Genomic DNA, 136,479 nt, shown 5'->3' on the forward strand with positions numbered 1-136,479 from the left:
ACTTTCCTGGGGGCTTCATGTGCTTCATGACCTGGACTTTCATTGTTTACTCTTGGAGGAGGTTTGGTCTGTTGCTACATATTGTAATGTTAAATTTTGTACCAGGAGTGAGTTCTCACATTTATCAACCTTTGTTGTACAAACCTTGCTCCTTAATTTAAAACTATTGGTTAAATAAAATGGAACAGCTAATTACTGGAAGGATTAGAGATAGGTGGGTTTTGAGTTACATGGTTGGAAGTTGCAACAAAGGAGAAAGAAAGGAGACAGAGGGAGGAGGAAGCCACTGTGAGGGAAGATGGACCATGAGCACAAGGCCAGGAGAAGCGGCAAGTGTCTGGGATACACCACTGGGGAGGTAGTGAGGCTAGCAGTTAGAAAAGTAGATTAGGGGTGACTGCCAGTAACTGTCATAGTCAAATAAAATAACCATAGCTGGGTCTCATTCTTACGTAAACTAGACAGGGATAAGATTAAAATAGTTCAACGATCCTGGGCCTACTCCGTTTTCCCTGGAGGGAGTCACTAACCTCCCGTGTATAGGAGGAGGAAGGCTGCAGTGGCCCACAGTGGTGCACACACGCCTTCCCATCCTAAGGTTCTGTGCTCCAGTACACTTCCAGAAGATAAATGTGTTACTGCTCTAACTTAAACAGACAGGTTTACTTGTTCCTTTTTTGAGACATGATCACTGGCTAGCCTAGACTTATGTAAACCAGGCTGGACTCGAAGTTATCATGATCCTCCTGCCTCTCACATGTTGTAATTACAGGTTTCTATTACTGTGCCTAGTAAATAAAATATTATGTTTTGTTTTCTAAAAGTAAGAAAAAAATCTTTCTGATGACAAACTCAATGACTTTCTATAATCCCAGCACATGGGAGGCTGAGGCAGGAAGATGACTGACAAGTTCAAGACCAGCTTGGGCTATGCAATGAGTTTCATGCCATCCTGGTGTACAGAATGACACCTTGTCTCAGAAAAAACAGGTGTGTCAGGGTGTGATAGCGCTTGGCTTGCTAGGGTGTGATAACCCTAGCACTCAACAAATAAACAGGCAAATAAACAAATATCTTTATAGTTGTAATTTTACTACTGTTATGAATCAAATATCTGTTATGTAGGATGTCTGCTATTCTACTCCTGTGATAGGGCTATTTGACACCCCCCCCCCCCCAAAGGGCTCAAGACCCACATTTTGAGAATCACAGCTTTGGATTCTACTTCCTAGACCCATGCAGTGGGAGGAGAAAACTGAATCTTTTAAGTTGCCCTCTATTCTCCACACATGACCACCCCATATACACACACAAATTTAATAAATGTATTTATCATAAAAAAGAGAAGCAAATAATGAGACTCTTATAGATGGTACAGTTGACCAATACAGAAAAGCAGACAATTTTAGTTATAATTCAGTATAAACTAGATTTTGTTTTATTTTGGGCCTATAGATGGAAGCTAGTGGTTTAAAAGCGCATTGCTAATCACCAGTGCTGTGGGTAACAAGGATACTCCAGGTAAAGTTTGGTGCAGAAGATAGGTTAATAAGTACCTCTTCGCAAAGGAGAATTCAATAATTACACTTCTACAAATCATTTTGGAGGAGGTAGCAAAAAAGAAATTCATCTCAGCTTTATTACAAATTTTAGTCTGAGTAGCAAAGGAGATACTCCCATAGCAGTGTATTAGGTAATAGTAAATCATTGAAAATGGGATACAGATGCTATGGGTCAGTGGGAAGAAAAGGACACACAAATACTTTGGTTGTTTTTTGTTTTTGTTTTTTGTTTGTTTGTTTGTTTGTTTTGGTTTTTCGAGACAGGGTTTCTCTGTGTAGCCCTGGCTGTCCTGGAACTCACTTTGCGGACCAGGCTGGCCTCGAACTCAGAAATCCGCCTGCCTCTGCCTCCCAAGTGCTGGTATTAAAGGCGTGCGCCACCACGCCCGGCTACACAAATACTTTGATGTCATGTTCAAATTGTGGAGTTTTCCTGATTTACCTAAATCTTATAATGTGCAAGAAAAACAAAGCCCAAATCACCATTTGCTCACAGCTAAATTGGGCAAGTCAGTTTTTTCCTGTAGCCCAAACTATTTCCCTGTCCTGTCTCTGCCGCCTACGTTCTGGAAAAGCTACTCAAATCTTTTTCTTCAGGATAGTGATGATCATTATTAACAGGTGTGTTCTAATGATTAAATGCGATAAACTTGTCCACTAAGGTACCAGGACCAAGAGCCTGGTTTTTTTTTCCTTCTAAGCTTTCCTGCTAGTCCCTGCTCCTCTTGGGACATTGGAGAGTAGCAAGAAGTCGAGCTGTTCTGGCAGTCTACCCAATACTTCTCAGGAAGCACAAAAATTTGAAACCCAACGGCAGCAACTCAGTGGGTACCGGTGACATCATCGGCCACACCCCTACACCCCACCCTTGAGGCGGGCATAGGTGCACGCATGCGCATATTGAGGCCCGCACGCTCCCCGTGCAAGCGCTTCCCACGCCCTAGGCGGTCTCTGTATCCCAGGCCTAGGCAGCAGCCCTTCGCAGGAGGGGCGGGACGAGGGCGGGGCTCCGTGAGTGGCGGACGCGGTAACCAATTGTCATTTGGCACCGCCTCTGGCTCGGTTTGAATTCCGCGGGGTCCAACGGCTCGAGAGTGGAGACGGACTCCGGGTGAAGTCTGCTGCGGCTGGTTACCGTTCTCCGTCCCGCGCGTGGCAAGTGGAGGGTCTCGATTCTGGACAGCTTGGAGCGTCCACCATGAGGAGAAGGTGCGGGTCTCTTAGGGGCGGGACCCATTACTGAGGTGCGGGTCTGGTACCAGGTTCGACAAGCTGGGTTCGCCGGTCTTCAGGCACCGATGTCTGTGGCTGGGGCGCTCGAAGCCGGCTCCGGAGGGCATCTGTGCCCGAGGCCACTAGCGGGGCGAGCAGCGGGGACAGCGCGGGGTTGACACGCTTCCTCGAGGCCGGGGTGGGTTTGTCTCAGGCCTGGCGTAGCTGGCGGCCGAGCTCAGGTGCCGCCGCAAGTCGCGGCTACTCGGCCTCTTCTCTGTGTAAACGCTGAGCATGTAATGGTGTGGGCTTCTCATCTCTTGAGTATAGTCTGTAATCGCATTGCTCGGGAGGCTAGAACAAAATCGATTCGAGTTTAGCCTAGGAGATGTAGTTTAAGACTAACCTGGGCTACGGAGTGAGACAGTACAAAAAGCCCTGAAGTTTTTTTAACCTTAAAGTTTTAAATGTATCGTTTTTTCTTCGTGTCTTACAGTTCCGCGTTTTTACTTGAGTTAGGAAGACGGCTTGAGCCGGCCAGTGGTGGCACACGCCTTTAATCCCACCACTTGGGAGGCGGAGGCAGGCGGATTTCTGAGTTCGAGGATAGCCAGGGCTACAGAGTGAGTTCCAGGACAGCCAGGGTTACACAGAGAAACCCTGTCACAAAAAAAAAAAAAAAAAAAAAAAAAAAAAAAAAAAAAAGAAAGAAAGAAAGAAAGGCTTTATTTCCTTGCAAGTTAACAAATTCGAATTCTTTTCCGGTCGTTTTAAGATTCCCAGGCGGGGTTAGAGAGATGGTTTAGCGGCTAAAAGCACTGATTGCTCTCCCAGAGGAGGTGGGTTCAATTTCCCAGCACTCACAAGGCAGCTCACAACTGTCTTTAACTCCAGTTCCAGGTGATTTTTGACACCCTCACATACAGACATACATCTAGGAAAAACACCGACGCACCTATGAAAATAAATAAAAAGAATCCTCTATTAAAAAGAAAATTCCCGGGCACTGCTTGGGAGTGCCCGATTGGAAATCCAATCAGAACTGACTCTTTGAGTAAAAGGCTGAATGCCGTTTTCGAATTTATAAAATAATTTTCTGCAACGAGTTGGGTGACAAGGCTTTGTAATTTCTAAGAATCTTGGTTTTGTGATTATAGATTTTGATCATTTTTTTTACCCCCAGATACTTGGCCTCAAGAGTCTGGGAATAGAATGAAAACAACTGACAAGTAGTATTGTGAAAAGAAATTGAGTACAAGGCTAAGGATTTCAGATATTCCCATCTGAATGACGTTATTCATTAAGCCCTTCTGGGGTTAATGGTGCATTATGAAGACTAGTAAAATCCTAACTTACACTGAATAGAAATTTGTATTCAGAGTATATTTGGATATGATTACCCTCACCTGTAATCTACAGATCTCAGGAGTTCAAGACAGGGAGTTCCAGACATCTGCAATATAAAGAGATCCTATTTCAAAATAGGAAAGCCAGACAGCTGGGTGAGGGGCACATCTATCCCCCCCACTGTCTTGGGAGGTAGAGGTGGGAGGTTCAAGGCCAGAGCAGCTTATAAGAGACCACGCCCCTCCCCCAAGAAAATAAAGTCTTCCAGTATGGCTTGTCCAAGTATTTTCTGCTTTTGTTTTGTTTTTTGTTTTGTTTTTCGAGACAGGGTTTCTCTGTGTAGCCCTGGCTGTCTTGGAACTCATTTTGTAGACCAGGCTGGCCTCAAACAGAAATCCACCTGCCTCTGCCTCCCAAGTGCTGGGATTAAAGGCATACGCCACCATGCCTGGCTATTTTCTGCTTTTTAAAAAACTTCTGAGACACACTTGTTGAGATTGCAGGAAGGCCACACCAATCCCTTGTCTTGGTTTCAGTCGGATTTGAGATCCTTGAATTTATGTCTCAATGTTGTATTTTAAAAAGATTTCTTTATTTTATTTATTAGGGTAGGGTGCTTTTAAAACAGGGTCTGTACACAGCTCTGGCTGCCCTGGAACTCCCTGTGTAGGCCAGGCTGGCCTCAACCCCAGAGATGCAGCTGCCCCTGCCTTCTGAGTACTTCTGAGTGTGGGGATTAAAGGAGTACACCACTATATGTGGTTCCTTTTTGGAGGGCTGGGATGGGGGAAGCACTAAGCCAGCTCAATTAATTATTTTCCTTTACCTGGGCGTGGTAGCGCACGCCTTTAATCCTAGCACTCGGAAGGCAGAGGCAGTCGTATTTCTGAGTTTGAGGCCAGCCTGGTCTACAAAGTGAGTTCCAGGATAGCCAGGGCTACACAGAGAAACCCTGTCTCGAAAAACAAAAAAACCAAAAAACAAAAAAAAAATTGTTTTCCTTTATGAGAAAAAGAATTAAACTCAAGTCCTCTGGGAGAGCAGCCAGTGCTCTTAACGTCTGAGCCATCTCCTCTCCAGCTCCATCCTCTTCATTTGTCCCTCATTCACAGTTATTCATTAAATGGGAAGGACAGGGCATAGTGGCACATACCTCTAACCCCTGTACAAGTGGCTCTCTGAGTTCCACGCCAGCCAGAGCCACATTGGTGAGCTCCTGTCTCAAAAATAAAGCAGCCGAGTGAAAGGACTGGCTCTGATTCCCTGTGCTCCTCACTTTCAGATGCTGTTTGGGGGGGGGGGAGTGTGCAATGGGAAAAGAATTTGAGCCCACATCTCTCCAAATGAAATCTATAAATGGCTGATTGTTCAGCATTAGTCATCGAAATGTAAGTCAGAATCACAGATACTACTTCATAGCCACCAGGATGGCCACAATGACAGAAAACAGCCAGGCATTGGTGGTCCAGGCACCTGTGGCAGGCACCTTTAAATCCCAGCACCTGGGAGGAGGAGGCAGAGGCAGAGGCAGGTGGATCTCGGAGATCCAGACCACCTGATCTTCAGGGCAAATTCCAGAGCAGCCAGGGCTACACAGAGGGGGACTGTGGAGGGAAACGAAAGAACAAATTGGTGAGGAACACAACGCCATATACTGCTTGTGGAATAAAGATGATGGAGCAACACTGGTGTACTGTCTGTTACCATACAGCCCTACAGTCCCACTGCTGGGATTTATCCAAGAGAAGTGAAAGGATGGGCACTCAAAACTCGGTACCTGAATTTTGCGTTTTATTAAGAAAGGGTTCCAGGTTGCCTAGGCTGGCCTCCAACTCACTAAACAGTCAAGGATTTCACTTGTAATTACATGTATGTTAATGTGTGGTTCAGTCACCAACAGAGGTCAGAGGTCCTCCATTCCATGGCAGTTACAGATGGTTGTGATGATATAGGTGCTGCGAACTGAACTCCAACCCTCTGGAAGAGGAGTATGCACTGGGTTTGTTTCTAGACAGGTGTGTCTGTGAGTCTCTGTGTCCCTGTGTCCCTCCTTGGCTGTCCTTGAATTGGCTCTGTGGCTTTGAATTTACAGAGATCAGACTGCCTCTGCCTCTAGAATGCTTGGCATTAAAGGTGTGTGCCAACACACCCAATTCTGAATTTAATTCTTTCTTTTTTTCCCTTTATTTATTTATTTATTTATTTAATGTATATGACTACACCATTGCTCTCTTCAAGCACACCAGAAGAGCGCATCAGACCCCATTGCAGATGGTTGTGAGCCACCATGTGGTTGCTGGGAATTGAACATAGGACCTCTGGAAGAACAGTCAGTGCTCTTAACCACTGAGCCATCTCTCCAGCCCTAAAATTAATTATTTTTTTCTTTTTTTTTTTCCCCGAGACAGGGTTTCTTTGTATAGCCCTGGCTGTCCTGGAATTCACTTTGTAAACCAGGCTGGCCTCAAACTCAGAAATCCACCTGTCTCTGCCTCCTGAATGCTGGGATTAAAGGCATGCGCCATTACGCCTGGCCCAGTAAAAGTTTTTAAGCACTCGATTATAGCTGGGTGCTAATACTTATCTACCTTGTATAGGCAACTGTTGTGCAAAAACTTTCCTAGCACAGGCAACCAACTGGGGTTTTATGACTAGAGAGAACTGTTTGCCTGTGACTATACTAAGGTTTATTTGTGGCCATGGAAGAGCTTTTGAGGAGCTAACAGAGGTCTAGACTGTTGTTTTTTTTAAAATAGATTTACTTTATTATTATTTATTTTATGTATGTGAGTACACTGTAGCTGTACAAATGGTTGTGAGCCTTCATGTGGTTGTTGGCAATTGAGTTTTTAGGACCCCGCTCACTCAATCCCTGTTGGCTCCGGTTGAAAGATTTATTTATTTATTTTAAATAAGTACACTGTTGCTGTCCTCAGACACACCAGAAAAGTGAGTCAGATCTCATTATGGGTGGTTGTGAGTCACCATGTGGTTGCTGGGATTTGAATTGGGGACATTTGAACAGAGCAGTCAGTGCTCCTAACCACTGAGCCATCTCGCCAGCCCTAGACTGTTGTTTCTTAAAATCACTGAATTCTCTGAAACACACCAGTAACCAAAATGCCTCCAGCCCCACTTTTTGTGGGACTACTGCAGCAGGTTAAATGGGTTATTCCAAGGCCCGTGTTAAAGGTGGCATAGACTATCTATTCCAAGCTCCAGTTCTCTAGCAGCAAAATAGTCTGTTTCCTTCCTTGGTGTATCGAAGAAAAAGGAGGAAACATTCTGTTCTTAAATGTTATATAAAGGGGATTAATTTTTTTGTTTGTTTTTTGAGACGGGGCTTCTCTGTGTAGCCCTGGCTATCCTGGAACTTGTTCTGTAGACTAGATTGGCCTCAAATTCAGAGATCCGATTGCCTCTGCACCCCTAATGCAGGGATGTAAGGCATGTGCCATTATTGCCTGGCATAGATATTAAAACTTTTCAAAGATAAAATACTGCTGAGGTTGGTGGCACAGGTGGAAGGAGAACCAAGGGGCCAAGGTTCAAGGTCATCCTTGTCTCATGGATAGGGATCCAACCCAGGTTGTTAGTCTTCACACGTTGAGCCATTTGCCAGTCTAGCATGTTTTGAGCTTTAGCAATGTTGTATGTAATTTGTTCCTTTGCATTGTTGTAATGTACTGATCCATTCTGTTGACATACAAGCCATCTCCATTTCCCATGCTATGACTAAGTGCTGCTTCTTTCTAGCAACAGTCTGTCTTGGTTTCATTTTTGGTTGCTCACGACAGGGTTTCTCTGTGTAGCCCTGGCTGTCCTCCAGGGCTGACACCAGGCTGCCCTCGACCTCACAGAGATCCACCCGCCTCTGCCTCCTGAGCACTGGGTTAAAGGTGTGTGGCACCACCACTGCTGGGCTTGTGGGGTGCATCTGTAATCCCAGCACTCTGCAGGCTGAGGCCAAAGGTTCTTAGACTTAAGGCTCAGCCTCTCAAGTGTAGGCTTTAAGGGCACAAGCCACCATGCCCAGCTCTCTGCCAGTCGTCTTCAGGAGCTCCTTACCAGCAAGCTCTTATGTTAGCTTATTTTACTGATATTTTGTCTGGTTTTCCTTTTGTAGCAGCATTTGTAATTCAGTCTTAGAGTCGTTGATCAAAGTCATTGGTGTTAGGTGAATGGAATAACTGTGCTAGTGTGGCATTTAGGAGGCAGAGAATGGCTAAGCATTGATTAAACTAGTATGCCTCCTCTCAAGGCCACTGGGAAATGACTCAGGTTAGTTCCTGAAAACAGGCAGTGATGAGGCAGTGATGCTGGCTCTTACAAGTTAAATGGCTTTCTATTGATTTTCAGTGAGGTGCTAGCAGATGAGTCTATCACATGCCTGCAGAAAGCTCTAACTCACCTCCGGGAAATATGGGAACTAATTGGGATTCCAGAGGAGCAGAGGCTACAAAGAACCGAGGTTGTAAAGAAGCATATAAAGGTGAGTCGGTTCCTGCTGGTCTCTGCAGTGAGGACAGTAGGGATGCTATTTGAGATAAAAGGCAGACTGACATTTGGTGGTATTTGGGGGTCTGGGAGGGGGTGGCTTAGTAGGTAATGGCGCTGCTGCAACTCCATGGTGTAAGGCTAAAGACCTAAGCTCAACTGCCAGGACCCTGTATGATCTAAGGGGATTGATACACACTCTTTGTGTGGCCTTTACAACTGCCAGGACCCTGTATGATCTAAGGGGATTGATACACACTCTTTGTGTGGCCTTTACAACTGCCAGGACCCTGTATGATCTAAGGGGATTGATGCACACTCTTTGTGTGGCCTTTATAGTCCTCAACCCACATCATGAGCACACACAATAACAACTAAATGCTAAGAGGAAATAATAGCTAGTCATTTATACTAAGATATCACAGCTCTTCCTGATTTTATTTAAAGCCCTTTCTGTAAAATTTGAAATTATGAGGGTGTTGATATTAAGGCTAGTTAGTTTTGCAGGTTTTTTGATATGTTTTTGTTTTTGTTGTTGTTTTGTTTTGTTTTATTTCCATTGGCTCCAAAGCTTTACCAAGTGTTTTCTCACTTGTAGGATCTTCTGGATAGAATGATTGCTGAAGAGGAGAGCCTGAGGGAAAGGCTGCTCAAAAGCATATCCATCTGTCAGAAGGAGCTGAGTACCCTGTGCAGTGAGCTACAAGTGAAGCCATTTCAGGTCTGGTAGACCATGCTTGGGAGATTGGTTTTAACTTAGGACTGCGAATCCAAAGCTTCCTTGTAGGAGTAGGGCTAGGCAGACTAGAGGTGTTGAAGTGAAGCAGCTCACGGGTTATCAAAGACTCCTTCATGTATTTCTGCTTTATAGAGCATGATAATGTTTTTAAATTAACTTTGAGGAAAATGGAGGCACAGATGTTTGTGAGAAAGAAAGGGATGGGGGAACATGGAAGAAATGGATTAATCGGTAAAGTCCTTCCCTCACAGCCATGAGAACCTCAATGCAATCCTCATATCTATGCAAAAAAGCCAGGTATGGTAGCATATGCTTATAACCTCAGTGCTGGGGAGTCAGAGGTTGATCTCTGGGGCTTACTGGCTAGCCAGCCTAGCCAAATGCATGAGCTTAAAACCAATAAAAGACCTTGTCTCCAAAAAGAAAACAAACAAAAACAAGGAAGAGGGCTGGAGAAATGGTTCAGTAGGTAGGAACACTTGCTGCTCTTGCAAAGCAGCTGGATTCAGTTCCTAGCACATGTGGTGTCTTACAGCTGCCCTGAACTCCAGTTCCAGGGGATCCAGCACCCTCTTCTGGCCTCTGTGGGTATCAGGCGCACGTGTAGACTTGAGCAGGAGAAAAGCTAATACTCTTATACATAAATCTTTTTTAAAAAAGCAAAGTGGACAGTGTCTAGTGAGTGACACCCAAAATGACATCCATTTGTTCATAAACAGGTGGACACTCCCATCCACTGGACAGGGGGACAGGGAACAGAGGAGGCAAGGGTACCTAGTGATAACCAAGGAAGGGAGGCTGGCCAAGCCCAACCCTTTGTTCTTTTCATACTCAAAAGCTGCAAACCCCTGAACCAACCAGAATAGCGAGGTGGGACACAGAGGGAGCTTTGAAAGGTGGTGACGACTGTCCTGGTTACTGTTACAGGGCTAACTGAGCACCTGCGTCTGTAGATGGAGCAAGCCTGGCAGTCAGACTGCCTTTAAGGGTGAGGATGAGTCATCTCTGGCATGCAAGGATTCAAGCAGATCATGACATTAGAGCCATTCCTTGAAATTATCATTGATTAGCATTGATTTACTACATACAGTTTCTCTTCAGTCCTTTTGTTTTTAAATTCAATTTTAAATTTTGTTTTAAACTGTTAAAACAGGTACATGAGAGGTTGGGTGTACACTGGTACATCTATCTTCCCTAAATATATGGCAGTTTTTAAAAGTGCTAAATGAAACTATATTTGTAGGACATACAATTAGTATTCACCCTTCCTTTGTTTATCCACTGCAATAGAGAAAAATCTACTAAGTTGATATTGGTAAGTGCTATTCATAGGATTATTAATGTAAGTATTTCAGTTAATAACTAGATAAACCATCCTCTAGCTAACTAAAATAAGCTTTTTCTGGTCCTTGTAACCTCTTACAAAAGATCCCAGGTACTGAAAACAGTCAGATTCCTAGAGCCAGGCAGTGGAGAGACTGGAGTGGGTAGGAGTGTGAACGAGGACCTTTTGCCAAATGAACAATTGAGTTTTGCAAGAAGAAATGAGCTCGTGAGTGAGGTCAGGGACTGAAAGGCGGCACAGCAGTGTTTGCAATTGCTTCTTCACTTAGGCCACATCCAATGAAGCCACCATACATTTTTAAAGTTGTACAATTAAAATATGGAAGATTGTAGTTTACACTTGGTTGCGGTACAAATCATGCACAGAACACATGAGCCTAGAGTCGGCACCATCATACACAAATCTTACCTTGTGGATTGATGCAAAATTGTTATCTACACCACTGTGGGTTTAGTTCAGTGGTAGGAGGTGTTACCAGCATACGTGATGTCCTAGATTTAATCTCTGGTATTGGCCAAAAAGAAAAGAAAGATCAGGTCATCAAGATGGGTCAGTGGATAATTGTCACCTCAAAGTCTGATGGCCTGAGTTCAGTCCCCAGAACCACATAAGGATGAGAAGAATCAACTCCACAATGCTATCCTGTCACTGTCATATGCATGTCATGGCAACCTCTCCACTAACTCAAACAATAGTAATAAGTTGATAAAACTATTTGAGTTTAAAGAAATTGTAAAGTTCTTAAAACCTGAGAGCTATGAGAGCGTTGGTTTGTTGTTTTTTTTTTTTTGTTTTGTTTTGTTTTTGTTTTGTTTTGTTTTGTTTTGTTTTTGATTGGTTTGGCTTTTTTGAAACAGGGTTTCCTTGTATATACAGCCCTGGCTGAATTCACTTTGTAGACCAGGCTGGCCTCGAACTCCGATCCACCTGCCTCTGCCTCTCAAGTGCTGGACTATAGGTGTGCATATGACATCTTGCATATGACATATGCATATGACATCTTGCAGGAATTGTTTCTTTCCTTTTACCCTGTGGGCTCTGGGGATGAGCCTCAGATTGTCAGTCTTGACAGCAAGCTTGTACCCTCCAAGCCATCCTGACGGCCCGCTCTCAGGTGTGAACTGTGGAGATGGCAATGTTGTGTTATACTGTCAACGGGTAGCATACACATGAGTTTTGCTTGGTGTGATAGTGCAGGCCTGTAAACTCAGCCTGTGGAGACTTGAGGCAGGAAGATACCAAGCTCAAGGTCAGTGAGATTATCTCAGGAAAGAAAAAGTATGGGATAGTTTGTGTAATGTAAGTACTGTACTGAAAGTGAAAAACTGGGGTTGCGTTAGTACTTGAAATATAGATTGTACTGAGTGTATATTGCCTTTGTCCCACTGTAAAGATGAAAAGTCATGGAATAAATCTATTGCTAAGTTGTAGACCACTGCACTGTACACTTACAACTTGTAAAGACGGTATGTATATAGGGTGATAATTGGGTATTTTACCATAGTTTAAAAAAAAATGGAAAAGGGAGTTGGGCACAGGACCCATGCCAGTAACCTCAGCACCTGAGACGAGGAGGATCGGGACTTGGAGGACTTTCTTGGCCACATAGTGCAACTCAAGAGAGAGAACAGCCTTGCCCTGCTACAAAACCTAGGTGACCCCCTTCCAAGGTCAAGACCAGGCTGGCCTTGAACTCTGAGATCCCCCTGCCTCGACCTCCCAAGGGCAAAGATTAAAGGTGTGCCCAGCTTGGAGTGCTTTGTTTGTGAGTTTAAACATTTGTCATTCATGGTTTCTCCCAGTGTGCTTCACAAGTAAAATCATGTAATCTCCTCCAGGAAGAAAAAGATACAACCATCTTGCAACTAGAAAAAGATTTGCGCACTCAAGTAGAATTGATGAGAAAACAGAAAAAGGAGAGAAAGCAGGAACTGAAGCTACTTCAGGAACAGGAGCAAGAACTCCGTGACATCCTCTGTATGCCGCCCTGTGATGTGGACAGCACCTCTGTCCCCACCTTAGAAGAGCTGAAGCTATTCCGACAGCGTGTGGCAACGCTGAGGGAGACAAAGGCATGCTGGCTGCGTTTGTTATTCTACCCTGAAACCTCATAGACCTTTAGGTGTCTTGAATTTGTTTTTCTTTTTCTTTTTTAAAGGAATCGAGGCGTGAAGAATTTGTCAACATTAAGAAACAAATCATATTGTGTATGGAAGAATTAGAACACTCTCCAGATACAAGCTTTGAAAGAGATGTGGTGTGTGAAGATGAAAGTGCTTTTTGTTTATCACTGGAGAACATTGCAACATTACAGAAGTTGCTGAAGCAGGTAATGTCTGCTCGAATTGTGCTGTAGCATCTCAGTAGTATTCGTCAATTAAAAAATCCTGACAGCTATAAGGGGACAATGTGGGTTAAGAGAATAGGTGACCACAAAGAATGGGGTGTGTGTGTGTGTGTGAGAGAGAGAGAGAGAGAGAAAGAAAACATGAGAGACATGTGTCAAAGGTCAACTGCCAATGTCACTACTAGAGCTGTACACCTTGTTGAGACAAGTTCTCAATTGGACTAGTGCTCACTTACTCGGCTAGGCTTGTCAGCTGGTGAGCCGTAGAGGTCTGTCTCACTTCTCCAGGGCTAAGATTACAAGCATGCTCTACCAGGCATGCACACACTCAGGTTTTTACCATGTTCTGGCAAACCCTTTACTGACTGTGCTATCTCCCTCGTGCCTATTTTCCCTTTTTTAGTGGTAGAGGTTAAATTCAAACCTTGCAGTCTTATGAATCCTAGACAAATGTATCACTGAGCCCTATCCACAGTGCTGGCCTTATTTACTTATTTATTTAGAGTCCAAGCTATCTATTGTGTGAATAAGAAATGTAATATTCTTAGAATATAAAGTTAAAATTTCAGTTGAAATAGTATTAGCCATTTGAATTAGCCTAATGTTTAATAATAATTCAAAGTTTGAACACACAGCTTTAAACCTAGCACTCAGTAGGCAGAGGCAGGTGAATCTCTGAATTCCAAGCCAGCCAGGGCTACATAACGAGATCGTATCTTAACAACATCAAAACAAGCCAAACTTTGAATCCTGTTCTAGGGCTGATATCCTGTGGCAGTGACAGCCTTAGAGCATATGTTTAAATGGCATGACAACATCTCTCTTAGCATTGAATATAAAGTATGATAGCACATACCTAAACATAATCCAGCATTCAGGAACCTGAGTCAAAGTGGAAGCCAGCCTGTGCTACATAGAGAAGATTTGAATATGAATATATAAGAATCTCATAAAAGTGCTTTCTCTTCTCATGGGTCCAGACATTTTCCTCTGAGAGACTTGGACAGCCTTGGCTGTTTTGATATAACTATTGCTTCCCTTGTCACAGCTGGAAATGAAAAAATCACAAAATGAAGCAGAATGTGAGGGGCTCCGCACTCAAATCCGAGAGCTCTGGGATAGGTTACAAATACCTGAAGAAGAGAGAGAGCCTGTGGAGGCAATTATGACTGGATCAAAAACCAAAATCAGGAATGCGGTAAGAAAACCAGTGCATGATGGGTAAATAGTGTTCTCTTAGCATTTCTGGGTCTAGTCTAATGTCCTTACTAGCTAATCTCTTGGGCCAGCAAAGACATGTTCTATTTTGGCACATTTCCTAAATTTCTGACTCTTACGATGTTGTTATAAAGCATGTTGTTGATTTATAGGTTCATGCTGTTAAGCATGGATAGACAAACAAGGGAATAGATAGAAGTATGGGTGTGTGTGTGTGTGTGTGTGTGTGTGTGTGTGTGTAATATGTATATGTATGTATGTATATATCCTTTGTCGTCTTCTTTCAGCTGAAATTAGAAGTGGATCGGTTAGAAGAACTGAAAATGCAAAACATAAAGCAAGTGATTGAGAAAATCCGAGTGGAGCTGGCTCAATTCTGGGACCAGTGTTTTTATAGCCAGGAACAGAGGCAGGCTTTTGCCCCTTACTATTCTGGTGAGTACAGAGGTGATGCTCTTCATGTGGCTGCTGCCCTCCCAGGTCCTTTCCAAGCCGAGACACTCACCAGGAAGTTCTTATTTCCACTTGTGAGTAGATACAGCCTAGCCTTAAAATATTACCTCACTTATTTTTTGATCCATAAGAAAAGGACACTAAAGCACAGATTTTGAGCAGTAAGAGAATTATAACAGCTAAATGCCTGAGTCTTTGAGGAGTCTTTCAGGGAGTCAAGAAAGGAGTTCCAAGCTATCTTAAGCTGGTCAGAGAAAGCTGTCTAGATATTTTATGTAGCCCAGTTTCCTGCCGCCCGGCTTAGCATAAAACAGAATAAAGAGACAACACATTTTGGAGAATGTTCATCATTTTAGACTGCATTTTTGTCTATCCCAACTACTGTGACAAACTTGGCTTTTAATTTTTTTCTTTTTGTTTTAAGATTTATTATAGCCGGGCGTGGTGGCGCACACCTTTAATCCCAGCACTCTCGAGGGAGAGGCAGGGGATTTCTGAAAGATTTACTATTTTATATATTCCTACGTCATTTATTATAGGGGAGGAAACTTTCCACACTGGAGTGTTAGTTACTTGGAATACCAAACACTAGAGCAATGGTCCTCACTTCTTTTTTTTTTTTTTTTTTTTTTTTTTGGTTTTTCGAGACAGGGTTTCTCTGTATAGCCCTGGCTATCCTAGAACTCACTTTTTAGACCAGGCTGGCCTTGAACTCAGAAATGCACCTGCCTCTGCCTCCCAAGTGCTGGGATTAAAGGCGTGCGCCACCACGCCCAGCTGGTCCTCACTTCTTAATGTTGGGACCCTTTAATGCAGTTCTGCATGTTGTGACCCCAGCTATACAATTACTTTGTTGCTACTACATAAAACCTGTAACTTTGTTAAGAATCATAATGTAAATATCTGATATGCAGGTTATGTGTGTGATATGTGATCCTGGTGAAAAGGGTCCTGACCCAGAGGTTGAGAACTGTAGAGAGAGGACTTAATAAAAAGCTAGTGAACATGTCTGTTCCAGAGGACTACACAGAAAACCTGCTCCATCTTCATGATGCCGAGATTGTACGGTTAAGAAACTACTATGACGTTCACAAGGAGCTGTTCCAAGGCGTCCAGAAGTGGGAAGAGAGCTGGAAACTTTTCCTAGAGTTTGAGGTAATATCCCTGTTTTAGCTGTGTTGCTCTGGAGAGAAACATGAAACGTGTGCTTTTCATGCCAAGTGTGTTTGCCCGTATCTGTGATGCAAGCTGTGGAATTGTTTTGAGTTCTAGCCTAGCCTCAGCCAATAACATTACAAATAGAGAAGTCAGACTCTGAGGTGAGAAAAACTGAGGCTTACAGCTAGGCCTCAGGCAATCCCTGCTTCTGGTTGAAAGCAGAGAGCGGTCACAAACAGGTCTAAAGCAGGTTTTCTAGTTGACACACCTACGTTTAAGAGAGGGAATGGAAGGGATTAGTGCCCCCTGCAGTTTTTTATAAGATGTACAATCTAGCATTATGTCAGCCATGCCTACTGATTACCTGCCCCTAGTTCTGAGTAGTACACCTAATTTATAATGTTATGTGCTCATTGCTATGGATGCATTAGAAAATAACAAAAGCCTGGCAGTGGTGGTGCATGCCTTTAATCCCAGCACTTGGGAGGCAGAGGCAGGGGATTTCTGAGTTCGAGGCCAGCCTGGTCTACAAAGTGAGTTCCAGGACAGCCAGGGCTACACAGAGAAACCCTCTCTCGAAAAACCAAAACAAACAAACAAAAAAATCGGAGTCTTCTGCATGTTTTGTCCTTCAGCTCCATCCCCGCCCCGACATTTTGTATTTTCTGGCTGTGCTGGGGATTTAACCCAGGCTTGCACATGTGCTGTGTATAAGTGGACAGACGTTAATAGGTAAAGATGCTACACTGGTGCAGTGGTGGTGCACACCTCTAATCCCAGCACTGGGGAGGCAGAGGAAGAAGCCAGCCTGGTCTATAGGACAGCCAGGGCTGCACAAAGAAACCCTATCTAAAAACAAACAAATCCCCTTCACCCATGATCCTGTAAGCAGCCCTAGTTAGAAGCCCTAGTTAGAGGTCACCTCCTCCACAAAAACACAAGTAGAAAGGCCAGAGCAAGGATGTTGGCCGTAGGGAGCGCCAGGAGGGTGGGTGTGGGCAAGTACGTCATGGGCATGCATGAGAGGGTGTGATGCTCGTGTGTGGATGGTTTTATTGTTTTTAAGGAAATGCTAGTTTTCCTGAACCTTATATATGGCAGGGAATGCCCGTGGCATAGAAAACTACTGCTTCTAACTTTTGAGTAGACAAGAATACACAACTTGTAAAAGCATATTACAGTTATCTGGTGAGGAGTCTTGGCAGAAGTGATCGGTGTCTATAGTAGGTTTTTGGTTTTGATGTTTGTGTTCATGCCTGTGGGTGCACATGTGTACATGTGCAAGATAGAGGTTAGTATCAGCTCTCTCCAAGTATTCTCCACCTTTTATCTTTTGAGACAAGGTTTCTGGCTGACCTGGAACTCACTGTAAACCTGGCTGGCCTCAAACTCACAGAGAACTGCCTGCCTCTGCCTCCAATGCTGGCTCCCACCTTGTCTCTTGAAATCTCTCGATTAATTTGGAGTTCATGCATGAGTCGGGCTGGCTGGCCGGCCATCAAGCCTTAGGGTCTTATTGCCCTCAAGCCCCAACCCGAGCGTGGGGTTACAGACAGGCCTGGCCCGGGCAGCTCTGACTGATGTGAGTGATGCAGCTCTGATCTGAACTCCAGGCTTATGCAGCAGGCGCGTTCCCGAGTCAGCTCCCATGCTGCCTGCAAGGCTTTGCTCTAATAAGTGTGTGTGTTTCACAGAGAAAAGCTTCAGATCCAGGTCGATTTACAAACCGAGGGGGAAATCTTTTAAAAGAAGAAAAGGAACGAGCAAAGCTCCAGAAAACACTCCCTAAGGTAATTCTGGTTGTAAGATACCCTATTCTTTGTGCTTTCTAAACACAGGAAGGACAGGATATATTGGGCCTTATAGTGTAGCAACTGAGTATCATAGTTTGCTAAGGCTGCCACAACTAAGTACCAGGGATTAGTTGGCTTAAGACCACAGAAATTTATGTTTTAACGGAACTCAAGGCGTCTTTGATAGGTTGTCTCTCCCTCTCTTTTTTTATGATTGATTTATTTTTTATTTATATGAGAACACTGCAGCTGTCTTCAGACATACACTAAAAGTGCATCAGATTTCATTACGGATGGTTGTGAGCCACCATGTGGTTGCTGGGAATTGAACTCAGGACCTGTGGCAGAGCAGTCAGTGCTCTTAACTGCTGAGCCATCTCTCTAGCCTGGATTAGCTCTCTTAATGAGTCTGTTTGGCTTAAAGATGTCCCTGTGTCTTCATGTGGTCTTCTCTGAGTCTCTGTCCTAAATTACTGCCAATCCTATTAGATTCGGGCCTAACCTAAAGACCGTATTTGAAAAGGCTCTCTAGATAATAGCAGTGAAGTGTAGGTCCTGTTGAGACTGCACAGTGAGTTAGGGTAACTGCTGCGCCTAGGCTGAAAGGCAAGCTTTTATGAAAGTACTGTGCACTTTGCTGTTGTCCTCTGCTTTGTATTAGTACTAAATGGCTTTCTGCCAGATCCTAGTCCATGGCATCTCATTTAATCACATCATTGTCCAATATCCCTACAAGTTAATATTTCCATGTGTAGAGATGAGGGGACTGAGATCTTAAGTCAACTTACCCACCTTTCTGGGTAATTAAGAGAGGTTGATTCTAACCGGGTGTGGTGGTGCACGCCTTTAATCCCAGCACTCGGGAGGCAGAGAGAGGCAGGCGGATTTCTGAGTTCGAGGCCAGCCTGGTCTACAAAGTGAGTTCCAGGACAGCCAGGGCTACACAGAGAAACCCTGACTCAAAAAACCAAAAAAAAAAAAAAAAAGAGGTTGATTCTATATTGAAATCCTGATAGTGTGGTTTCATAATTCTGTTTATAAGTCACCCAGTGCTGTTTCCAACTTTAGTCATCAATATGTGTCTAAATGAACTCCCTAGTCTTTGATTTCCATTTGCTCCAACCTGTAAGCCAGCTATCAGAAGGCTGATGACACTCTGGGGTGGAGTCTTTCTTAAGGATAATTAGTTCATGGGAGATTGACGCCAATGTTGTTTGAAGTAAATAATGTGTCCTTGTTTGGGGACCAGCTGGAAGAGGAGTTGAAAGCACGGATTGAACAGTGGGAACAGGAGCACTCAACAGCATTTGTGGTGAATGGGCAGAAATTCATGGAGTATGTTACAGAACAGTGGGAATTACATCGGCTGGAGAAAGAGCGAGCCAAACAGGAGAGGGTAAGTGTGCACAGCGATTAAGAAAAGGGGGTAGCAATTAGAGTGGAGCTGCAGCTCTGCCAGAGACCAGGGTCACTGAACAACTGGCGGATTGCAACAGCTCCTCCTACCTCCGGCTGCAGAGATTTTTATCTGAGTCTCTGGTCCTGCTGTCTTAATGGGGCTGTCATTGGTCCATACAGCAACTGAAGAACAAGAAACAGACAGAGGCAGAGATGCTGTATGGCAGTACTCCCCGGACACCTAGCAAAAGACCAGGACAGACGCCCAAGAAGTCTGGCAAAGTACGCAAGGTAAACCTATCTTCATGCTGTTGCTGTTGGCACGGGAGTAGGAAAGCTAAGAGTTCTTTGCTTGTTCTTGCCCTCTGTCTGCTGTGCTGAGTGTGAGAGGAAATGGGAAAACACTTGACTGTTGAGTAGCAGCTTATGGTGAGAGTCAGGAATAACCAACGTGCCAGTTCTCAAGACCTTGCATTAAATTCCCAGTGGCTACTAAAAGCAACATTCATATAGTAATGTTTTCAGAAGTTCATAGTACTGTGGCAACGGGTAGCCACAGTACTATGTGAAGAACCCCTTCCATGCTTCTAATAAATGCCTCTAGATGCTGGCTGGGATTACAGGTGTGGACCATCACACACTGTGTTAAGTATTTATTATAAAAGTTAAGTAGAATGTACACAAGGCCCTGGCTCTATCCTTGCACTAAAGACAATGGACATATCCACGGCCCCAAAAGGTTTTCAGTGCCAGTTCGTTAGGGTCTAAGGAGAGAGAGAATGCAATCAGGAATTTACTGTCACAACAGATTTGCATTTTCTAATGCTTTATACAAATAGACTCATGCAGTATATTGTAGGGTTTCTTTCATTTAGCACGTGAGATTCATCTATGCTGTAGAATGTATTAATTCATTCCTCTTTATTGAGAAGTATTCTCTTTTATGCATATATAATAATCTGGTTGTCCAGTTACCTGCCAAGTGTTCTAGTTTTAGATATGTATATGAGAGAGAAATCTTTAACGGTTTCTAGTTACTGATGAAACTTCCAGACACTGTGGAAGGCTTCATATGGATATTTGTTTTCATTTCTCTGGGTAAATGTTTGGGTCAAATGGTACATGTCTGCTGCCATAAGTAGTTATGTAAGTTTATAGTGCCATCAGGTGGCTCTGAAACATTTTTTAGTTCCCTTAAAGCTGTATGGTACTATACACAGCTACATGACTGTGGAGGCGCATTTCCTGGACACTTCATGCTTCCTTGTGCAGCCTACAGCTGGGTTGTTGGATGATGTTAACCTCACATCAATGTATCTGTTCTTAGATGAACACTACCACCATGTCTAGTGCTACACCCAACAGTAGCATTCGGCCTGTCTTTGGTGGATCAGTGTACCGGTCACCTATGTCTCGACTACCCCCTTCTGGCAGCAAGGTTAGTATATTCCATACAAGCACGTTTCTGTTTACTAAAATGTTCCCAAAGGTCTTCCTCAGTCTAGTTTCTATGATCATGGCTTAGTGATTCTTGAGAATCTGAGAATTAGGCTGGATCCAGATAATCATTAGACCAGGACTTTTTTTTTTAAAGATTTATTATTATATCTAAGTACACTGTAGCAGTCTTCAGATGCATCAGAAGAGGATGTCAGATCTCATTATGGATGGTTATGTGGTTGCTGGGATTTGAACTCTGGACCTTCTTAACCACTGAGCCATCTCGCCAGCCCTAGACCAGGACTTTTTAAGCTTCTCCCTTGCATAGGACCCCTTTTTAACCCTGGTTATATAGGTATGTATCTAGCATAGGTATACACCTGGCTACATGAGATCATGCCACAAATACAAACAAGCAAACAAGAAAAAATACACAAATACGGAATTTCTTTTAGGGTGGATGCTCTGCTATACACTTTGAGACAGAGCCTCACTGTGTCCTGGGACTATGTTATGTCCAGGATCTTGGATAGCTTGCTTCTGTTGGGCTTAAAGGTGTGTACCATCATGCTTAACTGCATCATTATATAAGCCATGTGTCTACAGGCTTATAGACTTACGAGCAATACAAATGCAGTGTCAGGGTTTCTTGTGTGAGTGCATTCTACGGTGATAGATAACATGGTTCTCTCTTCTCTGCAGTCAGTTGTCACTTCTCTGTGTTCTGGAAAGAAAACACCTCGAGCTGCCCAGCTTAGGGCCAACAAGGAGAACTTGGACCTCAATGGCAGCATCCTGAGCGGTGGGTACCCTGGCTCGACGCCCCTCCAGCACAACTGCAGCATTAAGTCTGTTGCCAGCACCTATTCTGAGTTTTCGGTAATTCACCTTTTCTGATATCTACCAGTCTCTGGGGAGCACACAGTTGGCTGAGCGGGTATCTTCACAAGGGCACCCAGGATCTTCAGTCAGGACAGTGACCTGAGGGCTGAGAATCCCTTTCATGCCTTGATCATGTTGGGTGGGTGGTGGCTTAAGGGGGTGTACAGGAAGGGGGGATGTCAGAAACCAGACATTTGACCTGGATCTTTCTGTGGTATCATTCCTTGGCTGCAGGAGGTAACGTAATTAATGACTGCCCTGGTGCTCTCTTGGTGGAGTTCTTGGTAATCAATCGTCTTAATTCTTTGTTCTTAGAAGGACCCGTCCCTCTCTGACAGCTCCACTGTTGGGCTTCAGGTCTGTATGGCAACCCCTGCATATCCCCTTTCCAAACTGATCTGTCATCTGCTGGCTTCATTCCCATCTGGGCACAGGACTTCACTAACCCATAATCTCAGCTGTATCAGCATAGAACCTTTTAAAGTCAAAACAAGAACAAAACAACAAAGGAATTCCTGTTCTGGGGTTCAAAAATAAGTATGTGGTTTCTGTTTCTGACGGACGTGCTAGCTTGTACAGTAACGTGTTCAGGCTTGAATTTGGATTCTCAGCCCCACCTAAGATTGTGCAAAGATTATTTTTCTAAACTATTTACAAAACCAAATTAGAAAAGGAAAAAATACCCGGCCCCATCGCCATGCCCAGTTGTGGTCTCAAAGGGCTAGAATGTGCTAGGAGTACAGCCCCATCAATAGGGATGGGAACCCCAGCTGTGTGCTGCTTATACTGAGGCTCTTGGCCTGTGTGCTGATTACTGCCTGGAGTATATACCTTACTAACCCTCGGGGCTGAACTGCCCTATTTGTCTGGCCTATGCTTATTTTCTACTTATATCTGCCAGCGACTTGCTAATATGTGTATGAACACTAAAAACACCTTTTCACTCTGCTCTTTCCCTGCAATTTATCCTACTCTGAGTTTGCTGACCTCTTTTTTAACCATCTCTTCTGTCTTCCCACGGTGTCTTACCAGTGAGGTGAGGGCTGCTCCCCCCTTTTAGGGTGCACCATGTTAAACTTAGACTGCCTCCTCTCATGGTGCCAGAGGGAAGGACATGGGGACATAGACGAGCCTGGCCACTATGGGATTCTTCATGTTCTGGCCTGGCTTCCCATGACACAGGTGGTGGTGTTTATTAGAAGAAATGGGGCATAGCTCTAGTTGGCTGATTGCTCAATAGCAGACCGATCTAGTTTTCTTTTTGTCTGCTCAAAGCCCATTTCCTGTTTGAGGCTTAAATGTAGCTACAATCCATCTATGGCTAAGCCTACAGGGCTTCTTCTGATACCATCAGCTATGGTTGACGAACTCTATGGGGTAGCACTAAAGCCACTCACTCAGCTGACGTCTACTAATACAGGTCCTTCTCAGTGGCCAGTCACGCTTTCTCTCTTTTGCTTTCCACCATGTACTCCAGCATGAGATCAAATCACCAGCAGGTTACAAAGCCCTCAGCCCCAGGGATTGGTAGATAAGTCACCTGACCCTTGTTATGCAAAGGGGTCAAGAAACCAAAGCTGCTAGCATGTGCCAGGCTTTGGGCTTCTATCCCCAGCAGGGTGAGAAAGCACCGAAGTTTGTTGCTCTCTTGGCCAGACAACTACTACCATGTGAAATGTAAGGGGTTTCTCTTGGTGAAGTTTACGATTGGACTGGGAATGGGCTATGTGCACACGTGCTAGGCTTGTGCTTGTGACTGACAGAATGGTGCTAGGGTTCCTTAGCACAGCAGTGCTGGGAACTCAGGAACTTCCCTGGCGGCTTTGTGCTAAAGCTCCTCGAGCACGTGTAAAGCGAGGGGTGTAGACTGACTACTCACTAATGGTGCTTGTTTCTCAACAGCGAGAACTTTCAAAGGCTTCCAGATCTGATGCTACGTCTCGAATCCTCAATTCAACCAACATCCAGTCCTGAGAGTCCTTGTCCAGTTAGGCAGCTGGGGCTTCCTGTGCCTGGACTGGACTGACGGATACGTAGACAAGGAGTGACATATACATTTCCATCAGTTTAGATGTTTGAAACTACCTTGGGCAGGTTCTATTAACTGCACCTAACTCAGACGTGAGTAGGACAGAAGGAAGCTGTCCCGGGCGAACTGAGGTCACAAAGACTTGCTTTTGATTCAAGAGAGACCTTAAAGGCTAGTTATGATAGTTAAGTACAAGTTTTAACATCTGGTAGCTAACTTTTTTTCTCTACCCCGTAATTCTACTATGACTGCTCTTCTAGAGGTCCTGAGTTCAAATCCCAGCAACCACATGGTGGCTCACAACCATCTATAATGGGATCTGATGCCCTCTTCTGGTGTGCAGAAATAATTTTTTTTTTAATTCTACTTATTTCAATACTATATATTAGAAAATGAAAAAACGATTGTGGCCTGCTTTGGCATACAGGGGTACAAGACATGAAGTAATTCTGGTAACATCTAAAAATATATATATTTTTGTTCGCGGACATTTGATTAATGCTGTAGCTATGGAAGCTTTGATGTCACCCAGAGGCGTGTACCTGGCTGGCACTATCCCAGTGAGGGTTTCTTGAGTTCCAGTATGAGATGGCCTGACCTGCTGCCAAAAAGAGTAGCAGTCATTTCTGTAGTGCAATTTCTTGAGGTATATGTGTGAACACACATGCTTGTCTGACCTGTTGAGTTTTTCTCCAGTCTCCCAACCCTGTGCTCATTAGGCCCAGTCTGTTCCCTGTAGATGACAACCACATAGAGAGGCTGTCTGGTGGGCTGGGCCATTCCTGTCATGGAGTCAGCAACTTTGCACATCTACAAGTTATCTGTGTAATCACGTCCACAATGAGGCTCTCCAAACCCATCACTACTCTTCCCCAAAGCACTATATTTATTCTGTCTGTCTGTGCCAGTTCTGCCCACACTGACTGATCTTGAAAACCTGTCAGTCTGCTCTTCACACACATATATGTTGTTTTTAAATGTATGAAAATAAAATGTGTATAGTTACCTTTTAAATACTACACTGTTTTGTCTTCAATGGTTGCTTTGATCTATAGATTAAACTCACTAAAAGGCGAAGTGCAAAGGATTTAGAAGTTTCAAGAGTCTCAGAATAGTTTGGATTTACTCTTTTTCATTTGGGGATATTTTCTCATTTTGCAGCTATTAAAGCCTCTGGGCTGGGTATAGCTAAGCTGTTGGTGCACGTGGAAGGCCTGGCACTACTCCAGAAATTAGATATAGATATATATACATATACATGTATATATTTACATACAAAAATATTTATATATATATATAAATATAAATTGAAGATATATATATCTTCAATTTATATTTATATTATTATTTATACATTTATTATTTATTATTTTTTATTTATTTATTATTATTTATTTATTATTTATTATTTATTTATTATTTATATATATATATATAAATATAAATTGAAGATATATATATCTTCAATTCTTTCATACATGCCTTGTAAGCTTTGTCTTATTCTGAAATCATGCACCTTTAATCCCAGCACTTAGAAGGCAGAGGAGATCGCTGTGAACCTTGTTTCAAAACTTAGGTTTCCATGCACCTAGGACAGCATGTTGAAGCAGAGTTCTTTCTCACCCAGGCACATAAGTGGGGATCCACTAAGGGATAGTTCAGCTTTTGTCTCTTTCCATTGCATAGACATAGGTATTCCAGGGTCCACATGTCACAGCCCTTACTTCAAGTTGTCTTTCTACAAAGTACTCCACACAGCAGGGTCGATCCAAGCTGGTGCTGTCCTTGTGGCCAAGCTGTCCGTATTTACCTAGAATGAAAGGAAGCCCTTCCTCTTCTAGGCCTTGCTGCTTTCCCCTCAGAAAGATGCCAGCCCACATACTGCCTTGAGAGCTATACACAGCCTGATGGGTCTTGTGTGGATTCTGAAAACTTAAGCCCAAGCCAACTGTGGGGTCCCCGGAGAAGTCTCTGCTACCTACATCAAGATGAGAACAGCTCCTTCACCCTGGCCATCTTATTTCTCTCATGTCTGCCCTTGGGCCTCCTAAGTGTATCTGTTCTCCCACCCAAGGGAGAGCGTTTTTTTTTCAGTCCTCCCATTGCTCAGGCTGCGACCCCTGCCCCTCTAGTTTGTGTAACTTGGTCATGACCTGTTCTATTTTCTCTGGTCCTTCCCCTTGATTTAATGATCAGGAAACTTTTTACTTACCCCAGCCCCAGGTATAGAGTTCTCCTGTGCCTGCAACCAAAGAGACAGTGAGTAGCTGCCATCTACTGTTCTGCTCCCAGCAAGATACCACTCAGCCTGGCACAAGTCACAGACAGCAAGCTGGGATTATGCTCTATCACATGTGGGCTGGTAAAATGCCAGGGATCAAAAAGCTGAACTTTCTAGGTACCAACTGGCCTCAATACATGGAGTCACACCCTCTGTGGGACAGGTTTTCTGCCCACAACTGATTAACCAACCACCTTTTAGAAGAACATATTGGCCTAAAGCTGTGGAGTCAACCTTTTTTTTTCGTTTTTTAAAGATTTGTTTACTATTTTATGTATATGAGTACACACTGTAGCTGTACAGATAGTTGTGAGCCTCCATCTGGTTGTTGGGAATTGAATTTAGGACCTCTGCTGGCTCTGATCCAACCTCCTCACTCCAGCTGGCCCTGCTCACTCAGGCACAAAGATTGATTTATTATAAATATAGTCAGATCTCATTACAGGTGGTTGTGAGCCACCATGTGGTTGCTGGGATTTGAACACAGGACCTTTGAAAGAGCAGTCATTGCTCTTACCACTGAGCCATCTCACCAGCCCCCTTTTTTGTTTTATTACAATGGTTCTCTCCCTTCCTAATGCTGAGACACCTCAGTACAGTTTCTCAGACCTCAAAGCTTCAGTCTCCTGCCTCATTCCAAGGGTTAGTATTGGAGGTGAGTGCCACCTTTCCCAGCATGAAACTTTTCTTTTTTTTTTTTAATTATATATATATTTTTTAAAAGATTTATTAATTTTTATGTATATGAGTACACTGTAGCTGTGCAGATGGTTGTGAGCCACCATGTGGTTGCTGGGATTTGAACTCCGGACCTTCGGAAGAGCAGTCGGGAGCTCTTAACCACTGAGCCATCTCTCCAGCCCTAAATTCAGCTTCCTTAACAAACCATCAAATATATAGTTCCTCCATGTTGATTTAAAAAATAATAAGCTGGGCAGTGGTGGTGCGCGCCTTTAATCCCAGCACTTGGGAAGCAGAGACAGGCAGATTTCTGAGTTCCAGGCCAGCCTGGTCTACAGAGTGAGTTCTAGGACAGCCAAGGCTGTACAAAGAAACCCGGACTAGAAAAAAAACCCAAAAACAAGAAAGAAAGGAAGGAAGGAAGGAAAACATAGTAGTGATGTGCTTGCTTAGCTCAGTAGAGGCCCTGGACTCATCCCCAGCACATGATGGGGTCTATAATCACAGCTGCTCCAAAGCCTGACAACTGCTTCAGTCCAGGAGTTTCAAAATAATTCTGTATAAATGGAGACTCTTTCTAAAATTAAAAATGGGCAGGCATGGCAAGCTGCAGTCCCCAGCTAAGTGCTGCTCCACCCTGCGCCAGCCCCACTCACGTGTCACCACAGCTGTGTGTCGGGATCCGCAGCTGGCCATAACTGCATCTGAGCCCAGGGGAAGATCCAGAAGAGCAGGGAAGGGCTGGATGGCTATGAAGTGGGCAGGAGCTCCTGCATCAGCCACAGCTAATTCCTCTTTGAGACCATCTTCATTCAATTCTGTGGCTTTAGAAGGCTTACAGTGTGTTTACTAGTCAGGGGCATGTGAACAGTCCGCATACTGACTTCCAGCTCTATAAAAGACCATTTTCTAGCTCCAGAGCTGGGGCCCAAGCCTTACTCACTCAGTCCTAGAGGCTGTGCAGGGCCAAAATCCCAGGATGATTCTCAGTGTCCAGCACACAGTAAATGAGCAGGGAAGGACATCCTAGAGGGGGACCTTACCTTCCTCTCTCTCTGCTTTGTTCTCTGTCCCACTCCTTGTGGGCAGGGCCAGCTGCCCTGACTCATTCCAGCCCCAGATATAAATATCCCCCGTTTCTGCAAGAGACCAAGAGAATCCATGAAGCACACTGTGGGACCCTTTCACCCACCCCACCTCCTCTAAACATCCCCATTACCTGTTCCTAGGAGCGAGTAAAGGGTACCCTAAAGCACCCGTCCATCAAGGATGCCCATACCAAGTCCCGCTGCTTCCCTGTCTTAGATCCCTGCCCATACACACCCCTTCTCCCCTTCCCCTTTTCCCAAACCTTACCATGTACCTCTCTGGCAGGCCTCAAAATCCCCAACCTTCCTGAATCCTGGCACTACAGGCACGAACTACCATGCCCAGCTTTTCTTTGGCTAACTCCAGGCTGAAGTTCTTTTGTCTCAGCCTTCCCACCAAGATGGACCCAATACACAAAAGCCCTAGGCCACACACTGTGGACCAAGGCACACCTCTCTGCCATCCACCATGGCTACCGGGGCATAGGCAGCCTTCTCCATTCTTCCTGGCTGAGCTGTCTCTTACCATTTCCCCTGCAGAAGTGTGCTGACCTTCGGGAGTATTTTAGATGGATGGGGGTAGTGAAGAGCTCAGTAACAAAGACAGGCAGTAACCAGATGAGTGGAGGTGTAAGAGGGTGGTGGAGTAACAGGCTAAATCTGGAAACACTGAAGACTCAGGGATGACTGAGCTGGACTGAGCGTGGAATGAGGCCTGGGCTAGACCGCCCACAAAAACAGAGCAAGAGGAAGGCGGGGCCAAGCCCTCCAGCTTGTTTGGAGCCGCCCCGAGTCACTCACCACTCAAACACACAGAGTGCCAGCCACCTGCAGCCACCTTAGCCATCCGCAGGCCCTGCAGTGCCTCCAACAGTCTTGGCTCTAGTTCTGCCTCCAGAGTCCCGTGGCCCAGCTGTCCATGCCTGATCAAAGGCGTCCCTAATCAGCTACAGGTCCATCCAAGAGAGCCTCTCCTTGAGCTCCGCCACGTCACAACCAGCCGGTCCTCACCTGCCCGCACCCCAGGAGAACACCTGGCCAGCTGCGCACAACAGCAGCACATGCTCAGCTCCCAGCTCCAGCTGGCGGACCCGCAGCTCTGGGGCCAGAGGCTGGCAGAAGGGTGGTTCTGGGGTCACATAGGCACGGGCGCAGGGTAGCAACGGCAGGGTCCCCATCCTAGACTCCCTGCTGGGTTCATCTTCCCCTTGGCCCTTTGCCCCAGAAACCAAGTTCTGGACCCAGAGGGGCTCCCCCTGTAACGCAGAACCTGGTACCCAGGCCTGCACTTCCGTGCTGGAGCCGCCCTTGTTGCGTAGCAGCACCAGGAGTTCCTCCGAAGCCCACACGTCCCTGCAGCCGTCTGCTGCACCGCTCACAGAACCTGACAATTCCACCCGGCCTCCACCTGTGTGGGCAGAGTTGGGAGGGACGCATGCCATGGACCTGGGAAGCTCGAGGCTGCCCGAGTAAGGGTGTACGGGTGTTGGGTATTTCTGGACTGGCATGTTAGGAGGGTTGGGCAGGTATACATGATACAGGTCTGGAGTTGGGATTGTGAGGGCACTCACGGGTCACCAGGGCAGTGTAGCTCCAGCCTGCGCTCACTTGGCAAATATCATCACTGGCATGCAGTGGTTCAGGACTGTACACTGAATGGTGGCTGTTCCCAGAACCCAGCGCTTGCCCGAAGCCACAGAAACCAAAGCCGAACCAGGCTCCGTGCCGTTTCTCGGCCATGTCCAGGTTGAGCCCTCTGTGGGTGGACACTTGGCTGTGGTGTGGATTAAGGGATGCAAGATTAAGGTTGCAAACCAAGGAGACTCTTGCAAACAGGACACCTTAGGAACGCTGGCAAATCCTGCCTTCCAGGGGGCTGAAGTTGCACTACCTGTAAAATAGAGACAGTATGCCATCCTAATCACCGGGCAAACGGAGTCCATCCCACTACTGTCCACGGAGCAGAGCTTTGGCCAAAGGTCCTACCAGATTTTTGACTGCTGAACTGTCTGCAGCTGACCACTTCTACTTTTGGCTCAAATCCAGCGTACAGCTGTAAGAAATATTAAGTATGTGTCTTTTAAGTCAAACTTGTATTCAAGGCAAGAAAAAAAATTTTTTTTAAGATTTATTATTTGGGGTTGGGGGGTGGGGTGGGGCTGGAGAGACATCTCAGCGGTTAAGAGCACTGACTGTTCTTCCAGAGGTCCTGAGTTCAATTCCCAGCAACCACATGGTGGCTCACAATCAATATGCAATGGGATCCAATGCCCTCTTCTGGTGTCTGAAGACAGTTACAGTGTACTCAAACACATAAAACAAATAAATAGCTTTTTTTTTAAAATGGTTTTAAAAAAAGAAGTGGTTAAAAAAAAAAGGATTTATTATTTTGGACTGGAGAGACGACTCAGTGGTTAAGAACATTGGCTGCTCTTCCAGAGGACCCAGGTTCAATTCCCAGCACCCACAAAGCAGCTCACAGCTGTCTCTAAGTCCCGTTCCAGGGCATCCTACACCCATACACAGACACACATGCAGGCAAAAAAGCATGCACAGAAAATAAAATAATAAAATAAAAGATTTATTTTACAATATGTGTAGAGATGTTTTTCCTGCATGTCTGTCTGTGCACCATGTTTGTGTCTGGTGTTACTAAAGGGCAGAAGAGGGCATCAGACCCTCTGGTACTGGAGTGTGAGCCATCATGTGGGTGCTAGACCTGAACCCAGGTCTTCCGCAAGAACAGCAGTGCCCTTCACCACTAAGCTTCCCCACACCCTTTTAATGTGAGGCAGGGTCTCTCTACACAAGCCCTTGCTGTCCTGGAACTCACTATGTAGAACAGGCTGGCTTCAAACTCACAAAGATCGCCCCATCGCTGCCTTCTGATTGTGGAGATCAAAGGCATGTGCCAGTACTTCTCTAGCTGGCCTGGTGTCTAGATCTTTATCTCCCTGTCCCTTGTAAGACTATTTTGAAAATGTTGCACACACACACACCAGTAAACCCTGTGTTTTCTCAAAGTCCAATGACCAGTGACCCTTTTCTCTTTCCTCCTTAATTTCCATGGACTAAGTCTTACACGACTACCCAATTTGGGGCATGGTATTCCTTATTTTATTATTTTATTTTCTGTGCATGCTTTTTTGCCTGCATGTGTGTCTGTGTATGGGTTTAGGATGCCCTGGAACGGGACTTAGAGACAGCTGTGAGCTACTTTGTGGGTGCAGGTCTTTGTTGTACACTTATCCTGCTCCCATTGGTTGGGGTGTTCAGCTGTAGCAGAGGATGTGCACTGTTCAATATTCATATCTTTTTTTTTCTTTTTGTTTTTTTTTGTTGTTTTTTTTTCTTTTTGTTTTTTTTTTTTCTTTCTTCTCTTTCTTGTTCAATATTCATATCTTAACTTGTCTACCAGGATTAGTTACCCACACACATGTTTCTTTCTGCAAAATAGGATGTCAGTTCTCAGGGAGGTCTTGAGAATTTAAACTCTACTTGGCCCCTACTCAAAATGGAAGTCTTTTTTTGTTTGTTTGTTTCAAGACAGGGTTTCTCTATATAGCCCTAGCTGTCCTGGAACTCACTTTGTAGACCAGGCTGGCCTCAAACTCTAAAATCCTCTGCCGCCCAACTGCTGGGATTAAAGGCGTGCACCACCACTGCCCAGCCAAAATGAAAGTCTTATTCCAAATAGTTCCTTATATTGGCTCAGGTGACTCTCTTACCTTGGGGCCCATCCCAGGGGCAGCTTACACTATAAAAGCTTATACACAGGTGCAGAAAGTGCTGCAGGGTGGTTGTTTCGGGTCCAAGGGTAACTATACAAAGTCGTTCTACTGACTTCTATCGTGATTGGTTTCAAGGGCACAGAACATAACTATATAATCAATCTTAGCATTAGAAAGTTCCTTAGGAACAGCACAAACATGAGAAAGTTTCTTTATAATGGCAGGCTGTCCAGGTAACGGTTACCTAGGCCTTAACCTTCCATCTAGGCCTTAACAGTGGTCTCTTTCTTTGCAACCCAGAACTTATTTCTATTACCACAAGGGAACTGTGAGGCATGTACGTGGGAGATCAGATACAACACTAGGATCTGAGGCCCACAGCTCCAGTCTCTTAGCCTTGAGAACTTTAACCCCGAGTCTCCATTCAAATTGACTCCATTTTTCTCTAGACTCCCAATCACACAGCAAGTGTGGAGCTGAGCCGTGTCCTATGGATTTATAAGCCTCGTCCCAACAAGAAGAATAAACACCTGGGACCTAGGTGGGCGTGCCTGTGCACCTGGATCCTATTGCACAACTTCAGTTTTACAAGGCGAGTGGGGACAGCACTGCTTGTATCTACCTAGCAGAACTGTTTGCAATAAATACAAATCAAAATTTAAGTGTAAACAGTCCTAGCTTAGTTTACACAGTAGAATTTAACGACGAAAATGACCATTGGCTCTTACCGGGTTTCAGAGGCATTTGGACAATTTCCACTGGACCTTACTCGGTCGTTTATTCAAGAAGTCTTTGCTGCGCCTTTCCTTTGACTTAATGTGATGACTATGGGTCCCAGGGAGCTCAGGCTGAAATTGGGAGACAGTCGCGCGGTTCAAAATGCAACGCCACTTCACTCGAATGGATCAGAATTTTACAGACACTCTCGAGCCTCTTAAGTCAGATCTGAGACTACAGCTCCTGGATCCCCAACCAAAGGAATCTTTCATCTTCCCATTAGCCTGTACCCTCAACTCATCAGGAAAGCCCTTTAAGCAGGAAACCTTGAAAGTGAGCAGCGCATAGTAATGTATGGCTCGGGGAACAGATGGCCGGCGGAGTAAAGCACTTTTTAAGGGCCTCCGCGCCAAGCAACGCGGTCATTCGGTGCGCCAGCTTTTCGGAGCCAATCGCAGGCACGAGCGGTGACGTCACCACTGGGGCGCGCCTGACCGGCACACATGCGCCGGGTTACCTGCCACCAGGCAGTAGGCTGAAGTCTCCTGTGCGCGCCAACAGCAGTGGACGCGGTTGGAACCACTGAATGAATGGATACTCTTGACGATCCGAGGGAAACGGCGGGCGAAGACCAAGCCCTGACACCCTCCATTCCCTTTGAACAAGGAAGGAGGTCGTTCACTACTGAACAAGCGCAGGACTGAGGGCCAAACAGGAAGCTGTAGTACTAGTGCCTTCACTGATTGGCCCAGGCTCTGTCACTTACTTGTACTGAGCCAATGAGTGCCAAGCCTGGACTCCAGCCTCTAAGAAACCGGTGTTCCTAGCCATATAGGGAATCTATTTGAGTCCTGTTTCTCCTTCAACCTGGCAGAGTTACAGAAAAATGTATTTTCCCCGAGGGAAGCGCACACTGACCCCAAATTCCAAACACAGACTGGGTAGAGATCACAGAAAACTCACAATATCATGACAAATGTATCCAAGGACCAGCATAAAAAAACGACACTGAAAAAAAAAAAAAAAAAAAAAGCTGGGCAGTGGTGGCGCACGCCTTTAATCCCAGCATTCGGGAGGCACAGGCAGGCGGATTTCTGAGTTCGAGGCCAGCCTGGTCTACAAAGTGAGCTCCAGGACAGCCAGGGCTATACAGAGAAACCCTGTCTCGAAAAAAAACCAAAAAAAAAAAAAAAAAGAAAGAAAGAAAAAGAAAAAACCAACCAAACAAACAAACAAAAAAAAAAAAAAAAAAAAAGACACTGAAATTTGATCAGCTTCCTAAGCTTTAGGCTAACTCACCAGGATTTAGAAAGAAACCAGCGTGGGTGTTGGCACTTGTAATTCCTACAACTCTTAACGGTTGAGAAAGGATTATCAGTTTGAAGCCAGCCTGTCCTACCCATATTAAGGCCTTGTCTACAAAGGTTCTCCATGGGCCCACTGGCTTCCTTCTGTTACAGCAACAGCGCTCTACAGCACACTTTGCTGATGTCCAGCTGTTGCTCCTGAGTGTCCCACCCTCAGCAGCCCCGCCTACAACAACAAACAGATGCTTTAGTTCCACAGAATTTATTAGCGGGGTGAGCCTGCTGGCAGGCTCTGATGATGCTCCCAGCATGTGAGGATGCTGTTGTGTCCTTCCTTCTTGATGCCCATAATCCTCAGGCTTGAATGGGATGTACGTCCCCCAGCCTCAGCTCTCTACAGTACAGACAGGGCCCTCCTGAGTGCTGGCAGGGCAGGGCTGTATGCTGTGTGTCCTGAGAACACCAAAGTGCAACTGTGGCAGCTGTGGAGGCGAGGCAAGTATCGAGCATCCCAGTGCTGACTCAGAGCTGTGAAGGGTGACAGATGCGTGAGCTGTGGGCCCCGGGCCGATCGTCACTCTCCGTCCTGGTTGGGTTGGATGAGTCTATATTCCACTGCTTTCTCCAGGCAGGCTGCGGCAGCCCTGGTGACTGGGCTCTCCTCGCCCTTGGCCAACACTGACAGGATCTCCAGGACCTCACTCTCCATCAGGGTGCCGGCGATCTCCTTCGAAGACTGCATCATGTTCAGCACCACCACGGTGCCCCGGTGCTGCAGCTCCTGGTTGGGGCTGAGGAGCAGGGCCTGCAAGATCTCCAGCCAGTGTGTGGTCTGTAGGAAACGGGCGGATGTGAAGACTGGCAGAAACCACATCTACGCTCTAGGAACTCCCCGACACAACAGCCATACCACCATGTAGGGAACTGCTAGCTCCTTCAGCCTCCCCCGCCCAGACCAGGTACTCACCACTTGAGGGATACGACTGCAGAGTGCGGGCCGCATGGAGGTGAGCATGGCCAGGCCCCCAGCAGCCGCCCTCCGCAGCAGCTCATCATCCTCGCCGCTGTACAGCACCAGCAGCTTCAGCCGGTCATTGCCCTGGGCCTCGAAGAGATCTTGCACCTGGGACAGATGGAGGCAAGGACCATGCTACCGGGGTTCAAAGCCTAGCCGAAGGGCAGGGCTGCTGGTACCTGTCATGGCAACCACCGGACCAACCCCGGCACCTGTCAGTCATGGCGACCGGCCAGACCAACGCTCACCTCTTTGCTCATGGCTAAGTTACACATGCACTCGGTAGCTGCGCGGCGGATCATCTCATGCTCCTCAAACATGTAGCCCTCAATCATGGGCACAGCCTTCTCCTTCAGGATCTTCTGCCTGCGGGGTGAAGGTGGAAGGACACGTATGACCAGAGTCTCCATATCCATAGGTGCCGCCCTATCCCGGGTGGCTGAGCCCTGAGCTCAGGTGCTCCCCTAGCAATGCCCAAAGACTCTGCTGTGCTGGTTAGGAACTGCAGTGCTTTCTAGCCTTCTGGCCTGGCAGGAAACAGCATGGGGTTGGGTTGTTTGTTTGTTTGTTTTTTAAGAGATTTATTTATTCATTATATGTAAGTACACTGTAGCTGTCTTCAGACACCCAGAAGAGGGCATCAGATCTGGTTACAGATGGTTGTGAGCCACCATGTGGTTGCTGGGATTTGAACTCAGGACCTTCGGAAGAGCAGTCGGTGCTCTCAACCGCTGAGCCATCTCTCCAGCCCCAGCATGGGGTTGTTAAGCATCCCGGAAGTTAGCAAAGCAGGGTGGTTATGAAGACGGCTCTGTAAACATCAACCGTTTGCGCACTGAACCTGTCCGAGCCGCTTGAACTATTTCACCTGGTACTCATCATAACCCCATGCTTGAATTACCTTCCTTAATGTAGAGTGCAGAGGTGGCTACCGTCACTATTTAGCCAAAGCAGAAACTGGGCCGCGTGGTGAGTGATGTATTCAAGGTCACAATTAGTACTAACAGCTAATAAATGTTCACTGTGACTACTGCCAGGGCCAGATACTATGAACTAATGGCTTTCAGGAGAGGTCAGGGAGGTGGCTTTTGAAACAGATTATAACCTAGCCTGGCCTAGAACTCACAGCCAAGAACTCTTCCTCCCTTGGCATGAGCCACAACACCCACTTGTGCCTGATAAAGAGTTTTACAAGCATTTTCTCAGCCAGCTCTCCACGCTCCTACTTCACGGGTTAAATAACTAACTCACAGAGAAGAAACTGAGGCAGAAGGACTTAAAAGCTTTCTTAGGATTATACCATGAGCCACTGAGTGTCAGCAGCCTGGGGAGAGAAGGAAATAGAGGGTAAAGTCGGGGCCCCAGAGCTTCACCCTGCCTCCCCTGGCATGACTCTTCATCTGTAGGCTGCAGAGGAGTCATTGTGAGGCACAAAGAGTGACCAGGAACTGGCTTCCAAACTACAGAGTGAGTGAGTGAGGCTCCCCCAAATCCCCATACCAGGCTCCCAGCGGGTCCTTACCTGAGCCTCTCACTGATCCCTGCCAGGTTTGTTAGGGCCATGAGGGCCTCAAAGTTCTGCAGTCCTGAGCAGCTGAGGTGCAGCAGAGAGACAAGGGGCCGGACTACTTCGTAGATCTGTGATAGAACTGCACCTATCAGTGTTCACCCAATCCCAAGACCCCAGCAGGGAGCCCACCCAAGACAGTGGCTCTATGGCTGTCTCTTCCTACCCCAGGACTCAGCAAAACTGCCACTTCCTGATGGTCATGAGAAGGGGCCCAGGCCAGGGCTCCTCAGGGCATAATGAGGAAACGGGGGGGGGGGGGTCCACAGTCAGAGCAAGGAGACACATACCCGCTCGCCAGGAAAGGTCATCTCTGGGTTGGAGGTAATGGTCAGCTTGGCAAGAGCCTGGGCGGCCTTGGTCTGCCCAACATCAGTGCCTTCCAGAGCCAGGGGGAGCAGAGCCTGTCAAACGACCCCAGCCCTGTCAGCACCCAGGCTGGCCCCGGGAGCACAAGGTCCAAGCCATCGATCCTTACTGCACTCTCCCCCAGCCCCCCAACTCTCTCCTTGGGTCTGAGAATACTCCCTGCTCAGACTCCACTCCCTTCACTTTGAGGTCTCTCACTGAAACTACCCACACTTTCCTCAACCACCCATTAGGTGCTAACCATGGGTTGTGCAGAGCCCTGGGGCCCCAGAGGGAAAAGGAGGCAAGCTCAGGCTCTTTATGGGTCCAAAGGACTCCAAGGAGCCTGTCCACAGAAGTATCACACTCCACTGGCAAAAGTTCCTGCTGGCCACTCTTAGTGTCCCCCAGGGCCAGCAGCCACTGAGTCATGTCTTACAGGTGGATGGCTCAGGAAGGAGTCAGAAACCAGCTTACCTTGCCCCCTCCCTGGGCAACCACAGTACCTCGATCCTCCACCTCTTCCACCAAAGCCAGGAAGACCCTGCCGGGAGAAGGTGTGGGTGGGTGGGTGGGACCCAGTGGCAGGCAGGCATTTCAATCTTAAGCTAAGCAAAGTAAGGCAGCCAAGTGCTCTAAGACCCACACAGTCCAGTACCCATCCCTACAGGCATGCGGTAGCCTGAAGCAGGAGTCCGCAGAGGCAGGCTGGCTCACCTGGAGAGTAGCTCCCTACAGGAGTTCGTCAGCACGGGGCTCTCCGTCTTCACCATACACGTCATGGCTGACACCACACCCGCCGCCAGCAGCTTCTTCACACGAGCCCGCACGAAGCTTGGTTTGTCCTGCGAGAGAAGGCAATCGGGGAGTGGGGGGGGGGAACCCTAGCTGGGTGGGTGGGAAAATGTGAGCTCTTCTCACAGAAGACATTGCTTAAAGGAAAGCTTTCTGTTGAGGATCAATCGGCCAGCTCAACTGCTGCCAATAACATGGAGCCCCCCCTGTCCCGTCCCGCCCTCACCCCGCCCTCCCGAGTGTACCCATACCTTGGGGTGCTGTTCTGGAACGTGCTGCTTGGCATACTTGGCCAGCTCCACCATCTTGGGGTCAGGCTCCTCATAGTCGTAGCTGTTGGTGCAATTGACCAATGCCGAGCCTACGGCAAAGAGCACTGACCTTTCTTCAGACTGCCAGGAGAGAGGGGCACTCAGCAGGGAAGTCCCAGCGGGGCAGCCCAGCTCAGAGCAGCGGAGCCAGGCTGCCATCCCATCCTCCACAGCCCCATCTGTGAGGAACCCAGGAAAAGACTGGGAACCTGCTCCAACCCCACACTCAGAGCTCACAATCCTGCCTCCTTAACTCCTCCAGGGCAACTGTGCTTCCAGACCCTACAGGCACCACAGAGACACCCTGCAGCTGGCTCTGCTTCCCCAGGGTCACAGGGACATGGGTGAGACCTGCTAAAGCCTGGTAAGCGCTCATCCTAGATCCCGCCGCCCCTAGGCTGAAAGCAGGAACTGGCAGAGCTACCCTGCTTAGCTGGAACAGGGCCTTCAGAGCAGCCTCGTCCTCCACAAACTCTTCCTTCACGTCCGCATCAAAGGTGAGGTAAGCCAGGCCCTCCACTGCCCAGCGCCGAGTACCTGCATCAATCTGGTCATTGCATAGCCACCTAGGGACAAGGATGATCATGAATGGCAATAAGAGGTGTGAAGCAGGAGCCAACCACGGTACAGGTACAGGCCTGTGATCTTGGCACTCGGATGGCAGAGACAAGAGAGTCACAAGTTCTAGGCTGGTTTGTGTTTAGTGAGATCCTATCTCAAACAAACAAACAAAAAACACAACAGCAAATAATAGTGGGAGAAAGAAGGAGTAGCTTGGACAAAGAGGAGAGCCAGGGGCTTGGGTCTCCCCTTGACACAGTCACTTATGAGCAAGGTTCTAGGAGGGTTTGTCTAACAGAAGGCAGCTCCTGCCGGGGACAGACAGGAAACAAAGGAGCTTTACCTTCCATCCATGCCCCTTTAAATACCGCGCGTGTGTGTGTGTGTGTGTGTGTGTGTGTGTGTGTGTGTGTGTGTGTGTGTGTGCGCGCGCGCGCGCGTGCATCCAGAGGCCTGCTGCCTTCTTCCCTTGGAGGAGAGTCTCTGGCTGCAGCTAAAGCTAGGCTAGCAGTCAGCAAGCCCCCACAACCCTTTTGTCTCTGCCCACCACAGCAAAGGTGTGACAGGTACAGGGGAAACCACATCCAGTTTTTTAATAAGGTGCTTGGGATTCAAACTCAGGCCCTCACTGCGCACCTCTAAGGTCCCACCCCGTCTCTTAAGCCCTGTCCCAGAAATGGAGAAATACGACTCACTTTCGGCACTGCTTGGCCAGTTTGAGGGTAGAGCCTTCAGCAAACTGCTTCATGCTGAAGTCAGTCCCTCCAGCCGATCCGAGCTTACAGAGTCCCTGGAGGAAGAGGACAAGGCCAGCTGGTTGGTGCCTAGGAAGGAGACTACAGCCTGGCTCTCTTCCCAGGCCCTCTGCCATTGCTCTGGGAAGACCGCAAACATGAATTAATCAACAGACTCTCCACAGGTGACACATGGAGTGTTAGGCAGCAGTCACCTCCCGAGGTGGGAACAGGACACAGTGACTGGTAGAAACTGACCCTAAGCCTCTGGCCTTTCCACACTCATTCCCGCTCTACACTGTCCCTTGTGTCATAAAAAAAAGCACTCTGTGCCAGACCTCTAATCCCAGCCTTTGGAAGGTAAAGGCAGAATGATCAAATGTTTTAGGCCAGCCTGGGGTCTATAATGAGTGTGGGGACAGCCTGGGCTACATAAGCCAGCCCTGGCTCAAAAGAAAACAAAAAGGCCCTGTACAAGTACTTGAGCCACGCCCTAAATCCTCACCAGACAGAAACCCAGGACTCATTGCCTGTGCTAGCTGCTTTCTGTGTCACTTTACACACACTGGAGTCCCCTGGGAACAAGGGACCTCAGTTGAGAAATGGCTTCCATCAGTTAGCCTGTAGAAACGCTCAGGCCACTGGTGGTGGTGCCATCTCTAGAATGTGCTCCTGAGGTGTACAAGAAAGCAAACTGAGCAAGCCACGAGGAACAAGCCAGTGTTCCTTCACGGTCTCTGCTTCAGTTCCTGCCCCACGTCCCTGCCCTGCCTCCCGCTTTCAAAGAAAGCTATAACATGAAATAAAGCCTTCCTCCCCAAGTTGTTTCTGTTTGTGGTGTTTGTCACGGCAATAGAGAGCAAGCTACGACAATACCCAAGGAGGAGAACCAGACCCTACAGTGTTGGCTACAGCTGACTCATGGGTGTCTAGAAAGACCTCAAACACACAATTTCTGCTTCTCCACAGGCCTTTCTAACCAGCAGGGGACAGTGTGAGGCAGCGTACATTCCTAGGCATCCTTTGTACCTGGATCATCTCCCACTTGATCATAAGCCCTTCAGTGGCAGGAGCCAGGCCCACACCTGGAGCCCCAGTGAGGTCCTGTGTGTACTTTCACCTACGGTGCTGAGGCCACCCCAGGAGACACAGCTGACCAGCCCCCTCCCATCTCACCACTAGTGCTCTGATGCGGATGCTGTCCCTCTCGCTGCCCTTGTACAGGTCCTTGAGCAGAGAGACACCGTTGGCAGTGATGAACGAGGCCCGCTTGGCTTTGCCGGCAGCGTGGATCAGTGCCTCCACGGCTACCAGCTGCTCTTCCTCCCGCTCGGAGGCGCACAGAGCTATCACGCTCTCCATGACACCGCTCAGCTCTAAGGCCCGGTTGCCAGCGTCGCATGGGCCCTGCAGAAGGCAGGACACTGTCTGGATGGCTCGTAGCTTCCCGGCCAGCCCATGGCCCTCAAACCAGTTCCTGAGGGGCACAGAGTTATAGCTGTCACGTCAAAGTACATACAGGGGCCTCTTCTCCCTGCCTCCCCTAGGTCCCCTAGGTGCGCACTTGGTGCTAGATGGGAAGAAACAGCAAGAAAAGCTACCAACGGAAGCGGAAGCCTGACCATCCTATTGCAAAAGCAGTCACCAAGCTCCATTACTGCCCTCCACTCGGGCCTAGCTGGTGACACCCTCAGACACACCGTCCTGCCCAACTCCTTCCCTGTACAGCTTAAGATCTTCCCACTGCAAGCTACTGTCAATCTGTTCCCCTCAGCTGCCAACTCCTCAAGGGAAGACTGTCACTTCTAGTTCTTAGGTAGAAAAGAAATCCAGAAAGTGTTTGGCTCATCTGTCATGCGTGACACATCTGCTGCAGTTTCCCTGGTGTCGTCACTTTGGAACAAGAAGTAGGTTTGGAGCTTGGTACACTGGCATACAACTACATGCCCTGGCTACTCAGGAGCTCAGGAGTTCCCATCTTAAAATGATAGGCTCTGGTTATTTGAATGAATGACTCCCATAAACTCATACATTTGAATGTTTGGTCTGTAGTTGGTAGAACTCTTTGGGAAGGATTAGGAGGTGTGGCCGTGTTGGAGGAGGTGTGGCCTTGTTGGAGGAGGTGTGGCCGTGTTGGAGGTGTGGCCTTGTTGGAGGAGGTGTGGCCGTGTTGGAGGTGTGGCCGCGTTGGAGGAGGTGTGGCACTGGAGATGATGAGCTTTGCAAAGCCCACTCCTTCCAAATTAGTGGGTGCTCTCTCTGTCTCTCTCTCTCTCTCTGCCTCATGGCTGTCTCAACATGTAAGCCCTCAGTTACTGCTCCAGCACCATGCCTGCCTGCTGGCTACCAAGCTCTCTGCCATGATGGTTATGAATTCTACGCACCCCCTAAAACTGTAAGCCCCTAACAGTAAGCCCCTTTCATAAGCTGCCTTGGTCATGGTGTCTCTTCACACCAATAGAAACGAAACCAGTGCCTGGGGTGGGGGTGCTGGGGACCACTTTAGCTTCCTTGTCCTCCTAAGGTTGCCCTCCATGCTGAAAGCCCGTCAGCTTCCTTGCCTGCAGCCCCGGCAAGGAGAGAAACGCACACTCCCTCACCTGATGTAGTTCTCACAGAGTCGGTGGAAGTTTTCTCGCTCGGCATCACACTTCAGATCATCAAACAGCTTGCTCAGGAGGATGGAGGCACTCATGCGGCTGTTTGCCGTCACCGTGAGCTCACCAGCAGCATCCTGCAGGGAGCCGCCCACCTCCAGAATCTTCTTCAGACCTGGAAAGATACCCCATTGAGACAGTAGAACACTGGTGCCCACCCCTAAAGATAGCGACAGCCCAGGAGATGCAGAGAAAAGCAAGGCCACCTCTCTCAGCCAGGAAGGTCAGAGTTCAAACAGGGGCAAGACAGTGTGAATCCACGGAGGAAACAGAAGCAGGCTCAAAGCACCACTGTAGAGGGCTACCACGCAGGGCCTTGCAAGTCCTTTCTTATTTATTATCTTTTTGGAAAAGGAGAAGTGTAAATTGCTGTTATGACTTGGTTGTCTTAACAGAGTCTTTTTTGTTTTTTTGTTCGTTTGTTTTGTTTTGTTTTGTTTTTTCCGAGACAGGGTTTCTCTGTGTAGCCCTGGCTGTCCTGGAACTCACTCTGTAGACCAGGCTGGCCTCAAATCAGAAATCTGCCTGCCTCTGCCTCCCAAGTGTTGGGATTAAAGGTGTGCGCCACCACGCCCAGCAATATAGTCTTAACATGTCTCGGTAATGATACATAAACACTAAGAAAAACTTCAAACGGGCCAGTGAGATGGCTCAGCAGGTAAAGGTGCTTGCTACCAACTCTGACTGACCTGAGTTCGATCCCTAGGACTCACATGATAGGAAATCAACCTCAAAAGAGAAAAATGACACTGCCTTTATCCTGACCTTCAGGACTGTCCAATGTACACATATCTGTACACTCACACATATGTACACATATGTACAATGACACACATATACACTCATCTGGAAGGCCTCACAGGAGCCACACAGACCACAGGAGGCTTAGGACAGCTCGTTGCTGTGTGCAATTATTTTTCCTGTCAGTCTCACAGAAGAGCAGGCCTCAGACACCCAAGCAGCTTTTTCTAAACTGTACCACCTACCTTGATCAATGACCCAGAGTGTGAGGCTATTGTTGGGGTCCTTTGGTGATTTCCGGGGTACCATTTTAATGAGGAGGGTCAGGGCATTGTCGCGGCCTTGGCCAGAGACCCCCACCTCGGTCAGTAGCTCCAGGAGGCTATTGATGAGAACCTTCAGCTCCCGGGCAGGATCTGGCAACAATACACATTAGTGATCAATGGCCACGACCTAATGGGTTCAGCCCTCCACACAACGGAGAGAGGTATATTAGTGGGCTCTGACCCAGTCCTGCGAGATTCAGGCAAAGGAGGCTTCCCTCCTGGGTTCTGAGCTGAGCCTACCTCTCTCCTCAGGCACCCTACCTGGTAAGTTCTAAACCAGCTTGTTCTTTTTTTTTTTTTTTTTTGGTGTTTAGAGACAGGGTTTCTCTGTATAGCCCTGGCTGTCCTGGAGCTCACTTTGTAGACCAGGCTGACCTCAAACTCAGAAATCCACCTGCCTCTGCCTCCCGAGTGCTGGGATTAAAGGCGTGCACCACCATGCCCAGCTTAAACCAGCTTGTTCTACAGTGAGACTTTGTCTCAGCAAAACAAAAAACATCACCCTGAAAGACTGGCTGGGCGGGGTCAGACACACACACACACACCCCGGGTCACAACACGACCATCCAAGGGACCAGACCTGCTTCCACTCACCCACGATAATAGCACCTTCTTTGCCTCGGAAGCCTTTCTTGACGCCTTCCTTGAGGGCATCAAAGATAACCTGCAGCAGGTGGCAAGCTGCCAGCGACACGGCCTGGTTTTCCACACCCAGGATGGAGACGACTCTCCGAGTTCCCAGGACACTCAGGGTTGCCACTGTCTAAGGAGGGAAAAGAGTCGGACAGAGGCTCTGGTTGGTAAAGGGGAGCCATGGCGATTCCTAATGGTGAATGTGTGAGTGTGGTCAGAAAGTAAGCAAACATCTGAGTGGAAGGGTCAGCTCTAAGGAAAGAAGGTGTGTCTAATGGTTATGACCCGGGGTCATGCCTTGCTTCCTGGATGGGTGTGTCTAAGGAAAGCATCTCATTTGGTAGTGGTGACATCACCTGCAATCCCAGACATAGAGACTGGATAGCAGTCAGTTCTAGAACAGCCAAGGCCACTTATCTAGACAGTGTCTGAAAACAAGGAGGAAGGAAGGAAGAAGAATAAGAGGAGGAGTTGGAGGAGAAATTCCAGAACCCTCATCCACATCGGCTCTGTAGCCCAAGAGAAGACAAGGCCTCAAGAGTGTCTATTTGGTCTCATGCCTCCTCCAGAAGGAGGCTCACCGTGACAGAACTTCCTGATCGATCGATCGATCGATCAATGCCAGTCCCTTCCCAGCCCCAGCACTAAGGTCTGCATGCGCCTGAGGGTGTGACCATGCATGGGCAGATCTGCAAGGCCTAGTCATCTTTCTTGTAGGCCAGAGAAGCCAGGAGGCCTGATGGGTTCATCCCAGCTCACACAGACCTGTGTGGGAGGGAGCTAGAGGATGCTATGGGGTGTGCATAGCCCCGGCTTGGCCTCAAGGCATTTCACTGACTACATCACAATCTACCCTTCTTGGAACTGGAGCTTCCTCTAAAAGCAATCAAAGAGCCCAGCATGGCAGCAGCACATGCTGTAATCCCAGAGGGACCATGAGTTCAAGGCAGCCTAGACTATGGAAGAAGACCCTGACTCTAAATAAGCACATTTATACACATAAAAAAAAAAAAAAAAAAAGCAGATGAACCAGAGGCCAAGTTCCTATATCCTGGGTCCAGTCAGCAGAGGCAAGAGCTGGGGCCATGGACTTTCCTGGCCTGGGAGCAGGGCTATCCTTGCCAAACTGACTACACGAGGACAACAGTCCATGCTGCTCATTGGGTCACTAGAACAAAGGGAGAGGTGCTGTTGGTGACATCACTGTCATCTCTCCTCTCCAGAGAAAAAGGAGTCGGACCTTTAGAGCACATTCAACACCCCTCTCTGAGAAGCCTTGAGTGAGGCAGTGACCAGGTGTCCCTGTGGACTGGCTTCAGGAAAGGTAACGCTCAAAGTGCGACAGGGCTAAGTCTGTCCTTTCTGGGCCTACTCTGTCCCAACGTGTGGATCTTTTCTGTCCTTTTTATTTTTCCCTCTGGTTGTGTCTGTGCCACAGACAGACCTTTCTGTGCCTTAAGCTGGTTTTGGAACAAAATGAGGAATGGAAGAGCAGACAGGTAGATGGCATTAGTAGACAAGCGGACAGACATACAGACCAAAGCAATAACTAGACCTCTCCACACCACGTACCCGCGACTGGTGCTCGGAGCAAATGCCGACCAGCGTGCGCAGGGCTGCCAGCATGAGGTCAGTCTCTTCTGTGTCCAGCAGGCGCTGCAAGAGCTGAACCCCGTTGCTCCGGAAGATCTTCTCAGCTCCAGCATCCTCTCGGGCCAGTACCACAAGGTTCTGAGAAGCCTATACCAGAGGAAGTAGATTCTAATGTCGACACGACGTATATCCAAGGGCAGGGCGAGCAGAGAGGCCCTGAGCTCCGGACCTCACTGCTTCTCCTTAGCATCTGAGAGGTGCCAGCTATAAACTCAACCTCTTGGAACTTCGGCTTCCCTTACTTCAAGTAAACAGAGAGCTTGTTCTCCTGGGTGACAGCTAGACTCCAGTCCCTAGCAGGGACTCAGGAGCAAAGATAGCATCTCAGTCACACTGTGTGCCAGATCCTGGCTCCGGGTGGCCACCAAGGTGCTCTGTGAACTCCAGTTCCTGCTCCTTGCTTCACACTAAGGACTCACAAGCTCCTTCCTACACAGGAGGCGTGCCCGGAGGCTCAGCCTACAACACAGCAGGCCAGCAGGCCAGTGAGCACAGGAGTGTGCACAAGAGCTCTAGTGGCCCACTCCAGGACCCGTACCTTCTGCTTCTTCTCCGTGCCTTTCTCTTTGGGGTCCAACAGTATCTGAAACATCTGTTCTACTTTGGCATCTGTGGAGGACATGTACCGCACCTATGACAAAGCAACAAAGCACAGAATAAATCACCTTTCTTGGTCAGACCTGTCATATTTCCTATGTCATGACATGTCATATTTCCTATGTGTTCTCCCTGGCTCTCCTCCCGGGTGGCTCAGAGCTCAGGGCCAACAAATAACAGCTAGCAACCATGGCAGGCAGGAAGAGACTTGCCAGGCATCTCCTCCTAAACTTCCCCTGGGCTGTTTTCCTCTCTGAACTGTCCTGCTTGGGCAAGAGGGCCTGCTGATGCTAAAGGAAGTGCCTTCAGATGGGAGGCATTTTGTTAGCCATGAGGAAACCAGCTCCAGGCAGTGCCAGCCATACTATAGCAGCGTTAACAGCACAGAAATGCCACTATGGTGCTATGCTTGACAGTCGTTCAAAAGAGGGCAGGAAGGTTTTGAGGTAGCTGCTAACACTTCTTTTTGGTGTATGTGTGTCTGTGTGTGTGTGTGTGCGCGTTAAAACAGGTATTTCTTGGAAAACCTCTTTAACCCCATTCTTTTCTTCCAATGTTACCATTTTGATAAACACAACACACACACACACACACACACACACACTTTTTTCTTTCTTTTTAAATTAGCCCAGGCTGGTCTTGAACTCACAAAGATCTGTCTGCTTCATTCAGCTCCTGAGTGCTGTGATTAGAGGTATTCACCACCAGGCCTGGCCTTTAGTGGACATTGTTTTTTGTTGTTTTTTCAAGACAGGGTTTCTCTGTGAAACAGTCCTGGCTGTCCTAGAGCTCACTGTGTAGATCAGGCTGGCCTCGAACTCACAGAGACCTGCCTTTCTCTGCCTCTGGGATTAAAGGTGTGCACCACCACCCCTGGCTTGATGTGCATTCTTAACAGGCTTTTATTTTTATTTTATTTATTTAGTGACAGGGTTCCTCTGCATAGCCCTGGCTGTCCTGGAACTCACTCTGTAGACCCTGCTGGCCTCTAACCCAGAGGTCCGCCTGCCTCTGCCTCTCGAGTGCCAGGATTAAAGGCATGCGCTACCACCTGGCTTTTAATGTCAAGCTTTACTGACATTTTTCATTGGACTGTCACGGATTCAGCCAGATATTCTCAGACAGGCTCCACTGTTTGGATCGTTCCCTCATGAACATAGTACTTTCCTACTTAGATTACCGCATATTTTGCTTTTCCATCTACCAATCAGCAGAGCCCGCGTCTAGTCATATATGATCCATTTCTCAGAAACAGCACTGACCTAGTCTGTTTAGGTTTTTTTTTTCTCTTCATTGCTGGGCATTTAGGCAAGTTCCAAGTCTCTCTTACTATAAACAAGGCTGAAATAAAAGTCAGACGCCTGAAATTCCAGCCCTTGGGAGGTGTAGGCAGGAAGTCAAGGCTATCCACAGCTACGCAGCCAAGTCCAGGCCTAGCCTAGGTTACATGAAACCCTGTCTTAAAAAAGTAAAACTAAAAATGTTTTTGGAAGCAAGAGAATCAGGGGTTCAAGGCCAGCTTCGGGCAGGTAGTGAGTCTAAGGTCAAGAGGGGCTAACTAGATCATCAGATATTCATTTACAACTTTGATATGCTAAAGCACTACAGCCTAACAGAGCCAAATCACTTCATACCTTCGCCAGGTACCGTAAGAGTCCACGCACCCACACCACTTACATACAAGGACAAACTTATACATACACAGAAAAAAACATGCTTTAAACTTGATTTCCTCCATCAGTCTGAGCATTATTAATTAATGTGTATTTGTTACCAGTAGCTCCTCTCTGGAGTACTGTGTCTACATCCTTGTCCCAGACCCAGGCAACTCCAACTTCTCTTGGTACCTTCACATACCTTCTCCTGAATCTGGCCCCCAATGTTCCTCAGCGACTCCTGGAAAACTTTGTTCTTGGGTTCTAGGCTCACACATCTCTTCAGGTCAAGGACAGCCTGGTCCAGGCGGCCCAGCTTCTCTAGGGCTTGGCTTCGGCGATAGAGTGCTTTGACATCCCCACCGTCCTTTTCAATGGCTGAGCACAAACAGGAACTCTATCAGCACCCAGGAGGCCACCGTCTCCAGGCAAGAGCAGTAGGGATAGATCTCGAGGGCCAAAGGAAGATAGGGGTACGAATGTGGAGCTCGGTGCTTCAGCCTCAGAAAAGGTGAGGGCGGCTGCAGAAAAGGAAAGGCCGAAGAAGTGGGAAAGCAAGTAGAAAGACGAGTGACTGGGTCCAGAGGAGGAGAAAGGGATGGCTCGGTGGCCCCAGAGTCCTTTCCCACCACAGAAGACCCCATTGCTCCATATGAGGACCCACACCCACCCTACCTTTAGACGCCTCTGATTCTGCTTTGCTGTAATCTTCCTGTAAGAGAAAGATCAGGAGCCTGAGAGTGGCAATGGCACCCTTGTTTTGCTGAACCACCTGATCCCCCACTACCCACGCCTAAAGACCTCTGGCAATCGTGCGTGGCTAGGAAATGCCCAACTGGTGCACAAACAGCAGCGGCTATGGGCAATCCCAGGCCCAGGTAGAACCAGGTTAGAGCAACCCGATCCCCTCACCAGCTTGAGGTGGCAAGCAGCCCTGTTTCGGTGCAAAATGGCCTGGTCCTGGGGCGTCGCGCCGAGACTCAGGGCCTGTGTGTAGGCGGTCAGGGCGCCCTCGTAATCCCCGCATTTGAACAGCTCGTTGCCCTCCTTCCGCAGCTGCTCGGCTGAGCTGGCCTGGAGAGAGAGAGAGAGAGAGAGAGAGAGAGAGAGAGAGAGAGAGAGAGAGAGAGAGAGAGAGAGAGAGAGAGAGAGGGAGAGAGAGAGAGAGAGAGAGAGAGAGAGAGAGAGAGAGAGAGAGAGAGAGAGAGAGAAGAGAGAGAGAGAGAGAGAGAGAGAGAGAAGAGAGAGAGAGAGAGAGAGAGAGAGAGAGAGAGAGAGAGAGAGAGAGAAAGGCGTTGGGCAGAGCAGCGCGCCTGGGAGAAGAGCCGGGTCTTGGCCGAGTCCCGTGAAGGGCTAGAATAAGGTGACGGCGACCAGGTGCGAAGGCGCATGTGTGAAAGGGGAGATGGCACAGGAGAATCAGTACGCACCCCGGGGTCGGAAGGTCGGGGCTCGGGGGTCTCCGGGCCACTCACAGTCATCACGAAGCTAAGCTCCAAGAGCCAGTGCAGGCGCAGTCTTTAGAGCAAAGGTGTCCCTGGGATCCGCGAGATGCCGGCGACTGCCCCGCCCCAGCAATGCGTCAGTGTTACGCTAAACAAGGCGAGGCCAAGAAGTGGTTGGGTCTGTGCAAGGGCGGGGTACTCGCGTTGCGCAGGCGCAGGCTCAGGCTCAGGGCTGCTTCACGAGCGCCTAGTCTGTTCCCACTGGAACCTGTAGAGGGCGCGCGGAAGAGGCTCTAAAGGAAAGGCGGCGGCAGCCGCTGGAGTTTTGTTTTTCTCTCCGTCCCCGACCACGGCAGAAGTGCACGAAATCTGTAGTCATCAGTGCCATCAGCAGTAGAGTGTAGATGCCCAGTGCTAGGAGCGGGCCTGGACCCCTGGGGAGACAGGAGAGACTCAAGGTTGTCTACTGGCTGCTACAAGTCAGGGTTTGCAGAGCCCAGAGTCCCACGAGAGCAGGGGATAAATACAGATGCATACACATATTTTGCATACAAATCTGGGAGCTCGCAAGTACCTTGAAGACAAACGCGGCAGATTCAGAATTAAACCTCCTACTACAATGTGTCCAAGATTAACAAATCCTCTTTATTAACACCGTCCAAACCCCTTAAGACAAAGCAGCTTCTGTTACTTGTTTTCATTTACAGCATTGGTTGTAATTATGATTTAGTGACTTCCTCTCCACTAATCTGGAAGCTACAAGTCTCCCACTGCAGAATTCAAGGACAGTGCCCAAGACACGGGAGCACTCTGCCAGTGTTCTGCGAATCCGGGACTAGAGTTCTTACCTGAGGATGGGTGGTGGCTGAAGCGAAGACAAGTTAACTTGGTACAGGGCCTCAAATTCATCCAGGGTACAGCAGGAACCCCCGGCAGCCTGCAGGTGGCAACAGTAGGCTTCCTCGGGAGTGTCAGAGAGGCGCGGACAGAAAAAACCAGGGTAGTGGCCGCCTTCTGCATCCCGTGTAGTCTGGCACAAATGGGGGTGGTGAGCCAGGGCTGGAGAGAAGCAAGACGTCTATAGAGAAGGGAGGTTACCCACATCCCCTTCACCCTGCTCAAAGTGCAAAATGGGGTCCAAGTCCCAAAGAGAAGAGAAGAGGAGGCTCTCTCCACCCCTCACCATCAGATCTCCCGTACCCCAAGTCACCCTCAGAGGATAGGGAAAGTATTATACCTGAGAGGTCGGTTGGCTGGGCAAGATTCATCCAACTGAAAAGCAGTCCCCCACACAGGCCTGTCAGCAGGAGCCCTGGACCTCTCCCCTGGAGGCCCATAAGAAGTCGCCTCCACCTCAGTCGTAGTCCTAGGAATCCAACAGGGGTTCTAAGCCCTGGCTACAGACAAGAAGGAAGCTGAAATTAAAGTCCCAAGATTTGCAGGGGTGAAAACTCCTCTATTATAAGCTTGTGGAGAGATGAGAGTGATTGGGTCCTATCATCTGCTGGGAAATGTGAGGCCTTTGGCTCTAAACTGCCTATGATTTCCTAAGCAGAAGGGAGGAAAGGAATGCCAGGAGAGAAAAAGTTGAGCCATTGTCAAAAAGGAAGAAAGAAAGAAAGAAAGGAAAGAAGAAAGAAAGAAATGAAATGAGCGTGTGAAGCCAACTGTGTTTCTATCTACCCATTCCTCAATTTCTAGGCTGCACGGACACCTTGGGGGATATGGATTATTCCATTTTAGACCCCAGAGACCTCTGTTCAGCCTGTGGGGCATCCCTCTGTAACTGCAGCGCCATGGCAACCACCAAGCCTGTCAGAGAGTCCAGTCATTAGGCTTTCCCCTGAGCCTTATCTCCCCAGCTGCCAGCCCAGACACAAAAGCTACCTGCCTGGTGGAATACACTTAGCAGCTGGCTGTCTCCACTTCTCAGAACCCTTTGGGGAGATGCCAAGGTCTTGCTTATCCCTCATACTTCAGAGCTGCCAACGCCAAGACGGGATTTCTCCAGAAGATCCAAAGCTCGATGGCCGGTAAAGAGAGAAGGATTGTTCCAGTGCCTACCCAAGCTAGGCAACACTATGCTCCTGAAACCGCGGGGACAAGACTCACTACCTCAAGGGCCCAGAGCAGAGGTCTGGGGACTGAAGCAGGCTCCCTCATGATTCAAGAGATGAATGCAAACGGTTTCTGTAGAAACAGTGTTGTGTCCCAGGAGCCCACATCTGAAGCAATTAAGCAAGATCCAACTCTCCAGGTCAAATCCTAGCATCTCTAGGGCCAAGATGTTAGGTTCAGATGCCCAAGATAACAGAGACTGACCCTGTGAGGAGAGCGATGTTTGGAGCACGTTGAAAACGGTCTGGGTGTTGTGCCAGGCTGTAGATGGCCTTTTTCTCGTGGAAGACGCTGTCTCTGCCTCCCAGGCTAGATAAAATGGGCTTTCCCCCCACGATCCCACGGCCACCCGTGCCTTCCAGCTCTGTACCCAGCACTCTGTGAAACTATCACTTTTGGTTTTGTCTCCCTTTTCTGCAAAGACTGTTAGTTCTACTACGTCCTGGGGCATGGTGGGGAGAACGCTGCACCAGCCGCTGTGATTGTTGAAAACTTCTATATCCAGGATCTCGGTCTTTAAAGAACCTCCGTTGAGAATGGGATGATGGTTCAGTGGGTAAAGTGCTTGCTGCACAAGAATAAGGACTTGCATTCTTTCAGATTATTGCAATAGCCAGGTAAAAAAGCTGGGGATGGCAACCTACGCCTGTTGTACTGTGGAGGCAGAGACAGGAGACTCCTTGAAACTCGTTCGGTAGCTAGTCTTGCTAAATACCTGGGCTACAGGTTCAAGGAGAGTCTTTGTCTCCAAAAACTAAGGTGGAGACTTATAGCCTCTATAATCCACACGCACGCGCACACACGTTGGGGGAGGGGGGATGAATGAATTACAGCTTGTTAGAAATAGTTCCGTTCTCCGAGCCTCCGAAGCGCCAGGCGGCGCTATAGGTGATTTGTTCGGACTCCGAAGCTTCAGTCCCTCGCGCCACCAGCGCAATGGGCTCGGAGGCAGCTCAGCTGCTGGAGGCTGCTGACTTCGCCGCTCACAAACACCGACAGCAGCGACGAAAAGATCCTGAAGGGACTCCCTACATTAATCACCCCATCGGTGGGCGCGCCAGTTGGGAAGCAGCCCTCGCGGCCCGTGGCGGGTGGGGACTAACTGGGACGGGAACACAAAGCGCATATAAATTACTGAGCGCCTTCTTCGAGTCCCAAGCGTTGTATCAACCACTTTTCATGCGTTATGCGTGTAAGCCTCACCTGGGGTAGAAGGCAGGAGTGCTCCCTTGGTACAGTCGATATCCCAAGAGGGTAAGGGACTTTCCAAGGTCATCCAGCTGGTGAGGTGCTACATCTGGCTCCTTCTAGACTGACTTCTGCTTTGCCCCTGCCAGGTGTAGCCCGGATCCTAACCCATGAGGCTGGAATCACTGATATTGTGGTGTTACAGGTAAGGCTACCCTTCTCTGCCAGGAGGCTGGTGCGGGAAACCAGAGTACTGTTGAACAATGGGTGCTATTTATTTGGCTAGTAGGTTAGTGTCACTGGGCTGAATGGTAACCTATCCCCAGGCCGCCCTGCTCCATGACACAGTAGAAGACACAGATACTACCCTGGATGAGGTAGAGCTGCACTTTGGAGCACAGGTTCGACGCTTGGTGGAGGAGGTAACAGATGACAAGACTCTGCCCAAACTGGAAAGAAAGCGGCAACAGGTGGAGCAGGCACCACACAGCAGCCCAGGGGCCAAACTGGTGAAGCTGGCAGACAAGCTATACAATCTGAGGGACCTGAATCGCTGCACCCCTACAGGTATGCTCTCCTACTGGCTCTGAGGAGAGAGGGGGAGGGGATGGCCAGCTTCTGAAAATACAGGTTGGTTAGATTCCCAGAAATAAGTCGGGGGGTAGAGTGGGGAGGGGTGGTCGTAACACCTCCGACTAAACCTCTGTCTTAGTCAGGGTTTCTATTCCTGCACAAACATCATGACCAAGAAGCAAGTTGGATCTCATGGAGGCATTTCCTCAACAGAAGCTCCTTTCTCCGTGATAACTCCAGCTGTGTCAAGTTGACACAAAATTAGCCAGTACAATTGACCCCTTGTCAACTTGACACACAAAAACATCACTAGTAAGCCTCAACCCTTACAATCTTATTCATCCCCAAGATCTAAATAACTTTAAAAGTCCCACAGCCTTTACATATTCTTAAAATTTCAATCTCTTTAAAATATCCATCTCTTTTAAAATCCAAAGTCTTTTTACAATTAAAAGTCTCTTAACTGTGGGCTCCACTAAAACAGTTTCTTCCTTCAAGAGGGAAAATATCAGGGCACAGTCACAATCAAAAGCAAAAGTCAATCTCCAACCGTCCAATGTCTGGGATCCAACTCACGATCTTCTGGGCTCCTCCAAGGGCTTGGGTAACTTCTCCAGCCAGGCCCTTTGTAGCACACGCATCGTCCTCTAGGCTCCAGATGCCTGTACCCCACTGCTGCTGCTGCTCTTGGTGGTCATCTCATGGTACTGGCATCTCCAAAACACTGCATGACCCCTTCAGTCCTGGGCCTTCAATTGCAACTGAGGCTGCACCTTCACCAATGGCCTTCCATGGCCTCTCACAGTACCGAACCTCAGCTGCTTTGCGTGACCCCTTCATGCCTTCAAAACCAGTACCACCTGGGTGACCCTTACATATTACCAAGTCCCACTGCAGCAGGAGTACATCCTTGGCCATCTCTGGAACACTGCCTCTTTGTGCTTTCAGAAAACACTTCCCAGAAGATGTCACCTCAATGATGCTGGTCTCTTCTTAATCACCGCTAATTTCTTAGCTCCAGCTAACCAGCATCAATAGTCCCAGTAATGCAAAGTTTTTGCTTGGTAGTTCTGGTATCTTGTTAATCACAGCTGATTCTTCAGCCCCAGCTAACCAGAACTACAGAATCTTCACAAACAAAACAGCAATGGCCCTGAAAAGAGTCTTTAATTTTCCCTCTGAAATTTCACAAACCAGAGCTCCATCTTCTGCAGTGTTCTCAACATTATCTTCCAAGCTCCTACATGACATCCGACAGAGCTCTTAACAACGGATGGATCTTCAAGCCCAAAGTTCCAAAGTCCTTCCACAGTCCTCCCCAAAACATGGTCAGATTGTCACAGGAATACCCCACTCCTGGTACCAATTTGTCTTAGTCAGGGTTTCTATTCCTGCACAAACATCATGACCAAGAAGCAAGTTGGATCTCATGGAGGCATTTCCTCAACAGAAGCTCCTTTCTCCGTGATAACTCCAGCTGTGTCAAGTTGACACAAAATTAGCCAGTACAACCTCCTAGAATAGTCTTCTTCCCTAAGGTGGGAACAGAGTTGCTGGGTCATGGAGAAGTTGTCAGATCATGCCATCGCAACTCACGGCCTTGTACCAAAGCCTGCCAGGAAACAGGCAAAAGCCGATGCTGCCCTTGACACCACACAAGCAGGTTTCTGTCCACTCTGGTGCAGGATGGTCAGAACACCGAGTCCAGGAGTACTTCGAGTGGGCAGCCCAGGTGGTAAAAGGGCTTCAAGGGACAAACCAGCAACTGGAAGAGGCACTAAAGCAGCTGTTCGAGGAGCGAGGGCTGACGCTCTGAGCCGTTCTCTGTGCCATCCTGCAGCATGGCTCCAGCAAGGTCCAGGAAAGATGGGATTCTTACTGCAGCGTTCCAGAGCCTCCTCATTTCCCACATTCCATCACTCAACCCTGACATCACAGGCTAAAAACGTCTGTGTTTTTTCACTAAGGTGGGCCCGGAATATGGAAAGCAGATATGCCCCTCCATCCAGGCACTAACAGCCTTTCTTTAAGTCTTGGGTCTGTTTGCATGGTGAGACCTCTGGCCCCTCAGGGACCTAAGATTGGAATAAGCGTCCGTGGTTTAGTCGTGGAAAATAAAGCACTTAGGTAAAGGCTTAAATTGCTGTTCTTCCTTCTCTGGTCTCCCGAAGAGGACCCACATGCTAAATAGTCATTTCCCATGTCCTTTGGGTTAAAAGCATCAACCCTTGGAGCCTGGCGTCCTTATCAAGTGGGCTGGACTATGTCCTTACGAAGGTCAGATGATGCAGTTGTGGGATGGCAGATATACTGGGAAGGAATGCCACCACTTTCTGGCAACTGACTGGCAAAGACAGAAATCCCAGTAACATGAGGAAGCCTGGAAGACCTTAGTGCTCCAACACCAACTGCAGTGATTGCTCAATGATTCATAGCCGATCCCTGGACCCTTAAAAATTGCTGGCTAAGTCACAAGAGCTTCCGGGTATCCGGAAGAGCGGAAGTCCTACAGTGTGGGTGTGGCAGAGAATTTTCGGGGAGTTGGATTTCGCCCTCTATCATGTAGGTCTGAGATATCCAACTCAAGTTTGTCAGGCTTGGCGGGCTGGTGCCTTTACCCACTCTGCCGTCTCACCTCACCTTCAGAGCCCCTTTTTTTGGTCTGTTTTTGTTTGCTGGAGGGGCATAGGGCCCCCACAGCCATTCTACAATACTCCTGCCTCTGCAATAAAGCACAACCATACCAAGGCTCTCCAGAAGGCTTCTTAAATCTCATTGGCTATACAAAAATCTAGTTTTTACACTGAAGCTAATGTTAAGCTGCACTTGAATTTCCCATTCCTAGAAAAACACCTGAACACATGCACACACTATACACACACACACACACCACACGACAGGGCAGCCATCCTCCACCCTCTTCTGGCTCATTATTTTTTATGCCTGTTGGTCTCTCAAGGCTGGTCCTTCCTGCTTCATTTTTGCCCTTGGCATGGTGTACAGCAATCTTTTCACGCTTTTTGAGTCTAGCTGCTTTCTGCTCACGTGGTTATCTTTGGCTGTTTCGACATCCTCACCCTGCCCCCACCCTGCAGTGTCTCTAATAGACATGCCTGGGTCAGTTTTGGCCTTTGAGTGATATTCAGAGCAAACAGGCAGGAGACAGATGGGGTCTTTAGGAGTTTTAGGGTTTTCGGCTTTCCTCCATAGCCCTTTTGGGAGGGACATAATTCATCTCCAGGGCACAGTGAGCCTCATTGCTTTGGACCATACCTTCAGACGTCAACTTTTCCTTTATGGACATGGTCCTCCATCTTTTGCAACATATTTCTGAGAACTGGAGTCAGGGTGTTTCTTCTCATGCTGATCTACAGAGCAAGTCTGCATGAAGAAGATGCGTAAGAACTTTGCCCCGTGTCTGGTTGGGTCAGACTCAGGTGGACAGAACCACCTCTGCCTGAAGCAAACTTCCCTGAGTTAGGCAGAGAGCCTTCCTTCCCTAGGGTGAAGTAAATGGTTTCCTCTTTCCTTGTTTTATAATGGTTTCCCCCTCCCCCACTAGAGAGAAGCCTGCAAGGCCCAGTCACCTCCCACAGGTTCCCCTGATTTCATTGCACTACAGAGGGACACACATACTCAAACTAAAGCATTCAATGTTCACATAGACACTCCCGGGTTTCATTCTCTAAGGGACTGTCTCACTGGCTACCATCTCTCATCTTCAACTGTATCACAGTTAAGAAGCCCTTCTTGGGGCTGGAGAGATGACTCAGCCGTTAGAGGCTAGGCTCACAACCAAAAATATAAGGAGCCTGTGAGCAGACTATCCTAATTAATCAGGGCAGTACAAAGACCCAGCTGCTCCCGGCAACTGTTTGAACTTTCTTCCCATTGGACCTAAACAAAACTAGTTCCATCCTAATGTCGGAAGATCCCGTCTCTGTCATCTCTCACAGTGTGAGACTTGAACTTTCCGTACATTTTTGTTAAGAACAAATTCAGAGACCTCTAGTTGAACTGTAAGCCTCACCCCTCCACTACATAGTTTATGTTTTCCTCTTTGTGTTTGTGACAGCTAGTGGCTTTTTGCTTGTTTGAGATGGAGTCTCAGTGTTGCTTGAGCTGGCTCTAAACTCCTGGGCTCAACAGACTCCTCCCCTGTCTCCAGAGTAGCTGGACTGGAAGTGTCTGGCTCCCTAACCACCATGACAGCAAGCTAAACTCTTCCAGCTCGGGTTAGAAATGCTGTCTGCCCAGGAATTCCTACTCCTCTTCATGCCCTGGGGAAGGTAGATCCGGACCCTGTCTGGGCCTGACGCCCTGCAAGATGGTGAAGTTCCTCACATTTGCCCGCCTTTCTCTCTGTGCCTCCAGCTGGCCACTCAATCCTCTCCTCCTTATGGAACTGGATGCGTCTCAGTGAGGGAGTCCTTCTCTTTCTGGTGAATGAGGTTGTTTTGTTGTATCTTGGTTCCACTGTAGACTGTTAGCCTTACTGGGGAGGCATCCATCCCTGAGCTCTGTGGACAACAGCTGCTGCTTACCTTAAAACAGTACGCACTCACTGTGCCATTACCAAGAACCGTATGAGCCAGGCACGGAGGCATGCACTTGTAATCCCAGCACTTGAGGGGCTAAGGCAGGAAATGCAGTAAAAATTGGAGGCTAGCTTGTGCTACCTGCCTGGGGGAAAGGGAGGGGAGGGGAGGGGAGGGGAGAAGGAAATGCTTTGGCTTTGGCCCTTATTCTCCCAAGGATTAGTTCAGAGGCTTTACCAAGAGTTGGCTTTTTTCCTTGATCCAGTTACATGTGGCCCTCTGCCACACATCACCTTAGCACCCAGACTGAAGAAACAGGCCTGCCTATCTTTCCAGAGGCAACTCTGCTGACGAACTTTTGAAAGGACACTGCTCTAAGTACTATTTATGTATGTAAACAGCAGCAGGGAGGGCATGGTGTGCATGCCTGTGAGCCTAGCCTGTGGGCAGCAGAGGCAGGAAGATTACAAGTTTAAGGCCAGCCTGGCTCTCTATGGCAAGTCTGGGTTAGTCAGGGATACATTGCAAGACACTCCCAAGTGTGTGTTTGTGATTAAAATTTGTCCTGTCAGACAAGTAACTTCACTGCACATCTCTGACCTCCAAAGAATATTCTTTATTCTGCACAGTTCCCTATCATTTGATTACAAACCATATGGTAGCAAATAAGTCTTGCTGTAGGCGCAACCCCTGCTCTGTGCTAAGCGCTCCCCACTCTTCATCTCATTCCTGTCACCAAGACATGAATAGGAAGCCGTGTGGCCTGAGCCTGGCAACATAAACCATGGAGACCCTGCAAGAACTCAGCCTTGTCACTACTGAGTCTTTGGGTGCTGCTGGACAGACCCTAGTGACGTTCTCTGAGAAGTCAAAACACACTTTTCTCCAGCAGTGACAGAACTCACTGCAGACTCGTTTCCACCCACACAGCTGTATTGATTTAACCTGTTTCCTATAGCATGCTTTCAAGCTTTGTGTGTGTGTGTGTGTGTGTGTGTGTGTGTGTGTGTGTGTGTGTGTGTGTGTGTGTGTCAAAACCTATTTTTTAATGTTCCCCCATTATATATTAGGTTTCATGTTATGTCTAGAAAAGGGTTTCCTAAATCAGGTATAAAAATATTTTTTTCTGCTGGGCAGTGGTGGTGCACGCCTTTAATCCCAGCACTAGGAAGGCAGAGGCAGGTGGATTTCTGAGTTCAAGGCCAGCCTGGTCTACAGAGTGAGTTCCAGGACAGCCAGAGCTACACAGAGAAACCCTGTCTCAAAAAAACAAAAAAATTTTTTTCCTCCCAGGTGTGATGATGGCGCATGCCTTTAGTCCCAGAACTCAGGAGGCAGAGGCAGGTGGGGAATCTCTGTGATTTCCAGGCCAGCTTGGTTTACATAATGAGTTCCAGCACAGCCAGAGGTACATAGTGAGACTAAAATAATAATTAATAATAATAATAATAATAACAATTTTGTTGTTTGCTTTTGCTTTTTTCCCTCTAGCCCTAGGTTGTTTTGTTTTGTTTTTGAAACAGAAGTCTCATAGGTAGGTAGCTGTCTCAAAGCACTATGAAAATATCCACCTCCCCTCCCCTGCACCTGAAATCATATACTGAATTTCTACGTGCCTAGGTCTGTCTGACCTGACCTATCATGGCAGCTGAATTCACGCTGGCAGAAGAGTCCAAGTCGTTTGAGAACTCTGTTAAGACAGCTACTGCCTGTTGCCCGCCTTAGTGTCAGCAGCCGTTCATCACCTCGGCCATTCAGAACTACTTCACATCCTCAGCCTGTCACCTTCCAGATGAATGCCAGGACCTGAAGAGTTCCAGAAAGTGTCCAACCTCGTGGGAATTACACTGATGTTTATGGGTTGATTTGGGGAGAACCAGTCGTTACAGGGCAACTCACAGAATGCCTTGCTAGTTGACACACAGGTTTCTTAGGTAGCTTATGGTTTTAAAACAGTGGCAATTGTAATTCTTGTTTCCATCTGAAGTGTGGGTTAGTGACACCAACACACTGTGCCGCCGGGCAGTTTCTGACTGAGGGGATCAGAGCCTGCTCTGTCCGATGCTTTGGGCGCCTTCGCTTACTGGTGACGAGATCTTTATCCAGATTACGGGCTTCTTTCTAGTCTTGGCTTACTAAGTTTTCGTAAGGATGGAACTTTGCTTTTACCAACTCTTATCATTTATAGACAGATTCTCTATTGATTGAAGCAAAAACGAAGGTTCATCCAAGCACATGACCTCCTAATTTTGTCTCTGCCTTCCTCGTCCACACAGCGGGCAGGTAATACTTCTGCAGGTGGGATACGAGTGAACCTCCTCAGCCCACCAGGGGCCCCAGCACAGGATGCCTTCCCAAGACACCCAAGCACAGCCCTCTTGGAAACTCTGTTTCCATTTTAGAGAAAGGAATCCTGCCAGGATCCCCACAATGGGAACTCGTGGGGAGCCTGGTGTGTGAGATAAGAAAGCAGATCAGGGGGAGACACTCCCTACCCCTGTCACAGATCAACACCAAATGATCAGCTGAGAACTAGTGCTAGTGCCTGAAGTGTTCCGTGGCCTCTGGCCTGGAGTCTGAAGCAAGCCCTTCCTGCACCCAGCAGCCCCTAGCCAGGGCATGCAGGCCCAGTGGCACTCAGAGCAGGCCCAGTGGCACTCAGAACAGAGCCAGAGCAGAAAGCAGCAAAGCCTTTAGGCTCTTAGGAGAACCAGGGACTCCTTCCACGCCTTTACTCCACTAATAATGGGCGCCTACCCCTCTCCTCCCAGAATCACCCTGCTCCTGTACCCTCATACCAGCACTGTGGGGTCCATATGACCCCGCAGAGCAAGCTCATACCTGCAGTCTCCTAGCGTGAGGTTGTCCCCCAGCCTCCCTGACCTCTTCTGCTTGTCCCCACTCTTCCTACATCCCATTTTGGGAAAAGGATGAAGCCTGAGTTGTGCCCAGCTGGGTACCTACTCACAGCCTAGGGCAAGGGCCTCCTCTCCCCTGTCTCTCTGCCCCCGCCGCCTGCTGATGTAAGGACTGTTCCAAACGCAGGAGCAGCAATAGACAACGGAAGGGCACAGCACAGTCTGTCACTTCTGAGGCAGAGCGGAGGGGAGACTTGGTGTGGCTTGTCCAGCTTAGTCTTGGTGTTAGGAGGCAGTCTCTGTGGATGAACCCTGTCTTCAGGCCACAAGAAGCCCTGGCCTAGCCCAAGCGCAGGCGGAAGGTGCTGATCTCCATGGGCTCCAGAGAGATGTCAGTGCTGTTGGAAGGTGAGGCCAGAGGGTATAGCAAAGTCAAGGAGGTTGGCTGCAGGAAGGTCACATCCAGGCCATGGAAGAGGCTCCCCAGGGCTAGCTGTGAAGAGAAAGGGGGCAGGGTGAGCCGGGCGCTGCTAACAGTGGGTAAGTTCTTCCTTACACGGAGTGCTGCCCTTTTGGGTTTTTTCCTTTTTTTTTCTTTTCTTTTCTTTTTCTTTTTTTTTTTTTTTTTTTTTTTTTTTTTGAGACAGGGTTTCTCTGTATAGCCCTGGCTGTCCTGGAACTCACTTTGTAGACCAGGCTGGCCTCGAACTCAGAAATGCACCTGCCTCTGCCTCCCAAGTGCTGGGATTAAAGGTGTGCGCCACCTTGCCCAGCCCTTTTGGGATTTTTTGAGACAGGGTCTCACACTGTAATCCAGGCTAGCCTCAGACTCAGAGCAGTCCTGCCACAGTGCTGGGACTGTGTTGTGAGCCAACACACCTGGATTTCTGTCAGATTCTTAGAGCTAAAATGGTGTAACAGGACTCTAGCTCTTGGGAGGTAGAGGCAGGCAGTTCAGGGGTTCAACTCAGCTTCGACTACACAGTAAGGTTGTATCGAGCCTAGGTTATGTGTGACCTTGTCTCAAAAATAAAGAATAAAAATAAGATAGAGAAATAAATAAATAAATAAAGTAAGAGGGAAACGGGCTGCTGGAAGCCACAGCCCTCCCAGGAGCAGCGAGCCTCAGAGAGGGCACTGCTGCAATCCACTCAAGTCCAAAGCTTGCCCAGGCTCCTCGTAGGAACTCTCACACCACGCTGTGTGAGCTGAGAACAGGGGCTGTTTGGGTTCACGGCTGAGTCACCAGGGCAAGCAACGTGCCAGTTTACACCATGAGCGATGCTCTGAAAAGGTGCAGTGGTTTTTCATTCTCAGGTTTCCCACTTCACTCTGAAAAGGTCTGTCCTCAGGAAACCCGAGGTTTCTAGCCCCATGCTGGTCTGAAATGGCTCCTGCCGACTCCATTACCAAAAGCACAGGCCAAAGGCCTCCCCTTAGTCTCCAGAGAGCCCCGAGGCTACTCCTCCTTTCTTCCTACTGACTGCCAGCCTTCCTCTAGGCTCTCAGCCTAGAGCTCTGCTGTCCTGACCAGGGCCCGTGCCTCCCACACCGGGACCCCACTCACCTTGCCTTGGCTTGTGGTACAGTTGAAGCCCAGGTTCTTGGCTTCAAGGCCACAGTCAAACCCCTTGCGGTGTAAGATGAGCGCAGAGTCAGTTGCGGGCAAGGTGTCCTGGAAGACAGTCAGGGGCAAGGGCAGTGGCGGGTTAGCAGCACATCTGCCAAGAAGGCTGGACAGAGGAGAGCTGGGAGGAGGGCCAGAGCCTGGAGGTGAGGGTTAGCACTGACTGGGACACTCACCTCGGCTGGGAGCATGCGCAGATTGAGCAAATGGAAGTCACAGGGCAATGGAGAAGCCAGAGGGTGGAAAGAGCGCAGAGCAGGGCTAGTGCCCTGCCTCTTGGCCACGGGTAAGACAAGAGGAGGTGTGCTGAGGTACATGGATGTCAGGTGGCTGAGGAGGGACGGGTAGCTTGTAGAACGCTCCTGCTCCTGATGCACCTGCAAGATAGACCCAAAACGTAAATGAGGGGACAGAGCCCCTCTAGGTGAAGGGGAGGCAGGCCAGCTCTTTTCAGAACAGCTTTCCTAGGTCACTTGGACTCTGACTGCCTGGTTTCAGGCCCTGTACCTCCAATCCCTCAGAGGTGGCTACTAACTATGGCGCCCGGCTCACAGACAGTCAGGTGACCAGGCCTGCTTCTGTTTTCTTTAACACTATCATGAAGAATGTACTCTCAAAGGTGCCATCACCCCACAGAAAGGAGTAGGCATGGACAACAGACAGACATGCTTCACTACGGACAGGCCTCTAATAGTGAGAGTCCCGAGGTAAGATGCCACATCCCTGTGTCGGCCAGACGCTCAGCTCCATGGGCCCCAGCTGGTAAGACTCCTCCTCAGGTGGCTCCCAGGAGGCCACACTCACAGGACTACATGGACTTCCTCCACGGCCACGCCATTTCTGTGTGCCCATCTCTGCTCCTGGCACTGCCATCTGAGTGCCCTACACAGTCTCCCTTGGCCCTTCAAGCCCAGGCAGGGACTGTTCCCCTTCCATTTTGCTTCTGCAAAGTCTTCAACGCACACTTCCTTGCCAATTTCTTTTTCCTATTCTTGGCTTACTTCAAGTCTCCAAGGCTTCCTGTTTCAGCATCTGAAACTGTCACCCCTACCTTGTCTTCCTACACAGCCACTCTGCTCCTCGTAGTCCTGACAGCTGAGGACTAATTCCTCCAGTATCCCTCCCTCCCCAGTCTTCCCCATCTCCAGGCTCTGGCCAGGCACTGGGATCTTTAGGGTCTGCCCTGTCCTACACTCCGGTGTTCAAGCCCAGTTTGGCTCACAGAGTTTTCTGAAATAACAGAAACATTGCTGGCCACACCTTCTGTGATAGCTACTGACAACCTGGAAACACAGGGGGGGGGGGGCTTAAAGGTAATTTTAAAAAACAATTTATTGCTGGGCGTGGTGGCGCACACCTTTAATCCCAGCACTCGGGAGGCAGAGGCAGGTGGATTTCTGAGTTCGAGGCCAGCCTGGTCTACATAGTGAGTTCCAGGACAGCCAGAGCTATACAGAGAAGCCCTGTCTCAAAAAAACAAAAAAAAAACCCAAAAAACAAAAAAACAAAAATAACCCCAATTTATTATGATCATTTTGTGTATATGGGAGTTTTGTCTTTGTGCTTCTGTCTATACATATGTCTGTGCACTTTGGAGGCCAAAAGAAGACACTGGATCCCACGAACTGGAGTTACAGATGGTCCTGTGCTGCCCTGTGGGTGTTGGGGGTCCAAGTGTAGGCTCTTATCTGCTGAGGAGCCCCCAGCCCCTTGTAATTTTTTTTTTTAAAGATTTATTTATTTATTGTAAGTACACTGTAGCTGTCCTCAGACACTCCAGAAGAGGGAGTCAGATCTCGTTACGGATGGTTGAGAGCCACCATGTGGTTGCTGGGATTTGAACTCCTGACCTTCGGAAGAGCAGTCGGGTGCTCTTACCCACTGAGCCATCTCACCAGCCCCCCTTTCTTTTTTTTTTTTGAGACAGGGTTCTTACTATGTAGTAGTGGCTGCCCTGGAACTCTCTATGCAGACCAGGGGCCAACCGCAGAGATCCACCACCTCTATCTTGAGACTGAGACGTGTACCCAAGGAACGTAGCCAGTATGAGCGGAACCTGAACCTACGTCATCTTAATTCATTTCAGTAACCATAGATGAAAATAAATCCCAGCATGATGGTATAGACCTCTAATTCTAACCCTTGGGAGATAGAGGCATGAGGATTAAGTCTAGCCTGCACTACATGACACCTTGTCTCAAAAGAAAAAAGAAAAAGAAAAAGAAAAAGGAAAAGAAAAAAAATTAAGTAAACAGCCAACTCTAGGTAGCTGGGCAAGGTGGCATACGCCTGGGGTCTTAGCTGGGCAAGGTGGCATACGCCTGGGGTCTTAGCTACTTAGGAGGCTGAGCCTGGAGGCTCACTCAAACTCAGGAGTTCAAGGCCAGCCTAGGCAACAGTGAGACTAAAATCAAGGTTATCCAAGGATATCCCCATACCAAAAGGCCAGCCCAAGCTACATAAGACCTTACCTCAAACACCCAAACCCAAAAAACTAAACCGGACTGGAGATTTAGTTTAGTGGTAAAGCACTTGCCTACCTTGGGCAAAGCCCTGGGTTCAATCCTAAGCTCCAATAAAGTAAACGGGCGGCACATGTGGGCGACGGTGGCTATGCTAGTCAGCACCATTTTAGCCTAAAGTTACAACTAGTCCCACTTCCATTCTGTCTTCCTGCCTTCGACTCTGTGAATGGGCCCCACTCACCGAGGCTGAGCCTGGTGACTGTCGTCTCCGGAAGCCGCCTTTCGCCTCTGCAGGCCCTGAGAGACCCTACTGCTCCTCTACCCTCACGCTCACAGCAGCTCCGGGCCCTGCTCACTAGCGGAGCCCAGGGCTGGCAGCATATTGGCCTGTATCCCCTGTCCCACAACACAGCGGGGGCTCAGCGTCTACAGGGGGAGTAAGTGTCTAAGCCGCACCTCTGGGGTTCTAGGCAGCAGACTCCAACTACAGTGCCAGGCCGCTCGCCCTAGGCCACCAAGGCCCTCCCTGGCCCTTACCTTTGAGCTCCTGATTGTGTTGCTGGAAAAGATCAAGTCCCTAAACATGTCTGCCAGTTTGGAGAAAAAGCCAGGCTGGTGAGGCAAAGAAAACTGTGAGATGAGCAGTGTTGTGTCAAGGTTAGGAAGTGCTCGGGCTTGGGGTGAGAAGATGAAGGCAGGAAAGACAGAGGCAGGAGATGAACGTGACAAGGGACTGCGAAGCTGCATGAAATGAGTTAGCAAAATGCCAGACAGCCTCCTACCTCAGTGGTGGAAATAAGCTGTATATATATATAATCTGCCCCTTGCCCTCTTCCTGCTACATTTGGAAACCCCCAGGGTTACCCACAGTGCAACAGGCCCAGATCTTACCTCTGGGCTCATTGTGGTCCGACGTTCTAACAGGAGGCGGAAACGGTTGCAGGTGATCTTGTTGTCTTTGAGCCCTTGGCCTAGTCCCCGGTTGTCATCCTGCATTAGCCTTCGGTCCAAGATCACCTCCAGCTGGCCTAAGGAAGGTAACAGTGAGCTCCGGCCGCCAAATCCATGCCTAGACTCTCCACCTCAGGTCCCCGGGCGGGGAGCCATCGAGACAGATGAGCTGAGGTACTCAAGAGAGAATGACAGACTCCTGGTATGAGAGAGCAGGGTGTAAGTAACAGGAGGCCTAGAAAGGGGGCACTGACCATGGCCATTCACCTCTGCGACTCAGGGGTGGGACCCTGGTGCAGGAGGAAACCTCTTAGGAATTGGCCCCAGAGAACACAGTCACCAGCAGCCGGAAAAGAGAAAGGCCTCTTTGTGACACTGCTGCAGAGTCCCCCATCTGAGATGGGCTTTCTCAGGCTGGACAGACTCCATGGCTTGACACATGCTCTCCTGCCTTTACACTGCCCAGCATCAGCTCGAAGGCCCAGCAGTCCAGACTGGAGTGGGTGGCCTTGCTTGTCAGAAGCAGGCTGTGCTGAGGACAGGCATGAGGTAGAGGTTCAGCAAGGCCTCCAGTCTGGCCCAGGTAAAGGACAGGAGAGGACCACCTCTGTAAACCGTTTGGAATGTTGCATGGGACAGGGGTCTTGGCTGACAAGCTGACCGGTGTGAAGGAAGGCTCTCCCACAGCAGCCCACACAGCCTTTCCCAGAGGGCACAGTCCTGACTAGGATTTCTGTATTTTCTTTGGCTTTGTACTCTGAGCAAGCACAGGAGGCTATCTCCAGCCCTAAAACATGTTCCTTGAGTAGACGATAATCACTCCCTAACAGGCCATGTCCCAGAGGGGCAGACAGCTGACCGAGCAAGGACAATGGGCTGCATTCAGTTTAGAGGAGGACAGATCCCGAATAATCCTGGCAGAGGGTAGGAGAGCCATACCCCTCCCACAGAGGAGGCAGGCACAGCACTCGCCACGGTGTGGCAAGGCTTCAACCCTGCATTCGCTTCAGCCTTCACAAGCTCTACAGCCACAGACAGAAGGCTCTGGGGCCTGAGAGTCTGTAAATCACTGCTCATTTTGTCCCAAGGCTGTGCAAACGGGTAGGAGAGCTCCTGACTTGTCTCTGCACTCTCTCCACACTGAGGGCGGAAGCTCACATCTTGCCCATACCACACAAGTATTCCAACCACAGAGCTAAGTCTCAAGTCCTCCTGGTTTTAACTTTTTGTCTTGAGACAGTGTTACTAAAGTTGCCCAAACTGACCTTGAGTTCGGGGTGACCTTCCTCGGCCTCTGTGCTACTGGGCTTAGAAACCTTTGATTTGTAAGACTGTTGTTATCCTTTCTTTTACTGACCATTAGGAGGAAAATACGTATCTTTCTCCTTTCCTAAATATTCCACTGTAACCACTTAAGAGCTGCCTCCTCCCAGGCTGTGGTGGCCTTCACCTTTAATCCCAGCATTCAGGAGGCAGAGGTAGACAGTTCTTTGAATTCAAGATCAGCCTGGTCTACAGAGTGAGTTCTAGGACAGCCAGGGCTATACAGAGAAACCCTGTCTCAAAAACAAAACAAAATAAAAAACAAACAAATGAATGAAAAAAATGAGAGAGAGAGAGAGGAAAAGAAAAAGAAGAGCTGAACCCTTCAGCTGAAAGTCACCCTTCAATACTCAACTGCTTCCACCAAAAGACAGGATGCCAAGTGTGACTGAGAGGAAGGGGAGGGCTCACCCCCTTTCCCCCTCTTCAGGCTCTGGGGTGAGGGGACCTGGAGAGAGGGGAGGGAAGTCCACAGCATGGGCTGACTGGAACAAAGGGTAGGCTGGTTCCCTACTCACCATTACCGAGGCTGGAGACACCCAGAGCCTGGGCAGTGTGCAGCGTGAGGCGCCTCTGGGAATCTTGGATATAGGCCATGACTGGCATAGGGTAGAAATTAGCCTGCAGGGGCAGCTTCTTCAGATACTGCCGGGGCTGTATCTATAGGGAAGAGTTAGAGTCCAGCCTGGTTTATGTTCTGAAGAGTTCTCAGTGTAAAGGTATTCCTGTCTGTCTGTCTGTCTGACTGTTCAAGACAGGGTACCTCTATATAGTCATGGCTGTCCTGGAACTCACTCTGCAGACCAGGCTGGCTTTGAACTCAGAGATCTGCTTGCCTCTGCCTCCCAAGTGCTGGGATTAAAGGTGTGTGCCACCACTGCCCGGCCAGCTACTTTTTTCTAATTGTGTGTATGTATATAATATGTATGTATGGGTGTCCGTGCCACACCACACATGTGGAGGTCAGAGGACAACTCTGTGGACTGGATTCTCTCCTCCACCTTTATGAGGGCTCCAGGAATCAAACTCAGGCTGCCAGGCATAGGCAAGAGCCTTTACCCACTGAGCCATTTCACTGGTGTTCTATACTTGTCACCTGTCCTCAGGACCCCCACCCCTCCACACAGCTCCAGTTTTGGGGGCCATAAGCAGTATGAGTTCTGTCCCATGGGCCCCAAGAATTACCTGAAAGCCATTGAGGTCTGTGAAGAAAGTGCCCTGGCTGTCAATGTCTGTGTGGATGCGCAGGGCCAGTTCCTTGTTCACATAGTCCCTGATATCTACCTGGAATGACATGTCCAGAGACAGCCCCTCTACCCCTGGAAACACAGGGACAGCCAGAAGTGAGGTGAGCACAACAAGGGACTATTCCAGCGACGGGCTCCCCCACCCTACACCCCGGGAGCTCTCAGGGCACTGTTGGACTTTTCCTTAAGAGAATCAAGCATCCCCGTGTCAAATGACGAGTCTGCTTGTCCATGACAACAGTGGAAGAGGAGCAGGTGCCAGCCTGTGGGACTTACACCTGGTGACCTTCCCTGCCTGCAGGGCTCACCTGGCAGGTTATAAAGTCGAATCACTTGGTGAAAGTGCTCATAGTACACAGCCACCTCTGAGAAGAAAGGGCCTTCGGTGACACGCAGCACAGGAGGTTTCTTAGGGACGTAGGGCTGGAGAAAGAGCAAGTGGCCACTGAACCCGCAGCATGGAGTACAAAGCAGCAGTAGCAAGCCAGGGCTGGTCAACAGAAACCATCGTCCCAGTGCTCTGGCCTGAGCAGGCCCAAAGCCATCACTAAGACCACAGCCCACCAACCTCATAAGGACAGTAAGGCAAAACCCGGTACGCCAGGCCCCTCCCAGGCTCTCCCCATGCGCAGGTGCCCCCGGTTCTGTGAGGCCTCTCAGGTACCTTAGCCTCGCTATCAGGCAGGAAGAGGTAGGCGCCACTCTTGTCCTTGGAGGTACGGGTGCCGTAGACGAGGAACTCCAGTTCCATCTGCTGCTCCTGCTCCTCATCCACCCGTCGGATGCTCTGCCAAAAACCACAGCCCTGACCCCTGGCCCCACACCAGCTTGTCAGGTCTCCCCCTGGGAGGGCAGGGACTGACTTCCCCCAAAGAGCCAAGCCCAGTGCTACAGTTGGGATCTTAGGGGTTCCCCATAAGGGCTTGGTCGCACACCACTGCTACTAGGAGAGGTTGAGAAAACTGGGATCCTCCCACCTCTTCCCGGCTATATTTTCCTTCCTTCCTTCCTTCCTTCCTTCCTTCCTTCCTTCCTTCCTTCCTTTCTTTTTTTAAGACAGGGTTTCTCTGTGCTTCACTTCCCAGGGCTGGGATTAAAGCCGCACATCCCCACCCCCACCCCCAGCTAAGGCTGACCTTAACTTCTGATCCTCCTGTCTCCACCTCCCAGTGCTGGGTTACAAGCCAGCGCCAGCACACTTGACTTTCTGCAGTGTGGGGGAGCAAACCCAGGGATTCTTGTAGCTCTGTTGGTAGAGTATTTGTCTACCCTGCGCCTCCAGGCCCCTTTTTATTCTTATTGTTTTTTCTTTTTTTGAGACACCATTTCACTGTGTTGTGCTGGCTGACCTGGAATTCACCATGTAGACCAGGCTGGTCTCAAATTTACAGAGATCCACCTGTCTCAGTCTCTCCAGTGCAGGGATTAAAGGTATGTGCCAACAAACACAACTTCTTTCTCTGTTTTTTTTTTTTTTTGAGACAAGGGTCTCATGTTGCCTCAAACTTGCCATGTAGCCAGAGATGACCTTGAGTTTCTGATCCTACCCCCTCCACTGTTGAAATCACAGGTGTACCACAACAACCAACCCCTCTCTTGCATTCTGGCTGTGAAGTCATTTCCTCTGCTGTGGTGTGTTCTCTGCCACACGTGCTGCCTAACCACAGGCCCAAAAGCAATCGGTCTGCCTGACTGTAGGATCAAAGCTCAGAACCGTGAGCCAAAATAAACCTTCTCTCTTTACAAGTCACTGACACAGTAGAAGGTGACTAACACTTGGCAACTGCTAATGTTCACACCCAAATCTCTGTGAGTCAGGTGACAGACAGGAGGGCACATGGGAGCAGGAACAGCTATCCACAAGCCCCCTGACACCCATGCCTTCCTCTGGCCCCTCCCCACCTCCCCTGGCCTGGCCCTTTACCTTGAGAAGCCCAGTAAGGCCGGAGAACCAGACCTGCATGTAGCGATTGCTGATGGCGAAGTCGCTGGCGCCGGAGTCCACAACACGGACAGGGAATGCTGACTGCCTGCTGACGGACAGTTTCACGCCGTTCAGGTAGACCCGCACGGAAGACTGCAGCGTGTAGGGCCCATCGAGATCTGGCTGCAGCTGCAGCACACCCAGGCCCAGGCCTGGCAGGCGGACGGGTACTGACACCTGTGAGCATGGGCGGTAAGCAGCATCAGTCCAGACAGGCCTTCTACCCTCCATCCCTGACCTTGGCGTTCTGCTTTCCGAAGCTAAGCACTGAGCCCTACATTTCTATCTGAAGAATCCCGTCTGTTTGGGGACCCTGGTTCTGAGTCCCAGTGTCCTTCTGCACACTCGTCAGCAAAGGCACACAGTGCCCGCCGAGGTGACAGCCTAGGGCCTGGAGCAGGCTTCACACAGACTGAGTGACCGTAGGCAGTGACTTAACCTCGATTCCTGGGGGAATGAGGGGTGGCATCACTGTGTGCGCTCATGAGAATTTAAATGAGACCCAGCAGTGACTGACATCTTTGTGCATCTCTGTATCCTGCAGTCAGGATACTGAAGCAGAGATCTTCAGTCTGAGGCCAGCCTGGATTATGCAGCAAGACTTTGTGTTAAAAACTTTTAATTTTTTTTTAAAGTCAGTGTTTCTCTATGTAGCCCTGGCTGTCCTGGAACTCACTCTGCAGACCAGGTTGGCCTCATAGAGCTCCTCTTGCATCTGCCTCCTGAGTGCTGGGATCAAAGGTGTGTGCCATCATTGCCCGGCTAAAACTTCTTTCTTAACAAATTGATTGAAGACGCACATCTCTCTCACACACACCCAGCTAAGGCTGACCTTAACTTCTGATTCTCCTGTCTCCACCTCCCAGTGTTGGGTTACAAGCCCGTGCCACCACACTTGACTTTCTGCAGTGTGGGGGAGCTTAATAATAATTCAATTATTCATTGAATAATTAAGCACTTAGAGCCGAGCCTAGCATGAACTACATCTGAACATTTATTTTTCATGAATACATAATAAGTCAACACACTAAATCCTCACTAGAAGCTTAAGCCCAGGAATGAGACAAGACCCCATCACAGTGTAGTAAACACTAAATACTTGTTGAGTTGGCTGAGGGTGCTTGCTGTCTTGGCTATAACTGTTACCACACTGTCCTCAATATCCTTTTAAGGATGCTCAAATCCCAATAGTGATTGTCCTTTGGGCAACGCCTCTCCCTGGCCACCTGTTTCCATCCCAGGGAGTAAGCAGGGAACAGCAGGGGAGTGGGAGGCAGGTGTTCATGGGGAGTGAGTCCCCAGGAGAAGTACTGACAAGCGGGGAAAGCTGTGCCCTGCCTCACCTGGTAGACATCAGGGACCATGTCCGTAGCCGAGCTCCAGTGCACACTGATCTGCACAGACAGGGGCTGGCCCTCCTCTGAAAGGACGCGCACCCGGGGCGAGTTGACCAGCAGGGACACCACACTGAGCCGCTCCTGTTCCAGCGGGTTAAATACCACCACAAACCTGTGGGTGGAAGGTGGGCTGACCCAGGAGCTTGCTGTGGCAGAAGGGCAGAAGCAGCAGCCAGAACAAGAGGCCCCTACATTGGCATCCAAGGGCCGCTCTGGGTTGGAGGTGCCTCCATGAACCTCACCAGGCCTGGCTCACCTGGGTGAGGAGTCCAGCCGGATCACCGTGCGCTCGGGCAGGGCATCATGGCTTACACGGCTGTCATCCTGCAATGTCGTGGGCAGGAGGGACGAATGAGGACTACGCTCAACCTCCTCCCCACCCCAGCCTGTCCAGGCCACCAACCACCTTAAGCATGGAACTAGGACCCCCAAAACAAGAAAGTGGGGAAAAGGAATGGTCCCCACGGCTAGCAGCTCTTGAGATAGTACCCACCCACACCAGAGGATCTCTCAAGCAGAGGTAGGAGGGGGCCCACCATTTGGAGGAAGGGTGTCCCAGGGTCAAAGCTGTAGGTCTCCTGGTCCCCCAGCACCAGGTAGTGGGCAGCATTGATGATAACCTGCTTGAGGCTGACCAGGGAACGCAGCAACCTGCGGGGAGCAGGAGAGGACGCTGAGAGCAGATGGCCACAGGGAGGCCGTCTGCTCTGCCAACAGGACCAGCCCTCGGCAGCCGACCACCCGATCACCCAACCACGCAGCCGTTCTTTGACATGGCGAGGGAAACGGGCTGGCTCCTACCTGACCCCGTAGTCTACCACTACTGCCTCCTTGGCGGTTCCCGTGATGGCATCGTGGTGCTGGAAGAGGCCCAGTGTACGCCGAGCTTCCGTCAGAAGAGCAAAATCAGACAGCGGGTACTGGCCGGCCAGTCCAGAACGGCGGGCATGGGCCAAAGCCAGGCTGTATAGAATCTCTGCCCCACTACCCAGAGAAAGAAGTCAGAGCCTTTCTGTTCTAGCCAACGTCGCTCCCACGGGCCACCCACACACTGAAGGGGTCCTCTCCCACCCAGCCCCTCCTAACTCAGCAGGGGGAGGTGGGCAAGTCTCACCGCAGGTGGGCTTCTAGGACGCGGTCCAAGCTCTTGTAGAAAGGCCGGGAGGTGTAATAGCCTGTCCAGTAGTGGTCCTCCCGGTCAGCGTAGGAGAAGAAGTCCCCACTCAGCACAGGAAACCCTGGAGGCCGGGCACCAGGCTCTACTCCTGTCCTCTTATACAGGGCATCGAAATACTCAGAGAGGGTCCCAAACTGGGCCTGTAGGGACCCAAAACGAACTACCATCAATTACAGAACTTCCTGGGAACACTGGCCACAATATTCATCCTATGATGCTAGTAAAGACAGGGGTGACGACTTTGCCTAGCAAAAGACAGGACCTCTGGGTGTCCTGCTCTTTTGGGCCTAGAAACCTTGCTCAGGAATGACAGTGGAGCCCTCAGCAGAAGGGTTGGCTGTTAAAGGAAGGCCCAGGAGGGAGCACCCATACCCACAGGTCTGTATGTGTGCCCCCACCTGCACATGGAACTCAGGCTTGCTGTTGAGGAAGTCAAAGAGCCGCTGGTAGTTGAAGAACTGGGCATCCCATTCCTGGGGCTTGTCATACCGGAAGTCATCACCAAGTGGCACGAGGAGGACGTTGCTTCGGAACAGCCGGGACTTCTTCCGGTACTGGTCCAGGAGCAGGGCTGCCCTGGAAATAGAGATGGTCACAGGTCCAACATGAAGCCCCAGGCTTAAAAGACCAGTGAGGGAGCTACGGGGATGGCTCAGTGGATCAAGTACTTGCCACACAAGCGTGGTGACTGGAGTTTAGGCACCCTCCCCTCCAACATATAAATAAATGCCAACGTGCATGGTGGCAGGACTGTAGTCTCAGCACCTAGAGGGTGGAGACAGGATCCCAGAGCAAGCTGCATGCTTACACTAGCCAATACTAGAGATGAGCACTGGCTTCAACTGAGGAACTTTTTCAATGAATAAGGTGGGAAGACACCAAGGAAAATTTCTGATGTTAACCTTGGGTCGCCATATACATTCACGGACCCGCATACACGCCCGCAAATGTGGGTTCGCACACATGCAAACTATGCCTGGTGGCGCTTGCTTGCGTTTAACTCCGGCCCTTGGGAGGCAGGTGAGTTTGAGACCGGCCTGATCTATATAGCAAAGTTCAGGCCAGCTAGGGTGACATAATGAAATCCTGTCTCAAGAGAAGAAAAGGAAGCCCGGCAGTGGTGGCGCACGCCTTTAATCCCAGCACTTGGGAGGCAGAGGCAGGTGGATTTCTGAGTTCGAGGCCAGCCTGGTCTACAAAGTGAGTGTCAGGACAGCCAGGGCTATACAGAGAAACCCTGTCTCGAAAAGAAAAAGGAAAAGGAAAAGGAAAAGGGAAAGGAAAGGAGAGGAGACCCTGTGAAGAGCTAGGCACAGAGGTGCATGCTTGTAATCACAGTTGGCAGGAAGTTGAGGCCAGAGGACTCCATGTTTGAGGCCAGCCAGGTGTACATGGAAAAGGCCTACTGGGTGTGGGAGCATGTGCCTATACACCCAGCACTTTGGTAGAGATCAGTAGTTCAAACCCATCTTCATTTACACAGCAAGTTCAAGGAGAGCTTCAGCTAGTGAGACTCTATCTAGAGCTCCACCCCCAACACACACACACATAAAATGGCACCTAACTTGAACTGTATGAGAACATTTTTTAAATCTATACTATCGGGGGCTGGCGAGATGGCTCAGTGGTTAAGAGAGCCGACTGCTCTTCTGAAGGTTCCGAGTTCAAATCCCAGAAACCACATGGTGGCTCACAACCATCCGTAACAAAAATCTGATGCCCTCTTCTGGAGTGCCTGAAGACAGCTACAGTGTACTTACATATAATAAATAAATAAATCTTTTAAAAAAATCTATACTATCTACCCAACAGAACCTTATAGCGAGTCATTGGAAGCTTTTTTTTTTTTTTTAAGAATTTTAGAATCCCAACACTTACAGGCTGAGGCAGGTGGATTGTTGCAAGTTAGGGGTCAGCCTGAGGTACACAGTGAGTACCAGGCAAGCCAGAGATGTATGACAAGACCTTGTCTTCAAAAACAAAAAAGACAAAAACAAAAAACAAACAAACAAGCCGGGCGTGGTGGCGCACGACTTTAATCCCAGTACTCGGGAGGCAGAGGCAGGTGGATTTCTGAGTTCGAGGCCAGCCTGGTCTACAAAGTGAGTGTCAGGACAGCCAGGGCTACACAGAGAAACCCTGTCTCGAAAAACAAAAACAAAAACAAAAAACAAAAAACAAAAAAACAAAACAAAACAAAACAAAAAACCAGCCAAACAAAAAAAACCCAGAAAAGTTGCCTTCAATGCTTGGACTGCTGCTACATATTACACCCTCACATTTAGATCACCCTAAACCAGCGCTTTTATAGGAGTCTAATTTTAGTCACAGTAACATCTTTGAAGTCCCTTACTAGTCTCTCCAAAGGGACAGGCCTTTTTTCTCAGGGTAGAGGCTCTCTGGCAGATCTGAACAAGCTTTGGCCCATTGCCTGGCCTAGAGCTGACCCTGAGAACCTGAGTCCACTGAAGGACGACAGCTGGGAGTTTGCAAGAAAGGGTCCCAGTGTAAGAACTGTTTAGTGAGAACTGTTTAGGGTGGGTGCCCAGCACAGCAACACAGGCCTGCAGCCTCAGCACTTGGAAAGCAGAGGCAGGCAGGCCTCTTGAGTCTGAGGCCAGCCCAGTCTACAGGTCAGCCAGGGCTACACAGTAAGACTCTGTCTCAGGAAGATGAAAAAGAATTGTTTAGGGCTGGGGATGTAGCTCAGTGGTAAGGTGCTTGCCCAGGCCTCACAAGCAGAGCTCTGGTTTGGGCATAACTGGGCATAACTGGTTATAGGCATGCTTATGACCCTAGCACTCAGGAACTGGAGGCAGGTTTGAGACCAGCCAGCTCGGAATACAAGAGAGCCTATCTCAAAAACAGAAGCAAAAAACAAAAATGAAAACAAAACAAACAAGCAAACAGCCCAGCAGGGGCTAGGGTTGCTTCCCAAGTCTATAAGGACAACCTCACGGAGGAAAGTAAGAGCATTCTGGGAAAGGTGTTTGCTTAGTGCCACTCTGCCATTCCCATTCCCATGGAAGAGCTAAGGAGTCACTGCTGCAGACTCTGGCCTAAACTCACCCCAAAGTCTACCCTTTTTCCAGGTATGGTCAGCACCATGCAGTCCCATGTGGCACAACCAAGACCAGAAACCAGGTTTCAGTCTAACTCCTCTTTGGAGTAAAATGTCAACACCAGCTGGGTGTGGCAGCAAAGTCCTGTGGACCCCAGAGACTGGGGCAAGAGGATGGAGTTGGAGCCTGCTGGGGCTACATAGCGAGACCATACACAAGCTCAAAATCCCAAACCCAAAACCCAGCACCTGGTCCAAGCAGGGCTGACAGCAGATACCTGTCTGCCACATTGGCTTCTGTAATAGCCCGGGGTGGCACCTTCCAAGGGCAATTGATTCTCCCACCCGGCAGACGTTTGAAATCAAACTGGCAGCAGATCTTGGGATCGGGGCCACAGGTGTGTGGAACGTCGTAGCTGTAGAAGGGCATCATGTGGCAAAAGATGTCTGTGCTGGAGTCTGAATCTACAGAAGACATACCGCAGGGTCAGCCACGGCAGACAGCCTGAGGAGCTGGGCACAGGGACGTCAGAGGTGTGCAGGTTCATGCCACCCACAGGCAGCCCTGAGAGACGCTGAGGTCGCAAGTATGTAGGCTGGGAATTAGGACATGGGGCTCCCAGGCCCACAGCTCCTGTGGGAGATGTGCCCACAGAAGCCAGCAGAGGTCAACATGACTCCACTGCTACAGTACCCATGCGTGCCCCTACTTGGCCTTACCCCACATCTGCCTCCACATGAACTCCAGGCTATGAGTGGCAGCAAAGTGCTTCTTGATGGCATAATGCACCCTCTGAATCAGCATGCTGGTCAGGTTGGCACGGCGCAGCAGGTAAGGCATGGTGGAGCTGTGTCCAAAGGGGTCCACTGCCCAGCCCGAGCGCGGGGTTGCACCTAAGGCACAGCACAGAAGTCAAAGGCCCTGACTACCTTGGGGACGGGCCCCTGGCCACTTGGTGCCTGGGAGGCCAGCTCCTGCCTCACCCATCAGATAGGCTGCATGAGCCTAGAAAGGAACAACTAACTCCCTGCCAACCCCTGGACCTCACAGCATCTTGCCCCACACCAGCTCTGGGGCAGAGTCGAGCTCCTGTGCCTGCACTTACCCAGGTTTCTCTCCAGCCACTGGTGCCCCTCGATGAGCTGGTCAACCAAGGCAAAGTAATGGGAGTTGGCCTCGTCGGGCATCACCCATCCGCCTGTCGCAATCTCCAGCTGCCCATTTCCCACCAGCCTAAGGATGAAGCACACTTGGGATGGGACGGGGACCTTTCCATTGGCAGCCAGAGGATGGCAGGGACTGCACGCAGTGGCCTCCACCAACCAATTCACCCACGTGAACAGCGTGCTCACTCAGCCTCCTTTCCCTGCAGCCCGCAAGGCCCTGTCTTGGTTGGTTATTTCAGGACCCCCTTCTGTGCTCAGAGGCAGAGGTCCCACGCTTCTCCCTCATGCCCCAAGCATTCCGATTTCTCTGCACACTAACAGACCTTCAGTTCCCCACTCCTGCCACAGCTCAATCTCCCTGCCAGCTTGGCAGCCACACAATGAGACAAGCCCAACCTACCCATCTGAGTCCTAGATAATGATCGACCTTCCCACACCTTCCCAACCACCACTGACCTTCGAACTGCTGCCCTCTTTTGGGCACTGATGTTGTCCCACCACTTGGCGAAGAAGGAGACTTCTGCCCAGAGAAAGCGCCGCCGGGGGTCTTCCTGCAGCTTGGACACCATGCTGTTGAGGATGTGCTGGGTCTGTTCCGTGTAGTACTTGTCAAAAGTCTTGATCCAGCCTGGGGGAGCCAACACAAGGTCCCCTCAATATGCCACATACTTCAGTCACACCCTCCTCATGCCTGCCATCTGAAAGCCCGCCCCACACCCTGCGGCAGCCGGGCCTACTGGCCCTTCACCTGGATCGTTGTGGGAGTGAGGCACCACAAACACTTGCAGGTCTTCAGTGTCCCAGTCATTTGGGCTGTAGGAGATGTCAAAGCCTTGCCTCCACACGCCACCCTCCACATTGTCAAACGGCAAATCCTCAGACACGGTTAACATCTGCCGGGGAGGAATGCAGCTCAGTGCCTGTCTGAGTGGGAGAGGGTCCCTGCCAGCTCCAACTCTTACCTGTAGTTCTGGCTTCTGACCCCGTCCCCCCAAAGCAAACTGGCAGTCCTGGGGGGAGACGGAGAAGAAGCTGGGCCGGGGCTCCGGGAGCACAGCCCAGGAACCGTTGGCGGTATGGTAGGGCAGCAGGGCTGGCGGGCCCTCCGCATTGGCTGTCAGTTCCAGTACAGAGTCCTTGATACGGCTTATGATGTCATGGTTTTCCTCCAGCAGTTGTTCCAGCTGTTCTATCCGGTTCTGTAGCACAGAGATTTGGCTCTGCAAAAAAAAAAAAAAAAAAAAAAAAAAACAAGAACAGAAAGGCATCATCACTCAGACCACGGAAGGCAAACATTTCCTCTCACATGCCCGTGCTCAGCGACCTACATGTTCCTCCTGTCTCAAGCACGGTGCTGAGGAGGACTGCGTTCAGCTTAATGGAAAAGCAATACGGTGGTCAATCAGCAGTGTCTGCCAGAAACTTAAGTCAGGCTATTATTACACAAGGCAAATTTCTTGTTCCCCTCCTCCCCCTTCTCCTCCTCCTCTTCCTCCTTCTCCTCCTCCTCCTCTCCCTCCTCCTTCAGCATTGCTGCTTTTCACTTCCTGTTACAGCCAGGAGCATAGCTCCGTGGTAGAGCATGTGTTTAGCATGCGCCAGTCCTTGGGCATCCATCTCCACAAGAAAGACAAATCTGCCTAGGAATGTCCCTGGGCTACAGCTACATAACTCAGTTGTAGATCGTTAGTGTTATATGCACGCATGCCCATGAGGAGGCTCTAGGTCCAATCTCTAAGACAATGGGGGTGGGGGGGTGCTCTTGTCCTGTGCTGACAAGACTCTCCTGAGCCCAGGTGACTTGCATTTGAAGAAGAGAACAAGGTGTGACTCACCCTGGGGAAGTTCCCACCATTCTGGTGTCTGGCAGGATCATGCTGCACTCGGTCCAGCATAAGGTACAGAGAAAAGACGGCCACACAGAAGATAGCAGCCCCACACACCGTCACCTGCTTTTTCAGCTTCATACTGACCCAGGAGGCACGTTCCTGGCAGGAGAGACACCACCTGTAGTTCTGGCATGCAAAACCCTTCTGTTGGTGTTCCTAACAAACGCTCTGTGGACTCCCAAGGAGAACCAACCTACTTGCTTGACTCTGGGTAAAAAAGCAAGTAAGCTTTCAAGTACCAAATCTTGGTTATGACTCCCAACACACAAGTAGCACATATATTTGGGGCTGGTCCTGTAGGAGAGGAGTTCTGATTCCCCTCAGCCCAAGCTATAGAAACCAGGATGTGGAGTGTGGGGGTGCAGTAGGTAAAGAGGCACTTGCAGGCAAGCCTGACAACCAAAGCGATTCATTTGATTCATATGGTGGAAGGTGAAAACCAACTACCACAAATTGTCCTCTGATTGCCGCATGTTTTCTGTGACGTACATGCACATAAATAAATGTAACACATTACAAACAAACAAACAGGGATAACAGAGCCCCAACTCTGACCCACACTTCATTACACAACCACTGATTGCAAACAGCTTGCTCAGGACTCTGAGAAGGCTCTCCCAAGCCACGTGTTTCCTCCCTTCAGATGTATACATAAATACAAGAGGTTTTATTTTGTTTGATTTAGGGGTACAATCACCAGCTGGAGAGACAGACAACCCCCCCACACACACACACTCACACCCTGCCTCCCCTGTGACCTCCTGGGGCTGACTGGAACTCAGCAGAAACAGTGCCTGGCCCAGATCCTATCTCAGAGAATACAGAATGGATTTCTTTTAAGAGAAAAAGAAATGCCCATGTTTCTAACGCAACCCAGTTCTAGGATTGTCCCCATCAGTACTGATTCCTGCTGTGCAAAACTTCCAGTCCTGGCTTCCAGAGTGCTTTAAAGGGACTCTTAGGAAGCTAGCGGCGAGACTGATAAAGTCCCCAGGGTAGCGGAAGCCAGGCACAGCGGCTCCGAAACGGGGCAACTCGAGACGACCCACAGTGCCTGCCGCCACCGCCCGCGAGTCCCCACTTGCCTGCCGGAGGAGGGAGGACGCTAGCTGCTGAACGCGCGTGGGCGGGACCGCTCTCTGGAGTCTGCTCTTCGGGCCCTGGTGCTGAAAAGCTCAGTCACCTCAGCCTGCGTCCTACTTAATGCGATCTGATTCCGCTCAGGAGCCTCCGGGCAATATTTTTAGTCCCTGGAGATTGGGTCCGGGCCAAAGAGGGCGGAGCTAGGGAGCAGGAGCTGGGTCACCGTGGGGCAATTACCTGCCGAGATGTAACCCCCCTCCTCCGGCCCGCCCAGCCCCCCTCCGGCCCTCGGGGCTCAACCGGCACCCGGGGGCCGCAACGCTCGCGGCCTGCAGGCTGGAGTCCTCGCCCACGCCCCGCCTGGCCCGTTACCGTACGCGGCCGGCCTCCGCGCCGCTCGGGACCCGGCCGGCCGAGCCGCCACTGCTCGCATCCCGGGGGACCGCGGCCCGCGCGCGGGCAGTTGCGCAGGCTAAGAGGGACGCCTGGCCACCCACCGCCCCTGCTCGGCCCCGCAGCCGCGCTCCCGCGGGGGCCAGGGCCGCTGCGCGCTCCCTGCGCTCGCCCCGCGCCTGTGCTCCCGCGCTCCCGCCTCCACGGGGCCGAGCGGTGCGCCCGGCAGGAGGAGGGGCGCGGGGGACCGCGCGCAGCGTCCCCTAGTGCCGGGTCCCGCCGCTGCCTCGCCCCCCGCCGGGTTCCGCAGCGCCCCCTGGCACCCGACTCGGTCGCCTCCCGCTGGGTCGGTGCCGGGGTCCGCTATGGCTGCGGGGCGGCTGTGCGCAGCCGTTGACCCGGCAGGGCGGGAGTGGCGGAACCCCAGCAAGGTCGCGCCACTGTTTCTTGTTGTGTTTTTGTTTTTTTTGTTTTTGTTTTTGTTTTTTCTCTTGGTCTTCCAAGAGTAAGATTTAGGCAGGAGCAGAAAGGGCAAAACCGTGCGGTGCTTCGTGGCCTCCCTGCCTGGCTCAATAGTGATGTTTCTTAGTCAAAGGAATAGTGCCTCCCTCTAGGTTTTGTGAGTTCCGGGTGGCTCTGGGTTTCCTGACACTAAGGGCGAAATGCATATCATCCGGTTAAAGGTTTATTGAGCATCCATGTTTCCAATTTACAGCGTAAGATACCATACTGCAATGAACATCTCCACAAATTCCACACTTTTCTTCCTTTTAAGATTAATATTTGGATGGATGTAGGAGCCCGTGCTTAGTCCCAGCACCTGGAAGGCAGAGGCAGGGAGATCTCTGAATTCGAGGCCAGTCTGTTTTACATTTTGAGTTCCGGGACAGCCATAGCTACTTGGGGGGGGGGGGGGGGGAGATTGCTTGCTAGATCGTAGTGGCACACACCTATAAATCCTCCTGTCTCAGATTGACACAAATTCGAAGCTATCTTGGACTACACATTTGCAATCCTGTTTCAAAAGAAAAAAAGATTGCTAAAATTACTGCCTGAAACTGAGCTGGCCCACTAAAAGTCCAGCTCTTGGGAAGTTGAGGCTAGAGGATCCCAGCAAACGGACACTAGCCTGGACTACGTAGCAAAACAAATATTACTCTCTGTTGTAGACTACCCCTAACCCCAGGTTCACATCTTGAAGTTCTGTCCCCAGATTTGACCATATCGGGAGGTGGGGCTTTGATAAGATTAAGATTAGCTCATGAAGGCAGAGCCCTTAGAAAGCAGATTATCCTGTCCTTATAAAAACATCCCAGAACCCAGGTCCTCAGCAGTCAAGAAACAGAGATAAGGCAGATCTTGGTGAGTCCCAGGCCAGCCTGGGCAGCATGGTGAGACCCTGTCTCAAAATAAAAATAATAGCAACCCAGAAGCCAGTGAGGTGGCTCAGTGGGTAAAGATGCCACCAAGCCTGATGACCTGAGTGTGATCTTCAGAGTCCACGTGGTGGAAGGAAAGACTCCTCTGATCTCCTACATATGTGCCACAGTGACTGCAAACACACACACACCACACACACACACAGAGAGAGAGAGAGAGAGAGAGAGAGAGAGAGAGAGAGAGAGAGAGAGAGAGAGAGAAGGAATCAAGCAGTTTGTAACTACAGTGGCCTCCAAGAAGGAAGAGAGCCTACATGCTACGGAAACAGGAAAAAGGGGTGGGGGAGCTGGACAGGTGGCTCAGTGGTTAGAGCACTGGCTGTTCTTCCAGAGGTCCCCAGTTCAATTTCCAGCAACCACACGGTGGCTCACAACCATCTGTAATGGAATCCAAGACCCTTTTCTAGTGTGCATGAAGACAGCTAAAGTGTATTCATATAAATAAATAAAAACTTAATTTTTTTAAAAAAGGGGGATATAAAAAGGCAGTAAGGTGTAGTCTTTTACAAAATGGGGATGAGGGGTGGGTCTTTCTCCAGTCTGCTGGCCTCCTCTGGCCTGGGAGAGAATCATAGTACACTTGTGGTCCAGCCTCACCATACAGCAATAGCAAGTACTCTGTCATAGCTGATTTCAATAGTGCTATCCCCCTGCAATCCAGCTTCTTGTGGATCCAGCTAAGAACAGTTTTCAGATGCATATTTAGGCAGAGGATGGTCTACTCTTCCTAGATACTGGTGGTGGTGTTTTGCTTTTATGTTTTGTCTTGAGACAGGGTCTTTCTGCATAGCCCTGACCAGCCTAGCACTCTCTCTATAGTCTAGGCAGGCCTTGTACTCTACTTAGAGATCTGCCTGCCTCTGCACTGGGATTAAAAGTATAGGCCACCATGTTCCCTCTTATCTGCACGTTTAAAGCCAGTTTAGTCTACATAATTAGTTTCAGGCCAGTTAGGGCTCTGCAGCAAAACTATCTCAACAAAACAAAACAAATGCTTAACAGAGCTTCCGTTTTCTGTGCATATGCAGACAGCTGTGTCAGACACAGAAAAAAAATCAGTCTACCCTCAAGGTGGTCTATCCACCGGAACTATCTGGGTTTAAGTGCCTACACCATATCTTCTGGGAATCTCTCGGCCACTTGGCTGTCCAGTTAGTGTCCAGAAATATTGGCTGAGTGTCTTTGGCCTTGTATCAGTTGTGGTCTTGAGTTTTCTCGTGTCAGTCCCGGGTGGCCTGCCACATCCCAGGTGACAGTAGCTTCGGTTTTTGCAGAGCACTATTAGTTCTGCCCAGCTGCTGTTGGCCATTGGCTTCCACGCACGCTTTTGATGGGAAGGTTCCTTAGCCTTGTCGGACCCGTGCTCCACTTACAGGCCACGGGGTTCTTCCTACACAAGGTGAGACTCGTGGCACCAGCACCAGGCTGCCAGCCTACCGGCGTCTCCTCATAAGTCAGTAAAAGGGTAGCAGGTGCTTTTCCGATTGATGCTTGCCAAGCCAAGCCGCAAAGCCCCCTCTTTGCCTGTTGCCTGAAGTTCCCTTTTCTATGCAAAATATCCAAGCCCTGGCTTCCAGCCACAGTTGCTTGCTGCACTCCGCCTGCTGTTTGGTTTGCTTGATCAGTCCTCCAACCAGGTCCAGGTTCCCAGGAGCCTCAATGTCCCAAGTATCTCAAATGAGCGGCCACGCGGGCCCTCTGTAAGAGTGGCAGAGCCTTTAGAGCCCTTAGAAAGCTGAGCTATCTCTCTAGCTTTGGTTTCCACTTTTAAATTTTCTGGGGTTTGAGACTTTGGCTGGCCTGAAACTCTCTATGCAGATCAGACGAGCCTTAAAGTCATAGAAATCCACCCACCCCTGTGTGTGTTTCAGGGTGGAGCACCAGCAGAGGCCAGAGGAACAGCTTACAGCTGTCCTTCCACCGTGTGTGTCCCAGGGATCCAACTCAGGTCACCAGGCTTCGTGGAACACACCTTCCCTCACTGATCCACTTTGCTGGCCCAAAGGGGCACTTTTTTGTTGGGGCCCTGCTTATAGATGGGTAACTGTAGGGCAGCAGTTGTCAGCCTGTGGGCCTGGCCCCTATGAGGCTGCCTATCAGATCTCCTGCATATCAGATATTTGTATTATAATTCATAAGAGTAGCAGAATGGCAGTTATAAAGCAGCAATGAGATAATTTTATGGTTGGGGTCACCACAACATGAGGAGCTGCACTAAAGGGTCGCAGCAGTGGGAAGGTTGAGAGCCACGGCCGTAGAATAAGCTTGTGAAGTAGATGCATGCTCTCCAATGCCTCTTTCAGATAGTTTGCTAGAGGTGTTTTGTTTGGGGTTTGGTAATTCTGAGACAGTGTCTTGCTGGGCTTAACCTCTCTCTCTCTCTCTCTCTCTCTCTCTCTCTCTCTCTCTCTCTCTCTCTCTCTCTCCCTCCCTCCCTCCCTCCCTCTCTCTCTCTCTCTCTCTCTCTCAGACAGGGTTTCCTGTCATGTGAATTCCTGATCCTCCTGCCTCCACCTCCCAGTGGCTGGAATTACAGACATGAGCCACTGTACCTGGGTTGGCTTTTTTCTTGTCCTGTTTTAGGGTCTGGAACCCTAGTCTGTGGGATAGTGGTCCCCCTCGGTCAGGGTAGGTCCTCCCTCAGCCACTTCTCCCAGGAACACTCTCACCCATATACCTCAGGTGAGCCTCACCAGTCTCTCAGGTGACCCACCATCCAATCAAAGTGACAGTGAGGATCAGCCATCACAGGATCCCAGGCTTCTCTGTGTTACCCTGTCCCCTGGGGCCAATATCAGGGGACTCAGGGAGCAGTAGTATTGAGGACATCTTGTTACGGTCATGCGGGCAAACTGATGTTCTTCGTCTCAATGCAGTGACATGCCCAAGAAAGGCTCTCAGGATGTCCTTGCATACCAGTCTGTTCCAAGAATTCTGTGGTTCGTAACCACTGGTGTGTGTCATAGGCCATGAGTCATTTCTTTTACTGGCCACTCAGGGCTGATAAAAGGCGATAGTATCAGCTCTCCCGTTTCTATTAGCTCTTGCATAAAGGCCCTCCTCTTCCTTCTCTGATATCAGCCACTTGGCTAGGCCTGGGAAGTAAAGGTTGGCCCCCTCCCCGGGAGTCACTCCAGAGACCTAGGCCTCTAACCTTGCCCCTTGTCTATGGAGAGCGAAGGATGTGGTGACAGTGTGATGTCAGGCAGTTCCTTGTCTCTTAGAACACACCACAGCTGAGAGGGCATGGCTGCTGGGTGGCCCACCTGTCTGCCCAAAGGAACTGTCAACAGTGGCCCAGATCTCTATCTTTCACTCCCAATGAGAACTGAAACCCTGCCTTTTTGGGTAGGGTCACATTTCACTTTAATGACCTCTTGGTAGAACAGCTGGGTCCCCTGGGTGGCTTTTCTGCTGGATCTCCTCTGAAGCCACCATATGCACACACGCTTTTGACTTTTACAAAAGGCCTCTTGACTTTTGCCATGGGTGCAACCCTACGAGATGTATTACCTAATAACTAAATGGGTTCCCCGAAATTATCCCTAAGAAGGCATGAAGAAATCCCTTTCCCTCCCCAGCCCAGGAAGTAGATAAAATGTGCAGTGTGTGGGGGTGGGGTGGGGGGGAGAGTGACCATTTCATCACCTGAGCACCTGAGGTGGCCATCGTGATTCTAGGCTGGCTCACAGTGGTCTGAACCGGTAGCCTCCCTCCCGGGACCAGATGGCAAGAAGTCATCTCATTGAGCTGTTTAATCGCATTTGTGAGGACTCTGCTACAAGCCCTGGATTTCTCTGTAGTTTTCTCCTTTATATCCATGTCATGTTTGCAGCCTCGAGTGGCTTGGAGGATGGGGGCCGGTTGCTCAGCAACTGAGCGGCTTTTCTTCCTCCTCAGTCAGAGCGGCACCCTCCTCTGCCTGTCCAGTGAGGCGCGCTTCCAACATGTCCACTCAGGTCTTTCTCACTCTTGGTAAGAGTGGGTCTCAGTCCAGAGTAGTGATGCAAACCTTTAATCCCAGTACTCAGGAAGTAGAGGCAGGCTCATCCCTATGAGTTCAAAGCCAGCCTGGTCTACCCTGGCTGTCCTGGAACTCTCTTGTAGAGCAGTCTGGCCTTGAACTCACGGAGAGCTACCTGCCTCTGCCTTCTAAGTGCTGGGATTAAAGGCATCCGATTGCCTTGTCCCTTAGCAGTGGCTCTCCTGTGTTTCCTGACCCCTAGAGCCTATCACCATCATCACCATCATCACCATCATCTGAGACAGTCTCCTGTTACCCAGCCTGACCCCACATTCTTTATGTAGCAGAGGCTGCACTTGAACTCACAGAGAACTCCCTCACCCCTACCTCCCAAGTACTAGGAATTTGTATGTGATCCTGATAATGAAACAGAACCTCAGCAAGCAACCCATCAACCAGGCTGCATGCCCAGCCTCTCTCTGTAAAGGCTTTTATAAACCACACAGGCATGAACCACTTTGCCTGACCAAGAATATGCATGCATGTGTCCGTGCATGAGCCTGTGTGTGTGTGTGTGTGTGTGTGTGTGTGTGTGTGTTGTCTGAGTCTGGTGGGGTAGGGGGGAGGTGGGGGTGTGTGTATGGTTACAGGGTATTTTGTGGTCCTCATTAATTTGTCTTATAAGCCACTCCCAGTGTTTGTGGTGTGTTTGTTGGTGTGTTAGCGCCATGCTGCTATGTTCCTGACATTGCCTGTTTCCAAAGACTGTTTCAGATGACAGGGGTTTCCGCAGGACTTGTGGGACCTCGAAAGTCCTGGGTTAGCCCTCAGCCTTGCTCACATTTATCTTGAGTTCTCACCTTGAATGTCTTCTTTGTGGGGAAGCCTTACTTTACCTGTGTGCTCATCCCCTGAACTTTCTGTGACTGTGTGACTATTCTCTATTTTTCACAGACCCATGACTTTTACATCTCAGTTGCCAGCCTGTACATCAACCTACTTTTTATCTCCACAGGTTCCAGGAAGGCAACATCTTTACAATTTACCTGAGCAGCTTTGCGCTGTGATTCTGTTCTAGGGAACTGCGCCACCATCTGGCCAAAGCTTGTATAGCACCTTGCACTTCCTGGCTCCTGTCCATATTAAACCAAATCATGTCAGCTCTACCGGATGTCCACCTTCTCCTAAGAACTGGCCCCTTGGCCTCCAGAGGAGCACACATGTCAATATCACCCGATGAACACAACTTGTTTTATTTTTCTGCCTAAGAGAGGAATTTGGGCAGGAAGAAGGATGGAGAGCCGCACCCTGCCGGAAGCCCTGTTGCTGGTGGTTGGAACCCTGGTCTTGGAGCTGTCCAGCAGTGAGTGGGAACTGCTGAGGAGGTACACGCTCGCCTCCGGGTCTCACCGATGCCGCTTGCGGATACTGTGGAGCTCCTGGCAGATGATGCTGAAACTAGGTCTCTGCCCAGGCTCATAGGCCCAGCACTGCTCCATGAGCCTGAAGACCGCATCAGGGCACAGCTCTGGGCAAGGCAGACGATGCCCTAGGAGGACAGGTGCAATGTGCCAAGTATGAGAAGGGATCAGATTCCTTCCGATTCACTGCCCTTAAGGAACCACTCTTGGGGGCTGGAGAGATGGCTCAGTGGTTAAGAGCACCGACTGCTCTTCCAAAGGTCCTGAGTTAAATCCTAGCAACCACACGGTGGCTCACAACCATCCATAATGAGATCTGACGCCCTCTTCTGGTGCACCTGAAGACAACTACAGTGTACTTAGATATAATAATAAATACATCTTTTAAAAAAAAGAACCACTCTTGTCTACTAAGAACCCAAAAAAACAGAGGCCTAGGCTCTAATCTCTAACCCACCATGTGTAGACAGGCTTGTCGCCTGTGGTAGCTACAGACTTTTCTTATTTTGCCCCAGTAGGCTTTGAGAAGAAAGAGTTTGGTGGGAACATCTTAGGAGCTTGGTCCTGAGGTACCATCATAAATCTGTGGCCTTACCCTTTTCTACAAACTCCCGTGTCTGCTGATTGGTGAGGTTGGGATAGGGTGAGGCCCCCAGGCTGAAGGTCTCCCACAGCAAAATGCCAAAGCTCCACACATCACTCTCTGAGGAGTAGCGTCCTGCAGAGGAAGCAAGGCAGTATACATAGGGAGACTGTCCACATCCAAGGGCCCAGAGGCCACCCATGCTCAGTCATCAGCTTTGCCGCCCAGAATGGGTGAGAATCTGGTACCGTAGTTAAGGGCCTCAGGGGCAGTCCACTTAACAGGGACTTGTCTGAGGCCCGCTGAGGCGGCATAGATCCCATCAGCTTCTTCGCGGGACATCCCAAAGTCGCTGATCTTCAGGACATTCTTCTCTGTCACCAGGCAGTTCCGAGCAGCCAGGTCCCTGGGTGAAGCAGGGCAGAAGTTGGTCTTCAACCAGTGTTGCTTGCCCAGCTGGGTCAAGCACTCTAGACAACCAACAATATAGCTGTTCTTTAGGGCTTAGGAGGTGTTGCAGTTTGTAAAGTGTCTGCTAGCAGACATGAGGACCTAAGTTCAGATCCCTAGCTCTCACAGAAAAAATTGGCAATGCTCATCTGTTACCCCAGCACTGGGGCATTGAAGGATTCGCTGGCCAGCCAGCTTCACCAAGGTTTAGTGAGAGACTGCTTCCAAAATTAAAGCGATAAAGATCAAGACACCTAACATTGGGCTGGAGAGATGGTTCACTGACTGCTCTTCCAAAGATCCTGAGTTCAATTCGCAGCAACCACAAGGTGGCTCACAACCATCTGTAACAGGATCTGATGCCCTCTTCTGGTGTGTCTGAAGACACTACAGTGTACTCAAGTACATAAAATAAATAAATCTAAAACAAAACAAACAAACAAACAAACAAACAAAAACAACAACAAAAAGACACCTAACTGACCTCTGGCTTCCACACAGATGGACACGTATGTGCATATGTACAGAAACACGGTGGGACTCTCACACACAAAGCACTAAAAACCAGCCCAGGGGGAGCCACCGTGATGGGGTCTCCCAAAGCCTGCATCAGGGCCTGCCTCCCACTCACCTGTGGATACAACACTTGCTTTCCAAGTATTCCATGCCAGCAGCTGCGTCCCCTACCATCTGCAGCAGAGTCTTCACCCGCAGGCGGGCTCCCTCTGTCCGCAGGAAGGTGAGAAAGTCGCCCCCTAGAGGTGAGAGCAGCCTTGAGCCTCGTGGGCGACACCAGGCAAGCTGAGCCCTCACCTTGGAGACCAGCACCTCTGCTCACCTTGAACGAGCTCCATGACGATGTAGATCGGCTGTTTCTGTGTGCAGACCCCGATGAGACGCACAATGTTGGGGTGGTTGTACTGTTTCAGGATCCTGGGGAGCACTGCTGCTTAGGCTACATGCAATCTGTGCTCACAGCCTTCTACATCTGCCCTCCACCCCCCTCTGAAAAGGAGCCTCAGAGAAGACAGAAAGCTAAGGGAAAGAAGAGTGGCCGCGAATGCCTGCAGCCTTGGACACGTGACTGCAGGTGGGGGCCCTGGCTAGTACCTCTTTGCATTATGGGTATTACTCGGGTATGAGACGACTGGGAGAACTAAATGCCAGGCAGTACACAGAGGACACCTCTCACACAAGGGACCTCGAGCCTCACTCATTTGATGACCCACCTTGCTTCTTGCAGAAACTTGGCCTTGAGGTCAGGTGGGAGTGTCTCTCGGCAAGACTTCACAGCCACCGGGGTATTGTCTGCACGAAGGCGGCCACTAAACACCTCTCCGAAGTTCCCCTGCAATAGTCCTGGATTCCTACCACAACTTCCTGGTACTGCTGCCCTTTCTCACCTCAAGAGGACAGGCCATCTTGTCCCCAATTGTCCATGCTGATTTGTCACCCTGGCTCTCTATGAAGACTCCCCCTTGTAGAGATATAAAAGTTACCTGTGCCACCTCCTCTAAGAAGTGACATGGGAAATCCAGAAATCACTTTTCTTTGGGTTGGGAAAGCATTCTGATTGGAAAGTGGCTGGCATTTTACATTAACAGAGGAGCTTGGCAAGACACCCCAGAGCAGGGCTGGAGCTAGAGCAAGATGCCAGCCTAGGGGTTGGTAGTCGCTATTTTCCGAGAAAGGAATCAGGGGGTATGAGCTGGGATCTCATTGGGTCAGGGAGACCCTCTAGGACTCTGGAGGTGGAACCCGAGGTGGGACGGGGTGAGGGGCCTGGACGAAGCTGGTGAGGAAAGTCACAGGTAGAGCCCAGAAGGCTGGCGAGTCCCTGGGCCGTGGGCTGCACTTACCCTTCCGATCTGCTCTCCCAGCACCAGGTCCTCGTGCTTCAGAACCCACTTGTCCTGAGGAGAGAAGTGAGGGAGTTAGAAGTCTGCAAACAGAAGGGTGCTGGACCCCGTGTAGGACACTACGGAGCTGACTCAGTGTGTCACAGTGGCCGATTGGTCATATCCAGACACTGAAATAATCTGGGGATCAGGCTGATATCTATGGCCCATGGGTAGGAAGGCATCCCCCGCCGAGGAGGAGGCTGGCCACATTGTGGGGTAACGCTCACACTCTGAGCGTCTGTGATTCCCAAGCTCAGCATGGGCCAGGCTGTCCACAGGCTCACCTTGGGCACCGCCCTGAACAGGACAACACCACTCTTCTTTGTAAGGGGTTGCTGGGAGGACAGCAGGTGAGTGATGAGCAGAGGTATGCTGGGGAAGCCATCCCCTTCCAGCCGGTACAGGTTCTGTGAGGCAGGGATTGCAGGTGTTGGGGGGGGCATGAGGTCAGCGGCTTCCCTTGGTGAGGGGGCCTGAGGTCTGGGAGAGGACGAAAAGAGCAACAGAGGGGAGGGGGAGGGGGAGGGGAGGAGGGGGCAGGGACTACCTAGGACACATGGGTGACACTCTTGCTACCTTCTCTGACTCCAACTGAGTTAGAGAAGGAGGCACCTAAAGCAGGGACGGCTACTCCCTATATTCAAGGTCACGGAGCTCTAGACCATTTCCCTAGAGAGGGGGAAGACGGAAGGAATAGGGTCAGCTTCCCAGCCCACTCACATCTGAGGACTGGATGATGAAATGTCGGGGCTGGCCATCCCACATCACAGACAGTACATACTCCTGCTTGCCCTGGCTCTCCCGAACCAGGAAGTCCCCGGAGTGTGTTAGCAGCTCAGCTACCTCTGCCCGAGGGATAGCCCCGTGGTACCACAGCTGCTCATAGAGAGGCTTCTGCACCTCCGGCACGAGCTGCAGTGGTGGAGGGATCTGGGAGGAGCACGCAGGAGTCACTGGACTGGCTCAGAGCGGGAGAACCCTGGGCCAGCGTGGGGTTTCTCATATGCTCTTCTCCTTACAGCGACACTAGAGCGGCTGGCCTGGCTCAAGCTCGCTCTGAGCACAACCAGAATGGGAAGCTTAGGCTAGCAGATCCCAACCAAGTTAGTACTTTTCTCCTCTGAACCACGGGCCCCTCTGTCACTCCCAGAGCGGGCAGAGGAGTGGAGTAGCTCTGCAGCATACAGGGATGGCGAGGAGAGAACATGGGGGCTGGTAGGGCTCAGAGGTATCTGCAGCCTGGAACCCCAAGGAAGGAAAGGATGTCCCCTGACAACCCCCATCCCCTCACCCTCACCCCCGCCCCAGTGAAAGCCGTCTAGGCAGGCAGGTCCTTCTATGCAGGTGTGGAGGTCTAAGGAGCTTATCTGAGGCTCCTGGCCTGGCCTAACTAGATGGGCAGAGGTAGAGGCCCAGCCTTGGTACTACTCACAGAGAACTTGGGGCGGAAGATTCCGGAGAAGTGGCTTTTAAGGATCTCCAGTGTGGGTGTCCTTCCCCCCTCTCGCTCCTGCTCCTGAGGCCAGGGACAGACGTCAGCGAGTGGCCAGGCTTAGGGAGGGGGAGGGCAAAAATGAGGAGCACAGCCCCTGCAAGCAGGCTGGCAGGGGAGGGCATCGTCGTGGTAGGGCGCATCTCACCGTGGAGGAGGTGGAATGGCGGTCATCCTGAAGGAGCGGCACGGCTGGGGGCTCGCCCGTGCCGAGCTGCTCCATCTTGCTCTGCAGAAGTTCCTGCTGGGCCTGAAGCTTGTCCTGGCTGCACAGTGCTATCTGCAACCCTTGTATTGCCTCTTGCAGCATCTGCCTCTTGCTCAGAAGCTGCACCCTGCAGGCAGGAGCAGGGCAGAGAGAGGGTGGGTCTGAAGCTTGCGGCACCAGCAGAGGGGCGGGCGGGAGTCAGGAGGCTGCTGCCCGTGGGGCCTGCTCACCGTTCCCGGGGGTGGGTGTTCTGTTCCTCACTTTGGAGCTCACGCTGCAGCTGACTGACCATCTCCTGCCGGCTCAGCACCTCTTTGGTGGCCACAGCCAGTTCATCTGTCACAGAAGTCAGCCTGTACCCCAAGGGCAGGAGAATGAAAGCTGGGCCCCCACCACATGCACCCCAACAGAGCCAACCTAGCCTGGCCACCTGGCCAAGGGCTCCCTGCCCACACCCACACGTGGGTAGCGTGACAGAGGAGTACACACGTGTGTTGCACGCTCTCCAAGGTCAACTCGTTCAGCTGCAGCTCCCCTGGCTCCAGCTGTTCCCCGTCTTCAAGAAGCGACTCATCAAAAGTGACACAAGGTGGCACATCAGGGGTGGATCTGTGGGTGGACAAGGTCCTTCAGTGAATCCGTCAGAAGTCCTGGCGCTCAGGAGGCTCAAGGATAAGGACCAGCTCACCCATATTGTCGCAGGAAGCCTAGGTACTCAAACTCAGGCTGGATCCGAGCAGCAGCTGCAGCCAGCTCACGGTGAATGGATGCCACATCGTCCTGCACCAGACTGCTAATCTCCAGGTATTCCTGCAGGATGTCCTTCCTGCATTGCCCCCCACCCCATAGAGCCACTGAGTCAGAGGACCTCAGGCTAGGCAAGAAGGCTAGCTCAGCCTAGGGCAACACTTCCGGAACAATTCTAGGGTGACCCCCCCCCACACACACCTTAGCTCATATGCAAGTGAGTAACTTTAGGCAAATAAATCATTTAAGGCCGCCCTGGCCTTCTGCTTCCTGATAGGATAGTAGGTATACTGGCAGTGGTAACAGAACCACTGAGATTCTGTGGGTAGGGCCTGGTACACAGGAAGTACTCTGGAACTAGGTCCCCAATAAATGTATAAGGCAGTAATGTGCTGCTGACCCCCAAACCCTGTCTCCCCAAGGCTTAGCACCGCCACCCCTCCCCCACTGCCCAGTTCCAGCCTTCTGTTCTACTGTTGGTTAGACAGCACCGGGACTGCGCTTACAGAATGCCCGCCATCTCCTCGTGCAAATCCTGCAGTGACTGCAGCAGGCCAGGCAGCATGAACCGGTGGTGGTGGTGGTGGTGCAGCTGTGCGGCCCTCACACCCAGGACGTAGCGGTTGTGGTGGGCAAAGAGCTTCCACAGGCTCCGGACATACTTGTCTTTGGCCTTGTCTCGATCCTTGTCTGCCAGGTGAGAGGTGAGAGGGAGGGAGGGAGAGTGGGAGTGGGCGCGCATATACCCATGCTCAGGGCATGGGGTTGGTATCCCAGAGGCCTAAGGAGCAGCCCCCACTCCCTGGGCACTAGCTATAGGTCTACTAGACTGGGTTTTCTCCCTGCCAGGAAGAAGAGCGAACCTTTGCTGGCTTCCTGGTACTTGCGCCTGGCCTGGGTGCTATCTCGTACCAGGGTCCGGTACTGAGTCTTCAGCTTCTCAATGTCCTGGCTGTGGGTCTGGAAGGAAAAGGGAGGTCAGGGCGCGGAGGCAGACCCTTACGCCTGGGGCAATCACATCTGAGGCAAGGTCCTGCCGCCCAGGCTGTCAGGTTAGAGGAACTCATCCTTCCCAGGGAGTCTGGAGACTTGTGGGGAAGGGGGCTGCTAAGGTCAGGGTCAGAGGAGCTGCTGAAGGAGGCAGGAAAGAATTCGGGACAGGCTCCTACTATCCTTCCTGGTGGCAGATATGTAGATTCATATGACCCTATAGTCAAAAAAAAAAAAAAATTCCGCCGGGCCCCTGAGCCATCGCCCAGTCCCTGGTTTTCTGCCTTTGAAATGTATTCATGATGCGGAAGGGTGGTGGTGGTGCACGCCTTTAATCCCAGTACTCGGGAGACAGAGGCAAGCAGATTTCTGAGTTTGAGACCAGCCTGGTCTACAAAGTGAGTTCCAGGACAGCCAGGGCTATACAGAGAAACCCTGTCTTGAACCCCCCCCCCCCAAAAAAAACCTCCTTAGGCTTGGTTATCATATTGAAATTCTTTTCCTTCTCATAATTTTTTTTTTTTGAGGTAGGGCCTCACTACCTCAAGACTATTCCAGGCTTACCCAGGACCCATTCTGTAGCCCAGGCTGGCCTCAAATTTGTCACAGTCCTATCTCTGGAATGCTGGGATTACACACATGAGCCACGACACTCAAGTTCACACTGAGTTACTATTTTATTTTAAAATTTTGTTCCATTTATGTATATGTGGTTGTATGTATGTACAGGAAGGCATGCCCACCAAAGCCAGAAGAGGCTGTCAGATCTCTGGGAGCTAAAGTCATAGGTATTTGTAAGCTTTGTTTGGTGTAGGTATTGGGATCTGAATTCTGATCCTCTAAAAAAGAGTAAACATTCTTAACACTAAGCCCTACAAAATCATGCTTGTGTGTGTGTGTGTGTGTGTGTGAGTGTGAGTGTGTGTATGTGAGTGAGAGTGTGTGTGTGTGTGTGAGTGTGTGTGAGAGAGTGTGTGTGAGTGTGTGTATGTGTGTGTGTGAGAGAGAGTGTGTGTATGTGTGTGTGTGTGAGTGAGAGTGTGTGTGTGAGTGTGTGTGTGAGAGTGTGTGTGTGAGTGTGTGTATGTGTGTGTGTGAGAGAGAGTGTGTGTGAGTGAGAGTGTGTGTGTGTGTGTGTGAGTGTGTGAGTGAGAGTGTGTGTGAGTGTGTGTGAGAGTGTGTGTGTGAGTGTGTGTATGTGTGTGTGTGAGAGAGAGTGTGTGTGAGTGTGTGTGTGCTATGGTGCACATGTAGAAGTGTCAGAAGACAAGGTGCAGGAGCTGGGTCTCTCCTTACTGTGAGTCCCAGGGACCAAACTCGGGTTGTCAGGCAAGGCAGTAAATCAACCTTCACACACCGAGCCGCCTCGCTAGCTTTTTGTTTTGTTTTGTTTTGTTTTGTTTTGTTTTGTTTTGTTTTGTTCTGGGCAAGTTCCCCTGCTCTATAGCCCAAGACAGTCTGCAACCTATGGCAATCCTCCTGCCTCTATTGATTGAGTGCAAGGATTATAGACCACCATACACTTGTCTTTTACCTTAACTTCCAACATTTTTATTTTGCTCAGAGCCCTGCACAGTATGTTCCTGGTAGTAGGAACAGCGGGTGGTGGCCCAAGACTGGAATGCTCAGCCCAGTTCTCTTGCTTGGATGCTGGGACAAAATGTGCAAGCTTCATTTGGCTTCTTTGAATCTCAGGTTCCCCATCTGTAACTGATTGAATCCATAGACTTTGCCAGTCTTTTTTTTTGGGGGGGGTATGTTTTTGAGACAGGGTTTCTCTGTGTAGCTCTGGCTGTCCTGGAACTCACTCTGCAGACTAGGCTGGCCTCTAACTTGGAGATCAGTTTGCCTCTGCCTCCCAAGTGGTAGGATTAAAGGCGTTCACCACCACTGCCTGGCAACTTGGAAAGTCTTAAAGAGCCAGCTAGTATATATTTCGAGCATGTAGGTCATAGAGTTCTGCAGGAATTACTCCATTCTTTCGCTGAAACATAGGATCCCAAACGATGGGAGGACAAATGAGCATGAAACCCTTAACTAGAATTGAGTTAGGAAAGTCTGGGAAGGCGGACCACAAGAGGGCGCTGTGGGTCCATGGTAGGACCCAGCTCTGTGGCAATGAGGGGTGTGGTACTGGGAGATTGACCAGTGAGTGAATTGGGGAGAGAGGCACCCAGAGACAAAGCAGCTGCCTGTAACCCAGCCTGTAGCTGAAGAGCTGCTGGGACTCAGACCAGGGCAGGATTCGGCCTCTGGGGCCCTGGCGGGGTCCACTCTAAGCACACTTGCCCCCCCCCCCCAAGTCCCTCACAGTGGCTCAACAGGCCCTGTAGCAAGTTAGCCAAAGTTGTGAGAGGAAAGGAGGAAGCTGCAGCGGCAAGGCCACACAGGCCATCCTGGAGCTGGGCCTGCGGTCAGTGACTTCTGCTTCCCTAAGCACTCTTGTGTAAAACTGCACCTTATTGCGACAGCGTCCTCTGGGTGCCCGCCTACCTTGGTGAGCTCCTGCTGCAGCTGCTGCCACTGCTCGTTGTACGTCTTTCTCAGGTGCTGCCGCTCCCGGATCAGCACGCTCAGTTTGCTCAAGGGCCCCGAGTTCAGATCTTCTGCATGCTGCCGCAGCACCCGGCTCAAGTTCTCGGTCTGGCTTGTTATCTCTGCCCAGGACTACAGCACATTGTGGGATAGGGAAATGGGAAGAACAGGGCAATGGCCCGCAAGCCTGGGTTTGCATCCTTTCCAACCCCACCTCTAAGCGGGGAGGTGATGAGGGCAAGTGAATGGGAGAGCTCACGGAAGCTCACCTGGCTGACAGGGCTGTCGGGGCCGCTGCTCCAGCTCTGGCCTCCGCTGTCCTGCAAGGACATGTGGTGAAGCAATCCTGCATATTCCCGGTCACTCTTGACCCTCTGGGCCATCCACTTCCTCATGCCCTCCAATAAGCGCAGCTCAGCTTCCTGCATCTGCTGCACTGCCCCGTGGCCCTGGGGGCTGCACAGCTCTGAAGAGAAGCCCATAATGGTGTCCTGGGGACAGAAACCGGGTCATTCAGTGGAGACAAAAGAAGCGGCTGGTGATGGAAGATGAGGCTACGGTCGAAGAGGGCTGCGGGCGGGACATGGGTGGGGTTCTGCTTAGAAAAAAAAAAAAAATACCAAGAGGTGCAGAGAGCAGCCTGGACTGGGGCTGGCCCTTCTGCTTCCGATGTACTAGACTAGATTTCAGAGCCAGTGGTCCTGTTTCCAGGAACCAGACTGGAGGTCCCTAACAGGACCCTTCCCCCACACCATTCCTGGGTGTTACCGACTCCTGCCCTGCCCAGGGCCTTCAACAGTGCTGGACTGCGGCCTCCGGGAGCCACCGAAAAAAAACCCTATCACTGGGCTTTCCTGCTCTTCCCAAGATCCTAGCCCCACCCCCATCAGGTTTCAGGTTCCCAGAACACCCGCCTGGCCCCTTTCCGGTGCCCAGCCCTGCCCGTGTTCCACATAAACTCCTGGATCTCGAAGGTGGAGTTACCTTTCTCGGGCAGCTGCTCCTGGGGTAGGTGGCGGTGGACCGACTAAGGCCCAGAATCTGCCGGGCCAGTTCCTGATTCCTGCTTCCTCCTCCGTGGTTTCAGTTGCCCTAGGCCGCGGGGCGGGTCCACTATAGGGAAGAGAGAGCACAGCCCACCCCCCCATCCTGCTCCCCACTCTGCGTGCCCTGGGCCACAGCCTACAGCGACAGCTCAGCCACGGAAACGGAAGGGAGGAGGAGGCCGGCAAAGAATGGCCATGCGAAGAGTGGCCTGTGAACCAGGCACTCTCCAGGGTCCCGCGAACGCGGGGGAAGGAACCCAAAATGCAGTGGGGATGGACTCAAGGTGAGGCCTCAGGCAGGGTGTTGGGACCCCCGGGGCACCCAGGGTGTGTGGACTAATGTGAATCCTGACAGCGTGCTAGGGTGCCAGGGGGACATAGAGGAAGGAAGCCTAATCCTGTCCCTCCTCTGGATTCCCTAAGGAGACCTCAGGCGCCAGCCACTATTTGCATATAAAATCTCCAAGTCAAAATCCTAAGCAGAGGCCTGCTTCTCGGGCCCGGGTTCCGGTAGCACCCTTTCTCTCAGGCAGGGCGTTGAGTCTCAGTGGCAGCCTGGGCCAGCGTGGGGTATAGAACTGAGGAGAAATTATTTCCCCATGAGGGACTCAGGTTCCCCCAGCCATTCAATCCTGGTTTGCTGGGGTTTTTTTTGTTTGTTTGTTTTGTTTTTTCTTTTATTTTGAGAAAGGGTCTCTCTGTGTAGTCCTAGAACTTGCTATGTAGATCAGGCTGGCCTCAGATGAAGAGATGCCCTGCCTCTGCCTCCCAAATGCTGAGATTAAAGGTGAGCTCGGCTAGCTGTGATAAACACCAGAACTGAAAGCAGCCTGGAGAGAGAGATTGTCTGATTTAAGGATTAGAGTCCACCACCAAGGGAAGTCAGGGCTGGAGCTGAAACAGGAACCACGGAGGACACTGCTCGCTGGCCACTTGCTTTCACAGGCACCCCAGGATCTTTGTATGGGAAGGTAGACACCCCCAGTACACCGGGCCTTTCCACATCAGCCAGTATCAAAATGCTCCACCGACTTGCCCACAGGCCAATCCAATGGAGGCAACTTCTCAACTGAAGCTTCTCTTCCCAGGTGACACTAGCTTATGTCATGATAAAACCAAGGAGCACACAGATCTGGGTTCACTCAGGATCCCCTCAGACCTCAGCAGTGGAAGCCCTAGACCTCTTAGAGGCATTTAAGCCTTCTGACTTAAGCCAAACTGGCCCCTAGTTCCCACCCTTCCCCAGTCAAACAGCTAAGGGTCCCGAGAAGAGCTATAGACACTGGAGACCGGGCTTGGTTTGCATAGTCTGCACGTTTAATCACTTTAAAACCTCTAACATTATCTCGTGTCCATTAAATAGAACCAACAATGCCAGGCCTGTTTAAATTACAAGGAAAAAAAAAATCACTGTGCACCAACCCAGCATCTTACAAAACCAGCCTGGATGGCCGTGAGGGGTGGGCAGGAGAGCAAGGGGCACCCCTGGACAGGTAGGCTGGGTACTGAGAAGGGCTAAGGAAAAGAAAATGGGGGGGGGGGAGCCCAAGTGGGAGGGGACTGATTGTCCTAATGGGAAGGGTGCAAAAGGCACATCAGAAGAGGGGGTTTGGGGGGCATCATAGGCCAATGCTTTCTCCACCAGGGCACAGTGTTAGAAAGGGCTTGGTGGTGCCACCTGCCCACCCCTGGCACTTGGAGAGCCAGCGACCCATAAGCCCTTGGCACAACCCCATTTGAAACAGATGATGTCAGCCTACCCCTCCCACCACAACCCCCTTTCTTAGAGCCCACCGGGCTGGCCTGCCTCTTCAGGACATGGGGCTTAGTTATTCCCTATACCCCAGGGCTGGGCAGCCATGGGAAGGGCAGGGTGGGTGTGGGCATGAGAAGGTCAAGGGTCCAGCTGCTACCCCCATTAAAAATACAAAAAAAAAAAAAAAAAAGAATCAGCATCTAAAGTGAATAATCACAAAGTGAAAATATATCCTCAAACAGCTCCTGAGATCCCCACAGGGGAAAGCAGCATCGGGTGGGAGGCGGGAGGAGAAGGCTGGGCCACCGTGCCTCCCCACCACCCACCCAGGGGCTCCTGTACTGTAACTGCCAACAGCCCAGGCAGCCCCGGGCTCAGAAAACAGGGCCCTGGCAAGGGGGGAGGGTGCCATAAAGGATGGTCAGACACCAGCAAGGCCCCCAGAGCTTTAGCTCGGCCGGCCCGTGCTGGCCTAGCTCAGCCTGGCTTCCACGGAGGTGGAGGCCTGGAGTGCAGAGGCAGGCTGAGAGCAAGAAAGTACAGGCACACTGGGAGGGGCCTGCTTTGCTTTGGTCCCTTCCTAAGACTGCAGCTTCTTCGGAGGCTCACCTGTGAGCCAGAGAGGGTCAGGGGATGCAAAAGCCCTTGGAGAGGTGGCTGCCTTCTTCAAGTACCTCCTGGCCAGCCTCCCTGTTGCCTGGATGGGAACCATTATTGCTTTCTGAGGGGCAGGGAAGGGAAGGGGCAGGGCTGCAGCCTGGTCAGGGACTCAGAGAGAGGCCGCCCCTCTTCACTCTGCGGGAAGTCCAGCTGGGCCAAGGAAGCTGCCCTAAAGATTTCCTCTTTCCTCCACATGGAGGGGTGGTAGGGGTGAGGCTCCTGGGATCCCACCTCAGGCAAACAGGTAGGCCCAAGGGTGGGGTAAGAAGCAGTCTCTGCCCCTCTCGCCTCCCAGCTAGGGTCCAAATCCAGTCGCAAGATAAAAAAATACTTTGGTGAATTAAAAAGTGCCCGAGGAAGGGATCGATTTGATAGGGTGGGCAGTGGGCTTTTCAAAGGGCGCTCTGGTCTTTGATGAAGGCGGTCCTCTCGCCCCGGCCCTCGTCCTCCTCTGAGTCCGATGGGCACTCCTCCTGCCAGGCTTCAGGGGGCAGCCCCTTGTAGGAGATGAGGCCGCGGTCCATGGTGTACACTTTCACTCCCCGGAAGCTGAAGCCCGAACACCGATGCAGGAACAGGAAGACGATGCCAAAGATGAGCACGATGATAAGGCAGCTGAGGCCGGCCAGGACCTCGGGCAGGTGAGAGGCCAACCCAGCCTGCAGCCGGGGCTCCATCTCCACCTCAGGGCGCAGTGCAGGAGGCTGCTGCTGAGGCCGAGACTCCCGGCTGCTCTGGCTTTGCCGGGAGCAGGTCTGCTCCACTGGGTCCAGGGAGGCATGGCTGGGGCAGCTGAGGCAGTCTGTGGGGGCCGGGCCCTGGCAAGTGGCACATGAGGCGTGGCAGGGGGTACAGACGCTGGCACGGATGATCTCCACATCATTCTCAGTGCTGTAGTGTGTATCAAGGACTTGGGGGATGAAGCCTGGTGGGCAGTGCTGGACACAGCTTTTCTGGTGCAGAGAGTAACCTTCCTCACACACTGCCGGCACAGGAGAGGAGGGGAGCGTTAGTCAAGGGGACGGTGGCTCTAAGTCGCCTGAGCTCTCCACCAGGCTCCTGTAGTCCTAAGCGGTCACCACAGTGCCCAGTTCTTTTTTTTTTAGCTATCTAAAGTTCACTGTCCCCTCCCACTCCACTGTTCCAATCCTGTTCTCCCCACTTTCCCAGCCTCAATCACATCCATTACTGACCCACGCAGGCCTGGCTGGATGTGAGGGTCTTGCAGCCGCTGCTTTCTGGAGGTGTAGAGAGCCCCTCGGGGGCTGTGCCATACAGAACGAGAGTGAACTTGGTCAGCGTCCCTATTCCAGAGTTGATAAGAGAAAGGAGTCAAGGGTGTGAGTGCCATGTTAACACCCTAGCACCCACCGGCTCTCCCACCCTCCCCTCGTCAGTGCCTCCATACGGTACCATAGTTGTTGGCTTCACTGGTATTTTCAATCTCTAGGACCCATTCGCCAGCCGGATCCTCATCCCAGGAATGGGTTGTCATGAAAGCCCAATCATTAAACCCATCAGCAGAGTAGTCATGTGGTCTGGAGGAAGAGAGTTCCATATAGTCATCTGAGGTTTTAGAGGGGACATCTAGCCATGATATATGGGACAAACGCCATTCTCTCCATGTGGCAACCTGCTAGACTGGAAATGCTTCTAAGGGCAGCTGTTTTTCAGATGTTCTTAGCCAGGGGACACTTTTCACAAGGGACACACACAGCTGGCATGAGAGATGGGTCTAAGCAAGGATTCCTGTGATGAGGTGATCCCAAAGGTCGTAGCTGTCCCTCCCCACGCTGTTACTGATGGTTGCCAGAGTCTTGGGGGACAAATGAGGGAATGAACCAGGAAATGAAAAGGGAACATGGCGAGCACCTGGCAGCTAACAGGGTGGAGCGGGTGCCCATGGGGCTGATGAGGTGGATAGCCAGGTCACCGCGGCGATTGTAAGACAGGGTGAGCCGGGCCTGAACGTGTTCCAGCCTGGTGATGTGGTTGGGCTCACCCAGGCATGCTGTCACCGCCTTGCGCACCTCTAGCCGTTTGCCGATGTCCCTGTACAGCAAGCACCGTGAGTCAGCAGGCCAGCAGCAACCAGTGGGCATCCCAGAGCTCCCGGGCCCCAACTGTTCCCTCCCGCTCAGGGTCCAGTCTTTACTTGGGTTCCACCAGGATTTCAACAATGCACTTCCGCTGGGGGGCCACTGTTGTCCAGTTCTGGGCCAGAGCCACCATGGCACCTGCATCCAACAGCCCGTAGCCATACGAATGGCTCACTGTGGAGGGAGGGAAGGGTCAGTAGGAAGGGAGGAGAGCCCCATCCTACCTCAGAGCCTAAACCTCTGGGTTACCTTGCCCTCACCTTTCCGGCCCACGCCGTTGGTAGCCCAATCATCAGCGTTGAGGTGGGCTGGCTTTGAGGTCTGCACTACCAGGTGCTGCATGTCCCGCCAGGTGAGGTTCTTGCTGCAAAGGAGAGAACGTCTGGGGTCAGGCTTTCTGGCATGTGGCTGCAGAAAACAGCTGCCTGACAGGGAGCATGGGTGGGACAGGCTGTTGCTTGCCCACTTACTTGGCCTCCAGGGTGAGAGCAATGATACCAGCTGCCAAGGGGGCAGAAGCCGAGGTGCCTGTGTGAGATTCTGTGCACTTCTGCCTCAGGTCAGTTGTCACCTGCCAGGGGACAATGGTGTTGAGACCTCATGGGTGTTGGCAGGAGTAAAGGAGCCACCTGCCTGTCCTGCTGCCTATCAGACCTGGGTACCCTAGATGGTGCAGTGAACCAGTTAGGACACTCGAGCCCCAGCTTCTACCTTACTAACACACATAGCTTCTTCTAGGGTCAAGTTTCTCAGGGAATTAGGGGATCAAGTAGAGGTCGGAGCACAGGGGATATTTTCAGGGAGTTTATACTTCTCAGGGGCTCAGAGATGGTTTTGCAGCCCGCAAGGGTCTGGGGAATCTCCTGCTTGTAGCGCAGTTACCCAAGGTCCACGCTACTCTACGCAACTACACAGGGATGAGGTCAGAGAGAGCCTAATGTGGCCCTGAGGAGAGCAGGAGGCCTCCTTCCCAGCCCCAGCCAGGCAAGACTCACGATCTGCTTCTCATTCTGGTTGCCGCTGCTGTAGGTGGTGGCCAGTGTGGAGGAGCAGGCCTCACTGTACCAGGGCACATTGCCGAACTGTGTGGCGCTGCTGATGGACAGTGTATAGATGCTGTTGGTGTAGCCGTCACAGTTGCAGCTGTCATGTTCCCGGCCCCCATTCCCTGAGGCCCAGACAAAGATGGAGCCCAGCCCTCCTCGGCCCTGTGAACGAAGTGGGCTAAGGTTACTCAAGATGGTGTGTTGGGGGGTAGAGGGCAATGAGGTACAACAGGACGATGCTGAGGGAAGAAAGATGGGAGCCTCCATCTCTGTGGACTTCCAAGTTCACTTCTTAAGAGCCACCAAAGATCCCTCATAGATGACTATGTATGTACAAAATCAAACTAGACCAGGCTCACACCCAAATGCTTAGAGTGGTGATCCCCAGAGGACGGGGTGATCCCGTCAGTATGGGGTGATGAGTGCTGTCTGTATGGTATGTGTACGGCCATGCATGCCATGGTACCCACGTGGCTCCCAGAGAGCGGCTGCGCAGAGCTGCTCCTTTCCTTCCACGTTTATACCAAGGCTTGAACTCCGGCATTAGGCCTGGGTGCAGACTATTTACCTGTTCAGCCGTCTCTTTGACCCCATCACTTAACTTTATTATTTTGGGTAGTGCTGAAATCAAAGCCATGGCCTCAGGCTGGGGATGTGGTTCTGAGGCAGAGGACCTGCCTAACATTGGTAATGCCTCGTTCAATGTAACACTGCAAACCTTTGCCCAGCTAAAGAAAAAAAATGGGGCTGGAGAGAGAGCTCGGTAGTTAAGGGCACCGGCTCTCTTGCAGAAGACATGGGTTTGATTCTCAGCACCCACATGATGGCTCACAAACATCCATAATCGCAGTACCAGGGAATCCAAAGGGCTGCATGCCATTAAAACATTTATACACATAAAATAAAAATAAATAAAATTAAGGTGCACTGTCAGTCCCCAGCTCCTTCATGTTTTTTTTTTTTTTTAAGATCTTTTCCTCTTTCTTTTATTCTTTCTTTTTTTTTTTTTTTTTTTATTATTATATGTAAGTACATTGTAGCTGTCTTCAGACACACCAAAAGAGGGAGTCAGATCTTGTTACGGATGGTTGTAAGCCACCATGTGGTTGCTGGGATTTGAACTCTGGACCTTCGGAAGAGCAGTAAGAGCAGTCGGGTGCTCTTACCCACTGAGCCATCTCACCAGCCCTCCTTCATGTTTTAATAACATTTAGTTTCTAATATTTCTTTTTATTTATAATTTTATTCTTATTATATGTACATGTACTATATGTGTGTCTGGTGCCCTTAGAGGACAGAAGAGGGCATCAGTTTCCCGGACTGGAGTTACTGATAGTTGTGAGTCACCATGTAGGTTCTGAGAACCACACCCAAGTCTTCAAGAGCAGCTAGTGCTCTTAACCACCGGGACATCTATCTAGCCTCTATTACATTCTACTTTACCACTTTTGTCAAGGTTAAAATTAATTAACCAGGCATAGTGGTACACACATGTCAAGAGTGGAACCATGGGTTCAAGGCACGCCTGGGTTACATGGCAAGTCCCAGGTCAGTCTAAACTATACAGAAGACTTTGTTTCAAAAAAAAACAAAAAAACAAAAAAAAAAAAAGGTCTGAGCAGAGGTGCAGTGGTGGCACACACCTTTAGTTTCAGAACTTGGGAGACAGAGGCAGGCACATCTCTGAGTTTGAGGACAGCCTGGTCTATAGAGTGAGTTCCAGGACAACCAGGACTACACAGAGAAACCCTGTCTTAGAAAACTGGGAAAACAAACAAAATACTAGGAAAAATAAAACAGAATAAGGAAGCGAGTGATGGAAAAGATGAACTCAGTCAGCCTGATTTCCAGAGCTAGATCAGGGCCCCACTTCACCTGGCTAACTCCCCGAAAGAAGGCCTCCTCAGCGAGCCGGGCTGGTCCATCCACGGTCTTGCCGTCGTCCTCAGGGCCCCAGCTGGCGCTGTAGATGTGGATGTGGTTGGGATTCAGGCCCAGCGAACGTGCCTCTACTGCATCAGTCACCTCGCCATCCAACATCCGCACCCCTGGCCGCAGAGGGGGTGGGAAAAGGGGTGCTGCGTGGGTCCAGCTGCCAGAGGCACCCATAGGCAAAGGCCCAGCTTGGACCCCAGGGAGGAGTAAGAGAGAGGAGTGGCCAGCATGGAAAACTCAAAGCCCCTTACATATTGTCTCCCACTGCCTTTCAAGAAGAGGACCTTCTCCCCAAGTCACACCGGTCCTCACTAGAAAGAGTCTTGGGCCTCAGGAACAAGGGACTAAAGGCTGTGCCATGATTTAGGAAGATTTCTGAGAGGCCTGCACCCACTCCACCATGCCACCAGCCCTGGGGTTCCAGTTTTTCCACTGGCTAAGAACTCTTCAGGGACTAGCACACTGCCAAAGGATCTATCATGGAAGATGTTGAATGGGCAGAGAAAACTTCAGGAGAGGACCCTCCCACTCTCAACATGTACCCAAGGCCAAGGCTCATACCCACCTCCAATTCGGGCATTGTAAGCTACACCTACGCCACAGACACCATTGTTGGCCACTGCTGCCACTTCCCCGGCACAGCGAGTGCCATGCCTGCGGATCAAGAGCACAGCGTTAGTGGAAGTGCACGGAGTGAAGGCCCTTGGGCTGCATCCATCATCCTATGTGTGTCCACAGCACTTCCCTGTGGCGCCTGATCAAAAACATCTCTAAGTTTGAGGCCAGCCTGGACTACAGAGGAAATTCCAGGACAGCTAGAGCTACATATGGAAACCAAGTCTCAAAAAACCAAACTCAAAACTCCCTTTGGGGACCAGGGATATAGACAAAGACTTCAGCTGTGTAGTTTTACTGTTGTTAGTGTTTTTTTTTTTTTTTTAAAGATTTATTTATTATATGTAAGTACACTGTAGCTGTCTTCAGACACTCCAGAAGAGGGCATCAGATCTTGTTACAGATGGTTGTGAGCCACCATGTGGTTGCTGGGATTTGAACTCTTGGACCTTCGGAAGAGCAGTCGGGTGCTCTTACCCACTGAGCCATCTCACCAGCCCGTTAGTGTTTTTAAGATTTATTTTATGTATATGAGTGCTCTATCTGCATGTACACCTGCATGCCAGAAGAGGGCATGAGATCCCATCACAGATGGTTGTGAGCCACCATGTGGTTGTTGGGAATTGAACTCAGGACCTTTGGGAGAATAGCCAGTGCTCTTAACTGCTGAGTCATCTCTCCATCCCCTTGTTTTTTTGAGATAAGGCAGCTTGGCTGGCCTGGAACTCACTGTGAAGACCAGTCGTCAAACTCACAGAGACCTGCCTACCTTTCCCTCCAAGTGCTGGGATTAAAGGAGTATGCCCCCATGCCTGGAAAGACTTCAGCTTTTAGGTGGGCCATGTGCCATTCACACTGAGCCTTGTGTCCTTGATGGGTAAGAGGGAGAGCTCAGAGACCAGGGACTTAGCACTCTCACCTGTTGTCATTCATCTGTGTGTACCGAGGCTGTGGGTCGGGGTCCTGGTCATTCACGTCAAAACTGGCTCCAGGGTCCTGGGAAGAACACGGCCCTCATTGGGAGCTGCCTCCCCACGCTGACAGGACAGGACAGGACAGTTCCCCCGAGGTCCCTGCCCAGGGCTCTCCCACCACTCTTTTCCAGCCCTTACATAATTGCCTGCTAGGTCGGGATGATTCTTCTCAATGCCGTCATCCAGGATGGAGACCACAATGCCATGGCCTGTGAAGCCCTGGGCCCAGGCCTCCTTCACATTCAGGTCTCGCTGAGTGACACCAGACTGCAGAGACAACCAGCCCATTACCAGAGATGTTTGGTTGTTCACTCAAAAGAATCAATTCTACCCCAAAACCTCTATCTCTACCCATCCCAGCTTAAAATGCCATTTCTGGGGACTGGAGGGATAGCTCAGCAGTTAAAAGTACTGGCTGCTCTTTCAAAGGACCCAGGTTCAATTCCCAGCACTCACTTGGTCACGACTGTCTGTAACTCCAGTTCCAGGGGGATCTGACAGCCTCATACACTCATGCAAGCACACCAATGTGCATAAAATAAAAATAAACCATTTTTAAAAATGCCACTTCTGGCTCCCATTGGAAATGTATAGATTCTGGGAAGGCTAGAGCAGTGGTTCTCAACCTATGGGTCGTGACCCCCCTGACAAATCTATCTCCAAAAATATTTACAATTCATAACAGTAGTTAAATTACAGTTATGAAGTAGCAACAAACATAACTTTACAGTTGGGGGGGGGGGGTCCTCACAACATGAGGAACTGAATTAAAGGGTTGCAACAGTAGGAAGGTTGAGACCCACTGGGTCAGAGGCAGAAAGAAGGGAGAAGAAAACAGAAGAAGCCAGGGTGAGCCTCATCCACTCACAGGACCTCACTGTGGTGGGGAGAGAACCAGAGTCCAAGGAGCATACCAGGTACCACTGCTGGGGGAACTTGGGGTCCGTGGGCTCCTGATACACGTCCCTCTTGGCTCTTCGCTTGGCTACCTGCTGCTCCAGCCACTTTACCTAGGAAGGAGAGGAGGATGGTATAGGTGTGGGGGTTGCAGAGTGAGGGCAGACTCAGAACAGAAGGGGGTGGCAGCCGGAAGGGCCAGGGCCACACTTACTTGAGGCTCCCTCTGTAGCCGGCTGTGCCGCGGGCGGTGAGGCGACAGGGACCGCTTTGTCACTGCTCTGTGCCAGAAGTGGTAATAGTCACCGAAGATCTGCAATGAAGCACTGAGTCTGAGATGGGCTTTCCATCTGCCAGTCCCTGGGGGAGGCAGAGATGGGGGTGGACAAGGCTGCTGGGGAGGCTCACAAAGGCAAGCGCCTGGGGGGGGGGCAATCTGTTCCCTGCTGAGGACCCACAAGAACATGCAGGGGATGGAGAGGGACACCATCCCCAAGATGTGCTGGGTTTTCTAAGCAACCTACAGGAAAGCCCACAAACAGGACAGTGTTACGGATCCCATCCCACCAGCCGCTCAGAACCTGCCTCTTGCCCAGACGCCCTGGAAGACAAGCTCAACAATTTCTGCTGCATGGTTTGAGAGTCTCTGCCCTCACTCTCTCCACCACCAGGTCATGTCCTGAAGTTACAAACAGGCCCAGTAAGAAGCTTACCTGGCCCAGGTTGTGGAAGCCATGCTTCTGCGCCACCCTATCAGCCACAGCTGGGCCTCCAGGAATGTGCACGGCCCAGGTGTTGGTGAAGATCTTCTGGCCTTGAGCATCAGCTGCCAGCAGGACCACGGCTCCTGCTGCTGCGACCACCCATAGCAACCAGGATCTCAGCTCCATGGGGGGGCAGGTGACTGGAACCCCAGAGCGCCTGTCTCCCTGGCCTGGTCACAGGGCCTTGGCTGCCACGTGCCTGCTCAGTGCCAGGGTCCCGGGGCTGACTGGTGGGGGCATGGGGCCGAGATGGGCAGGGCTGGAGGACAGGGTAAGGGCCAGATCTAAGGGAACAAGAGGAGGAAGGAAGAGTCAGTCCTCTCAGCCACACACTGATGCCGCCCCTCCTAGCCTCACGGCTGAGCCTAAAAGCAGTTTCAAAGGAGATGGACCTAAAAGGAGTTTCAAGGGAGATGGGTAAAACCAGCAAACACCTGAGGGGCTGGGAAGATGGCTCAGTAGGGACACTTACTGCCACCCAAGCATCAAAACCTGAGTTTGGAGTCCCAGGACCCACATTAAAGGCTTGGCAGCATTTGCCTGTAACTCCAGCACTGGGGGCAGGGCAGAGAAAAGAATCCCTGGGGCTTGCTAGCTGGTCAACCTAGCCAAGTCTGCAAGCTCCAGGTTTGGTAAGAGACCTGTCTTTAAAACAAAACAAAAACCAAGATCAGAAATAGGGGTAAGGGCTGGAGAGATGGCTTAGTAGTTAGGAGCACATACTGCTCCTGCAGGGGACAGCAGGGGACCAGAGTTCTCATCCCTGCACTTGTATTGGATCATTCACAGCAGCTTATAACTCCAGCTCCCAGGGATCCAACTGCAGCCTAGACATACAGACACAAAGACACACACACACACACACACACACACACACACACACCACAAACCCCCAAGGTGTCTCCGGAATAAATACAGCACATATCCCAAAGGTCAGCCAAACAGACACATGGGCCCACAGTCTCCCCCTCCCAAGCCTTTCTCCCATCACTAATACAACTACGGCTTGAGTTGCTCAAAATAAAAAGCAAACAATAACCAAAGAAAGATACATTATCAAATGGCATGTACACAGGATTCCATTTTGTTTTCTTAAAACTATACATGCAGATTTATACAAAACCACAACAAAATCTGGACGGATACAAGTTACTGCTTAACAGTCGCTCCTTGGAGAGTCTGAGAATTATGAGTAGCAATTGTTACTTTCTGCTTTGTGCTACTGTACGCTCTCAAAATATCCAGGCATATTTTATAAAAGAATAAATGTTGGCTCTTTAAAAAATGAACAGAGTCTACCCAACTCAATTAGGGCATCCTGGTTCAGCAAAAAGGTGAGCTGTAGGGAGTTATTTAAAAGACTCTCAGTCCCCAAGAGGAAAGAGTGGGTGACTCGAGTTGGGATGGAGGCTGAGGAGCCACACTCTGAGCATGAGGGATTCCTGAGGTTTTGCCACCCTCTAGGGCTGAGATGACAGCCATCTTTAGAGGCAGGGCCCAAGCTGTTTCCTGGGCAACTTTGCTCCTGCTAGTCCAGCCCTGCTGCCCCCTGGCGTGTTCCAGGCCCACCACCTTGCGTAATCTGAGCCAGGCTGCCAGGGCAAACACTGGCGCTGAGCCTGGAACACCAAGGTGAGGCCGAATCAGTAGCCCTGAGTGGTGTTTTTCCTCCTTCAGCAAACAGACAGCAAGACCTCTCTGCCTGGGGCCACATAACTGTCCCCATAAAGGGCCCCTGACTAGCCACAAGCCAAGCTCCTGGGGTAGGTGGCAGCTAGGAGAGGTTCCAGTAGGCTGCTGGGGATGTCCTGTCTAAGTGCCAGGATCCCGATGCCCCTACCATTCCCATGGCCCAGCCCTAGAGGTAGCCACTTGGCCAAATGGTAAAATGTAGATACCTCAGCACACTGCCCTGTGGAGCTGGGCAGATCTGCTAGCCACTGGGAACGCCAAGATTCTCCAGGAACTGCCACTAGCTACCCAGCCTCCCTAACTGCTGCCATCTCACCCTATAGGCTGAGGGGACTCCACACACAATCCTGGAGTATTTTCAGTTTACACCAAAATAACCTGACAGCTGATGGCAGGAGACATCCACGAGGCAGACTCCATGCCTGAAGGGCAGAGTCCAAAGGGCTCCGAAGACATGCCTCAGAGTTAGAGCTCCGTGCCTCCACGTAGAAACAGGACTCTTGCCACATCTAAAACCTCTTTAGTTTAGAAATGTGCAGACTCCCTGCTCCAAGTTTTGAGACCTGCCTACAACTTCCAAATTATGGCTGGGTCGGTCTGGGTCTAGCCCAGGTTTCAGCAAACTATAGATGGGGCCACTGAGACAGAACCCCCACCACACCTCGAGAAAGATGGTCTGCTTCCCTCCACACCAAGTCTCCCCAACTGTGGTAAGGGTGGGATATGAATTCCAGACATCAGAGAGCCCTGCCTCGTCATCAAGACACATAGGAGGATACACACACCACACACACACACACACACACACACACACACAAAAGAACTGTGAACAATGAATGAACAGGCTTCTCCCCACCCCCATTCCAGACTCTGACTCACCCTCTGAGTCCCAGTTGTCTCAAAACCAGGAGACTGGATATATTTCTAGCCTCTCTGGGTCAGTTTTGCCCAGCCATCAGTGCTGGGCCTGACTAGAGAATAGGCTATAGTACTGTCCTAGCTCTTTTCTTAGGCAAAGCCTTTCTGTCTCTCCCTAGAACCTACAGACAGAGATAACCACAACCATTCCAGGCATAAGACGGGCACTTACCCCCAGGTGTGGCTGCTGTTTCTAGGACCTGGAGACCCAGCTGAGGCAGCCACAGAGCAAGCCACCAAAGACTGCTGGGAAACCCAATCAGGTCTCTCTTTCCAGCAGAGACCCCAAGGCAGGTCCTGTTACAGGCACCTCCCAGGAAATTTTAACTCCTAGTCCCTGCTCAACTACTTACACAAGTCATTTCCACTCTCTGGGCCTCAGTTTCCTTGGTGGTTAAAAACTATTAGGACAGAGGCTTTCAAACTTTTTTTAAGCCATAGGATCCTCTTTTTAAAAAAATACAAATTTTAGATAGAAGCCCAAAACAGGAAACACACACCTAATCTGCTCGCCCACCCTCCTTTTCTATGTCCACACCTGGCCAGCAGCCACATGCCCTCACTGGGCCACATCACCTGCGTCGTCTTGGCACTTCCCAAGTCAGAGAGAATCCCAGTGCTTCAGAGAGATGAAAGTCCACTTCCCCTAGGCGCAAAGCCCTGGGGCGGTGGGAACGGCGGCACCGAGCAGACTAGTGTCTGCTGTCAGACCTGTATGGCAAGCAGGCCGCCCCTCGGCTAGCCACCCGATGGATGGGGGCAGCAGGGGCCTCGGCCAGGCCTCGGCAGGAGGCAGCCCGGAGCGAGCCTCCCCCAAGCCGGCCTGTGCGCGCACGCGAAATCCGCCCCCGACCGCTCCGGCCGTACAGGTGTGCCAGGCGGCCGAGGACCCCGTGCCCTCCCGGGAGCGCGCCCCACCAGGCGCAGGCCCCGGCCGCCGGGGCCACGGAGGACCGCGGGCAGGCGGGAGCACCCAGAGTCCGAGGAATGCTCTGCCTAGCCCGCCCCAGCAGGGGCCCCGCCGGCGCTTCCTGAGGTCATAGGGCTCGCCCCGGCCCCAGCGGAAAAGTACCGGCGCGGGCCCAAGCCCGGCGCTCAGGTGGGCTGCGCGGCTCCCGTCCTCCCGCCGCGGCGGCCGAGAATCCGCGACCAGAGCCCGGCGGCCGGCGAGGCCCGGGGCTGCGCCGCCCGGCTCCGCGCTCCCCCGCCCGCTCCGGGCCCGGTTCCCCAGCGCGCCGCCTCCCCGGCCCCGGGCCGCGCGCCCTCGCCGCTTACCCTGGGGAGCCCGGGCGGGGAAACTTTTCCGGACGAGCGCCGCGGCCGCTCGGGTACCCCTCGGCCGAGCACGGAGCCCGGCGGCGGGGGCCTGGCTCCGGCGGTCCCCGCGCCCGGCAGCGGCGTCACGGCGCGCAGGCGGGGAGGCGCGGCGGCGCGGCCTCGGCCCGGCCGGCGACCAGGGCAAGGCTCGGCCTGGGCTCGGGCGCGGGCGGGGGGCAGCGGCCCGGCCGCGGCGGCGCGGCTTGTTTACTCGGGCCGCTGTCACAGCGGCGGCGGCGGCGGCGGCGGCCCGGGCTCCTCCTCCTCCGCGCCGCGCCCCTCCCCCTCGCGGCGCCACCTCCGCGCTCGGCGGCCGCAGCCGGCCCGGCCCGTTCGCCGCCCGGGTCGGGTCAGGCCGGGCCCGGCCGGGCCCGGCCGGTGTTCAGAGAGCTCCACGCGGCGGGCCCTGCGTTCTCGGGGCGCCCTGTCTGCGGCTGCCAGCGGGGCGGGTAGGGAGCGTGGTCCCTGCGCGCCACCCCAGGCCCCTCGGTCCGCACCGCGTTAGGCTCTTGGCCCCGCAAACTCCCGGGCAGATGGTTTCGGAGACCCGGACTGGGAGCCCGCGGGCGAGATGGCGAGGGAAGGGCCGAGGGTCGGGGGGTTTGGGGAGAGTCCAAGCTGGCCCTGCCTTGCCCGAGGTTCCTGGGTCCCGAGTTTTGAGTTTGGGGATAGTCAAGGGAAGCGCCCTGGGATGGCGGACCTGGGGCAACTCCACTCTCAGGTCGGATCTCACAGCGGCAGGGCAGCCCTCGTGCCTCCAGTTAGAGGAGTCACAGTTTTATTTGCTTTTGTAGAGACAGGTGGATAAACAGAAATAGCCCACCTCCTTTTATGGTTTTTTTTTTTTCCCAATACTTTTTTTTCCCCCTGCAACAACGGAGAGCTAGGCACTGGGCCAATCAGTTCACCCTATCTTCTCCTTATGTACATTCCTTAATCCACATAATCCGCTCAGGATGACATTATTAATCCCACTTTACAGATAAGGAAACTGAGGCACACAAAGTTTAAATAATTTTCCTTAAGCTACACAACTTAGCAGGCCTCAGACTTGGCAGCGTTTCACTCCAAGCTACTTACAGTATACCAGCCAGAGCCCTTCCCTCCCTGGGTTCCTGCCCTAGAAAACGGCTGTGCTACTTGGCGGAAGGTTGACATTCTGCTCGAGCTGAGAAAGAAGAGGGGAACCGGGCCAAGATCTTCCCAGGCTGGGTTGTTCCAAGGTCGCCAGCGGCCTCTGCACATCCCTTCTTGCTCTCTGTGAGATAACCTGGCCACATGAGACTTTGCCTCAAAACCCTCAAAGTAGTACACATACACACATACACACGTATCATTTGTGTGGAAAGTCGTCCAGGAAAGTTGGGCTCAAATCCTTGCGGTACTATTTTGCATTATTTCGAACCTTAAATTCTCAGAGCCCCGATTTATCCCTCTGAAAATGGAGATGTGTATGAAGTTAACTGAATCTGTTATTTGAGCATCCGTTAAAACACTGCAGACATGGGGTCTCTAAAAGTCTGGTTCCTCCCAGATTGGGGGCTTTCCCTTAGAAGGAGCTAAGACCTGTGGGGACCACTGTGGGGTAGCCCCCACCAGCACCACCACATGCACATTTGGGAGAACAATACTCTTGTGGTGAGACTGAGGCAGGAAGTGAGTCAGAGATTTTCCTTAGGCTATGAGCAACATCACCCATTTAGGGGAAATAGGGACAGGGTTGGCCCTATCTAGCAAGGGAGTCCCCTAGTGCTCCTCCCAATTGTCCTGTGACCTGAAAGTTTACCTCAGAATGAAAGCCTCGTGGTTTCCCCCTTCCTTGGAGGCTGGCCCAGAGGAGTCTCCGTGGGCCTTTGGAGGGAAGAACTAGCCAGACCCCTGAAGGCTGCAACCCAGGCACAACTATCTTCTCCTGCCAGCCTTTCTGCCGCCTTGCCTTGAGTGGGAAGCAGTCAGCCCTGCCTCCTTGAGGGAGAGGCCTGTGTGGAGGCACTATGGGGGTGAGCGGTTGCCTACACTTTGCCTCTCTCGAATCTGGATGGTCACATAGATTGCATTTGCAATAACTCTGCTGACAATTATCTGAAAGTCTTTCTCGTCAGAGGGAGATTCTGTTATCTTTCTGCAACAAGTCCCATAGGCAGGTACTGTACTCTTTATCATTCTTACCATTGACCTGAAGCCTAAGGGTCCAGGAAGCTCAGCTGCCTCTAACACTCAGTTCCTGACGTGAGTCTTCTAAGGTGACACTTACCAATTTTACAGAGTCCTAAGATGGGAGAAGAGGGGGCCATCTGGACAGGGGGCTGGGGGGAGGAAGGGCCAGCCAGAGCTCTCTTTATCCTTAGATTTGGAGCTGATCCATAAGTAACCACAGAGAGCTTTAGTGCTAAAATCCAGTCAGTCCCTTTATACCCTTGAGGAACTGTGGGACTCTATCTTTCAAACCTCTCCCTAACCTGAGGCACCCAGAAGCCTTTAACAGCAACCACCCTTGGTTTAAATCACTGCACATACAGCATGTGTGTATAAAGGGATGGAGAGCTTTCTGCTTGCTTGCTTGCTTTCTCTCTCTCTTTCTTCCTTCCTTCCTTCCTTTCTTACTTTCTTTCTTTCTTCCTTCCTTCCTTCATCCCTTCCTTTCTTCCTTTCTTTCAGAATCTTCAGAAATGTCTCCATAGCTCCTATAATACATTAATGAAACCTTGGGTCATGCCAAACTGAGTAAAAGCATGTTCATACGTCACCATCTAGCTCCAGAGAATCCAAGATCCATCTTGCCTGCCTCTGCTTCCCTGGTGGCTGCTGGTGCCCCGGTGAGGACCCTGTCACGTCAGGCAGTAGCTTTCCAGTTCTGGCTAAACCACTTTAGGAGAAAACCCTTTATATGACAGGCCAAGTGGTGTCTGTAGGTGGGGGGAGGAGCTTCGAGTTAGAAGTGAGTTGGCAGTGACATATCTGGTCACATTGGAACTGGATCCCAGCGTGACGGGGCTTTCTCGTTTTCTCGTTTATTGGGGTGGGTCTGCACTTACCTTAACCGCAGGCTCCTCTGCATCCTGGTCACTTGATGGTTTAATGGCTTCCTTTGGCCAGTGCATGTCTTCAGCTTCACCTTCTGTGCCAACAAGTGCTACCCACAATTAGGCACCTAATGAATACTTTGGGTGCAGCCCTGTTTGCCAGGTATTTGCTGAACACCTGCGAGGTGCTGGGTCCCCAGTGCCTCTTCACTCCTTCCCTTAGGGCTTGTCCTCAGGAAGCCAGAGTTGCCTCTGACCGGAGACTGCAGCAGGATCCCTAACCCTTGTGCCTCACTACCCCAACCAGCCCACTGCTCTCCCCTCTCACAGATGGTCGCCACTGCTTGATACCGAGGTTCCCCTTGGTTTGCTGTCGCACACAGAGTTTCTCTACTTCAACACTATTGACACCTTGGGCCAGATTAGTGTCCACGATGGGCACTGCCCTGTAGTAACAACTCCCCAAGTCCCTAGACTTCCAGTGACAAAATCCTGAGGAGACCTCTGGTCCACAGGATGGAAAAGAAAAGTCACAAGGTGAAGGTGGCCGTGCCGGTCTGGAGGCATCAGGAGTTGTCAGCTGGAAACCATACACCCAGTTGACTCTCAGGCACCAAGCCACCTTGTATGGCAATATGACAATGAGCCATTTAGTGTTCAGAGCATACTATGTCTCACATCTTCATGACATCTGAAGACATCGCTTTCCGAATGCTAATGACAAGGTGAACCAAGGATCACACTCTGTTGACTAAAGCAGGGAAATGGGAGAGAGATTTTAGCTTTACACGTGTGTTTAGAAAGCAGATCTATGGTTGCTTGGGGAACTGGGGAGGGAGGGGTGGCAGGAAGTCTTGGTGATGATGGATATGTTCCTTATCTTGATTGTGGTGATATTTTCATGAGTGTGTACATGTGTCAAAACATATTAAGTTGTATACTTTAAATATATGCAGTTTACAGTGTGTCAATTACACTTCCACAAAGCTGATTTTGGTTGTTTCTGCTTTAGTGCTTCATGGGCATTATTCTGAAAATTCACTTGTGGAGCCCCCCATTATTTATTTACTCACTTTACATCCTGATGGTGCTCACCCCCTCTTCCCAGTCCCACCCTTACGAATCCCTCCTCCCAATTATCGCTTCATTTTCTCCTCAGAGAAGGGGAGCCCTGCAACCTCCCAGGCACCATCCCACCCCGGACATCCTGCCCCAGCAGGACTCAGCACCTCCTCTCCCACTGAGGTCCAACTGGGCAGCTCAGTTAAGGGAAGGGGATCCAATGGCAGGAAACAGAGTCTGATTCCCCCCCCCCCCCCGCTCCAATTGTTAGGGGACCCATACGAAGACCAAGCTGCATATCTGCTACATATATGCAGGGGGGCTAGGTCCAGCCCCTGCATGCTCCTTAGTCAGGGGCTCTGTGAGCCCCATGGGCCCAGGTTAGTTGACTCTGGAGGTCTTCTGGTGGTATCCTTGTCCCCTCCCCCAACTCGCTCAATTCTATCTCCCACTGTTCCACAAGACTCAGAGCCCCACTGATGTTTGACTATGAATCTCTGCTTCTGCTTCAATACACTTGCTGGATGAAGTTTCCCAGGAGATATCCATGCCAGGCTCCTGTCTGGATGGCCCTTGTTCCTCGGGGCCTGTGGGAGGGCAGCAGAGTGGTGATCGAGTACCCCATTTCTTAGCTATACTATAAGCAAGAGTTACTGCAGTACCAAACATAAATAAACATGACGTGTGTGATGGACTACACTCATAACCACAGCCCTAAGAGGTGCTGATGCTTGGTTTAGGTTGGAGACCAGCCTGGACTACATAGTAAGACCCTTCTAACATAAAATAAAACTTGTTCATGTGATGCTGAAAGCCCAGCACTTGGGAGAAGGAGGCCGAGGGGTCAGGAGTTGAGGCCAGCCGCAGCCACAGCCAAGCTTGAGATCAGCCTGGACTACTTGAGACTCTGTCTCCATCAAAGGTGGGGAGGGGAAGAGGGTAGGGTGAGGGCTGATCTATGGAAGAGAACACAAGGATGTAGCGAACAGCTGGCCCGGGGTTCATGGAGAAGTTGTCCGGTCTCTGGCTTAGGGAAGCTTAGTCCTGTCAGATGACCTCAGACACGTCTGGAACAGCATTATCAGGGGCTTGGGAATAAAACAATGAATGTAGTGTGGGTAGCCAAGAAAGAAACAGACGACTCTGGAAATTACAGGTTCCTCCACCAACTTTAATCCTTAAGCCAAACACTGCACAGGGAAAATCAGCTAATACCTGGAAGGGCGGGGCTTTCTCCACATGGCAGACACACCTGGGGAGCCGAGCCCAGCGCTCTGTGCCAGCCTGCTCTCTACAGGCTCCTGCCCGCCTGAGGGACTGCACTCATACCTGAAAGGCTCAGGAAGGAGACCTGTGCGGCAGACCTGGGGGCCTCTGCTAGGGGATCGGGTGCCATTGAGCCACTGGAGACCCCAAGGTCCTCGGGAACCCTGAACAGAGTATGGGGTTCACTCATGTCTCCAGTCAGTTAGGTTATTGCCATGATAAAACACTGACCAAGAGTGACTTGGGGGAGGAAATGGTTTCCTTCATCTTCTGCTTTGCAGTAAGTACACCACTGAGGGAGCCAAGGCAGGAACCCGAATAGGAGCCCGGAGGCACAAGAAACAAAGCCAGGCTCACAGACAAGTGTGGCTCCCTTACTGGTTTGCTCAGCTACCTTCCTTAGAGAGACCACGTGCTCAGGATGGCACCCCAGGCTCAGTGTGGACTGGGCTTCCTACATCAGTTAGCAATGAGGAAAGTGCCTACCAACATGCCCACAGGCTGATCTAATGGAGGCAAGTTCTCATTTGAGGGTCCCTCGTCCCAGGTGTGTCACGTGGACATCTGACACTAACCAAGACTTTGAGACTTTCAGATGCCAGACTTCGTCCAGTATCCCAGCTGTGGGGAGGGAGACTGACAATAGGTAAAACAGGGAAGTCCAGGTCACCATGTACCATCCGGAAGACAACAAAGGGGCTAGAGATGTGGCTCAGTGGTAGAGAACTTGCCACCGTGAACAGGCCCTGAGGTCTTAGCTAGCATGGTGGTACACACCTGTAATCAATCCCAGCACTCGGGAAACCGAGGCAAGAGGATTTTAAGTTCAAAGTTAGCCTGGGCTTTTTACTGTGATCCTGTCTCAAAATCTTCATCATCATCATCATTATGATGTGGATCTCCTTGGGGAAGAGTCATTGTCTCTGGAGTGTCAGAGAAGGCCTACGAGCACAAAGGATCTTTCAGCCAAGTCTCAAAACAGAAGCAGAAGGGAAGGAAGGCTCTAGAGGAAGAGTGAGTAGAAAGAGCCTCAAGAAGAGGGCTTGGGAGACACTGGAGAGAGAGAGGGTGGAGAGAGATGAGAGGGTGACAAGACCACAGAGCACTCGATGGGCAGAGCCTAGGTGCCAAATTCAGTGCTCAGAGCAATGGACACTTCTTACAGAGTTTCATTCATTTGCCCCGCATACTTTTACAGTCTTACTATGTAGGCAAGGTTGGCCTGGAACTCACTGAGTAGCCCAGGCCGGCTTTAAACACACTCACATGCTCCCTTTTTAAAATAAAATGTCCATCGGAGGCTGAGCATGGTGGCATACACCTTTAATTCCAGCACTTGGTAGGCAGAGGCAGATGAATCTCTGTGAGTTCAAGTCCAGCCTGTTTTATATAGTGAGTTCCAGATTAGTCAGGGCTATATAGAAAGACCCTGTCTCATACACACACACACACACACACACACACACACTCTCCTCCATCTGTCTACTGTGGGGAGGCAAGAATAGGGATATCCCTGCACAGGAGGTACTACTATATATGACCCTCCAGACATGACATGGGGTATGGCTTGGGGAAGCCAAGTGACTCTTACCAGTGTGTAAGCAGGAATGTGGACTCTAAGAGGCCTGAAGGGGGTGGGAGCAGATGGAGAGGTTCTGTACATCCAAAATTGAAAATTGGTTCTGGGGCTGGAGAGATGGCTCAGCAGGTAAGAGAACTGACTGCTCTTCCGAAGGTCCTGAGTTCAAATCCCTCAACCACACAGTGTCTCACAACCATCTGTAAATGAGATCTGATGCCCTCTTCTGGGGTGTCTGAAGACAGCTACAGTGTACTTACATATAATAATAAATAAATCTTAAAAAGAGAGAGAGAAGAAGAGAAGAAAAAAAGGGAAAGAAAAGGAAAGAAAAGAAAAAGCTGGGCAGTGGTGGCGCACACCTTTAATCCCAGCACTTGGGAGGCAGAGGCAGGTGGATTTCTGAGTTCGAGGCCAGCCTGGTCTACAGAGTGAGTTCCAGGACAGCCAGGGCTACACAGAGAAACCCTGTCTCGAAAAACCAAAAACAAGAAAAAAGAAAGAAAATCGGTTCTGCAAGAAAGAACATCTTGTGGTTGATCACACAGCAGGCAGGATCAGACGCATCTCCTAAACCACTTAGCTCCGGTCATCTTTCAAGGGAGACAAAGAGATCCTTTAAATTAACAGCCAGTGCTCCCCACCTTTGTTGGCTCATCGTGGGGCAGTGTGCTCATACCCTACAAGGATTGCCTCAAGTACCGCCGGCTGCACACACAGCGAGTATTGTCCCCATTTTATAGGTTCCGAAACTGAGTCTAGAGATCTTCCCCAGGGGAGGACTCGGGATTTGACGGGGGAGTATGAAAGGGGACAGCCCACTCACTTGTACCGTTCTGCCTTCTGCCTCTCTGAGGGCTGAGCTGTGGCTGAATCAGGCCTGGTGCACTCGGGAAAGCTCTGTGGGTGGCATAGCTGTGGTTCACACTTGGAGCGGTCTTGCTCACCTGTGTTGTCCCGGTAGGTACATGCTGACTTTTCCGTAGTGTTCACTAATGAGTCACCGAGTGGCCTTTCCCCTGAACTTGGCAGAGGATGGTATAGTGTGCCTGGTAGTCCTCTCAGGGGCTCAGTTTTCCCTACACAGTATTAACACAGTACCAGCCTGTGTCATGTTAACGAAGTCCTCAGGAGGCATGGGGCCCTGTAGTCACCAAGGCTGCTGGGTTCTGTGTTCTCCTGCTAGCTTGCTCAGAAGGCGCGCTCACTGTGGACCCGTCCACCTTGGCTGGCACCCAGGCCTTCCTCATGGTGCTGGGAGCCCATGGTCTTCTCATGGAGGGGAGTGGCCAGTCTCCTGGTGCGGCTGTCTGTGTTCAGTGGCACTGTCTTTGGTGGCCCTGGCTCTCAGGTCTTTGCCTTTCATGTCTCTTTACCGTTTGGCAAGCCACTTCTTCCCTCCACTCCTTCACCCAGAGGCTAGAGATCAATAGTTGTGTGAGACAGTGCCTCTCAGCTTGACCAATGTGGAACTTGTAGACAAGGTTGCTGGGACACGTGGACCACGCTGATTCACACCAGTGGGGCCTTCTTGGCAGCTGTCACCCCAAGCTATGTCACCTGCTTGGGGGACAGGCAGGATCTAGAATTCATTAGGGGTACACCACTGGACAGGAGTCTCTGAGATGTCCCTGGTGGCCTTACTTCATAAGGACAGTGGCTCTGCCACTTCTTGCATTGTGCTTGCTCCATGTTCCCCTCACCAGGTCAGAGCAGGCTCCACCTTCCTGACTCTCTCTTGCCAGTACAGACACGCTCTAACCTGAACTCTGCACATGGCCTTAACAGCATGGCTCTCAGTCTTCCTAAAGCTGTGACCCTTTAATACAGTCCCTCATATTGCGATGACCCCCCCTCCATAAAATTACTTTCATCGCTACTTCATAACTGTAAATTTTCTACTGTTAATGATTCATAATGTAAATATCTGATATGCAGGATATCTGATATATGATCCCTGTGAAAGGTTGGTTGATGCTCTAGGGGTCTTGACCCACAGGTTCAAAACCACCACCTTAACAGACCCTCCTAGGTCATGGTTATCTTCCCTGTGCTAACATACACAAGGTTCTATTTTTGTTTTACGTAGCCCAGGCTACATAACTACGCCTCAAACTTCATGTGACCTTGAGCTCTGACCTTCTTGCTTCACCTCCTGAATGCTAGGGTTACAGGCCATGGCCAGATTAACACTGGTTCTTTTGATGCTGTGTACCTGGCTTCTTGTGCCTGGGTGACTGTCAGTGCACTATGAGTAGTTGAGAAAATGACAGGCAGGTCAGAACACAGGGACAGAGACACAGACCACCTGGCTGCCCTCTGGGCAGTCCCTCTGCACATCTCAGTAACAGCTTTCTTTGCATATTATTTATCCCTGCAATTTCTCTTTTTGTTTGCTTCTTTCTTTTCTAAGTCAGGTTCATTCTTTTGCCCAGGCTGGCTGGGAGCTCACTATGTAGCTGGAGTTAGCTTTGAACTCTTGACCCTCCTGCCTCAGCTTCCCTAGTGCTGGGATTATAAACGTGCATCACCATGCTTGGTTCTCCCTTGTTTCAATTTGCACACACACACACACACACACACACACACACACACACACACATCTATTTTTATACTTACCTTGTTATGTTTCCTTATGTAGCAATCTGTCTGCATGGGAGAGATGTACACACACAGACACAGCGTTGAGGCATTGCTCAGTGGTAGAGCCCTTTTGCTGATGCTGTGTGCGGCCCTAGGTTTGAGGTCCTGTATCACAGGAGTGAGTGAGTGAGTGAATGAATGAATGAATGAATGAATGGAAATTGCAAGCCCAGCAAAATGCTAAGTGACTATGAGTTGAATGGAGCCAGATGATGTTCTCAGGCTGACACCAAACTGCTACTAGTGGAAAGATGACCAATTAGAGCCGAGCCTGCCTGAGTGTGAGTGCCTCAGGATGCTGCCACGTGCTGCACATGACTCAGTGCGCCCCCACATTTCCCTGTGAATTACTGTGTGGCTCTTCCATTGGCACAGTGGGCTGTCACATCGTTTGGGCCTCACTCTGCTTCAATGCATCATTTACACGTTAAGTCCGCCTCTGCTCTCTCCTCCTTCGCCGGCAGCAATTAAAAAGGACTACTGCATGCCAGCACCATAATAGACACGAATCCAAACTTGGGCAGGGAGATCCCGTGACAACAGTAAATCCTAAGGTGGTCACACTGACAGGACTGATAATGAACATAATTACTGTGGTGCACTTATCACTCAAGGTACCAAGCCTAGTGCCTCACACACAGGGCCTTTTTACTTTATTTTTTTTTATTTTATTTTAATGACAAGGTCTTATATATCCTAGGCCTGCCTTGAACTTTCTCTGCGAACGGGCATGATCTTGAGCTTTTGATCCTCCTGCCTCCACCCCCTAAGCACTAGGATTACAAATGTCCATTGCCGTGCCTGGCTTAAGTGACACTGAGGATCAAACATAGGACTTCATGCATGCTAGGCAAACGCTCTGCCAACTGAGGTCCGTCCTTGGCCCACATACAGAGCTTATTTATTCCTCCCAAAAGCCCAGCAAAATAAACACAACCAACTTTACAGCCCAATCTTGAACTGGGCCTGCTGTCTAAAATCTCAGCTACTTGGGAAGGGAAGGTAAAAAGCTTATTGAGTCTTTATCTCCAAGAAAAAGTGGGCTACGGCACACTGTAGCTGAGCATGGACACAGCTCTGGGTCCAATCTCTGGAGTCACCAAGAAACCATGTTTCTCCTGGCAACCAAAAGGCAAAAACCCCTGCTTAGTCTTAGGGGCACTGAATAACTTGCTCAAAGTCACCTGTTCAGGAAATGTCACAGTTTGACTCTGGGGACCACTAGGGCTGGTAGGTGGCAGAGCCAGAGACCCAACGATGGTTATTGCCATCAGCTCCTGGCTACAGGAGCTTACTCTAGCCAGACCTGGAATGTGTGGGACCTGAGGCATAGGGTGGAAGGAAAGCAAGGTGGTCACATCCCTGCCCCCGCCCCGCCCCGCCCCCGCCCCGCCCCACCCCGCCCCTTCCTCCCCCCAGTTCTGGATGAAAGCACTTCACCTGGACTCCTCTCATCCAAATGAAAGTTAGCAAACATGCACACCACAGATGCCATTTAGAAGCTAATGGCCTATGTCCACCACTGTAACAATGGCTCTGTGTCAGGTGCTGGCAGAGGACTAAGAGTTCTGTATAATCTTGCAGAGTCCTTGGCAGGCCAGGCAGGACTTAGAATTGGCAGTGCTGAAGATGGGAGTCTGGGGGCTGGGTGAATGTAGCTTAGTGACAGAGTGACATTGCCTAGCCCTCAGCACCCCACCACGTGCACACATATGCACCCACCACATGCATGCACACGCATACACACACACACCACATGCACACACAAGCACTTCTGAACACATGCACACACCCTCACCTACCACATGCACACCCCCCACCACCACATGCACACACACAGACCCCACCACATGCACACACACACAGAAACACACACTCATGGCCATTGTTCCCTGGCAGTAGCCACCCTCTCCCCTCCTGCCTCACTTCCTCCCCCACCTCCTGTCTGTTGCCCTTTGCCTATTTCCTGGGCCTGTTTGCACCTGAAGCTAGAACTGCATGTCCAGAGGAAACACAGGGCAGCCAAGCAGCCTGGAGTTGGGGCCTCCAGCCAAACTTAGATCCCAAGTCACAGCTAGATCTGAGCTTCGCAGGAATTCTTATGGCAAGGAGATCCCCTGATTCCAGGCCCAAGGTGGATGGCCTGGTAGTAGTTTACTCTAAGAGCTGACTGCCACCTTTCTGATCAACAGCCTAGGGTGGGTACTTGTCACCCAACACATCGGGCTGAGTCCTAGCCCCTTGCACTACCTCTCTGGATAAGACCACAGAAAAGGACCACACAGCTCCAGGGGACATCCGAGTGAGGTAGTGTCACCCTCCCTGGCTCAGGTCCAGGTCTGAGGATGCCAGCCCACTTCCCCTGCCCAACAAGGCCAGGCAGCGCCTTTGGCTCCAGCCTGGGCCCTACATAGCAGTCTGTCTTTGTTCTTCCTAGACCTGTACACTTGGCTGTAGGTGCTAGGCTCCCCGTACCTCAAGAACATGCTGAACACTAGTGAAACTCAAGTGACAGCCCCACTTTGCAGTTCCTAGAACAGTCATTACACTTGCTGTGAACAGGTGTGTGTGGGGCGAGGGGTTCCTGTTCTTTCATCTGGATCTGGTCTCCACTAGAATGTAAACTTTAAACATTTACTTTCTTACATTACAACGAAACTTGAGTCTCTCGTAAAGACACCACTGTCCTGGCTCCTGTGCTCACCTTACCCTGTCCACACCGCTCACACTGCAACGAACCCTGCCAATTCTCTGTCTGACCATCTTCCCACCACAGGGCCTTTGCACCGGCCCTACCTTTGCCGGTATGAAAGAGAGAGACCCAGTAGTAGTTTACTATAGGTGCTGGCTGCCACTTTCCTGAGCAACAGCCCAAGGTGGCTCCCTGTTTCTGGGGACATTCAACTGGAAGCCAAGTGGCTTTTAGGCAAGGGGTTCTGGAAAGGTGTGTCAGATAGAGGTAGGGATAGGAACATTAAATTTCCCTGCTTGGGAAACTTCTGGAAGTTTGCAGAATGCTTCCCGCTACTTCCCCAAGTTACTCTCCTTCACAACCAGGTAGCCACACCCCTCCTATCTTTTGGAAGTTTTCTTGTCTGTCACCATTTTTAAGAATTGTATGCTAAAAAGCAAACACAGCACCAGGTCTCTTTTCTTCTTCATTTTCCATAGCATCTCTCGCCACAGGACATCCTGTGCCCAACTGTTTGCTTATAGCCTTTTTCCCCACACTAGGAGATCGGGTCTAGGCAAGCAGAGGGTTCTCTGCTTTATCCACTGCTGTATCTCCAGTGACCAGGAACGTGCCAGACACCTAGTGGATGATGCGCTGATATTTGCTGAATAAATTTCACAGCAAAAAAACACACAAAAACAACACAACACAACAACAACAACAAAATATATATAGAAACACAAATAGCAAATGCCTGGAAGGTAGACATGGTGGCACATGCTATAATCCCAGCACTCAGGAGGGAGAGGCAGGAAGATCAGGAGTTCAAGATCACCCTAGGCTACATAGGAAGTTCGAGGCCAAGCTAGCCTATGAGACTTTCTCAAAATTACACAAGGCAAAGAAGGCTCTGGTGTCTGCCTTCCTTTCCACCACCATGTGGGAAGCAGAGGCAAGCAGAACTCTGGGTTAGAGCCTAGTCTAGTCTACATAAGGAGTTCCAGGACAGCCAGGGGAGCCGAGTGGCTTTCACAGGAGGATTGCGGAAAGACATGTCTGATGGAGGTAGGATTAGGGACTACATTTCCCTGCCCAGGAAACTTCTAGAAGTGTGCAGAGCATCTCCCCCATCCTTTCCTGAGTTACTCTCTGGAACTTTGAGACCATGGATGGCTCTCTGCCCTGGGTGGGGAGCCCTATGTCCCAGAAGGCTTGGGGAACAGGGTGGAGTAGAACCACCTATCAGAGCCAAACAAGACTGTCTCCCGAGGGAACAGCAGAGGCCTGCTCAGTCTTAGCAAACAGACACACGGGTGGGGTGCAGTCAGCCTTCACGTGCACTAACCCAGCGGTATTTGAGGAATGGCCAGCAGTCCCCATGGACACAGGGGACCTCAAATGGGTCCCCCTTCTCCTGCTACACATCCTAAAATCCCTCCATTCCAGCCATTTAGGTTTCTGAAATTTTGTTTGAGACAGGGTTTTGTGTAACCTTTTTACTCTCTGCATGGTCCTGGCTGGTCTCAAACTCAAGGTAGTTTAGGATTACAGGGGAGCTACCACACCTAGCTAGTGTTCTGCTTTTAGTGTGTGTGTGTGTGTGTGTGTGTGTGTGATGTGTGTGAATACACACCAGGTGTGGGTAGAAGGCAGCGGTTAACCTGACCTACTATCATTGCTTGTTTTATGAAGACAAGATCTCTTGATAGAACCTAAGGCTCCTGCTTAAAGCCCCAGAGCTATGTCTGTTTCTGGCTCCAGAGTTCTGGGATTACAGGCATGCTACACCACCTTTATTTCCTGGTGCTGAATTTTGAACTCAAACTTTGTAAGCACTTTAAGGACTGAGCCATCGCCCAGTCCCTGGTTTTCTGCCTTTGAAATGTATTCATGATGCGGAAGGGTGGTGGTGGCGCACGCCTTTAATCCCAGCACTCAGAAGGCTGAAGCAGGCTGATCTCTGTGAGTTTGAGACCAGCCTGGTCTACAGAGTTAGTTCCAGGACTTCCAGGGCCATGTAGAGAAACCCTGTCTTGGGGTGGGGGGAAGTACTCATGGGTCTGATGAGGGCTTAGGGGTGGAGGGCATGTCTATCGGAGGAAAAGCTTCAGGTCCCGTCCTCAGAACCTCCAAATAAACAAGAAAACCCAAACCGGCATATGCTCCAGGGAGAGCTGTGTGTTCCATAATGGCAGCCACATAACCAGGTCTGAATTTGCATATTGTCTCTGTCAGTGGGTGTAGGTTGATGTAATGAGGAAACAGGACATTGCTAGGAAGAGGGGTGACCTCAGACTGCTGTTCTCCACATGAGTCCTCAAAACGGAGGCCTCAAGATAATGATTGTGACTTCACGGATAACCGAAGGTGTGGGTCCTAGCCCTTATCTGGGGCAGGAAGTGACTATGGGAAACCTAAACCAACATGAAATCCCCACAGCGCAGCTTTTTCTCCCCAGGACTCGTCTTCACAGAAATAGGTTAGTGGGACACCTCACCTGTAAGGAGCATTAGGGGAACTTGCTGAGGGTTCGCTGAAACAGGCCACTTGAGCATCTTAGCTAAGCAAATTCACAGCCGTCACGTCTACATCCTAGCCTGTGGCAGACATTGGTAATCAGTCAAGAGGGGGACAGACCCCTTTGTCCACAGTGTTCCAGACATCCACAGTTGCTCTATCAGGGTTTACCCCATGAGCCCTGGCTGTGGTTACACTTGCCTATGGTCCCAGTGTTTAGGAGATGGAGGAAGATTGCTGTGGGGAATCCAGACCAGTCTGAGATACAAAGTACATTCCAGGCTGGCCTGTGATACATCCCAAGACCCTGTTGGTTTTGTAGGCTGGGAGCTGTGGCCCCTGGCCTGAGATCTTGTGTTGGGTGATGGAGCCAAGAAAAAGTGCCCATGTATCACATGTCAGCAGCAGATGCCATGCCAGCCCAGCATGTCAACAAGCAGAGTGTGAAGTCCCAGGGTACTTGAATGACCTTATAAAATTTGAACTTTCTGAATTCTGTGAGTCAGTTGGGCAACACTGGGAGGCCCAGGGCCCAGATGGGCAGCTGTCTCCTCACATCCATTTGAACTTCTAGCCTCAGGGCTTGTGTCCCCCACTGATTCCCCAGTACCAAGAATGATAGCTCCTGTCTCTTGGATTAACCACCCAGGCACATACAGAGGGCAGAATCAATACAACAGAACAAGCTGGCCTTAGGGTGGTCCCGGCTCTACACAGTCATCTCTGCCCCAGGTTCCTGATCCATTGCTGAGGAAGCTGACCCAGAAATAACTTTGTGAAGCCTCAGTTTCTTCATCCATTAAATGGGGATAATGATACCTCCCACTGTAGCAATGTCACAAGAATGGGGTGAACTAATTCTATAAACCGTTTGGCATGGTGCCTGGCACACAGCAGGTGCTCACAGAGGACAGTTGGCAAGATGACCTGACTGGGGGACTTTTCCAGCTGTGAGAGGCCAGTCTGTGACCCCTACTTCCTTTGGGAACTGCTACCTCACACCTGTGGAGTAGGCACCGGAGACAGAATACATTGGCCAAACTTGGAGCCTGAGAAAATGTGTCACTCTGTGGGAAATGGCAGAGGGTGTTGGTCTCAAGCTCTCCCTGACTAGGCCTCAAGTGCCCTGCAGCCTCCCGTGGTGTGTGTGTGTGTGTATGTGTTTGTGCTCGATAGTGTTTGGCTGAGGCTCCTCCCTCTCCTGTCTTTCCCTGAGAGGATTCTTAGTATTTTCTGGGGCCAGGATGGGTAACCCCATAATTTCCTCAGTTAGAATCAGGAGAAGAATGTATCTACCAATTCTGATTCCTGCCCATACCCAAGGCCACCCCCTGATCCTCAGCTCCATGTGTCCCCTCAAGTCACCAGAGAGGAATAGGAGGCTCTGGGTGGGGGAAAGAAAGATGTTGTTATTGTTTATAATAGTTTGGCTATTTTTATTTGGAGATAGGGTCTCACTAAGTTGCCCAGGCTGGCCATGAGCTGGTTTCTCCCAGCTCAGCCTCTGGAGTATCCCCGTGTTCCCTGTCAGGCCTGGACAATGGCCCTCATCTACTGTTTGTTTCTCTCAGTGTGGGATCTGAGCTTCCTTTCTGCAGTGCGTTTTACCAACAGCTGCTGCTTTCCCTACTACACTATGGGCAATAGCCCATCCGAGGGAGAGCACTCGTCCAGCCTTTGCGAGGTGCTGGGTTCTATTCCCAGCGCTGCAAAGCAAACAGGGACCTGGCGCTGTGGCAACGTGCTGCTTGGTGAAAGGCTTTGAGGCTAGATTTTATTTTCTTCTGTCAAACTTTTTCTTAGTAACCATGATTTGCATTTAAAAAAAAAAGTCAGAACTGCAGGCCAGCCTGGTCTAACATCAAGTTCCAGCAGGGCTACATAGTGACACACACACACACACACACACACATCCAAATAGCACAATAAACATGATCCATATACCCATACTCCTCCAGGAAGATGGATAGGTACCTTCCATCCCTCCAACATGAACCCAGAGCCTTGGACACGCAGGGGGAGGCCTCTACATCTGCTAACTCAGTCTCAAGGCAGGTGACTGGGAACCTCGGGTTGGGACTGCAGCTACGAACCCAGCTGGGCTCCTTCACATATCTAAATAGACATCAGCCTAGGGTGGGGCTGGTCCATTGCTCAGAGTCTAGTCAGCTTCCTTGTTCCTCAGTTCTAGGAAATCTTTCAGTGGCTTAAGAGGCTGACCCAGACCTCTGTCATCTGATATCAAAGGCAGTTGACCTTGATGAAGCTCAGGCCATGGGGGGTGGGGTGGAGTGGGGGCTCCCTGAGGAACTGGGCCAAGTGGAGGGATAGTGACCAGCAAGGGTGACATTTTCCTCACTTTTTTTAATCTGTTGCACTGCTGCATCAGGGTCCTTTGGAGGAGGCGCAGCTTGTGAGTCTCTGAGTAGTCCCCAGAGGACCAGGAAGCTGTGGAGAGAGGGCAAGGTGAGGGGAAAGCACAGCAGAGACCCCCATGTCCCCACCGGCAAGGTCCCCATGTCCTTTGTGGCCTCACAGACTTTGGCCACCACGCTGTGGCCACAGATGCGTTGCTGTCGGGGACTCTCCCGCTTTGTTCTGTTCTGCTGTAGCTCAGTGAGACAGATCTGTGGGTGCCGATCTCAGGTGACCGACCTCACCGAGGCCTTCACAGGCAGAGACTGGGAGAGGCTCTGACATTTGGGCTGGGGCAGTCCTTTGGGTGAGACTGCCCCTGTCTCTATTTAGCATATAAAGACACCTCTGCCAATCTGATAAATTTAAAAGACTTCTTGATGGTGGGTGGGAGGGATGCCTCTAATGCAAGCCCTCAGGAGGGGGATGCTGAAGAAGGATCAGGGGTTCAAGTTCCAGGGGCCAGAGCTCCAGAGCATGGGCCCCAGAAATCAACAAGGATCCTGGTGAAGATGGGGCTCGGAAACCGAGCTCGCATCCAGAGAGTCTAGGATCCTGCCATAGCAGACACCCATTGGAATACTAACACAGTCCAGTATACAGCACTGAAGTGTGTCCTGTCCCACGCATGTTCTGTCCCTATTGCTGGCCCCTCACGAGGCAGAGCCTGTTTTCTCTCCCCTTGCAGTAGAGCCGGCCCAGGGCCTCTTGTAGAATGAAATATGGTGGAAGCCATGCTGTTTGGACTCCAAAGTCAAGCCTCTGCCATTCCCCCACAATTGTTCTCTGAGCCTTCTTTGTTGGGGTGAGGAAGCCACAAGGCAGGGCCACACAGAGACGTCAGCGGCTGCTCAGTGATCTCTGTTGGTCTCCATCAGCACTAGTAGCCAGCCATGTTGGTGAGACGCTTGGGGACTCCAGCTCTGGCTCATCATGGCTTTTCTCTAAGGACCAACGCAATAACCTTTAAGTCAGTGTTTGGTTCCTGAATAGGAGACAGAGTTTCTGCTTCAGGTCAGAAACCACTGGGCTTTTGGCCAAGAAAGGCCTATGATTACAGCAGTGGCCTCAGAGGCCATAGCAAACTGGAGAAACCAGAGGCTGGAACTTTAGCAAGGAGTCTCAGCCCCAGTCCCTGCCTTAGGAAGTGAGGACAGAGGAGAGGGAAAGACACTGGGAAGGGCACAGAGCCCAGGAGGGTGGCTCAGGCCTGCAGTCCCAGACACTTGAGAAGCTGAGGCAGGAAGATGCCAGGGCTACAGAGTGAATTTAAGGCCAGTCAGGGCAGCTTAATGGGACCCTGTCTCAAAAGGAAAAAAAGAGATGGTTGTAGCTCAGTGGTAGATTCCTACCTAGTGTGAGTGTTAGTGATCATGCTACAGTGGAGGCAGAGGAGGTCTGAGCTATACAACCCATACTGTGTGGACACATTCACACCTCCATACACACGCACTCACACATACATACACCTGCACATAATAATAACAACAACAACAACAACAATAATAATTTTTAAAACCATACATACACAAAGCAAAAAAAAAAAAAAAACACACACACACACAGGAAAAGAAAAATTAAAAAAATAAGGGAAACAGGCTAGAGAGTTGGCTCAGTGGTTAAGACCACTTGCTGTTGCAAAAGACCCAGGTTCGATTCCTAGCACTCACATGGAGACTTACCACCTTGGGCACCAGCACGTATGGTGCACAGACACACATGAAGACAGAACGATCATACACATACAATAATAAAAATAAAAAATAAAATAAGGGGATAAAAGCTTTTCATTTCCTCCTGCAAAAATTGTCTCCAGCGCTCAAGGTTTAGGCTGAGTCTCTCTTCTCCAGGGCCGGCCCCTTGGCAAGGAGAACGTCTTCCCCAAAGGCCCTGATTTAGCTCCCACCTCCCCAAAGGAATCTGCACCCCACTTGGTAGTCTTGCTGAGAATTGGATTTTACTTCTCATGTTGTTTGTTTGAGGTTTTGAGGCTGCGGGTTGAGCGTGCAGCCTTGTGCAGACTGAGCCCAGGCTCTGTATGTGAGCTGCCTCTGTGTCTCTTGAACGGAAACACCCATCCTTTTCTGAGTACAACTCTCCTGCTTACTAGATGTGTTGCAAAAAATATTTTTTTTTATTGTGGTCTCTCTTTTTTAACCTTATCTGCATCATTTTCTGTTACTGTAAAAATTAAATAATTGTGTTGCCGATTCTATTGTTTGTTTGAGACAAGGTCTGTCTACTTAGCCTAGATTGGCCTAGAACTATGTAGCCCAGGCTAGCTTTTACAAGTATGCACCACCATGCCAGGCTAACGGTTAAATGACCGTGTTTCTTTAGAAGACATTGAATTATTTTATCTCTATGTAAGGGTGTTTTCCCTACATGTGTGTCTATAAACTGTGTGTATGCCTGGTGCCTTGGGAGGCCAGAGCGGATGCAGAGGCCCCTGAAACTGGAGTTACAGATGCTTGTGAACATCGTGCTGGGAACCCAGGGTGAGCACTGGCTTCAGCCCCGTCCTCTTTTCTTTGTGCCTTAGTTTTTGCTTTTGCTTTTCTAGATAAGCTCTCAAGTAGTCCAGGCTGGCCTTTAACTCACTAGCAGAGGATGACCCCGGACTTCTGATCCTCCTGCCTCTACCTCCCAATGCCAGAATTTCAGATGTCTGCCACACTCTTCCTGCTTCCAGTATGTTATATGAGGACTCTGCCAGCTGAATTCAGCATCTAAACGGGTTTTGTTTTCTGTTTGTTTTTTTGGCTTTTTGAGACAGGGTTTCTCTGTGACGCACTAACTGGTTCTGGAACTCACTCTGTAGACCAGGCTGACCTCAAACTCAGAGATCAGCCTGTCATTGCCTCCCAAGTGCTGGGATTAAAGGCACATGGCACCACACCTGGCTTCTTACTTTTTTTTTTTTAACAGTCTCCTGTACCCCAAGCTAGCCTTGAACTCCCCTACATAGCCAAGCAGGACCTTGAACTCCTGACCCTCCTGCATCTACCTCCCAAGCACTAGGATTTCTCTTCTTTTTTTTGGTGGTGTGGGGAAGGAAGGTGTTTGGGATTGAACCCAGGACCTTGACCATGATAGGCAGGAGCCTTCCTGCTAAGCTCCATCGACAAACCTACCCTAACTTAACCCCTGTCAGCGAGGGGACTGAGGGAGGTGCCGGTCACGTGGTCGGATGGGTGCTCAGCTGCGTTTACTTTACCAAATCTTATCTAGCTGCGCACTCAGAAAGCGCTTGCCTTTCCTAGTGCGGGCAGCAAGTTTCCAGTTTACTTTTAAAAGATTATTTCTTGCCGGGAGATCGTAAAAACATTCTCCTATATTTTCCTCTCCGAGTTAAGCTTCCGTTCTTCATCTGTGAGCCCCGAACCCACCTGGAGTTGGGAGTGAGCTAATTTTATCCTCCCCGGATGGATCAGCTCTTGCCCATTATAAGGAGCCTGTCTTCTCCTGGTGGTTGGCATTGCCTCTGTCATATGGCAAAGCCTCCTGTTGGCGTGTTCCCTGGCTGTGCCCCTCCCCCCTGGCTTCTCTTCATAGCCTGATGCCTGAGCTTCCAGCCTTAGCGTCTTTAAAAGATTATGGTGGCTAATGGGGCGCAGTGGCACCTGCCTGTCTGCTTCTTGGTGAACAGGAGCCTGGATTACTCCCCTTCCGGAGGGCGGGTCAAAAGAAAACAGAAGCCTCCCCTGGGGGATTAAAATCCTTTTGTTGCCATTTGGCCATTGTTTCCTAAAAGTTTCCTAAAATCTTCCCTACTATCCCTTTATCTTGTATTCATTTATTGTTAAATGTTATTTACAAACTGGGCGGGGGTGGGGGGGGGTGGCACACTCCTTTAGCCCTAGTTCTCAGGAGGCAGAGGCAGAGGCAGGCAGATCTCTGAGTTTGAGGTCAGCCTGGTCTGCAGAGTGAGTTCCAGGACAGTCAGGCTACACAGAAAAACTCTGTCTTGAATATCCTAATATATATATATATGAGTTCTATATGATTAACTCTGTATGATTGTGTGTGCATCGTGGGACGGTGGATGCCACAGCGTACATACTGAGGTCAGAGAACATCTGGAGCTGCTTTCTCCTGTCTTTACATGGGATCTGTGCTTTTATCACCCCACTCACACTCTGAGCTCTGAGCCAGCTCACTGGCTTTGTTTTAAATTAAATTTTAAAAGATTTGTGTGTGTGGGTGTGTGAGCACTTGCCTGCATGTATGTATGTGCACTGTGTGTGTGCCTATTGCTCTTGGAAGTCAGAGAGCACGGGATCACCTGCGACTGGAGTTATTATGGTGTTCATGAGCTAACCTGTGGGGACTGGGAAGCAAATTCCAGTCCTCTGCAATAGCTCTGAACCACGAAGCTATCCAACCCCCTGTTTGGTTGGTTTTGAGGCAGGGTTGCATGTGGCCCAGGATGGCCTTGAACTTTCAATCCTTTGGCCTTTATGTCTCAAGGGTTGCAATTCTATTTTTTTTATTATTATTAATTAACTACTATGTGTCTTCGTGCATATACATGCATGCAGGCCCCACGGTGGTGCTTGTGTGAAACAACCTCCAGGAAGCTTTCTCTTTCCACTTTGTGGGTTCTGAGGATTGAACTCAGATTGTCAGGTTTAGTGATGGGGCGGGGGGGGTGTTGTCTGCTTAGCCACTCTGCTAGTGGGAGTGCTAAGATTTTGAGACTGTGCCACCATGCCCAGCTTCCCTGGAAGACACTACAAGGACGAACGGTGGGAGGGATGCTGTGGCCAGCAGAGGCCAAGACCAAAGGGCCAGGTGTCCACTTGGTGACTGCTGCAGGATCCAGCTGAGCAGTGGGCAGCCCTGAATGCAAATGGTAGGTGTGTGTGGCTGTAGGTAGACTGGACAGGATTCAGTGGAGGCTTGGACATGGGTAAAACAAGCCAAACTCAGAACCAAAGATGACTCCTTGATTTGGAGCTAAATGCAGGGATGGTAGGGTGATCTGCTGAGACAGGAAAGCCATGGAAGAGGATATGGTGGGCGATGCCACTTAACGATGTCCAGAAGAGACTGGAGAGATAGCTTAGGGGTTAAGAGAACTGGCTGCTCTTCCAGAGCCAGGTGTTGGTTCCTAGCTCCAAGGCAGAGATTAATGCCCTTCTGTAACTCCAGTTCCAGGCGATCGGGTGCCCTCTTCTGGCCACCTTGGGTATGTATTCATGAGCTGCACAGACGTAAATGCATGGAAAAGCACCTATACCATACACCAAAAAAATGAGGAGTACAGCACCTAGCCAACTATGGTGGCGCACACCTTTAATCCCAGCACTCAGGAGGCAGAGGCAGGTGGATCTCTATGACTTTGAGGTCAGCCTGATCTACAGAGTGAGTTCCAAGACACCCAGGGCTACACAGAGAAAAAAACCTTGTTTCAGGGGGAAATAAGTCAGTGTGGTGACAGTAACCCCAGCCTAGCTTTTCATGACCTTGGTACCTGGCCTGGTAGCACACACCTTTAATCCCAGCCCTTGAAAGGCAATCTCTGTAACTTTGAGGGTAGCCAGCTAGGGTTACACAGTGAGACCTTGTAACTTTAATTGTTTCAAATCCTATTTTTAATGGTGGTTCTTAAACACTTTAACCTTCCTTGTAAGCCACCACCCACCAGAGGTAGTGGGAAAAAAAGGATATGGTGTGTGGGGGTGGGGGTGGGGGAAGTGGACCTGTTTAGAAAGGATCTTGGGAGCAACTCCCATCTGTATTGTCTGGAAATCAGCAGTTCAGTTCCCAGAGTCAGTAGTGACAGCTCCATCCACTCACAAACACCTCACAGATACACCAGCAGTCCGGTTCAGTAGGTCGGGTTAGCAACAGTGGTGACACAACCTAGCAGAGACAGCCAGGCCTTAGCCTAGGCTTGAGTCAAGAGGAGGAACCAACAGGAACCCCCAGAGAAGCTCTCGTCTGTGCATCTCTCAGGGAAGTGAAGATCATTGAAGATGCAAGAGCCACAAGCATTGCACTGCTAGCTGTCCCAGCAAGCCAAGCTGTCTCTGTCACCATGGAGTCCTATTTATACCTCCAAACATCACGTCTTCCACATGTCTTGCCTCAGCACGTCCATCCAATCAGCCCAAGTCTGCAGAAGCAGCAACAAACTGCAGCACACCACCAAAAATTTTTCCGTGGTTTCTCTCTTTGGTGTCCCAGCAAATGTAGCTCAACTGCTCAGTGTAAGGCAGAGCAATGCATGCGTGCTGTTAGCAAAGACTCCATCATGCTTCATCACTCCTCCTTTCACGTGCTTGCTTTAGCAGAGCATCCTCTCTCCTGTGTCTGCTTCAGCACAATGTTCCTTCATGAGTCTGCCTTAGCCTTTCACACCTGTGTCCACTTCTGGAAAACACCCCTTCATGTGTTTGATCCAGCAAAACACCGTCCAACTAACTTTCCAAAGAACCCTTAAGTTTCCACTTCAAGACCCTGTCTCAAAAAAGGAAGGAAAGGAAGTCTTTATAAAATGCCTACTGCCACATCAGCTGGATGCAGTTCTCTTAGGGCCTTGCACTAGGTCTGATTGCGGGATCACTTGCCAGCTCTAAGGCCTGGGTCAGTGACTTCTCCTGAATAGTTTCTCCTCCTCCTCCTCTTCTTCCTTTCCCTCCTCTTCCTCCTCCTCCTCTTCCTCCTTCCATGGCCTCCTTCGGTTGCCAAGGGTCATGTGCAACAATACAAACAGAAGCAGGAACTCAGCAAGTGACAGTTCCCGGTCCCTGGGTAGTAGTGGTGCAATTGGCAACAGGCACGTGGCTTCCTTTTTCTCTCTGACTCAGGCGGCTGCTTGTCTGACCCAAGCTGGTCCTGAGCTCGCTCTGTGGCTGAGGCTGATCTGTCTGCCTCTGCTCTCCAAGTGCAGGCCTTACTGGCCTGAGTCACCACACCCCACGATCTGCTGGGTTCAGTGAGTTTACCTTGTGCACAGGTTAGGCAAAGCTCACCAAGAGGACAGGGAAGACGGGGAGGGGACATCGTAACCCTGTATCTGAAATAAAGGAGGGGTGGCTTCCATTATTCAGAATAGAGTGGCATTGCCTGTGTCAAAATAGCAGAAGGACTGGGAAGACGCAAACAAAGAAATGGAACAGGAGAAAACCAACTAAGCCAGGTGTTGTCATGCATGCCTGTCAGCACAACACTTAGGAAGCTGAGGCAGGAGGATCACCATGAGCTCAAGGACAGCCAAGTCTACAAAGTGAGACTCAGTGGGGAGAGGGATGGAAGATGGGGGTAAGGGAGGGAGTCTGGGGAGGGACAACTAACACTAAGGGGTGTTTGAGGTCATATGGAACCCTGCTACTGTGGAAACTTCCTATAATACATATGTGAAAGAAACAGAGTCGCCAAATAACAGGAGAGACAATTACCCCCTCCCCATGTCATTTGCCACCAAGTGAAGTCTCCAGTGCTGGGAATGGGTTATATCTTGTTGAGTCATTGGCCAAGACCCCATGAAAACCCCAACCATCTCAGGCTATTGCCAAGGCTGTAGGTTGCACTCTACAAACCGACGGTAAGGCCTAATTACTGACGACAACACTTCCATATCTCAAAGGACATAGAGGAGTTGAGCTGGCACCTAATTAGAGCCTTGCTCCTACTGACTAGTGTTCATGGCATTGGAAGGTGCTCTGCATGCTGCCAGAGGAGACAGATAACCACCAACTCAGTTACAAACCCCGTGATCTACAATGGTGACCTACTTGCAAGCTATGTCGGTGCAATTTGTGACTGACACAAATGTTGGCAGTAACCAATCACTCTCTGCTTGAACTTAAGGCCCACCCGATGAGATAGAACCCACGTCTTGTCTGACACAGCTCACCTGGCCAAGAACCTGGTGACAGTGTAGCCTGGTGACAGTATAGCCGGAGTTTTCAGCTACTCTGCTTTGTGCTCCAGGAGGGTCTCGCGCCTCCAGTTACCTGCCCAGTCCAGGAACTCTTTGGATCCACGAATGAAACACACACACACACACACACACACACACACACACACACACACACTTATTTTTGAAATGCCCTCTAGCTCAATGGCTGGTCAGTTCTAATCCTCCACCTGCTACCCCAGGCCCAATTGGGGAAGTGGCCTGTGGCCACTTACTTGAAGTCTCACAGCGCTTATTCAACCCTCACAGAAGCTTCCTGTTGCAGTAGATGGGAACTAACACAGAGACTCGCAACTGGACAATGTGCAGAACACTGGGTCCGCAATGAATGTCTTCATCAAAGCCCTCCCCTCAGGGCTCAGGAAGCTATGCAGAAGAAGAGGCAGAAAGGTTGTGAGAGTTAGAGGGGCTGAGTGACTCCAAGGGAACAGTCTCTCGACTCAATAGAACTGATGCAGAGAGGAACTCACAAAGATAGTGGCAGCATGCACAGGACCTGCACGGGTTCAAGACAGACAGGGTCCCAGCACTGACAGGCAGAGTGGACACGGACTCCCCCCACCCCTAACCAAGACACTCTCTGCAAGTAATACCTTGCAAAGGAAAACTTACTTTTCCCCAA

The 136,479-nt window shown here is 50.4% G+C and overlaps 7 protein-coding genes, 1 long non-coding RNA gene and 1 pseudogene across 48 annotated transcripts; 3 read left to right on the forward strand and 6 right to left on the reverse strand.

Moving 5' to 3' along the window:
* The first annotated feature begins 2,624 nt into the window (after window positions 1–2,624).
* Window positions 2,625–24,439, forward strand: Prc1 (protein regulator of cytokinesis 1). Of its 11 annotated transcripts, none has more exons than NM_001374624.1 (15): window positions 2,656–2,771; window positions 8,481–8,613; window positions 9,217–9,339; window positions 12,541–12,774; window positions 12,861–13,031; window positions 14,098–14,247; window positions 14,555–14,702; window positions 15,739–15,875; window positions 17,573–17,668; window positions 18,921–19,067; window positions 19,250–19,360; window positions 20,397–20,507; window positions 21,212–21,388; window positions 21,707–21,748; window positions 23,294–24,439. In NM_001374624.1, the coding sequence occupies exons 1-15, from the start codon at window positions 2,761–2,763 to the stop codon at window positions 23,363–23,365; spliced, it is 1,863 nt and encodes a 620-aa protein (NP_001361553.1). In that variant the 5' UTR covers window positions 2,656–2,760; the 3' UTR covers window positions 23,366–24,439. The 11 variants fall into 11 exon arrangements, with proteins under 11 accessions (XP_006540918.1, NP_660132.2, NP_001272927.1 ...); NM_001382389.1 differs by having other exon boundaries at window positions 21,710–21,748; NM_001382385.1 differs by having other exon boundaries at window positions 21,212–21,311.
* Rccd1 (RCC1 domain containing 1) lies at window positions 2,771–32,867 on the reverse strand. Of its 8 annotated transcripts, XR_882031.3 has the most exons (13): window positions 31,930–32,867; window positions 29,457–29,523; window positions 29,042–29,361; window positions 28,482–28,878; window positions 28,272–28,393; window positions 27,426–27,521; window positions 27,039–27,206; window positions 25,633–25,662; window positions 25,044–25,230; window positions 19,178–19,252; window positions 11,111–11,206; window positions 4,181–4,227; window positions 2,771–3,128 (listed from the first exon to the last, which is right to left on the reverse strand). XR_882031.3 is itself a non-coding variant. In XM_017322294.2 (10 exons), exons 3-9 carry the CDS (start codon window positions 29,208–29,210, stop codon window positions 25,079–25,081), a joined length of 1,134 nt encoding a protein of 377 aa, XP_017177783.1. In that variant the 5' UTR covers window positions 29,211–29,361; window positions 29,457–29,523; window positions 31,930–32,867; the 3' UTR covers window positions 18,978–19,252; window positions 25,044–25,078. The 8 variants fall into 8 exon arrangements, 7 of the variants coding, with proteins under 7 accessions (XP_017177783.1, XP_006540992.1, XP_006540991.1 ...); XM_017322294.2 differs by lacking the exons at window positions 2,771–3,128; window positions 4,181–4,227; window positions 11,111–11,206 and having other exon boundaries at window positions 18,978–19,252; XM_006540929.3 differs by lacking the exons at window positions 2,771–3,128; window positions 4,181–4,227; window positions 11,111–11,206; window positions 19,178–19,252 and having other exon boundaries at window positions 23,793–25,230; window positions 31,930–32,049; window positions 32,436–32,867.
* Window positions 32,868–33,471: 604 nt separating this feature from the next.
* On the reverse strand, window positions 33,472–49,180 carry Unc45a (unc-45 myosin chaperone A). 5 transcript variants are annotated; one of them, XM_011250775.1, is made up of 21 exons: window positions 49,112–49,180; window positions 48,294–48,697; window positions 47,731–47,892; window positions 47,494–47,530; window positions 47,021–47,196; window positions 45,105–45,197; window positions 44,486–44,653; window positions 42,875–43,043; window positions 42,200–42,370; window positions 41,157–41,328; window positions 39,733–40,033; window positions 38,518–38,612; window positions 37,686–37,827; window positions 37,202–37,342; window positions 36,873–37,000; window positions 36,633–36,699; window positions 36,098–36,211; window positions 35,763–35,878; window positions 34,489–34,606; window positions 34,193–34,348; window positions 33,472–34,057 (listed from the first exon to the last, which is right to left on the reverse strand). In XM_011250775.1, exons 2-21 carry the CDS (start codon window positions 48,297–48,299, stop codon window positions 33,800–33,802), a joined length of 2,790 nt encoding a protein of 929 aa, XP_011249077.1. In that variant the 5' UTR covers window positions 48,300–48,697; window positions 49,112–49,180; the 3' UTR covers window positions 33,472–33,799. The 5 variants fall into 5 exon arrangements, with proteins under 5 accessions (XP_011249077.1, XP_006540605.1, XP_011249076.1 ...); XM_006540542.2 differs by having other exon boundaries at window positions 47,021–47,339; XM_011250774.1 differs by having other exon boundaries at window positions 48,249–48,697.
* Window positions 49,181–51,254: 2,074 nt separating this feature from the next.
* Hddc3 (HD domain containing 3) lies at window positions 51,255–54,896 on the forward strand. Of its 5 annotated transcripts, none has more exons than XM_030242953.1 (4): window positions 51,255–51,429; window positions 51,719–51,774; window positions 51,896–52,136; window positions 52,286–54,896. In XM_030242953.1, exons 1-4 carry the CDS (start codon window positions 51,318–51,320, stop codon window positions 52,405–52,407), a joined length of 531 nt encoding a protein of 176 aa, XP_030098813.1. In that variant the 5' UTR covers window positions 51,255–51,317; the 3' UTR covers window positions 52,408–54,896. The 5 variants fall into 5 exon arrangements, with proteins under 5 accessions (XP_030098813.1, XP_006541216.1, XP_006541217.1 ...); XM_006541153.3 differs by having other exon boundaries at window positions 51,256–51,429; window positions 53,357–54,896; XM_006541154.3 differs by having other exon boundaries at window positions 51,257–51,429; window positions 52,282–54,896.
* Window positions 55,060–55,569, reverse strand: Gm18310 (predicted gene, 18310; annotated as a pseudogene).
* Man2a2 (mannosidase 2, alpha 2) lies at window positions 57,275–79,663 on the reverse strand. Of its 5 annotated transcripts, none has more exons than XR_003946387.1 (24): window positions 79,282–79,558; window positions 78,912–79,109; window positions 77,773–77,925; window positions 76,900–77,157; window positions 76,686–76,830; window positions 76,394–76,565; window positions 75,877–76,004; window positions 75,491–75,664; window positions 75,049–75,235; window positions 72,108–72,285; window positions 71,647–71,849; window positions 71,334–71,516; window positions 71,069–71,183; window positions 70,789–70,856; window positions 70,479–70,644; window positions 69,076–69,312; window positions 67,816–67,963; window positions 67,460–67,574; window positions 67,090–67,223; window positions 66,423–66,564; window positions 64,522–64,658; window positions 61,342–61,542; window positions 61,106–61,213; window positions 57,275–60,031 (listed from the first exon to the last, which is right to left on the reverse strand). XR_003946387.1 is itself a non-coding variant. In XM_006540599.3 (24 exons), the coding sequence occupies exons 3-24, from the start codon at window positions 77,902–77,904 to the stop codon at window positions 59,879–59,881; spliced, it is 3,459 nt and encodes a 1,152-aa protein (XP_006540662.1). In that variant the 5' UTR covers window positions 77,905–77,952; window positions 78,912–79,109; window positions 79,282–79,551; the 3' UTR covers window positions 57,275–59,878. The 5 variants fall into 5 exon arrangements, 3 of the variants coding, with proteins under 3 accessions (XP_006540662.1, XP_006540663.1, NP_766491.2); XM_006540599.3 differs by having other exon boundaries at window positions 67,816–67,938; window positions 77,773–77,952; window positions 79,282–79,551; NM_172903.4 differs by having other exon boundaries at window positions 57,277–60,031; window positions 67,816–67,938; window positions 79,282–79,555.
* Window positions 79,664–85,937: 6,274 nt separating this feature from the next.
* Fes (feline sarcoma oncogene) lies at window positions 85,938–96,134 on the reverse strand. Of its 3 annotated transcripts, none has more exons than XR_003946388.1 (19): window positions 96,017–96,134; window positions 95,302–95,523; window positions 94,991–95,164; window positions 92,371–92,467; window positions 92,014–92,197; window positions 91,449–91,586; window positions 91,250–91,369; window positions 90,991–91,113; window positions 90,701–90,887; window positions 90,493–90,611; window positions 89,781–89,990; window positions 89,345–89,467; window positions 89,019–89,072; window positions 88,389–88,507; window positions 87,998–88,092; window positions 87,791–87,914; window positions 86,958–87,115; window positions 86,722–86,844; window positions 85,938–86,254 (listed from the first exon to the last, which is right to left on the reverse strand). XR_003946388.1 is itself a non-coding variant. In NM_010194.2 (19 exons), exons 2-19 carry the CDS (start codon window positions 95,512–95,514, stop codon window positions 86,112–86,114), a joined length of 2,469 nt encoding a protein of 822 aa, NP_034324.2. In that variant the 5' UTR covers window positions 95,515–95,523; window positions 96,017–96,126; the 3' UTR covers window positions 85,938–86,111. The 3 variants fall into 3 exon arrangements, 2 of the variants coding, with proteins under 2 accessions (NP_034324.2, XP_006540667.1); NM_010194.2 differs by having other exon boundaries at window positions 90,493–90,576; window positions 96,017–96,126; XM_006540604.4 differs by having other exon boundaries at window positions 90,493–90,576; window positions 95,302–95,627; window positions 96,017–96,116.
* Window positions 96,135–97,373: 1,239 nt separating this feature from the next.
* Furin (furin (paired basic amino acid cleaving enzyme)) lies at window positions 97,374–113,621 on the reverse strand. 10 transcript variants are annotated; one of them, XM_011250821.2, is made up of 16 exons: window positions 113,499–113,621; window positions 106,774–107,108; window positions 106,275–106,373; window positions 106,078–106,173; window positions 105,302–105,430; window positions 105,109–105,185; window positions 104,140–104,228; window positions 103,515–103,717; window positions 101,589–101,801; window positions 101,064–101,164; window positions 100,854–100,957; window positions 100,650–100,767; window positions 100,367–100,546; window positions 99,908–100,032; window positions 99,688–99,798; window positions 97,374–99,476 (listed from the first exon to the last, which is right to left on the reverse strand). In XM_011250821.2, exons 2-16 carry the CDS (start codon window positions 106,948–106,950, stop codon window positions 98,887–98,889), a joined length of 2,412 nt encoding a protein of 803 aa, XP_011249123.1. In that variant the 5' UTR covers window positions 106,951–107,108; window positions 113,499–113,621; the 3' UTR covers window positions 97,374–98,886. The 10 variants fall into 10 exon arrangements, with proteins under 10 accessions (XP_011249123.1, XP_011249124.1, NP_001074923.1 ...); XM_011250822.2 differs by having other exon boundaries at window positions 113,494–113,621; NM_001081454.2 differs by having other exon boundaries at window positions 103,515–103,687; window positions 113,499–113,616.
* Window positions 112,620–114,765, forward strand: Gm44851 (predicted gene 44851). The gene has a single exon (NR_169037.1). It is a non-coding gene; the product is annotated as a predicted gene 44851 (long non-coding RNA).
* Window positions 114,766–136,479: the final 21,714 nt, after the last annotated feature.

Source organism: Mus musculus, chromosome 7 (genome assembly GCF_000001635.26).
Source record: "Mus musculus strain C57BL/6J chromosome 7, GRCm38.p6 C57BL/6J".
Classification (NCBI taxonomy): Eukaryota; Metazoa; Chordata; class Mammalia; order Rodentia; family Muridae; genus Mus; species Mus musculus.

Bases quoted from the DNA above. Each gene is read 5' to 3' on its own strand.
- Prc1 (XM_006540855.4), top strand. The intron at 17,669-18,920 runs GTAATTCTGGTT...TTTGGGGACCAG, and splicing joins TCCAGAAAACACTCCCTAAG to CTGGAAGAGGAGTTGAAAGC. The intron at 21,389-21,706 runs GTAATTCACCTT...CTTTGTTCTTAG, and splicing joins GCACCTATTCTGAGTTTTCG to AAGGACCCGTCCCTCTCTGA.
- Rccd1 (XM_017322294.2), bottom strand. From the start codon at position 29,210: ATGGCCGAGAAACGGCACGGAGCCTGGTTCGGCTTTGGTTTCTGTGGC. The intron at 28,879-29,041 runs GTGAGTGCCCTC...CTGCCCACACAG, and splicing joins CTACACTGCCCTGGTGACCC to GTGGAGGCCGGGTGGAATTG. The intron at 25,663-27,038 runs GTGAGTGGGGCT...CTTTGGTTGCAG, and splicing joins ACACACAGCTGTGGTGACAC to GCACAGGAGAACTCTATACC.
- Unc45a (XM_011250774.1), bottom strand. From the start codon at position 48,299: ATGACTGTGAGTGGCCCGGAGACCCCCGAGCCCCGACCTTCCGACCCC. The intron at 41,329-42,199 runs GTAGGTGGTACA...GTATCTTTCCAG, and splicing joins ACTCTGGGTCATTGATCAAG to GTCTGAAGAAGATTCTGGAG. The intron at 34,349-34,488 runs GTGAGCGTTGGT...CATCTGTCCCAG, and splicing joins ACTTAGCCATGAGCAAAGAG to GTGCAAGATCTCTTCGAGGC.
- Hddc3 (NM_026812.2), top strand. From the start codon at position 51,318: ATGGGCTCGGAGGCAGCTCAGCTGCTGGAGGCTGCTGACTTCGCCGCT. The intron at 51,430-51,718 runs GTGGGCGCGCCA...TGCCCCTGCCAG, and splicing joins CTACATTAATCACCCCATCG to GTGTAGCCCGGATCCTAACC. The intron at 52,137-53,827 runs GTATGCTCTCCT...ACTCTGGTGCAG, and splicing joins GAATCGCTGCACCCCTACAG to GATGGTCAGAACACCGAGTC.
- Man2a2 (XM_006540599.3), bottom strand. From the start codon at position 77,904: ATGAAGCTGAAAAAGCAGGTGACGGTGTGTGGGGCTGCTATCTTCTGT. The intron at 76,831-76,899 runs GTAAGAGTTGGA...CCTCCCCGGCAG, and splicing joins GTCAGAAGCCAGAACTACAG to ATGTTAACCGTGTCTGAGGA. The intron at 64,659-66,422 runs GTGAGTAGGGAA...TACCTTCCTTAG, and splicing joins TGTCTCCAGCCTCGGTAATG to GCCAGCTGGAGGTGATCTTG.
- Fes (NM_010194.2), bottom strand. From the start codon at position 95,514: ATGGGCTTCTCTTCAGAGCTGTGCAGCCCCCAGGGCCACGGGGCAGTG. The intron at 86,845-86,957 runs GTACCAGATTCT...CTTCCTCTGCAG, and splicing joins CCCTGAGGCCCTTAACTACG to GACGCTACTCCTCAGAGAGT. The intron at 86,255-86,721 runs GTAAGGCCACAG...CTGTCCTCCTAG, and splicing joins ACGGGAGTTTGTAGAAAAGG to GGCATCGTCTGCCTTGCCCA.
- Furin (XM_011250821.2), bottom strand. From the start codon at position 106,950: ATGGAGCTGAGATCCTGGTTGCTATGGGTGGTCGCAGCAGCAGGAGCC. The intron at 105,431-106,077 runs GTATGCTCCTTG...TTGTCTCTGCAG, and splicing joins TCCCCCAGCAGTGGTACCTG to TCTGGTGTCACTCAGCGAGA. The intron at 99,477-99,687 runs GTCAGTAATGGA...CTGTGCCGGCAG, and splicing joins ATCCAGCCAGGCCTGCGTGG to TGTGTGAGGAAGGTTACTCT.